The sequence below is a fragment of the Coloeus monedula genome (genome assembly GCF_965178545.1).
Source record: "Coloeus monedula genome assembly, chromosome: Z".
NCBI lineage: Eukaryota > Metazoa > Chordata > Aves > Passeriformes > Corvidae > Coloeus > Coloeus monedula.
The window spans coordinates 65,285,938-65,430,116 of record NC_138822.1 but is presented as its reverse complement, the minus strand read 5'-3'; the positions used below and the strand labels follow the sequence as shown (position 1 = coordinate 65,430,116).

Here is a 144,179-nt window from a genome sequence, read left to right as displayed (position 1 = left end):
ACTTTCTCATGTAGAGACTATTTTCAAGGATGCAATGATAGCAAGGAAATCTTCCACAATATATACTAGTGTTGCTTTTTTACATATACCAGGCATAAAGATTAAAATATTAATTTGGATATTTACGGCAATATAAGTAAAAAGCCCTTCAAGGTAACTAAGACTTCATTTTAATTGAAGATTTACTTTATTATCACAGGTTTATTAAAATAATTCTCAGCAAAATTAATTTCCTTCCAAGAAACAAAACACTGAATTAAAAGAAAAGCAATTCTGAGTCATGTGCTAAGATACCCAGGAGTGGTTAAATTTAATCAGTAAGCATTGCATCTAATGACCCCAGTTGCAGAGGTACTCAATTAATGTATCCTTGTTTTGGCAGAGTTAGTCTGAATTAAATGCAAACTACCAAGAAGGAACTAGCCATTTAATCAGCTCTGTTAAGACACGAGGGTTTTTAACCTAATACTACCTGAAGTTGCTACATAATGATGAAAATAGATCTGTTAGTAAAGACACAAACTTTATGTCAAAGTCTGAGAAACCTTTTTTACTACACATGGCCAAACAGCAGGTAAATTTTCTTCAGTATTGGCTTAGCCTAACTTATTTTATAAAAACAAAACAAACCAAAGGATGGAGCCATTGCTTGAATGAGTGACTCTGACACACTAACACTGAAGACATCTTATTAATTTAACATTGTTGACATGTGCTGAGTGGCAAAGGAGCTTGCAAAACAGAGTGAGTGAAATAGAAAATTTAAAAATGCTGTAAGCTTTAAATAAAACATAAAACCATTTTGTGTGTATGTGTGTGTGAGGAGGACCATTACACACAAGTTGGTGTTTGATATATGGCATATAATTACAGGAAGTAAGTAGAAGGTGCCATGATACCTGTCAATTATCAGCAGGCAGAAAATGAAGATAACATACATAATTCATCAGCATACTGCCCTTTGTTGTTAAGCAGACTGATTTGACTCCATATCACAACTGTTTATTTAAAACAAAACATTTAAATTCAAATGAAATACTGTTACCTTTTCAAAATGTGTTCAGTTCTTATACTGATTCAGATGCATGTATATGCATTTTTAAATGTTAGCAAGGAAGACTACAACTACGTTAAAATTGCTTCTAAAAAGGTATAGAGATCAATTCAGATTGATTTCTGTAGCATTTAATTCTGCCTGCTTGAAGTCAGATGGATCTTTAGAAAAAAGCCACCTAGATGAGGGCTAGCAGTACGCACTGATCAGATATTGTGTGGAGGGTTTTCATACCTTTTTTCTGTCAAGGAATGCCCTCATTTAAGATTAAAAAACAAAAAAGTTTAAAAAACCAATAGCTACCTGAAAAAAAAAAAAAAAAAAGGAATACAGAGGATCTGGAAATTATTAGTATCCATTGCCTGGGTATCAAGAAACAACAATTCAACATTTGGAGGGGGAGAGACCTGAGAGATAATATAAATTCATGTACAGTGCAGAAAACATAAAGAAGAAACTTACTGATTTTATTTAGTATTTAAGAACACAAGAAGGTGAAGAATCATTGTGAAATCAAGAGAATATCAAAGAGATATGAGAAAACTCATCAAGGGAAATGGCTTCTACATAAATGCAAGGTGTTCACAGTTGGAGTTCACTTCCACAAGATGAATGGGAGCAAAAAGCTCTTTTACATTAGCATGATTTCTACAAAGGTTAAACTTAGGAGGGATGAATGCATTCATACCCATAGGAAGCCATGGATGTTCTCATGGTGCATAAAGTTCCAAAGTTCCACTGTGTACCAAAGGTGCCACTATCTGATGAATGCATTCCACCTAGAGGAGGTTGTCAGCACTTGCCTGTGCTGGGTTTGATTCTAGAAAGGTAGATGGACCATGCAGCTAGAATGCAGTACACCCTGTGTTATTGCTAAACAAGCATAAAATTTTTCCAAGATGCAAATCGTTTTCATACAGAAAATTATTTTTATAGGTAGAATAACAAGATCTAGTAAATCAGATGACATGTAGAAACACATGACATGAAAGTAATCTGAAAAGGAGAAGAAACGTAGTAAAATGGGCACGGGATCTGTCCTTTCCACATAGGCTGCAGTTAACCAAAGACCCTCACTGGCAGTCTGGTCTTGGCCTGGAACCCTCTCCTAGCTTCTGCATTTCCATTACTGGCCTGAATGAGGCCTTGAACAAGAATAATCTCTCTCAGAGCTGAAAGGGAAATCCTATCAGTTCAGCTTAGGGAAATGTTTGGGTTAAGTTTTCAGAAGACCGTTGATGGCCCTAGCAAAACAAGAAGCAATTGATTACATAAAAACAGGACAACTGTCTGCAAAACCGCCTTTGTAAGAGAGGTTCACTCCCATCCCCATCTCTGAAAATTCCCCTGGAGCCCAGGTCCTTTCTCCTCAGCTGCTAAGGTGTTTATCCTTGCTGTTCTGGATCCAGCTGATTACTCAGTAGCTGGGGTATCCTTTGTCTAAACTTGAGGAGGAGTTTGAGGTACTGCACCTCGTTTTATATTTTATCATCCAAACTCACTTCTGACATAAGATGCAGTCTATTTTTTCTAGCAAATGCAAAACTGAAAAACCATACTTAAGGTTTTGGATATGGGGCTTTGGTTAGCTGCAAAGTTATTCAAATCAAATTTTCATCATGTAAAACAATACAACGTGTTGCCATATTTGTGTTCAACACACAACATATATTATTTATCTATCCATAGAAGCATTGTAAAAAGCAGCATATTTTGAAGCACATGTGAAATAGTCATTTCTCATAAGCAGGTAAAACTGTATTCAATCATATGTGCTGCATAAACAAAATATTTTTTATACTCACAAATTATCTGTATACTCTAAATGTAAAAAATTACTGTACTGCTGATTATTTCCCCTGAGGACATAAAATAGTGCCAAAGGGCAGAACATTACCCAGACTAGTTCAATCACACCTCAGGCTTCCTGCAGGGGCACTGAAACGATGATCTCAATACATTTATTTGTCTTTGTTGCACTTTTTCTCACCCTCGGTGATTACTTTACACACTTGGCCACCGCATGGGAACAAGGTAGCAGAGCTGGAAAGCAGCTGCAGTTTGGGAAGGTCCCTCTCTAGTAAGACATAGTCACCCAAACATGTGGACAGTGATCAAATAGCAGTGACAGTAAGGATATGAGGAGGGCAAGAAAAGAAAGGATAGGAGAAGTCTGGGGACATCCTTACTTAAGTTTTGCCACCAAAATACAGACACTTTGGATGCACTTCATGGTATTTTTTTCACCTTGGGTCAGCTAGGTAATTTTCATCATGCTTCTGTTTGTACCTCCAGAAGACTTCTGAAGGGAGAATGTGTTCCTTTCGCATGTATTTGGTTCTGCTGGGTGATGCAGCTACAGCTCACTTCCAAAACAATCAACCCAGGATCCCCTTAACAAGTCCCATGACTGTAGTAGAACTTGATGCATATTGCCATAATATCTCTCCCCACTTGCCATTACAACCACCTAGTTTCCTTTGATTGGTAGGTCATAACTACTCATTCTTGTTTACACATTTCTAGGAAAATTTGAGAATGGAGGAAAAAGCAGAAATGTTTATTCTAATCTCCCCCCCAGGGTTGCCACCATTATTAAAGGATTTGGGGTTTAGTACTGGCTAGAAATAAAGTATGTAGTAGTGTATTAAACAAAGGGCATGATGCAGAGCAAAGATGAAACAACCAGCCCTGTAGGCATAAAAGATGACCTTCAGGTAGCAGGAAAAAAGTTAATCTCCTAAAATCCAGTGTTCTGTCATTCATCAATGCTTCTACCTCATGCTTAAAAGGAAAAGATACTTTAAGGTCTAGCTGAATGTAAAGTCTTTGCAAGACGTAAAGAGAGTCAGACCAGTGATTTCTGAGGAACAAGCTGGAATAAAGTTTTTTTCTTTTCTTGCTGACCTATTAAGGATGAGTTTTGAGCAGGGACAGAAACTTCTGTTGTGCAGTAGAAGCACTCCATTGGGTATCAGTCATGGAGAATGCCTGAGCCAGTACCAAATGTGATTTACAGTAAAGATGGTGTTTATTGCTACTAAAAGAAAAAACTAACTAAGTAGTTTAAAGTAAGAGGAGAAATTTGATTCTTTATGGCACAAAGAGTTCTTTATAGGCAACACAGCATAACACACTCTAGGCATACAAAAATGGATGATTTGTTCTGTGTGGACAGTTAAATCAAGAATGGTAAATAAAAGGACACATTTTCTTCAAACTTTATTTACAGTGTCTTGTTATGGAATAGAATCACAGAATGATAAGAGTGAATTGGGTTGGAAGGGACAGTAAAGATCATCTAGTTCCAACCCCCCTGCCATGGGCAGGGATGCGGCCCACTAGATCAGGTTGCTCAAAGTCCCATCCAACCCAGACCTGAACACTTCCAGGAATGAGGCATTCACAACAGGCGGTGAGGCAACAATGCCTCACCCACCCTCACTGCAAAGAATTTCTTTGTAACATTTAATACAAACCCATGCAGTTTTGTCTGGGGTAGAGTTAATTTTCCTCGCAGTGGCTGGTATGGGGCTGTGTTTTGGAATTGTGCTGAACACAGAGTTCGTAATACAGAGATGTTTTTGTTATTGCTGAGCAGAGCTTACACAGAGTCAAGGCCTTTTCTGCTTCTCGTACTGCCATGCTGGTGAGGGGACTGGGAGTGCTTGGGAGGCTGAGAGGAGACACAGCCAGGACAGGTGATCCCAACTGACCAAAGGGATATTCCAGACCACGTGACATCATGCTCAGTGTATAAACTGGGGGGAAGAAGGAAGAATGGGGGACATTTGGAGTGACGGCATTTGTCTTCCCAAGTCGCTGTTGTGTATAACGAGGTCCTACTCTCCTGGAGATGGCTGAACACCTGCCTTGCCATGGGAAGCAGTGAATCCATCCCTCTTATTTTGTTTTGCTTTGCTTCCATGTGTGGCTTTTGCTTTCCCTGTTAAATGGTCTGAACCTCAACCCACAAGTTTCCACCTTTTACCCTCATGATTCTCTCCTCAATCTCACGGGTGGGGCAGTGAGAGAGCAGCATGGTTGGTGGCTGGGGTTAAACCACAACAAAACCTTTCTAACTGTAGCTTAAACCCATTCCCCTGTGCCCTATCACTGTCCACCTTTGTAAAAATCTCTCTGGCTCTCCTGTAGTCCCCTTTAGATTCTCAAAGGTGCTGTAAGGTCTCTCTGGAGCCTTTTCTCCTCCATGCTGAACAACCCCAACTTTCTCAGCCTTTCATCATGAGAGAGGTGCTCCATCCTTCAGATCATCTTTGTGGCCCTCCTCTGGACCCAATCCAACAGGTAACAGAATGACAGGATAAACTGAGTGGGAAGGGACCCACAAAGATCATCAAGTTCAACTGCCCTGCACAGCACCATCCCCAAGGGTCACACCATATGCCTGAGAGCATTTTCCAAACACTTCTTGAACTCTGCCAGGCGTGGTGCTGTGACCACTTCCCTGGGAAGCCCAACCACCATAGGGTGAAGAAACTTTTCCTGATATCCAACCTAAACCTCCCCTGACACAACTCCAGGCCATTTCCTCAAGTCCTGTCACTGGTAACCACAGAGCAGGTATCAGTGCCTGTCCCTCCTCTTCCCCTCTCAAGGCAGTTGTAACTGCAGTGAGGTCTCCTCTCAGTCTCCTCCAGGCTGAACAGACCAAGCGACCTCAGCTGCTCCTCATAAGGCTTCCCCTCAAGGCCCTTCACCATCTTCATGCCCCCCCACTGGACACTCTCTAGTACTGTCCTTCTTATACTGTGGCACCCAAAGCTACCCCAGCACTCGAGGAGAGGCTGCCCCAGTGCAGAGCAGAGCAGGACAATCCCCTCCCTTGCCCGGCTGGCGATGCTGTGCCTGATGCCCCCCAGGCCCTCCTGGCTGCCAGGGCACTGCTGACTTGCATTCAACTTGCCGTCCACCAGGACCCCCAGCTCCCTTTCCATGGCACTGCTCTCCAGCCTCTCATTCCCCAGTCTGTCTGTACATCCAGGGTTGCTCCATCCCAGGTGCAAAACCCAGCACTCTCCCTCGTTGAACTTCACATGGTTGGTGATTGCTGTTCTGGTTTGGCCAAATTTAGAAATATATCCTCTGAGAGAAGACACAACCACCCCTCCCCCACCAGGGGGCCCAGCCCTGTAATTTGTCAAGGTCTCTCTGCAGGTCCGCCCTGTTCTTGAGGGAGTCGACAGCTCCTCCCAGTTTTGTATCATCAGACTTGCTTAGCATCCCTTATGGTCCTGCATCCAAATCATTATGAAGATGTTGAAGAGCTCAGGTCTGAGGATGGAGCCCTGGGCAACCCTTCCAGTCCCCAGTCCAATGTCACCCCAGTCACTGTAACCCCTTGTGCCCAACCCATGAGCCAGCTGTTCAACCTGTCACATGATGTGTTTGTCCAGCTGTGGGCTGGATATTTTGTCCAGAAGAATTTGGTGCTAGGGACTCCAGAACTCGATGCAGCACTCCAGCTGGGATCTCAGCAGAGCAGAGCAGAGGGGCAGAATCCCCTCCCTCCCCTGCTGCCCCCACACTGCTCTGGATGCAGCCCAGGACACATTTGGCTTTCTGGACTGTGAGTGCCCATGGCTGGGTCATGTCCAGCCTCTCATCCATGAGTTCTTGCCAGCAGGTCTCCTCTCAAACCCACTAGCCTCCAGCCTGTGCTGATATTGGGGATTGCCCCAACCCAGGTGCAGCACCTTGCACTCAGCCTTGTTGGACCTCATGATGCTCACATGGGCTCACTCTCCAAGCTTGTCCAGGACCCTCTGGATGACATCCCTTCCTTCAGTTGAATAAATCAGAGATCTATATTCCTCTGAGTAGGTCCCAGACCATGTTTTCTATGAAACACTACAAACTCTTATCATAGTCTTGATGGAAATAGTTTATATCCATGTGATCTCGTATTCTTTACAAGTTCAAATTGATACTAATGAGTAATGTTCATATGGCTTGAAGATGAACACAAACCAAAACTAAAACACATTAAAGTGAAAAACTCAGCCATCTAAAACTTGCATATGTAATATGTGTAATGTTCATGGTCAGTACAAAGGTATGTGTAGCTTCTAGCAGAGCCAAACTCACATGCTTTGCTGATAGGGTATAGGCTTTTGGGTCTTTCTGAAAAAGCTGCTGTCAAAGACTATGGCAGTCTCTGTTCAACTTTCATTTTTGACAAAATAATGGACATAATCCCACTTACTCAGATGCAAGGCAAAATCTCCAGTATGTAGTGGTGTGCTGGCAGTTGAGTAACATGTATAAAGATAGCTAGATTTAGACAGTTATTTGCCATTTTTCAAACTAGTTAAAAGTAGCAGCTGCTTTTTGTTACAGAGTTTTCAGATGCAGAACCTCAGATGGCATCAATCATCAAATCCATTGAAGTCTACTGGAACTATGATAATTTACATCAGATGAGAATCTAAATTATCATTGGAGATACAGACTCACTACAGGAATATTAAATGAGAAATGCTGCCTAGTGGTTATAGCAACAAGCCTGGAAAAACATTTGATCCGATTGTGTCAGTCAGTCCATACGTTAAAAGAAAGGCATGATAATCAGGGGAATGCCTGACAACTTGTGGATATGATTTAACTGTAATCTAAAGTGCAGATTAGACTCACCATTTTGTAGCAGGAACAAGATTGTATCTATGGAGTAGAAACAGATTTCAAGAGTACCTCAGCCAGGAATACTTTCAGCCTGGAAGAGCAGTTAGACTTCTGCTACAAACAAGTGTTAGCATTTTGATGTAAGTCTGGTGTGCATCCCAGGAAAATCTTAAGTCAAAGAGACTTGGGCTCTTTCAGAAGAGAAACCTCTTTCAGTCTAAACATAGAAAGTGAAACTGGGGAACGGAGGATGGAGAAGGCTTTGCCTCCTTTCCCCAAAACCACAGATAAAATGTTTTTTCTTCTGATACCCATAAGAAAGGAGGATATGACAGTCAAGTGCAGTTGTGAATAGACCAGCAAATGCTGTGCTGCCTTGCGAGGTTTCTCCTTGTGGTCTTCTTGTTGCAACACAAAGAATAGCATCTGAGATGCAAGACTCCAGTAGGAGAAGGCAAAAATCAGCCTGGAGGTGTGTGATACGAAGCTATTGTCTCCTAACAGTTGTACTTTGGAAACTCCTGTGTCAGCGAGAGTTGCCTGGAAGAGTTTTTTCCAGGGAGGAGACACACAGAGATTCAAAGTTAAAGGTAATTCTTAGAAGCATCTCAATCTTAAAAGCATTTCAATACAGAAATGGAGTTCCCAAGGCATGGAAACATAGGACCACCCATCCCAGAGTTTCAGACATAAGACACAAAGGATATTTAACAGTCTGATGATTTACTTATTTGCTGGTTTTGTCTGGGGTAGAGTTAATTTTCCTCGCAGTGGCTGGTATGGGGCTGTGTTTTGGAATTGTGCTGAACACAGAGTTCGTAATACAGAGATGTTTTTGTTATTGCTGAGCAGAGCTTACACAGAGTCAAGGCCTTTTCTGCTTCTTGTACTGCCATGCTGGCAAGGGAGATGGGAGTGCTTGGGAGGCTGGGAGGAGACACAGCCAGGACAGGTGATCCCAACTGACCAAAGGGATATTCCAGACCATGTGACATCATGCTCAGTGTATAAACTGGGGGGAAGAAGGAAGAATGGGGGACATTTGGAGTGACGGCATTTTCTTCCCAAGTCACTGTTGTATGTGTGACAAGGTCCTACTCTCCTGGAGATGGCTGAACACCTGCCTGTCATGGGAAGCAGTGAATCCATTCCTTGCTTTGCTTTGCTTGTGTGCACAGCTTTTGCTTTCCCTATTAAACTGTGTGTATCTCAGTCCATGAGTTCTCTCTTTTGTCTTTCTGATTCTCTCCCTAATCCTGCTGGTGGGGCAGTGAGAGAGAAGCTGCCTGGGGCTTGTTTGCTGGCTGGGGTTAAACCACAACCCTTACTGTGGATTCCCAGAGTAGTTTAAGTACAGTCAAACAGCTACACTGATGTGAAGATGATTAGGAAGGAGTTAGACATCACAGTGTCAACCAGTGAAACAACAAAGGACATGCAAGGCAATCTTATTAGAAAAAACTACTGCTAAAAGTAAAAAAAGATCTCTTCAGAAGTAAAATAATGTTTAGGAGCTTAGTGAGAAACTGGCTTCATCTGAAGAGAGGCTAAGCTCTGGAGGTGCTGATACCAATGGCAGCAATGAGCCTAGCTCCTGCCTAGTCAATGCTGCAATGAGGAGGTGACCAGTGTTACCTATGTGGCAGTGTTACCAGTGACACTACTGTGGTTCTTCCTTCTCTTCACTTCTTGAGATCATGCAATTTATTAGCTTCTTCCATACAGGACAAGAAAACATCCTTTGTGATGCCTTTCTGTAAATTTTAAAAAGAATTGTTTTAAACACATACATTTCTTACCAGTATCAAAGTAGTTAAAGAAGTCAGGAGATTTGTATATGATACCAGGGCCAACTTTGTACCAAAAGTCTGTTGACAGGGATTGTTATCAGGTATATGGTTTCAGCCTGGTTGAAAATTTAACACAAAAATTAAAATGATCAGTCATAAAGAAAAATGAGTGACAACAGAGATACAGATATTCAATTCTTGTTAGGGACTATTTGCAATGTTGATCTCATTTAAACATGCTCCTCAACTTATTTCAAATTTCTTATGTAATTATACCCTGTTTTCAAGTTCTTGTCACTGCACAGAGGTCCCTTTTGTATAAGTTCATATTCAGGTCAAGTTCAGAGAAGCTTCATAGAAATCAGAGACAAGACATTGTCCTTCTGCCAGTGTGGTTTTGCCCCAAGCTGCAAGAAAGCTGAAGTAGCCACTGTAAGGGATATTTGCATCTTTTATTGCTTGCAGAAAGGAGGTCTTCAGCCAACAAAGGATACAATTTTAGTTTTCTGTGCAGAAAGAGGGAACTGATTTGCTGTAAATGATGATAAGGTAATGTTGCTAATTACTCCTGCACCTTTTATTCAAAGGACTAAATACCACTTTACAAAAAAAAAAGGACAAAACACAAGTTAGAAGTTTTGGATAAGCTAAAAAAAACAACTATCAATATGCACATACTCTGGTTATATTTAAAATCATACAGGCATATGAGACTTAATACATGAGCTTAAACTGTTAATCCAGAATGGTATTCCACCTTCTGTATATGACCACAGACATACAGTGATGCAGAATCACCAGATAAAATTAATTAACGAAGAAGACTATTGCTGAGAAACTGGAATAAACAGAACAAAGGGGTGCTAAAATTCCATGTGTGGCTGGCTCTCTTCCATAGACATCTTCAGAACAGATTCTTCTGCAATCTGGATCCCTTGCCACACTACACCATTTACAAGTGATTATGTCCTTTCTTAAACAGCTGCAGCTGCCCTGAAGTTCCAGTACAAATGGTAGCCTCCACAGGCAAAAAAATGGATCATGAAGTAAACACATAGATGAGCTGAAGGAAGAACCAAAACAACTTTGCTCCCTACAAAGGTAAGGCTAGAACATCCACTCTGAGCATCCACTGGGATGATCTGTTTTGTCACAGAAGTCTCTGTGCTGTCCTGAACTACTGCTGAGTTGAGCTACAATACATATTTTAAGACAGACATCTCTTGAGGTTAAAACTAGAGATGGAAAGCCCATTATAATTAACTTTAAACTGTTTCAATCGTTAACTGATCTGTATTTAGGAAAAATTGTACCACTCAGTTCTAGTCTGATTTTGTTCAGCTTCCAAAATTCAGCAACCAGATCCTTTTATGTCAACTAGATGGAGAAGCCAGGTATCGAGTTCCTATTTCACTGCAGATACTTTTAGACTCCAGTCAATACATGGTTTTGTTTGATAAAACAAAGAGGGAAAACTTCCTTCTATCATGCCACATGAATCAATAACTTTTTTGGCTTTTCTCTCAACCTTTCCTTTCTGCTAAGTATTCTTGAATCCTAAACTGCAAAAAGCAAATTAAAAAAAAAGTTTCAGTGCAAAATATGTAACTATGCAATCCCTAGAGATTTCTTTTAGTATAGCCAAGAATTACACAAAGTATTGTGACCAAAGCACCATATTTAAGAGTTCATCCATACCTTGACAAATCTCTCCGCATCTCTTCATTCCTCCTCCAAATCCCCAAATAATAACTCATTAACAGAAAAAAAAAAAAAAAGAAAATCAGCATTTTCAGTTCTTATGTCCAGCAGAACACAAATTTCTGAAGATGAGAAAGGCAGTGGCAGCACTAGCTTTGCCTTAACATGACTGATGATTAGACTAAGGGAATTGTCTGCAGACGTAGTTTTACTCCCATTTTTGTTACAGCTGTACCAATACAAGTGAAATGGTTATGCTAGGTAAAGAAAGGGTAACAGAAGTAGTGATGAATCTAAGGTATAAGACGTATTTAAAAATACTGTCTCAAGTTTCAAAACTAGGGTCAATTTATAGCATGGAGATGTTTCAGCATTGCTCTGAGGTGCCAAAATAAAATTGTGTAAGCATGTAACATAACAGAACACTTTAGTGATGATCAGAGCCAAAATATACAGTGAAACCCAGGACAACAAATTAATGGCTTAGACTCACCTAAAACAAAAGGCTGTTTACTAGAGAATTTTACTTTGAGAACACCTTGCTCAACTGGCCTTCAATGGCTCCATATTTGGGTGTCTTCTTTGTTCTGAGGATTTAGAATTTGACGGGAAGACTAAATGAAAAGGTCATAAATATAAGAGTAAAAAGGACATGCTGCTTTCTTTGTTCACAAATGTTTCACTTTACTAGTCATCCACAAAACACTTGTCTGTTTGCCCCCAACTTATTAAAGCCATCTGGTCTGTATCAATGACTGTGCTGTTTTTTAAATCTCCAATCTTTTGGGTCATCTGTGAGCATCATTAGTAATTTTGTACAATGTTGATGTAATTTAAAACAAGCATTAGATAACACATAGCAAAGAATAATTCCTAAAATAACTGCAATATGAATATACCCGCTCAGTTAGGATCCTCCGTTTACTGTTCAGTTTTTGGCTGCCAGTTACTCAATACTCTACTAATTCTCTACTAGCAGGTCATATTGATCCAATTAGCATGACATATAAAAAGTGTCATGCAGCTGTAAATCGGAAAATTTTCAAGAAATCTAAATATTACATATTACAGTATTTTTATGTAAACACTATACTTTTTGGTTAGTGTGTTAGTAAAATTGTAGTCAGAATTGTTTCTCCTATAATGCTGTTGACGAACATTAGTTCTACTGATTCCCTTTAAGAGCTTACATATCAATTGTAATTTTTTTGCCTACATGGATGCTACCCAATAATCATCCAGATTAGCCTCTTTACCCTTTTTAATGCTAATACTTTTACCAAATCTTCTGGATTGTCTTTCCCAGTTTCAAATTATTGAAAACAAACAGTAGCAATACAGATAGCTGTTTGTTCAGTTTTAGTATAAACTCTGAATTGAAGTTACCTGAATGTGTTACTTTAAAATTAGTTTTGATGGCTAACACACTCCTGAGTTATTGCTGGAATAGGATGTGTTTTCTCACTTTGTGAAGTGAGAAAATCTTGGGGTTTCCCCTGATGCTTCAAACACATCAGGGCATTCAAAAGCCCCTGTCTCTATGGGGGAGTCCAACCACCCCAATATTGGCTGGAGGAACAACAAAGCCGGGCACAGGCAATCCAGGAGGTTCCTGCGATAACTTCCTTCTCCAAATGATAGAGGAACCAATGAGAGAGGTGCTATGCTGGACCTTGTTCTCGCTGACAAGAACGGACTGGTGGGGAATGTGAAGCTCAAGCACAGCCTGGGCAGTAGTGACCATGAAAAGGTAGAGTTTGAGTGAGGACACACAAGAAGCTCACTACCCTGGACTCCAGGAGAGCAGACTTTGGCCTCTTCAGGAATCTGCTTGGTGGAGTAACTAGGGAATAGAATCCTGGTGGGAAGAGGGGCCCAAGAAAGCTGGTTAATCTTCAAGGGTCAAGGTCCTCCAACTCAGGAGCAATTCCCAACAAAAAGGAAATTGGACAAAAGTATTGGGAGACCTGCAAGGAAGAACAAGTTGCTCCTGGACAAACCCAAACACAAAAGGCAGCCTGCTGAGGGTGAAATGAAGGACAGGTGCCCTGGGAGAAATATGGACAGATTGTCTGAGCAGCCAGGGATCAGGACAGATTTTTCACTAGCAGCATTTCCATTATTTCCACAGATCCATCATTCTGAAGACTAACTTAACCCTTCTTAAATGTACCACATTTAGCTAGGAGGGTAGCAAGGGACATGAATGATACTGTGCTCTTTGCAGATATAGCTGCCATCAGCACTGTCTTACATGAAGTAGCAACTCTACATGAAATATTCCAAATTTCCAGACTAGCTGATGTGTTATCCCAAGATGGTGTGTTGTAGCAATAAAGAGCTGTCACTGTTGTGAGCATCTGTTGAGAGGGAACAGTCAGCTTAAAATCAAGCCAACTTTCAGAAGTTAGTTAAAAGCAGTTCTGCATTTTCCTACAAATCTCCTAAGTGATTTGTGAAACTTATTTATATAAACATGTCTTGCCTGCTAGGTGACAGATACACACAAAAGAAGAGACAGACTTAAACAAAAACAGTGAAGTTACCCACTGATAAAAGTACAGGCAGAGTAACCAGAGAATTATTTTTCTTCAGCATTACTTGCGAGAGCTGGCATGACTCAATGACAAAGGTGTAGTTATGTTGACTCTGCTTCTTCCAGAAAACAGTGACCTGTGGAGAGACATGAAAAGTAAGCTATAGTTCAATCAACCTTCATTCTGCCAGACCACAACTTCCTGTATAAAGGATTTCTGCAAGAACATCACAACACGCAACAACTAAAAGTATTAATTAGACAAAGTTTATGAACAGTTTAACTGGGATAGCAGGGGACTACTCAGATCTAGAACTTCCTTTTATATTCCTTTCCTTATTTCCCATTCACCACACAAATTTCTTCTTTATATGCAGACAGTAGAACCTTCATCTTGTCTAAGAAGCGTCATTCTTTGCTTTTTTCTCAAGTAAACTTGGAAAAAAAGATTTTAACAATCTTTGCACTATTGTTGATCATAAAAAGCTAGTAGTATTTGTATTTTTAGGTATACTTCACACAGAATTATAGTTATGTGGTTGGTCTGAATCACCACTGGATATTAGTATTTATACCATTATGCTTTCACTTATCAAAGTAAGATCTATACAAATGATACGACAAATACTTTTGCTGAGATGAACATAAGCTGAAGTGGTAAATTTTGCATAATTTTCACACTGCAGATACTGAAGTGTATTCTCATAAGGAATGTAGTCTGAAACATTATTTTTCTGTTCTCAAGCTACTTTTAAACAGTTGCCTTCTGAATGCTAATTTCAGAATTGCGTTGGCAGATCCTTACAGAGCATGTACTGAATGTTGCCACGGTTACTCTTCATTTAGTAAACAGTATGGAATAGACCCTCATTCACTGGCAATAATGCAACTTAGACCAATCCCCAGGTACTCTTAAAGTGGTTCCCCTTAATTTACACTTCTTAAACTCTGAGTAAGCACAGATTTCAGGTTTCATTTCCAAATTGTCAGTCTAGAGGACACGATGCCTTCCAAGAAGTGTTCAAACTTAGTAGCAATTTTTCACTCCCAGGACCACCACTGCAGACAAGACAAGACATTCTGAGCAAATGGAAAAAGTTGCCTTCTTCCCCTTAGCAGATGTGGTGACTGAGACTCATGAGTATCAGGTGGAAGCTGTCACCACAATGTCAATTATTGGGAGAGAAAACTGCAACTTTTGCAAGGCTCAGAGCTATTTATGGAGGATTTTCCTGATGCTAGAATCAGTCCAAAGTAGATCCAATTTCCCTGGTGGTAAATACCATTTAGAGGGTGGAGCTGGCAAGGAATTGTGTTTTTACATTTATCCCTCAAATCTTACTGTCATAGGTTAGCAAGCATAGTCCCAGAAAGGGATGTTCTTGCTAAGGGGTGCTTACAGTTTCCTCTGGGACCTGATAGAACCTATCAGATGGCCAGTTTGAATATGGACAATTCTTTGAGCCACTTAAAATTGTGACCACCTCTGTGATCCACATTTAAGAATAGGCAAACTCCCCCCCCAATCTCTCTCTCGTTTCCGGCGCTGGCACAGGTGGCTGCGGGCCCCGTGTGGGGGCCAGCGGGCCCGGCCAGGCCCTGCTTGGGCCAGGCTGGGCCAGGCCACGGCCATCCTGGAGCCATGGACCTGTTCCAGCCATGGAACCCCCCCCACTGCCTTGCCGTGGGCAGCCGGAGCGGCTCGGCTCTCCCCCCTCTCCACTGCGATAAGAAAAATTCAACATTCCAGCTGCAAATGTTAATCTCACCAGCCGAGGTGAGATTAACCCTTTTATTGCTGTGAAGAGCTGAAAACCTGAGGGAAGAGAAAGAGGAGATGCTTAAAGCTGAAATTCTGTTGTGAAGCTATGATATATCAGAGTATCCCGTTGTAATTTCATGAAGATGTGGGGGGTGGAGTGTTCAACTTGTCAGCAAAAGCACCTGCACTGAGATAGGCAGATGCTGAAGCAGCTGTAATTTGATGAGAAATTTGGACAGGGAGAGATGGACCAGATGAGGACTTTTGCTCCAAATGGGAAAGGAGAAAACCTCAGTTCCTAGAGATGCTCCCAGAGATAGTCCTAAAGATGAAGATGAGGAAGACCCTTTGCTCCCAGGGAAGGAGAAGGGCCTCTGTTCCTAGAGATGAAATGCTCCCAGAGATGGGTGAAGAGAACTTTTGTTTCTGAACGGCTCAACCTTAAAATTGTACCCCAAAAACTTCAAGAGTGGACCCTCAAAAGCAGTTGCAGGAAAAGCTGCAAGTCGGGGGAAGGGACTCACACGCAGGCAGAGAGACTCCTCTTCCTAAATGGACTGAACAATATTTGGAAGTGGGCGGCTGTCTCGTTGTGATAATGTTTTCATAGCACAAGCAAGAAGAGACTTCTCTTTCTAAATGGACTGAACAAGGTTATTATGGAAGTGGTAAACAGACTGAACATCTTAAGGGTTGTCTTTTTACATTGTCAGTGGGAGAAGGGAGGAAGGTGGGGGGAGGAGAAGAGTTCTGAAGGTATGGTATAAATTTTTTTCCCCTCTTTTAGGTGTGTTAGTATCTTCTTTATATTCTTTCAAGTTTGGTGGCTGCTTTGCATTTCTCCTAATTCTTATCTCACAGCAGATAAACAGTAATGAGTATTTTGGACCAAACCACTACACTAAATTGGTGTTTCTGCCCGGTTACAAACCGAACCTGTGACATTTACTCACTTTAGTTCTGCCCTTCTCTTCCTCAGTTATTCCACTCCTCATATCTTAGTGATTTCTTGTTTTCTTTTTAAAGACCTCTATCATTCCTAGTGAGCTTCAAAAGCAGCCACTCAACTGCAGCAAGCAAATTTTTGTTTTAAAAAAATCAAAGACTTTATGCTTGCAGAGAGAAATTGAAAATCAGAGCAGGGTGCAAGTCTGGTCATCCAAGTGTACACATGGCAAGCTTTGGTGCCTGGGCTACTGTCCTGAGCAAGGTGAAAACTGTGCTCAGGCTGTGCTGCTGTTGCTTCTCAGAACCACTGATGCCACAAGAACAAAATGATTTTTGTGCTGTCTGTAACAAAGCTCTCAGAATCACATATTAAAATTACTGACTGGGAAGCAATTCTGAGTTAGGAGAATATTCTTCCTAGACATATTTTTCTGTCTTCTTAGGCTGGGGGAACTGTAACATGACACTGGACCTTTACTACTACAGGAGGAATTTGGAGGCTTCTTATACCTGTCCTTTTCCAGAGGCTCCACTTTTGGAACCACTAGAAAATGTATTTTACATGAAACACCAGAAGAGACTTCTACCCCTCGTGCTACGGATCATAACATCTGAAGAATGATTGATGGTGACATCTGCCTGAGCTTGCAGTCACTGACTCAGTATCTCCTGCAGTGTTTGAACCACACCACACACAGTGGCCACACCTATTCCCCCATGAAGGACCCTAATACAGCCCAGCAGAGGACAGTGTCTAGCAATAGGACAGTTGTCCCATGAGTCCTGCATAATTTATTGCAGCAAAGAAGCACGGGAACATATTAATTATCAAGGGGTTCTTTCCTTTTCAGTAGTTAACCTGCTAAATTCTTGGAACTCAGCCCCCTAGAAGAGGCTCAAAGCACTAAGTTTCCGGAAATGTAATACCACATTGTGCCACTATTATTCCAAGTATTGAAGTGCAGCAGAGGTGTATCTCTCAGCTCGTCTTAATCCCTGGAGCAGAAAAGAAAAAAAAAAGAAGAATGTTCTCCCTTTCTATTCAAAGCAACTTCAAAAATTAGATGTTGTTATTCAGAGCAACTTCAAAAGATAGATGTTCTCTAGTCACGGACCAGTAGAAAAAAATTAAATCCCTGCTCTAAGAAAGGGGTTCCAGCAAAGCCTTTGAAGGTAGTGAAGTAGAAGGAAGTACTGGTTTCTCTGACAAAATTTTACTGCAGGCTCTAACCATAGCTTATCTCGGTCTTCTGAATTTGATTACAAGGCTTAGCTTGACATACTAGCTCTGGTACAATTTCCAAGACTGCAGGACAGGAAGAATAGGAAGAAGGAAGGTAAGTTGTTGGAAAATTTACCCATTTTAGCTCTTTAATAGGGACAGAGCATACAATGGACCGGCAACAGCAAAGTACAGTCAAAGGAAGATGGGAAAGAAAAAGAAGGGATAGAAACAGGCAACCAGACAATGAAAATACTTTCAGTTGGGATACAAAATAAAGGTGAAAGTGTATCAGCACCACCCAAGATACATGTTAGTAAGCTGTGATTAACCTTGAAAGTTGACTGCTCTGAACAGATGCAGTATTCCACAGCTCAGGGTTGCAGGGATAGCTTGGCAAAACAAGTACACAGTACTCTTAATTAGACTTGGGCAACAAAATTTCAAATACTTTCTAAAGTTTTGGGACAAATGCCCAGGTTTTAGAAATAGAAGATAAAATCTGGGTTGGGAAAAAAAGAATTGGGAAAACAACCCTTCAAAATGTAATACTCTTGCCTTTGGACTCTATTAACTATTCCTCACCGTATGAATGATGAGACAGCACAGCGTAATATTTTTGTAGGACAGAAAAGTCTTAATCTCTTAATTTCATAGGGTGTCTTAACTATACAGAAGTCCTTGTATTTAGACCACTACCTTGGAAGTTTGTCTCAGATACAACCCAAGAAAAGAGTTGTCTGTTTATCTTGAATGGGTGTTTCAGTCACGGCAAAGCTAGAGACAGGTTTGCAATATTGTTCAAATACTTGTAAACTAAGAATTTAAGAATCAGTTGGAACCAAATTTTACACAGAGATCACTAAGAAAAAAAATTACACTCCAGCTCAGTTTTCCCAGCTTGCTAAATGCAATCACTGGGGACCAAGTAAGAGGGAGCAGGTATTGTACCTGAGGTTTTTAAAAGACTGACAGTTGTTTCAACAGGAACCATTATAGTGTTGCTTAGCTATCTCAGCCTTGTCTTTGCCTCCATACTTTCTGCAGGCCCTCAGTTATAATTCATGAAGGCTAAGAAGTTCACAGAAAATTGGCACCCAAAGAAATTGCTGTCCAGTTAGCTATACTTTTCTCTTCCTAGGACTGCTGCCTTGGCTGTGCTGCTGGAGACGAGGGTGCACCAGCACACCAAGGATCCTACTGAAAGGCAACCCAATTCTACAGCACACAGGCAGGAGCTTCAGGTTTTGGCATATTTAAGCCGTTCCCTTGTAAATACAGCTCTCTTGCCATCACACATTAATCTGAACTCAGACTTCTTAGTCAGTCCTGTCTAACCAGGGAGGTCTGAGATGACTAGAGGTTGGCCAATGTGATGTCCATCCACAAGAAGTGCTGGGAGTAGGATCCAGGCAACTACAACTTGTCAGCCTGACCTCAGTGTCCGGTAAGATTATAGAACAGATTATTTTAGATATGATCACATGGGACACACAGAATAACCAAGGGATCAGCCCAGCCAGAATAGGTTTAGGAAAGGCAGGTGCCTGACCAAACTGATTTCCATTTATGACCAGGAGACCTGCCTGGTGGATGAGGAAAATGCTGTGGATGTAGCCTACCTGGACTTCAGCAAACCCTTTGATACTGTCTCCCACAGCACTCTCCTGGAAAAGCTGGCAGACCATTAAGTGGACAGGTGCACTCTTTGCTGGATTGGCCAGGCCCAGAGTGGGGAATGAAGCTGCATCCAGCTGGCATATGGTCACTAGTGGGATCCTCCAAGACTCAGTGTTGGGGCCAGTTCTGTCTCATATCTCTTTTGATGATCTGGATGAGGGGGTTGAGTGCATCCTCAGTAAATTCATGGATAACAAGTTGTGTGTAAGTATTGATCTGCTGGAGGGTAGGATGGCTTTGCACAGGGATCTGGACAGGCTGAATCATGGGCCAAGGCCAATGGTGTGAGGTTCAACAAGGCCAAATGCCAGGTCCTGCCCTTGGGTCACAACAACCCCAGGCAGTGCTACAGGCTGGGGTAGAGTGGCAGGAAAGTGCCCAATGGAAAAGGACCTGGGAGTGCTGGTGACAGCAGCTCAACATGAGCCAGGGTGTGCCCAGGTGGCCAAGAGGGCAAATGGCATCCTAGCCATATGGATCAATGGATCAGCAATAGTGTGGCCAGCAGGACCAGGGCAGGGACTGTGCCCCTGTACTCGGCCCTGGTGAGGCCACACCTGAAATCCTATTCTGGGCCCCTCAGTTCAGGAAAGACATTGAGGTGCTGGAGCAGGTCCAGAGAAACGGGGCAGAGCTGGGGAAGGGTCTGGAGCACAAGTCCTGTGAGGAGCAGCTGAGGGAGCTTGGGGGTGTTTAGCCTGGAGAAAAGGAGGCTCAGGGGAGACCTTATCACTCTCCACACCTGCCTGACAGGAGGCTGTAGCCAGGTGGGGTCAGGCTCTTCTCCCAGGCAACCATTGACAGGACAAGAGCACTCAGTCTCAAGCTACACCAGGGGATGTTTAGGTTGGACATCAGGAAGGATTTCATCACTGAAAGGGCTATTAAACATTGGAATGGACTGCTCAGGAAAGTGGTGGAGTCAACATCCATGGAAGTGTTCAAGAAATGACTGGATGTGGCTTAGTGCTTATGACTTAGTGCTATGGTCTAGTTGACAAAGTGGTGATCATTCAAAAGGGTGGATTTGATGACCTTGGAAGTCTTTTCCAAACTAAATGATTCTGTGATCCTTGAAATGGGAGAAGGAAGGGTTTTGGCTTGTTTGTTTTTTTGTTTTTGTTGTTGTTTTTGTTTTGTTTTCTATTTAAAGCCATTTAAAAAATCATTCTACCAGCACTTAGCACACTAGAAAAAGCTCTTCCGAAAATTTTAGTTTATGTCATTTCTCTTTCTTTGCCATAGGTTAAAACTTAGGAAAGCAATGCTCTTTTTTTTGTGACAATAGCAGATTGAGGTTTTCATGTCCTTCATGCAGAGTTTCTGCCCAAGAATTATTGGGCCTTACACTGCAAGGTAATTACTCGGTCCAATGCAAAGAAGTCCAAAGTAAGTGCAGTTCAAAGGGAGAAAGCCCAAGAAGATAAAAAGGGGAGTTGTTAGTGTAGAATGCTTAACCACAAAAAGGCAGTGCCCTAATATTTCTTTTTAAACCACCAGCCCATTTCACTTTCAGTGTATGTGTATTCCTACACATGCTGGTAGACTGAGCAGTGGCATTTTGCACCTGGTAACTTCTAGACCAGCCTATCCCATTCTTGGTGAAGAATGTCTGACCAGAAGAGGATAAAGCTCCAAGGAATCTTCTTTTTTTTTTTTTTTTTTTAAACCACTTACTCACAATTAAGTGTATATATTTGCAGTAAAGAGAGAGAATAAATGAAGAAAGATATTTTAAGACCTGAAATTTTCACCAAATTCTTTTATTTCAATATTAGGAAAATATAATCCTTTAAAAACAACATTTAGAAAGACTTGTGAGAGAAATATACTCTTTTTACTGCGAGTATTCACGAATTCTGCAACTCAAATCTAAACAAGGTCACAACAAACCCAGAGAGACATTAAATCTAGAGTTCTCTCAGAGACAAGACTTCTTCCTTTTGACTTTTTGCAAATGCTAAGCTAACACTTGGAAGAAAGGTGAGACACTCTTATCCCTCTATTCCAAGATTTCAAAATTCTGAACCATCTAAATCACTGCAACACATTTAATTTTAAGAGGTCACTTGCACATTATCATTTTACTTGCAACAGTGATGCTTTTTTCCTTAGTAACTTAGCAGTGAGCTAAACTGTCCCAACAGATATCCCAACACAAGGCTCCTTATAAGGAAGAAATAATCCATTCCCAGGGTCTATTCTCAATAAATGCAAACTGAATGTGCTCATTCCTTGAGGAAATACAGAGCAGCATTAGTTCACATAGCTCTGAGACTATGGCACAAACAATGCCTTCCCCTTCAGTCCATCTGAGAATGACTTCATACGTCAAGTATCAAGCCACAAAAAGGCAGAGGACACAGACATGAATGTCAAGAGGATTTAGCTCAGTTTTAGATGTTTTTTAAATTATTCTAGAATACTTGTAAAGTACACTTAGTGTTTCAAGTAGATTTTCCTAAATGCTTTTAGATTCTAGTCTCTGACTCCAGTTTTAGAATCATCATGGAATTTAATCAAAATAAAAAGTTGCACTTTGAAAGGGTGCTGCCAGTTTATTTTCACTTTAACTCTAAAGAGCTGGCAATATTTATCCTGGAGTATTTGATTTAAAAGGCTAGTAAAAGGCAAAAGTTCTTTTATTAGGCCTTAAATTAAAAATAGCTTCTGAACCTAATGAAAGAAACTGTTTTATGAAAACATTGCAAAACTGAAGACAGTGTCCAACTACACTATTTTCTTCACCAACCAATCTTAAGATAGTAATTTCATCAACACTCATCAGTTCTGTCAGCTTTTCCTGCATTTGATTTCCCAGTTTCACTACACTGCAAAGTGCAGTGATATTCACTATCTTTACATACAGCAGTGTTTTTTCAAGAATTTACATGATGTTAGAATACATTTGGTATCTGTAAAAACTATCAATTTCTTCCAAGAAATTAAGTGCCTAGTTATCTAAAAAGGCACACAGAAACAGGTTAAAAAAAGATTTTGTTCAGCATTGCAAATCCAGTTGTTTCAGTAGGCCTATCATTCCTTCTTTTTTGATTATTTTAGTGCTGTCTCTGCAATTTTTCCTGTTTTTTTTTTCTTACAGCTTTAGCTCCAAGAACCCTCCAGCCTCCATTCCCAAGTCTCCTTCTCTATCTTTGACCCGCTACCCTCTGAGACTTTAGAAATAATTTATGCAGTGCATGAATCCAGCTTCAACGCCAAGTCTCATCTTTCCTGATAAGATTTAACCACTGGGGTGAGTTATGTTGGCCAGCATTATGTCGTCTGCCATCATTCTTCTACATTTAGACCATTGTGTGTTTCATACAAAGACAACCATGCAGCTGTATGTGAGCTTCCTTTTAAATTAGCACAACTGGTACAACACTCAAGCCTTGTATACTTTACTGGAATGAGCAAAACCGACTTGAACTGGCCTAACGCTTTGAAAAGATTATTAGGAAGGAATTTCACTGCATGGTGGCCAAGGGTGTTTTTCCAAGCAGCTCACAGAATAGCCTTTGATTACATGCAGGAAGTTAGCCAAGTTAAGCTTGCTGTTTTGCAGCCATTCCTTCCTCTCTGTGTAGCTCTGGAATAGAAACTTCCCCAAATGGTAAGACAGAAACAGAGGAAAGAAACGCTCAGCTTGGTAAGGTCTTTCCTCAAGAACATCCACTGAAAGAAAAACTAACCAGCAATTAAAATACAGTTCAGGTATGGCTTTAACACATTCTAATTTCTTCTCTGCAGTTAACACGTCTTCCCACTTGGTTTCAGAAAGTGGAGGGAACTCAGAGGGCAAACCCTGCAGGACAAAAGAAGTTGAGTCTCAGATGACAATCTGCAAGCTGTTCAAGTGCTATGCCAGTGCAGCTGGAGCCCAAAGTGGAGCACATTTGCTGCCTGTGGCAGAATGACAAGAGCAAAGATGCCTCTTGCTTCTTCGTCTGCTCCCTCTCCCAGAAACCAAAAAGATTCACCAGTATCTTGTGTACCTGTTAATATTCATAGACTCAATAGGAAGTAGCTACTCCTGATCAGTGGTAGACAGATGAAAGAGGTGGATCTGTGAGCTCTTCCACCTGCTTTTCTCTGGGATTTCTTTAGTGAATTTAATAATTTCTGCCCAGATCTGGAAAGAAAGAAGAAAGGCTAAGTTGAGATAACTGACACATAGGGTAATCTGCTTATTATGGATGATTTGTTGTTCATTGTCATTCTTCTCACTCTTCTTGGTTTTTATTGTAAAGTTTCTCTACTATGACGAGAAGAATTCTTCCAGTGGCATTAGTGTTATTTTTATTGCAGCAGGTGGCTAAGACCTGGTAAAAAACAGCCATTACCCAATTTGGAAGAGTATTTTTACTGACTTGCTAGATGCTTATTTAAAGCAGAAATAGTGGTAGAACAGAGAAGAAAAATTGCTTTGACATGTGAACAATCATTACTCAAGAATAATTTTCCTCTCCTATCATACACATGCAATCATGAAGACATTTTTTTCTACCTTCTACCGATTTCATTTCTCTGCTCTCAGAACTGCTAAGATGAAAACCATACTAACAGTAAAAGAAAGTACTATAAGCTCATCTCTGGCCTGCAGCATTCAGGCTCCATAACACTTCCAAAATTATTTTGGAGTTAAGCTTATAAATCCAATAGAATATTTGTAAAACATGCCTAAGATGAGAAACAAGACAATTAATATTCCAGCAAACTATCTATGAATTTATGAAACTGGCATCTCAAGAGTAACTATTTTGCAAAGTCCATAGCCAGAAACACAAATATCAGTTTAAACTCATTTCTTACACAGAAGGTATCTTTCACGAAACCAAAGGGAAAACCCCCAAACTTATTTTTTGTACAAAAAAAAATAAACCAAGCAGAAAATAATTCTGGTCCTGTCTGCAGTTTAAGCTACTTGGTTAAGAAGTATGTTTCATTTTCTTAGTATGAGCAAGAGGTAGAAGGAAAAAAAAGAAAAAAAAACCAAAGAAAAAAGTGCAGCTCTAAACCTAGATGTAAAAAAATTCTCTACCAGTGAAATTTCCAAATAGTCCTGTTTAGAACCTCAAAAGCATACACACACACCCCCTTCTCCAATACGCGCAAACTCTAAACCATCTCAGGTTTCTGCCAATCTTTCTTTAAAAATCAGTCAGCGAGTATGATAAATTTCATTCAATTTGCCGTCCACTTTTACTGGAAAATGCAGTTTCTGCAAAGCTTTTCAATCGCTTGACTACAAAATAAGCTCCTGTTCCACTCGGGGCGGGGGGCGGGGGCGCGGTGGAAACAAAAACTAGACGACAAAGTTTCGAGCCAAGGAAATGTTGTTTGCACCTCTTAGATCTTATGCCTGGCGCGCTTGACATTCCTCCGCCGCATTCCCTGCCAGAACCGCCTCCCCGCTGAGGGCGGCTTGCGGTGCATCATGGAAAATGTAGTCTGTCTGGGAAAACCAGCCTGGGAAAACCTTTGGCGGGAAGCCGCTCCAATTACGGCTTCTGCAGGGCACGGCATGCGAGCAAAGAGCTGCTCGCCGGGCAAGTAAGTGCTGTTTTCAAACTGCAAGCCGCCAAAAAATGCCGCTTACAAGCTATAGTTCCAAAAGATGTAATTAATATATTTGGTTTTAAATTTGGTTAATAAAAATAAGAAATGGTGACTGCTCTACCATGACGCATCAAAGCGTAATCCCATTTCCGACATAAAATTCGTAAATACCAAAAATATTTACTTTTAAATTTAACCAGCGAAACAGAAGCGTCAGTTGCTCTGCAATGACACACAGCCCACAGCCTCTGTGCGCAGAAACGCGCTGTGGGCTGTGTTCGCTCCATCCCTGCCGTGCGGCCCTTCCATGCGGTCGGTGTTCCAGGAGCTGCGGCGGGAGCAGCGCTCCGTGCTGCGGGCAGCCACGGCGCCACGCAGCATCTCGGGGCCCTCAGCATATCTATATACACATATGTACACAAATATAGCTATATATATATATATTTTTTTTTTTTTTCACAGGAAGGACACTTAATGCGAGGCGCCGGCACGGACCCGAATGTCGCGGTTTTTAAAGATCGCCGAAAACACCCCGACCCTCTGCTGTGTCGCGACATTCTCACGACCCACCTGGGCAAACACGGTGCCTTCATCGCGTCCAACTGACTCACTGAGCGTCCGTGCCGCCCACCCCTGTACCTCGGCTCTCCCGGAGCGCTTCCAAGCCCGGACATCTGCAGCGCCAACCGGGTGCTGGCACCGGGATGACGACCTTTACCGTACTACCTCTAATGGAAGGGAAACCTAACCCCCCCACAAAACCCAACCACAACACATCTTGGGGCGGGCCTCACTCGTGCAGCTCAAGAGCTTGTTATATGCACGCACCTGGGCTCCTGCTCCAGAGGCGGACGGAAAAGGCTTCGCCCGTTGCGGCCCGCCTCTGAAGCAGGAGCGCAGGTCTTTCCCTCGCCGCGGCCGCAGCCGATACCGTATTTCCCGTCCGCGAAGCCCGGCTGGGCTGAGCTCGCTCCGCCCCTCCGGCTTTCCCGGCAGAGGTGACGGGGTTCAGCTGCGGCGGCGGCCCCGCCCCCGCGTTCCATTCCCTATATGGCGGCGGAGCGGGGGGCTCCGCCGGCCACGCCCCCCTTTTCCCACGACGTGCGCGAGGGCGCGCCCGGGCTTGCGCGCGTGACATCAACGGGAGAAGGGGCTGGGAAAGGGGAGGGTGCGCGCGCCACCCCCTGGCGCTTCCCCCTCCGCCCACCCCCCGCCGTTCTATTTATGTTTGTTACGCTGATTTGCATAAGGCCCGCCCACCCCGCAGCCGGCGAGGCCGCGCGGCCCCGCCCCCTTGCCACATAAGGGCAGAGGGGGGCGTGTCCCCGGGGGCTCGCGGGCGCTCGCTGTCTTCCTGGAGCCGTTTATAGGGTACAGCCACTTCCGCTGTCGGCTTAGAAGCGGCGCGATCATGGCGGAGCGCGGTCAGCTCCCCCACCCCGGCAAGCGCCTCTGCTGCAGACCCGGCTATGGCTTGGGCTGCAGGCCGGGGCAGCGGGCGGGCGGCTCCGGGCCCGGCGGCGGCGCGCTCTGCGCCGGACCCTCCTCCGCAGCTGCCGCCGCCGCCCTGGGGCTGCTGCCGCTCGGCAAGACCCAGAGCCCCGAGTCCCTGCTGGACATCGCGGCTCGCAAGGTGGCGGAGAAGTGGCCCTTCCAGCGGGTGGAGGAGCGGTTCGAACGGATCCCGGAGCCGGTGCAGCGCAGGATCGTCTACTGGTCCTTCCCCCGCAGCGAGAGGGAGATCTGTATGTACTCCTCGTTCAACACCGGCGCCGAGGATCCCGCCGCCTGCCCCGGGGGCGCCGCCGCGCCCGGCGGGGCCGTGGACGCCGCCGCCGCTGCTGCCGACGAGAACCGGCTGCCCTTCCGCAGGGGCATCGCTCTGCTCGACGGCGGCTGCGTCGATAACGTCCTGCAAGTCGGTGAGTCACCGGCCCGTTCCGCTCTGGGGCCAGGCCGCCGCCGCTCGGGGCCGCGGGTCTCCCGCTGCGTGTCACCCACTTGCCGTCCGTCTCTGTCTCCGCCGGCAGCTCCCCCGCCCGCGGCCCGGCCCGTGCGAGCCCTTCACTCCCCGGCTGTGCCGCGGACCGGGCAACTTCCTCCGCCGGTCTCCTCCCCCTCGTGCTCGGGACTCGCAGTGGCTCCGTGACACGGACACGGCTCCCGCTTGTCCCTTTAACTCGCAGCCCCGCACCGCGCCGTGCCCGCTCCCGGTAATCCAGCCTGTGTAATCCCGTTTGGCTCTGCCCCCCTACCAGCGTCCACCCCCGGTAATCCGGGTCATCGCTTTACCCTGAGCCACAATAGCGAGGAGATGCCGCCCCCCCCAATCCCGAGGGGGACCGCCAGTGGAAATGAATCAGCAGAAGGGCGGCCGGCGGGGGAAGGAGGGCGGGGGCGGGATGCGCCGCCGTCCAAAATAAAGACATAAAAGCGGTGCGAGACCCCGGCAGCGGGAGTGCGGGGGGGGGGATCCGCGAACAAAGGCATTTCTAGGGCAGCAGCGACGAGCCGGAGGGAGGGGGCGCGATCCGCCCCGACGGGGGTGGTATGGCTGGGGGGGGTTGCTTTGGAATGAACGGCTTCGTGACAAGGGGGGGAAAGCGCAGCTCTTCCTCCTCCTGGAACAATACCCCCCTCCTCTTCCTCATCCCCAGCCCAGCCGCCTGCCGCTGTTCTTCACCCGCTGCGGGTTCCCTTGGTTAACTCCTCCCTGCCTGTGTTTAAAGGGCTGCAGAGGTGGGTATTCCCCCACTTTTGGGGGGCTGTCTGCCGGGGGCGGCTCCTCGTTCATTCAGGGAATAGAAGGGGAGCCGCCCCCGGCAGACAGTCCCCTCCGCCGGTGGTGATGCTCTTTGTGTGACCCGGCCACTTTGTTCTCATTTTTGTGTTTATTTGCGTCTTTTTTTTCTTTTTTTTTTTTTTTTCCTCTCAGTTTTCTGTCGTTTCCCCTTCTCCTCCCCTGAAAAGGGGAAGACAGACAAAAGAGGCTGCTGCTCGCCTTTTGTTGACGGCGGCGGCTCGATGTGTTTGTGTGTGTGTGGGGCGCCGGCATTCCCCCCTTCATCTTCCCCCAAAACCTCGGTGCTGCCCGCTGCGGGTTTGACTTGGCGGGCACCTTGTAAACGTGCCATCAGTTTTTTCCCGAAGGGAAAACGTGTCCCTGCTCCTAGGCTCAGTGCCCTTCTCTTCTGCCTACGGGGACTTACTTTTTTTTTTTTTTTTTTTTTTTTTCTGTTTGCTTGTTCTTTTTTTAATCTAATTAACTTTCTTACAAGTTTCATCTTCTGACTTTCTCTTTCCAAGGGTCTGAGGTGCATCTGTGGTTCCTCAGGACTGGCAAAACCAGAAGTAAGGCTTTTTTAGTTTGGTTGGCAGTGCTGAGATTATTTTTTTTTCCCTTTTGCTTGCACTTGATTCTGTTTGCAAGCGATTAGGAATGACAGGAGTGCACATAGGGAGGGTTTCTTGGCTGATTGCATTTAAGCCAGGAATTCACTGTGAAAATAAAGCCAAGGGGCAATAAATAAAAGATGCAATCTTCTCTAGGAGGCAGGCACCCAGCGTGGACTTTGCTTTCCTTGCTTTCAGCAGTGGAGTAGGCCTCAGTGAGTAGTTGTGAAAGCAAAAAAGTAACTTTTTGTGTGTCTTCAAAGGGGGGGGGCATTGAGTAATGTTGGCAAGGGTCAATGTGAAGAAAGAAAATAAGTATAAGTCCAACTGAAGTGTTGACTGCTTCTTCTGGAACCCTTAAATGCATTTCAAACAGATACTGTACCCACTGCTGAAAATACATTTGCTTTGTTGTATTCCCTGTTCCCCCCTCCCCCCGCCCCCCAACCTTATGTGAGCCTCCTTTGAAATTCTGTGCAAAAATAGTAGTGGAAACTGGTGATATGAAAGATGTCAGTTGTTTTGACGGAGGCCTTTGGCGAGGGAGTTGTGGAGGACTTGGTTAGGTTGGGTCCTGCTGTAGGAAAGTTCTTGTGTAATCTGGGTAGGTAGCTGTGTCATTAAGACCAGGTCTTGCCGACAAGATATTCCTTGTGAAGCAGAAAGGTGCAGCTGTTAAAAGGCAATTCAGCTCTAGAGTGAGTTATGTTGGGCAGAGAATGGAATTGGTTCCATATAATACAGCTGAATATGTAGCATTGATGAAAACTTAGAATTAAGTTTATGTAAGTGCATGTTTAGTGACCACATAAATGTGAACTTATGTTCTTTGCAGTATGAGTAATGGAAACTCTGTAAATGTTTACTGTTGAACTATGGAAAAGTGCAGTTATTGGACAAAATACATTTTATTACATATCAGTTCTAACAGCCTTACTTGTTACCTGAAGTATTACTATAAACAGGGAATGCAAGACTTGATTGGAGAGACACATAAATTTTGGTTCAGTGGTAGTTAAATGGCACCATTTGCTTCTGAATTTTACATTTTAAATTTTGCATTCTAGCCCTGAATAAAGATTCTGCCAATTTTATCATTGTAAATCATTTCAGGCAGGAGGATTTCACAAACATTGTATCTAAGGTTTTATAAAAATCTTCATGGGATCCTGCTTTATACCTACTGAGTTAATCTCTTGTGTGGTGTCTTGTAAAGAAAATCTGAAATAAAATGAAGATGGCGTATTAGTGATACACACAAATAATGTTCTTGGTAATCGGGCAGTCACGTTGGCTGCTAGGCTATTTAGTAGTTCAATGGTGCTGTCCTAGCATAACAATTAGCATCACTTAATTTTGAAGGATTTTTCTCCAAAGAAGACAGCTTCAGAATTCAATTTGCATCTAATTTATTGATGTATTTATAGCTTTTTGATATGCTTCAACTAGACATGAAGGTTTTTCTTTTTTAGTTTATTTTAAAAAAGCCAGAGAATGCAGGCTCCTAAAGCAAACCTTCCCAACTGCGTGAAACAGCTCTTTTACCATGCATGTTTTTAACTTATTTCAAACCAAGTATTTTTAGTAAAAATTACAGTCTAAACAAGAAAGCACTTTGTGAGTAAATATGACAATCTGGAAGGAAAATTAGAAATTGACTGTGTTTCATTCGGCCAAATTTGTGAAGATGCCAGGAGCAAGCAGACAGTTTTAGATGGCGAAGTGTATATTTGGTTTCTGAGGTTAGTCCTGAATTAGTACACAGTACTGTATTGTCGTCACGGCTGTGGCTGTCAAGGTTAGGAAGAGGTGTGATCCCTCAATAGCACAGCTGACCTGGCGAGAGCCCTTAATGCAGCTATTCTAGGAGAAGAAATAAACCCCTGTGCCTCCACTGGTATGACTCTTGCTTAGGGAAAGACAGAGGTTGCCTTGGCTGTAGTGCTGTAAAATGCAGCTTCACAGCTACAGCTGTATCTGCATTAGAAGTGCTCGAAAATTTTGTGATACATCATACAAGTACTCCTACAGTATCCCTGTCTGTTGGTAATTTGAGGCAGGTTTGTCTTTGTTGCGTAGACCCTGCTTGCTCATACAGGCCTTCCTTAAAGGAGTTACAGCCCTTTCCATGGTAGCATACTGTGGTAGGTCATACCTTTTAGGTATGAATGGCAAGGGAGTGAGTTGGAGGGAAGGGACTCCTTGGGAAGGAAAATACAAAGAATTCATTGACTGGCACTTGCCACAGCTCTAGAATATGATGTTAGTATTATAAGCTAGAAAGCTGCTTTATCTGTGGAAGGAGGCTCAGCTGAAGAACATCATTAGCATGGAGCTGCAGGCTCATGTTTTGGAAGCCCCTTTGAGATACCTGGTTGTGGGATGTAACCAAAATGCTTCTTAGAGAAAAGCAAAGTAAAATTTCTCCTTTGTTAGATAGTAGTTGGAGATCACTGATGTTTCTTTCGTTTGTTCTTAAGTTAAAGACTGGAGATTTGTTTTGCTTTCAAAACCAAGAGAAGCCATTTTTTTCAGCAGGAGCAAGAGAAGGCTTTAGAAGACCATATTGGTAGCCGCATGTAGTTCTGGTGGAATGTGTATTGTAGTCAGCAGATTTCAGATCCTTTTAGTGGACAATGATTTGAGTTAAATTTTCGTTCTTCCTAGCCATCTTTTCTGAAAAAAACTGCCCAAAACTTTGTGAAATTGAAGAGCATGTAAAACAAAAGTAATTTCTCTTCTTTCATGACAGAGCTGGCACAAATGTTATACTGTGCTATGAGCTGAACTGCAACTTTTAGCAGATGTGGTGATCCTTACTGATGTGTGCAATGTATACGTAATGGTTGATGAAACCTGTGGGACAGATGTATTTAGTAAAAGGATTTACTTAATGAGAGTAATACTGAGTTGTGTGACAAAACTAAGGCTATCATTAGTGGGAATGTAGGTGCTGTGTTTAGTATTAACTTTTTTTGACTTATGATACCAAATTGTTCTGGTATGTGTAGTGACCTTTTTCCAAGAGGAAGAGGTTGTGTTAAACTCTGCCTATTTGAAGAGGGGAATTTTGTGTGCTGACATGCTGAAGGAACAATCATGTTCTTCCACAGTCAGCCTAAGTTGGGGTTTGGTTAGGAATGTATGAGTAAAACAAGTCATCCAGAATTTGTTAATACAATATTGTGGTATGGGCGTAAACAAATGATGTCTGACTTTTTGCTGGACTTTTTTGGACTTAGTTCCAAGACTAGTAGAGTCTTGCGAAAATACCTTAATTGATTCCAGTTTCAGTTTGCTCGAAGAAATAACTACCAATATTTCCAAGTTCCAGAACAGAAACTAATAAGCTAATTTTTAAACCTTTTGTCCTGAAAGGGAGACATCTAATGCATTCCAGTTTCCTTGTTAGATTTGGAGTGCAACTGGGGATATGCAAGCTGATTTCTGTGTGTGTACTCTAATACACTATCCTTGACCTTGAATAATTTCTTTAGAAACCCTGAAAAAAAAGAGCAAAAGAAGTAAAAAAAGCTGTTGTTCAAGACCAGATCACTGAAGGTGGAAAAGCTTTGTAGATCAGCTCTTGCCTTTAATTCAGGCTTTCTAAAAGTGTCTGATCTGGATTTCAAGAAGATGTAAGTATTTTTAGAGTGATTTCAAAATATGAAAATAAAACTTTATACTATCTTTGTATGTAGTTGTGAATAGTAGGATAAATGTAATAGGACAGTGTCAACACTGCTCTAGAATTCATTTATTTTTTAAGGAAAATAATTGCTAATCACTTGCCATCACAATTTTTAAAACGAGGAGTCTTCTTTTATACAGGAGTGTTGTATTTGGTTCATGTACCAAAATCTTTCATTGTTTGTTTTAGGTCAGTTTTCATGTTTCTTATATTCCATTTTCCCCTTAATTTCAAGGCTTTCCTCACATCCAAGAGAACAATTTTCATTTTTAAATCTGCTGTTCCTTTTAGAAAGTGATTCCATCTTTATATATGATCTGATGTTTTGGTATGTAGCAATGTTTGAATATGAACCACTTGTCATGGCAGCAACTGATGCCTGCATATGCTCTCTCTCCCTGTATGCTAACTTTCAGAGATGAACAGTTAATTAAAAGCAGAATCTGTGTATACTGGGGCTATTTAAAAGTCAGTATCAGACAAACTGGTTTCCTTTAAAATCAGTGGCTAATGGCTGCATTTTGCTGTATCATTTGCTTTTATAAATGAACGTGTTAAAATCGAACCATTACTTAAGACTCTGCTAACATTCTAATTAAAAAGTTCAGGTGAAAAAATGTGCTAAACAGTTCTTACTGTAGAAGGACGAGGTACATTAGATGGCACGCTCTAAGATATGTCTGCATGAGTTCAATTTAAGTGTCACCTGCTGCCTAGGTAATCTAGCGATGTCAAGATAAAGTGTGAAGTTTTGTAGTAGTGTAAATATGAGTGCAAAGTTACAGTAGTATAGGAAAACAGCTGACATCCTTTTACTTGCTTTATCTTTAGCTTATTTTCTTGGGGGTTAGGTAGGAGAATTTACTGCATCTTTAAAAAAACCCCAAAAGTCAAGTCCAAAAAGAACCATGGTATTTTAACTGACAAAAGGTATCCTAATTTATGAATATGCTGTCTGTGACATGAACTAATTTGAAATCTTAAGAAGCTTTCAAGTGCAGCAAGGATACAGATTTAATGTGAATTCTGATTGCCTGGAATGCAGTCAGCCTGACAGCACGTGAACACTTGAGTGCTGTCCAACAACTGCACTTCTTCTGAGAGATCTGTCTTGAATTTCCAGTTTTTCCTCTTGGTTTACTGTCCAGGACTATGAATGTAAAAAGTTCTCAGCTGGGTATGTGTGCAACCCTTGACGTGGCTTCATAACCTTCTGTGACCTGTATCACTGCCGATGTTGGCTGGTGCTGTACACTGGCTTGCATTCTCCTTCCAGCTACATGCCAATTACCATGATTTATGTGATGGCCTTGTGGCACATTACCCTGCTGTCCTCTGAAGCAGCAACATGCATCCAGTTTTTGTTGCCTTGGCCCTGCTGTGGAGGGCCAGAATGTCTGGAAAACCAGAGATATAAATCACCATCTTAAAATAGTTGTTTTCTGACTGAGTTCTGCAAGTGTGCAAACAGATTGGAGGAGTCTAGCCTTCTAATAGTAACTACAGTGTAGAGAATTCCTTTGTGGTTAAGTCAGAACTGATAGAAGGCCTACTGTAAGAGCTGAGTGGGCATACAAAAGACTTTTTCTGATGTGGCACAATTCAGTATAGACTGAAGAGTGTCCTAATGTGGAATTTTTACCAACACTTTATTAAACACTTCCAAAAGTGAAAAATGGATTTTCAAAGAGGAGAAATTTCAGCAGTGTTTGAAGTACATTTTAAAGTAATGCTTTACATCACATGCTTTAAAAAGGAGAGTATGTGTTTTTATTTGTGGTTTTAAAGATTATTTATTTATTTATTTATTTTATCCTAAGCCTCCATTTGTCTTTGCAAGTGAGTGTATTTGACAGTCTTGAAATACCTGGAAATTTTGCTTTGGAAATGCATGGGCAATGGCTGAGAGTCTGACGCTAATTGGAAGGATGTGGTAAAACCTGTCAGTAAGTTTAAATTTGCACTAGTAGAGCTAGCTGATCAGATAAATAGGAAGCTCATTTACTGTATTAATGTGCTAAAAATTCAGGTGACTTACCTTTTATCCTAGCTTATTTAACAATCCGCCTGTTTACGTAAGTCATCTGTCATTGTTAGTTGATGTAAGACCTTTAATACATTTTGCCATTGTTGGAAAAATAACGGGTGAAATGGCATAGTAAGATATTTCAGAGAAGTATGTGTTAATATATATCTTTATTGTGTCTTTTTTGACTTTACTTTTTCACAAAAGTTAATTGCATTCAAATGATTGTTTTGAAGGCCTGGAAAATCAACTGCTGCATAGCTGTATGACTTCTAAGAAATGAGACACTTGGTTGTATGTGTGCCAAGTTTAACTGCTAACTGGTTACTGACAGCCGGTAGTAATGCAGTGGCAGTGCAGGAACTATGCAGGAATTCTGCAGCTGACTACAATGTTTAATTTACACTGACTAATGAAATAAAAAACATTAGACCATTGAGGCGTTTAAAATTGGATAAACTCTTACAGAGTGTGAGACAAATGTACAGTCTGTAACAGAGTAGAGGATCAAGTTTGCATGTATTCTAATCATTTAAGTGTTTTTAACCTTGTGTTAAGAGCTTGGCTTTGGGTTAAAGGCTTCAGCAGTGGCTCTCAGATTTGTTTCTGTATGCTTAAAGTTTGACTCTTCTTTAATGCTAGTAGCCTGCCTTCTTTCTGCATAGCAGTGTTCCACTATGTGTGCAAGGCCTAGTGGCAGCACAAGCTTTTTAAACTCATTTTAGCCTCTAGATTACCCTTGTCAAAAGTGGCTTCTGATCTTAATTATTTCTTCTAAATTTCTACATTCAACATTGGTATTTTGATTGGGCTGAAGTGCATGGAGCACCTATCCATATTCAGTGATTAATGATGGGATTGGCAGTATATTTATCAATGCTATAAATAAATACAGGTAATGTGGTCTTCAGAGTTTCATATGATTGATTGTTGGTCCTTTCTTCCACTTACATGCAGCTGTGGCTATGAAAGGATAGCCGATAAAAGCAGTGTTAAGAACTCATTACCAAATATACCTACAGATAATCTTCCTGGGATCTTCTGGAAAACGTGAGGAAATCAGTTGAGTGAAGAACTGCACTGTAAGCTGTTGGTTGCTTCCACAGCAGTTAGTAGTTCCATCAGACTTTACTTTTGCTGTTGGTGTAATACAATGCAGTGTTTTGGGAGGGTGGAAAATAGTCTTAGTAAAACACTCATTTGCATATTTACAAAGCTGGATTTAGTGACTGTGCTTAGTGGATTAAATATGGCTTGTTCTTCTTTAGGACAATTCTTCAGGATCTGTTGATTTTAAGAGTTTAAGAACAGGGAAAAATCAATAGTCTAAATGAATTGTTTAATATATTAGCTAAAGAAAGAGAAAAACTGGAACACTTTTTATTCTGAAATACTGTTATTATCAATGATAGCTGTGACAACTGGCTGTGCTGCTGCTGTGGTACATGCAAAATGAGTCTCAGTTCTTCCATTGATTTAGATTGTAAACTGAAACCTTGCAAACTGTCCACAGGTAGTGTCTTGGGGATAAAATATCAAGTCCATTATATTCTGTTTCTGGATCTAGTGTAGCTATATTATACAGAAGCCCAAAACTTCAATTTTGCTTCCTCCAGAGCAGGGGGATGAGGATGACATAAAATGCACAGCTGTTTTTTGTCTTTTTGTTATTGCAAGCCATGATATGTGAGAGCACCATCATGCAGCTTTCCTGATCAGATATGAATGCATGAATTAATAGAGGTGACTTCAGCTCAGTGTGCTAATGCATGAATGACAGGCAGTGAGTAGGACTGGGACATGATGTAACAGATGCCGTGAAAGTCTGATGGGATAAGAAAGCTGAGAATAAATTTATTTAGTCCTGTGTATAAATTGTAGAAGCAGCATACCACTTAGTTTTACGGACAGTTTCCAGTGATCAGTTTTTACATTGTCATGTATTGTGGCAATAGTTTACAGGTTTGATTTCTAGGTAAATTTGTAGATGATAAATGTAAATGACTATTTGGTAGCAGGGAGCAAAGATGTGTTTAGGAATAAACAATAGTTTGTCTTATTGAATAATATATGCTTGAAGAGAAGGGAGGTGGTAAAATGCTGAATAAAATGCTTTATAGATGAGAGGCTGAGAAATGGGGAAGTGGTGCTGCCTGAGATAAGGTAGAGGTCAAAGATCTCACTAGACACCTGATGAGGTATATTTAAGGAGGACGTAGTCTGAATGACTGTTCCCTCTACATGCAGTACTTTTAATGAGTATTAGCGAAAGTATGGAAGCTGATAGACTTTTTCCTACAAAATGAAACACGGCTTTCAAGATGGAAAATAGGTTATCAAAGAGTAACTTATCTGTTCTGTAGCTTTTGAAATTGCAAAATAGTTTTAAGTTATGAAGTGGGTGTCCTCTCTTTTCAACCTTTTGTTCCAATTTCAGTTTTTTAATAAGATGTATCTGATGCACAAAGGTAATGCTCTAATTTTTCAGATAATGCTTTCTGTGTATTGGAAGGGTGTTTGTCAGATTTTACTTTAGCAGAAGCTACTTACTGCTAAGTAATGATGGAAGCTTGACCGATGGTATAACAAAACCATTGACTTCATCTTGTGCAACCGTTTGAAAGAGATTTTTTCACAGCATTAATCATTCATTGATAAAATCGTAGATGGTAACTGAATTTCATTCACTATAAGCCATAGCCAAATTGTAGTTTAATTCTCCTGAAGAGACATTAAATGGCTTAGTTTTATAGCAATGTATATTGCAAAAAGAGACTTGTTTTCTTCTTTTGGTGTCCTGTTTCCCCACCCATCCCCTCCACCTCCAGTGAATATTTATGGTGCCCAAACTTGTGAACAACAATTTTTTTTTTTTTTTCCCCAGAACCTATAAATTGTTCTGACCTGGGATGGGGAGTGCAGACAAGGATCTGATGAAGAGTGATACACAGCTTCCTTCATTGGACAGTTCTTCAGACAAAAGTAGGAAATAGGAAGGGGGAAGAGGAAGACAACTGTCAAGAGTTGCTACAGTGGTGATCAGAAGGACTAGAGAAATTTTTCCTGCTGATAAGGGGGCATCTGGAAGTCAAACTTGACATTGGTAGGGGTATAGGATAAGTGGTGAAGACTGAAAACATAGGTCAGATGTGAGCATTGTAATCTCAGTACCTAAGAGATCCAAGTCTTGTTGCGCTTAAAAGGAAGGACTTGTGTCTGTTCAGCAGGACAGGGAAGGGTGCTGATGTCAGAAAGCTGAATACTCCCAGTATGTAGAATAAGCTTAAGGGAGAAAGATGTCAGTAAGATCAAAGCTGCTTCTTCCTGATACTCAGTGTGAAATGATAGCTAGTGAAATGTTAGAATGGATGAGTGGAAAGAGATGTGAATCATGGGTATGTGCTTCAGTGCATCCTGCCTGTTAGGAGGTCCATCTTCCCCTCCCTCATTGAATAACAAAAGGAAGTTAAGTAGAGATCAAGCGTTGAGAAACAGCTACTGAAAGGAGGAAGCAGAGGAAGATGACTGAACAATGAGACACTAAGCTGCGATTTTAGGAAATAAAAGGAGAAGCACAAAAATCTGTTCAAGTTTAAAGTTGTGGGAGCGGAATCAACATTTTCTGGAAGTGCTGAAAGGTACAGGAGCCTGAATCCAGAAGACATCGCCACTAGGGACCATGGTGAGAGCCACCTCAGTGTGATGCACTGCACTGGAACCACCAAGGGCCCAATGGCAGAACCACATTCCAGGCAAGGGCCTTGGTGTACTCAATGACTTCGTTGTGGGAGTGAGCGGGTGATGTGGGCCAAGATGGTGATGTGATATAATGAAACCACCTCAGGCGAAAGTTAATGGGTGAATGAGGTGGGAGAGTCTGCAGCATTAGAGTGGAAGGAGCGCCTGGCATACATGTAGGTTGATTGGTAGGCATGGGGGGTTTTCTATAGCGGTGTTTTGCTCCAGGAGCTCAGGAGGTATAGCATGTCATGCAGCCTTGGTGAGGCAATAAGTGTCGTGAGCCTGGGGATTGGGGTGTGTGGTGTTTGAATATGACAAAGTCAGAGCAGCTCCACTTCTGTTGCAGTTGATGCTGGTTTGAAGTATGAGAAGCAGAGTGGGAATGCTGTATTTGTATGGTGGACTGGAGGTGGGACGGCTGGAGGGACCTTTGGTGGCTTATGCTCTGTAGAGCAGACTGCCCTCACACCATACTCTACATTGACCAGCTCCTCTTCCACGGGTAAAAGCACCTTTGGTCAGCTACCTTCTGTCAGGAATGGATGTATTTGCAAGCAGGGGGCTATTGTGATGTTTGTGAGCAATATGTGCTGTAGGTGTCTAACAGTGGTGTCCAGCATGGTGGTGATGGCTCGCAGAACCTGATGTGGTGCAGTGACAGAGGGCCTCCACTGACTTGAACGATGCGTGTCAGCTGTTTGGAGGCTCTTGTACCAGCCTGCAACACCTGAATAATGTGGTGTGCTGAACAAAGGCTAAGATCGGTAGTCTCTGGTCTTTGTAAATACGGATTTCAAGCTCAGCTACAGGCCTGATGTCTGTCTTCTTAAGGCTGGTAACCTTAGGTTGCCTGACAAAGATCATAAATGACAAAGGCCTTAAACTCTGACAGAAGTTGTAACTATATTTCCAGTTATAATTTAGCAGAGTTACCACTCTTGCCCCTCCCTTTTCGTAGGGAGGGGGCACATTCCTGGTTGACCAAGCCTGCTGCCCTAAGGAAAGCTGCCAATACAGAAGCACAGTGTGGCTGTGAGCATGGGAGTTCTCCAAGAGCCTGTTCCAGCAGACTTGCAATCTCTTGTCACTCAGTGAACTCCTCCAAGGACAGACTACAAAACAGGCCTATCAAAATAATTGTTTTCCATGGTGAAATACTTGTCATGAATATGGTAAATGAAAGAACTGACTCATTTGCTGTGCCATGACTCATTTATTTCTTTTTGCCTCATTGTGTAACTCTTAGAACAGAAAATGCACATTGCTGTGCTTATAACTTGTATTTTGGAAAGGTTTTCTGTGATTGTCATTTGCAAATTTCACCCACTGTGATGACCATTGTGTTATTCACCCTGAAGTTACGTGATTGCTTTAGGCTGGCTTAAATGCAGGCTGCTGTCAAATGAACACTGCAGTTCTCAAGCTTTCAGCTTGTGCCAGGGCTTGTGGAGCTGTGTGGTGAGCCAGAGGACTGGCCTGCTTATGAATTCAGATCTCGCTTGGTGAGTTTTACCTGGTTTATTGGCCAAGAAAATGCTACTCTTGATGCAAGGGACAGAAGATTGCAAGAGGGGGCACTGAGGAGGGCAGGACTCCTTTCTGTGTCAGTCACACTTACACGGGCCTAAAGTGGTCTTGAAGCCCTAACTGCTGCCAGGGGAAAGGAAATAGCTGGTGTGCTTGGGAGTTCACCTGTGGTAAAATGCAGCCTGTTTCTTTCAGAGCCACCAGCACAGGCCTTTCCTGAGCACAGGTTGCGTGTTAGGCATATATGAGTGAGCCATTTTCCATATTGCTTCATCCACAGTGGGGTTTTTTTTGTGGCACAAAAACTTGGCTAAGTGATGAGTACCCCTCCCACACTCCACCAGTGCTTAAAAGAAAGCCAGACAAATGTTTACTTTAAGAGTAGAGGAAAGGGGAAGGAAATACCTAACCATTTAGTCCAATTGTACAAATTCATATCTGTCTATATTTGCATAGCTGTTGCCAAAGGTACTTTTTGCCTTCAAAGTTCATACATTTCCTCTTCTTTTGTGGCAGTGCTGAACTTCAGCGCACTTATAACAGAGACTTTCAAATTTAATTTTTTTCCTTAGTATGCGGTTGTTTGGTGACCAAATTGTGTGTTTAATGTTTATTTTCATCATAGCTGTTGACCTGTTTATTTTTATCACAGCTGTTGCTAAAGTAAGTGTTCACAGCTCTTTGCATGACTAGACCTGCTGAGCCAACATAACTAAGAATGAGAAGACTCTTCTTTATTTCTTGAACTTTGATCTGTTGCTGCTCAAGAGTCCCTGGAGGTTGCAGGATTGTGGTAGTGTAGCAGCAACTTTAGGTGTCTGGCATGTTTTTTTTTTTACTGGTAGTAATGCTTGAGAAAGAACTGATGGAGCACAGTGTGGAGATTTCAAGCAAAGTTTTTAGGGCTGGCTTGAAGGTGAGAAAAAGTCTTACTGCTTATAAAATAAGTATTTTTGATATGGACTTTACAGAGAGTCTGAAATAGCTTTGTGGTGTTCCAGTATCATTACTGCTTCCCCAAGTAGAACAGTAACTGAGCAGAACGGTGCTTTTGTATAACATCCGTAGTCTGGAAGCTAAATGACAGACAGCTGCTTTGCTAAGTGAGGTGTGTTTACTGAAATGATCTGTTTTCAGGACTCAAAGCCAATGTGTGATCTATTCCAGATGGAACTAACTAGTTCAGAGCTTCGTTTGCCCGTAACTGGTGGAGGGAAGAAGTGCATGAAAGCCCTGTTGCACACTTCACAGTGCAGATGAGGCCATTTCTAGGGCAATAATGGCTTTCCTTTACCATAATGAGAATTTTTGTGGGACTTGCCTGTCTGGGAGAGGGTGCTCTGGCTTTCTCAACTGCTTGCACGGTGGGACATCAAAGCTTATTACTGGCTTACTTTTAACAGTAGCCTGCTTCAGTGAGAAAGGATTCATCTAGGTTGCTCACTTCATAGAGGCTTCCCACAGTTCTAACAAGACAGTTGTGGCTGTCAGACTGTTTGTTACAGGCATTCATGAGTGAGACAGGGGATCCTTAAGTTGTGCAAAGCTTAAGCAGGGTTCTTCACCTCTCTGAGTTGTCTCCTGGTGGAAGGGAGCCTGCATGACCTCCAACCCTAACAGAAGTGTCTAGATCCTTCCAAACCTCTGCAGGTGGTGTTTATTGTACATGTTTATCTAGGCTCCTAAGCGAAACATTTGTTATTTGAGGAAAGTGAACTTACGCAGTCTGGTATCTTTCCTGCTCTATAGCTACACTGCTAATGGTATTATAAAATTAGATGTCTACCTCCTGTCATGCCTTGTTTTAGGCTCATCAGAGATGTTTAATATGATACTTTGGAAGCTGACCATGACTTCTGCAAGCCAGGTTTGTTAAAGAAGTACCAGCTTGAACTCTTGCCTACTTAGGAGAATGGAAAGCACTCAGGTGTATCAGTCTTTCAGTTTTTGTGCCAATTACTGTGGTTTCATGGTTGTCTTGTTTTTGACCCCTCCACCTCTATTCCTACTTCTGCTTTGCTATTTTGAAGATAAATACAGTCAGGGGAAACTGGATGTTCAGAACAGGGTTTTGAGCTATAGGCAGTGTTGTTGCTCACATGGAACTAACAAATAGGAAGAAGAACAATCCCCCTGGGTAATGCAAGAGGTTCTTTAAACACACAGAAATACAACAAAAGTGTTCAATTTTGAAGCCTGGGTAAATTATATTCGGCATAAGAAGCACAATCCCAGGAAGGATGGGACCCAGGTGAGGGAAGAGGAGAGGAGCAGAGCTTGTAGATGTCCTTTACCTTAATGAAATTCTGAAGCTATTTCCTGTACTTTAATTTCTATATTTGCACAAATCCAGGATTGTAATTCATGTAATTCTAGAAAAAGTATTTTGTTCATTTTACTCATAATTGAGTATGTCTTATCTTTAATCTAGGGAAAATTTTTTGCATTTGTTTTACTGGAAACTCAAAATATGGTTAAAAACCTGCGATTTTTATGTGCTGCAGTTGAGTGAGTCTCTGTAATTCTGCTACGTGTAAAACTTACTTGGATTGATGTTTCTTGATGGAACAGACAGGTCCAAGTGAATGTTCTCATCACAGCTCTGGGGTTGAGTGAAAGCATCTACCACTAAATCCCATGCACTTAGGTCTTTGCATACAGATTTGCTCACAAGTTCAGAATTTTGTGAAACTGGTTCTAGAATCTTGACTCGCACTTGTCATCCTTGCCAAAGCCCTCCAGAAGCTTCATGTAAATACCCTCACATCAGCCAGAGGTGAGAATGCTGCCTGTGGGTGCATGGCCAGAAGCTGCTGTGTTTCAGCTGCTCACTGTAATTTTCTGTCTTCAGACCTTTATCTTTCACCTTCCTGGAAGACACCTGACCGCTTTCCACCGAGGGCTAATGTGCTGTTGGAAGACTATCCACAGGGCAATTTCCATGAAGCAATGAATGTGCCACCAGGTGTGCTTGTGCATAGTTTCTTTTGTTTCCGCAGTAGGTCTGAAGCTGTGCAAGGTTGTTTGACAGTGGTGGAGAAGTTTAAGACAACTCTTGGATTTTAAATTTGAAGATATGAGGAGGCACTCCTACTAGTTTCAGATTACTACAATTTCTAAAATTTGTGTAGTTTTGTCCCCTTTGGTGCTGTTTGAATTCAGGCTAGAGTCTCTGCCAGTAATGCTGTGCAGATGGTAGGTTTAGTTCATCTAGTAGTCTCTCCTTAAATGTATTCATCTTTAAAGATAAATTTGTGTGCAAACTAGTGAAATTGCTTTTAGCACACAATTTCTGCTAAATGCGTCCCAGAACAACTTCGTGTGCACAGTGATTTGATAAGCTTCCATCAAGATGAATCTGTCACAGTGTCAGGATGCAAGTACTGGATCTGTTCTAGCTTACAATACTTGGGCAGAAACAACAGGCACAACATTAATTAATCTGGGTCTCTGAGAGGTGTCCTTTAGTATTATATTCCCAAGAATAGTGCAGCACTGGGTAATAAAGAAAATAGAAGATGTTTTGTGTAATGATTGAAACCTTTGCTGTTCAGAGGCCTCAGAACATTAAGGTCATTCAAATCACATGTATGAAAACTTGTTTTTAGATAGGAGTGTCTGTTCTTGACTTAGACCATCGTTAACACTTGGTAAATTGAGACATTAAAAGCAGAGTGTCAGTTTTGGAAATACTGGCATCCCTCAATGAAGGAAAAATATATATTGAATGATGAATTATGGTGAATATACAGGTTCACACTGTGTTTCTTATTGAGCTTCAAGATAGTTTCAGTTAATTTCTGTGTCTTCTTTCCCCCTCCCACGTAGTAGTGAAGAGATGGAAAGACAAACCTGAATCCAAAGTAGTTTATTATGAAAAGACAGTTGTAATTTAAATCACCTATTTGTAAGCAAAATTGACATTGATTGCCAGAGATGCAATGGTTGGGAATCTTTTGAAATCCTTCAATTCTTAATTGCTAAAAACTTGAAATATATTCCTGATTACTGCAAGCTTTTTTATCTCTTTGCATTCTGATTATTATGAATACGGTTTGACACATCTTTATTAAGCCTGTTTTTAATTTGATTCATACAGAGAGAGTGAACTGAATGCAAAGGAGGAACCTCTGCTGAACACTGGAGTAGCTTCATTCAGCCTGGTCATTTAGCAAAAAATGTGTTGTCTCAGCAGAGTGGATAAAGTATGCGTGCTGTATGTTGGTCATCATTTGAAGTTTATACCTAAAATGATATACCACACTGGGAGCAGTACTATAATTGGGAGGTTATTCAAGAGAGAAAAAGCGTAACAGGTGAATGGAATCTGTGACTTTTAACAAGTTCACTGAAAGTTATTAAGTTCTTGAGCATGCCTGAAAAGTAGAAAAATGTATTTCTTCTGTTGACGGTGTTCAGAGTTGATAAACATTAGCCCTGTTAGATTTATATTGGTCCACCTAGTCCTCTTAAAGCAGGAGCAAGACCTCTAGGAAGACCTTCATTAAGCTTGTGTGCTGATGATGACTGCACTGTTCTTCTCGTTTTGCATTAGCAGTTAGCAGGGAGATTCGCTATTTTTTGGCATTCTGAAGTTAATTACATTTACTGTGCTGTCTGCACAGGCTAATTTTGAAGGCTTATAAAATTAGGTATGAGAGGAAGGGGAAAAAATCTTCCAGAATGTATTGGAATAATTATGTGTTTTGAAGTCTTTTGTCCATTGTAAATACAGAAACTACTTGCCAGCTTTTGTTTTTTGCCAGTGGTAATAGGTTTCTCATACATCCACAGCTGTTTATTGTATGAACAGCTGACAAAAGCTCACACTTTCAGAGGTAAGGTGATCTGGCTTCTGGGTAGAACAAAGACCTTTGTCGGGGTAGGAAAGACCTTCCCCTCCTCCCCCCACTCCCAGAACACAAATGTAAAGGCAGCTGGCAGCATGAGTGCAAATCGGAAACGTATCTGGAAACTTAATTCCCCCAATTGTGGTGTTACTGAAGTACAAGGATTTATTTTTGTCTTACTGTCTTTAAGAATTTTAATATTTAGCAAATAAAACTGTATGCTTTTGTACGCTGCCTTTTGGATTATATAAAAAGCTTTAATGCACAGAGAATAATTGTTAAAATGGAGGAATGGACATGCTTGCACAAGTGGTGTGATTTGTCTTGTGGTGAGGAGTGGGGGGAGTCATTTGGGTTAAACTAGATTAAATAAATAAACCCTGTAGGTCCTGGAGCCCTTGGGTGTTCCTGTATTCAGCATTATGTGGGAGCGTTATGGAAATACTCATTCAGAATAACCAACCCCTGATGTTTGTAAACCAGTATCTGATGTGCTTACTGTTGTAATCTCCTTCCATAGACATGCTACCACTTCTTTTGCATATGTGTTATTACTTAGATAACCTTAAAGGAATGCTACTTGCCTCCTCCTTAATTTTTCTGTGTGCCTAAACCATTACCACTAAGTCTTGATCTAGCTATGTGACCACTTTAGCTCCAGTGTTTTGTTTATTCTGCCATTTAACCCTCTAACTTGCAACAGTGTTTGGAGAGAACTTTGTTAGGAAGAAATGCTCCTTCTCCTTTGAAGGGTAGCCTTTACTAAATCAAATCAGGTTCTCCATCGACAAAGAAAAGGAATTTGAATGCAAAAGCATGATAACAAGAAGGCAGCCCAATGCACTGTACCGGATAAATAAATGACTTATAGGAAGTAAAGTCTTCCACAGATGCACCAAGTAGTGTTGCACACTCATCTTGTTTGTTTGCTGAGAGTAAATTGCTTTGCCTTGAAGAACAAAACAAAAAAGTTTTTATCACAACCTTCAAAAATTCCTGATGATCAAAACAAAAAAGTTACCGCAACCTTCAAAATTTCTTGAAGAACAAAACAAATCATCACAGCCTTCAAAATTTTCTTGACGGACAACCCAAAAAAATTACCACATCCTTCAGAAGTTCTTTAGAAACAGAACAAAAAAGTTTTTATCACAATTGTTGTAATTGGCAAACTGTTGTTTTTGTACTTCGGTTTATAAACTGTTACAAATCTACCAGTCTAAAAAGTAATAGAAACTAGTTTCTTCTTTAATTTGAAGAGCATTTCTAACATGACATGCTACCACTTTTGAAATATGTGCTATTGAATGCTTTGGGAGTCAGCCTCGAGAAAAGAGGTTTAAACTTAGCTGAGTTGTGATCTCAAACAAAATAACTGATACTTAATATTAAAACCAAAACTACTCAAATTCACTAATTAGAATGAGTTATTACACTTCATTAGTTAAACTACATTTTTTATCTTGTTACATTCTGTCCCTGTTAAGAGGTCTTAAAAATGTTACGGTTCTAAGTTCTGTCTTGCATATAGAAGACATTGAACTTATTTACAGCAGACTTGAGTGTTTAGGCTGCTTTTACAGAGGACAAGTGTGTTCATTGAAAATAGAAAACAATTTAGAACTGGTTACAGCCACCATTTTCTAGGTGTCTTACACTGTTTTAAATTCACTTTGCTTTGCAATTACTCAACTACGTTGTCTGTAAGGAGCAAAAGCTAGTCAGAATTTAGGGTTCTTGAAGGGCGGAGTAATGCATTTTTGAAAACTGCTTAGAACAGGTCACTGACGTACAGGGTTATCAAAGCACAGCAGGCTCAATACTAAATGATACAGTGATTGGTACTATTCCAAATGTTCTGTGTTGGTGAGAACACCAAGCCAACTCTTGACATAGGAAGATAATGGATGGCAATCACTGATCACCCCACTGATCAAAATGACCTGTCTCTAACTGTTGACTTAACACTCTTTTGTTTCCTTTCTTAAAATCTTGCTTGTGGCAAAATATGTCAGCTACTTAAGTCACTTTTTGGATTATATAGAGCAGCATATCTGGAACTTAAGGATCATTTTGGGTTCACTTTGGCTAGATATTGGTGTCATGATGTTCCCTTTCCTGCTTTTCTGGCCCTCTCTCCACATTATTGGTTTGTGCTGTGTTCTTCATCTGCTACAAATAAATAGTGGAATGAAGTTTCTTGTCCATGACCCTGATGACTGTTACAGTTTTTTGTAACTCATGAAATTTGAAAGCTTCATTGGGTTTTTTTTTTTCAGTTTGATGCTTAGATCATTCTTACTGCATTTACTATGGATTAGTTTTGAAACTTTGTATAAAAGGGGGAATCCATTAGTCTTGAAATGTGGTTCATTCAGTGAAGATCTGTATGCAGTAAGGCATACTAAAAGCTATAGTTTGCTTTGCTTTTGCAGTTTGATTGTCTCTGTAGAAAGACTGGGGCTTGGTTGAACTCTGCTGTGTCTGTATAGTATGTCACTGGACATTCCTGCTACTAACATAGCTTTGGCTGCATCTGCAGTTGAAAAACATTAAATCTTGCAGTGTTGATGGGTCTTAAATTGAGTTTGCAAGAATTACATGTGCTGTAAGGCATATGCTACTAATATGGAACATACTGAAAGCTGATTAAGTGCAGAAGCTAAATCTGATTTTCAGAAAGGGTGAAGTCAGATTTGTAGAGTATTTTGTATCTAAGTTTGTGCACAAGTGTATAGCACAACAGCAGTTATGCAGCTAATACCTTTGTGCATGTTTGTATTTGTTGGCACTAAAATGTCCTTTAAGAAACATCACAAAAACGGGTCCTCACTAGTTTCTTTAAAGAAATTACTGCTCCATGAAGAATAAGATTCTTAAACAAAAACAACACTACCCCTTTTCTTTTGAGCTTTTCAAATCTTTTGGCAGGCATTAACCACTTGTGATTGTGTTCGCTGGCAGTTGAATTTAAGCTTTAGAGTTTTTTGACAATTATCAATATAGCTTAGTCCTATTGTCTCCTTGGGTTGTGTTGCTCTGTGGGTGTTTTTGTGTTTTGGGTTTTCTTGTTTGGGTTGGTTTGTTTGTTTGTTTTGTCTTTTTTTCTCTCTTTTTAAAGTGACTAGGTGAGAATTGAAACTCTTTAGTCTGTTTTAAATTTTTTTTTTTGGCAGAATTAGTCCAGGAGGAAAGCTAGTTCTGTTTCTGGGATTTTGAACTCTCAGTCAAGACTGAAGAATATTGACTAGCATGCTTATGAAACTGATATGGTAATAAATGCAAGGTCTTTAGGAGTCAGTAATTTTATTTGACTCCTTCCCAAGATTTCTGCGTAGTTTAAAGACGTGGCCTGGCAGACTGATAAGGAAGTCACTATGACAGTAAAAAGTGTTTCCTTCTGCTCAGGAGGAACTTCCTGTGTTTTACTTTATCTTGTCACTGGGCACAATGGACAAGAGTTTGGCTCAGTTTTCTTTATGCTCTCCCTTTAGGTATTTGTACAAACTGAGGAGACTTCCCTGAGCCTTCTTTTCTCCAGGCTGACCAGACCAGTCACAGCCTTTTCTTTGTATGTGAAGTGCTTCAGCTCCCACATCACCTTTGTGGCCATGTGCTGGACTCACTTGAGTAGGTCCGTGTCTGTCTTGTAATGGGGAGCCCAGCTCTGGACACAGCACTTCAGGTGTGGCCTCAGTGGTGCTAAGCAGAGGGGGAGGATCACATTCCTTGACCAGCTGGCAGCGCTCCTCCTGCAGCCCAGGATATCACTAGCTGCTTTTGCTTCAAATAACAATCAAAAGACAGCATTTTAACTGGTTCTTGTTTCAGGCTACCCTTAAACCCAAACAAAAGCAAAATAAAAACACTTAAAAAGCAATCACAACTCCTCATTTACCCTGCTGGTGTAATTGGAACAATTTCCTTCCTAACAAGAGTTAGTTTTCAAGCTTGAATTTTTAATACCAGCATTAACACCATTCTGTTAGCGGACGGAGATTGGAGTCAGTGCTGCTTTTATTTGTGACGAGCTACAAAATTAATTAATGAATTGCATATTCTTTGTTAGTCTAATGTTTTCTCGCCAGTAGTTACAGCTGTTTGTATGATTTGCTTGGATTTCTGCTTACTAGAACTTGGTTGCTTTGGTTCACACAAGCAAGACTCTTGAGGCATGAGAGTACTCATGTAAGCTTTACCTGGATTGCCTCTTTTCCCCACTTCTCTGGTTCCCTCAGATTATCTTGAATAGAGCAAAGTGGGGGTAAAGAGGAATTGAGGCTATCTCTTGGAGAAATTTTGGCTATTTATATCTTCTCTATGCAATAAAAGAACTTGTTTCACTTTTTATTATCTGCTTTTAATAGAACAAGAAGAAAGCTCTGTAGTGGTTTAACCTTCTGGTTTCATTACTAGCCTCAGCTGAAATGGAAACAGTGGTGTAGGTGGAGAAAGCTGTCAGGATTTGTTCCTTGCCCTTTCTTTCCTCTCCTTGTCTCCCTTTCACCAGCAAATGTCAAGATAGCTCTGACTATTCCAGAATGTAAATAAAAGTTACAAGGAATCTCCTACAACTAGATAATACCTAAACTCAAAAATTATAGCTGCAAAATACATGAGTGGCTACTTTCTGGCCAAATGCTAAAAAATATTTCAGTGTAGAACAGAGAATGCTCTGTAAGTAAAGTAGTTTTCAAGTCAATGATTATTTGTCCTTAGTAAGTATTATTTTTACAGGTGCAGTTTATCACAGAGGAAGTGACAAGCAAGAAAAATAGCTGCAAAATTACATTTGAAAAGTGAAATTATTTGAAGTTTATTTTCTTAACAGTAAATCTTTTCTTGAAAGTGGCCCAAGAGGCTCTCAGTTCTCACAGTCTGTGTGACTTCCATGTACAGCAAGACTTGCAGAATAAGCAGTTTCATGCAGGTGAAGGGATAACTAAATACCAGCTGTGTACTGATGACTTCTTTTCCCTGTTATAAAGAAAAGTTAGGTTTTCTGTTTGCAGTTCAACCTAGAAGCTTGTTTTCAAATGGAGCAGCAGACAACTGATCTGTGCTGCCTTCTGTCTTTCCTTCCATGCTGTTTGAGAAGTCACTTACCTTTGCAGAAGATAAATAGTGCAATAGAGTTTAGAGGGGGAAAAAAAAAGTTTGCTTCCTAAAGTTCAGGTTTAGGTTGTGCTATTGTTTGTTGTTCTTATAATTAGCAGCTTTGTTCTTTCTGATTTTGATTATGTTTAAGAAATTCAGGTTGTGTTTCAGAAGTGCATGGTTGGAAGTCTAGAAAGTAGGGATAAAATAGATGCAGATACCACCTTGCAGTCAAAGTTTTAGTTCATACTCTTAGAAAAAAAATTGAAGTGCAGTAATGATAGAGCATCACAGATGTTTGCAGGTAATTCCTCCTAAATAAAACAAAAAGAAGGAAGCAAGAACATGTTCTGGAAATAAGTAAGCAGTGGACTTATAACTGCAGTTTATGTGGTTGACCCTGTCTCAGAATTCTAATATATGCAAAAATCTCATGTTCTAAAATGGTCTTCCTTTGGGGTAACTTAGGCTTTATTTTCTACTCCCTGCCCCAATGATGAAGATCTTACGTCTTTGAATGTTCAGTGGAAAGCCTCTAGCACATTATGCCATTGCCTCTGGATGTGTAAGGATGAAATCATAGCCGTGACCTAATTGTCAAGTACTTGTTACTTGTTGGGTGTATTCATTCAGGTGGACCTGAACTGACTTGGAACCTGTAAAGCTGTAGTCTTCCTACATACTCTAGAAGGCCTATTGAGCAGGTGGAGATAAACTTGAAGGAAAAGGTGATGCTAGAGATGGCATGGCTGATTCTTAAGTGTTTTGTTTGGAACACCCTGCAGAAATACTAATAGAAATGGACGCTGCATTATTCTTGAATGTAATACAAAGAGTTAATGGTATTTGAAGATAAGTTCCTATATTGTGTAATGAATCATTGAAGATGTGAGATTGGGTAAAAATGTAAAATGCTTAGTATCATGCCAGACACAGGAAAGTAACTCAAGTACAGCAGAGGACTCATAATTACTACATTAGTGACAAGTGAGCTTTGTTCATTCATGTTCCCTTCATGCTGTGAACATGTTTAACAAAGTATTTATTTCACCCATCCCATCCATACTAAAATTTTGCCTTGCATCTTCCTTAAAATTATTTTCATTCAGTAATCAAAATAGTTAAGAAAATATCTGAGTACAAGGCAGCTGCAGCAAATTAGATTCTTTCAAGTAAGAATTGATTAAGGAGAGTTCGGAGTTCTACAAGGCCACGCTGAAATTAAATAGTATGGAATTTAAGGGCTGAAGAGCATGTTAATGGGTTTGAATTTAAATACCAAACCAAATGAGGCCAAATGGATATTTTCAGTCCAAAACGCAAAGTTATTTAGGTCTAAGAAACATGGTTTGAAAGGGCTGTTTGTGCTAGTATGTCTATAGAGATTTTGTTTTGTTTTTTTCCTCCATTGATAAGGTAATTACCAACTAATAAAACTAAACTTGGCTACTTCTGTTCTAGTCCTGTGCCTCTACAGGATGCTATCGTTGTCACCAGAGAGCAGTATAATTGAGACAATACTGGGGTGTTCCAGATCATCTTTAGAAGTTCTGTACACTTTATACAGTTTTCTGTTTAAAGATCTGTTCTGTCAAGATGACAGTGACAGAAGGTTTCTCATCATCAGAAGATGTAAGCAGGCACATCAGTCTGTTGTTCTGGCTGTATGTGCTTCAGATCATTTTCTCTGAGTAAGAGTGGCAGGATGGGCTAACTTGCTTTTTCCTAAAATTTTTGAAAGACAGCACAGAGCTTGGTGAGATTCAGGCTTTGTTGAGCAGATTAGTTTCTGTTTAGCCAGAGCAGAGTCCCTGTCTTTACTTCCGTGTTTATAGGTTAAGAAGTTGTTATTTTGTCCATAGGTTAGACCATGTCTCCTGGGGCAGCTAGGATGAACACATATTTCCTTCCCAGTTTTCTCATTCTGTGCCAGGCAGTAAAGCAGCAGGAGAAACAGGTTTGTGTACATCAGTAGATTCTACCTAGAAAATTTCATTTGACAGGGAAGTGACACTCTTGTTCTAGCCAGCATCCTCCTGGAGAGAGAGGACTGAATAACTTAGAGAAGTATTTTCCACCTTAGAAGTAGATATTACTGCAGCCAAATCTGTCATTGTCACTGCAACCAAATATGTCACAGTTAAATATTTTAGTTTCACCTGTAAACTATTCATGTCTTCACCTTCTACAGTAATTACTAAACTTGTCCCTTCAATCAAAAGGCTTGGAACATGAGACATGGAGTGGATTCTCAGGAGTTTTGGCATTGCTTTGGCTTAGATGTTATAACTTATGTCCTTACATACTGACTTAACTATGATACTAGATAAAATTTGAGGTCACCACCGCCTAATAATAAGACTTGAAAGGCTGCTCTTTGAAAAATACTTTTAAAAAGTTGCATTCTCTGAAGTAATAGCAGCAAGGGGTTGAAGTAGAGAATTTTGACTATGACTTAATCCTTGAGAAATACGGTAGCTTAGGAGCAGCAAGAAGCAAATTCTGTGTAAATGTTGTTTGTATTTCATTGTTGCTAAATCCCTTGTATTAAAATGTAGGATACTTTCCTCCAGGGAAGTTGGCTGTTCTGAGAAACAGGCACTGCCTGGGGACCATTTTTTTCCCTAAAGATCTTTGGAGAAAGTGACTTACACAAGGGTGGGTTGATTTCTACTTCTCAATTTTGCATGCCCAGTTTCTGACATTTTGTCTGCTGAGAAGCTTCAAGAGGCTTCCCAAGGGATGCTATTTTGCGGTGACTTAGAGAGTGGGTGGCCACTAGTGTGCTTTGTACTTCACCCTTATTTTCTCAGAGGAACTGCCCATTCACAAAGGCAGTCTGGATCAAACTCCCTGAGATCTAGGTACTGTTGTCATTAGCTTCAATGGTCCTTTCTGTTTTTAACATCCTATCCTTAGCTTGGGACAAGATCCTTTAGTGTGCCAGGATACAAATGACCCTTCTTCCCCACACCCTAACCCAGCATTTTGTAAATGGAAATGGATCTTTGATGCTTTTTATTAACTGAACATTACCACTATAGGTGGTGGTGTTGCTGTGATGACATTCTGCAAGTTTTACGTTTTACTAGTGTCCCCTTTTTTTCCGTAATGGTAGCTTTTCTTGGATAGTAAATATGTTATCCATATTTTTGGTATTTGTTGGATGGGCTTTGGTAGGAGACTGTTGGTAGGAGACTTATGCCTCCTAATTTTGCTGTATGAAAGTTACCCTTCAGTGTTTCAATGCACTTGAATCACTGTTGATTAATTTTATTTTATGTTTTGTCTCACCAATACTATTGTTTCAAAAACTGGCTTTTCTATGTTGGTGCATGGCAGGAATGTTTCCAATTTTTTGTGAACCATTAAGATGTCATTAACAAGGGGTAATGACTCAGAAGAGTCTTGTTTTAAACAGCAGTTGTCTAGCAGCTTATGAGCTGTGTTTATTTTAAGTATCTGAAATTCCTTATTTGTATAACAGTTTCTGTTGTTCAATACACAATTTTAGGACTGTACTACTGGAGCATAATATACTGTCAATGTATTTTTACATTTTTTTTAACCCTGTGATGATGACGTTCTTTCAGTTGCAAGAGTTACAGTTCCGAGTAGCTGATGATGATTCCTTACAGGTTATTGCTCTTTATCATGAGCACTTTATTATAGGTAAAAAATACAACAAAGTTTGTAGTTTGAACTAGGACAGCTTTTTGTAAGGGACAGAAGATAGCACAGTAAGCTCCAGCAGGTTGCATCAGTGGGGTTTGTGTCTCTTGTGGATGCTTGACATTTCAAGAAGATGGGTTTAATCCTTTAGTTAGAGATTTGCAAAACTCTTCTGAAAGAGAGTAACTATAGCAGTATTTACCCTGAACCATGTCATAATGAAATGCAGAAGTTGAAACTTGGTGTTTTTCACTTGAAATTGCAAGGAGTAGAGTTGTGTATTCAGAAAATCTGTGGTCTGTGGAAGTGTTCCTGGTCGGTACACGGTGGTGTCTTGTTAGCTGAAGGTAGTCATGAGAATAAAAACTGTTTAGGGGCAGATGTTTTCTTGTCAGGTGAGTAATTTAACTAACATGTAGGTTCTGGGCTTTTTACTTTGAAATGCAATAGGGAGAGAATCAATGTTCCTGGCATGTGTGTTTTCACCTACTGTCTTTGTACGGAAGCTGTTGCATTTTTAGTTTAGCCAGTTTTATTTGAAATTTGCATTTTAAACTAGTGAAAACCTTTTAAAATGGCCAAGATGTGGTAAATGTTTGAAAGTACACTTTACCATGGGCCATGGGACTCTACATTATATGATTCAGACTGTGGTTGCGCTTACATTTTTCTCAATGTCACTATAAGCTGGAGTTGCTCTCAGCTGCTTTCTTCTGTCTTAGTGCTATTCCTTTACTTATGCAGAAGTGTTTTGGTTTGTTTTGGGTTTTTTCAGTGTGTGTCTTGGCACGGTGATGTGGATCAGGGAACTTTACCAGTGAAAGGTGATGAGGCTTTTATCTCTTTTTTTTTTAATTTGGGTGGGGTTTTTTTTTCCCCTCCTAGCTGGGTCCATTCATTGATCAGTTCAGTATGTAAGACCATAGAAAGGAGTTTTGGTAAAACTTGATGAGGCAGAATAGGGACAAAAACAAGTGTCAGTGGCTGGTACCATCTTCTGCCTCTTCCCCAATGCTGAAAGTAATGCAGATGAGGTCATGCCTGTACGTATGTTAGCCTGAGGTGCTATGGATTTCCCAATCCTAATCCTAAACTGTTAATAAAACATTTTATTACCTTATTTCTTCTAATCTATGTTTATGCTAAATTTTCATCCAAGGAGGAGTGGGGAGTCCCCTTTGTGTCTCGCTTATCAGTTTCTCGTAGCCGACTCTTAAATTACACTAGGCCTGGCTGATGAAGCTTTTCTGAAAGACAAGATGGAAGGAGGAAGAATGAATCATCTCCTGCCACCCAAAACTAAGAGAAAGTATAGAAATACTGACAGCCAAGCATCCCTTTCCTTCAGGTGACTCCTTCAGGGATTTGATTTAGCTGGTGTAGTTCTGCACATAAAAAAGACCATATAAAAGCCTTAGTGGACAAGCTTCTTCTTATTCTTGTCTTTTGCTGTTAGAAGAAAGAAAGGAATGTATGCTGCTCTGCTTCCTGAAATATATTCAAGTTGGCTGGAAAATGTTCCCTCTGTAGTATCCATCACTCCTTAGTAGCATTCATGAAATAGCCTAATGCTTAAAGCTTGGATACACCACAATGCAAGCTGGTAACACTTGACTGAAATCACTCAGTATCGTGTACTTAACTATCTTTTGCAGGATACCTGTAAAGGTAGGAAAGGGACAAGTTAAAGGTTTTTGAAGCTCACTTTTTTAGACCACTTATGAATGAAAATTGGTTTTGTAGATATGATTAAGAAGATCTTCTGAAAGTGCAGTGCTCACAGAAGAAAACCATGTCTTAGTCTGCAAAAATGAAATGCAAGAATTCAGTTTGTTCTTAAATAGAACTTGGAAAGAGTTGCCAGATTTATAAAGGGTGCAGTTTAGCACGGGAGTTTGTCTTTAAAAATATTTGCAAGGATAGTGATTTATATTTAATGGCAATAAAAATAGAAGCTATTTCTTGATTATAAGAGCTGCTTTAGTGTTTCTCTTTGATGAGATAAGAGAGATGAGAATGGAGCTCATAAATTGAGGCTTTTGGAGATTTTAACTGTATGATCTTTAAGCTAAATTGTCCTTTTGCTTCCCTTCACTTCCTTGTTCATGTATTAGAGAAGGTTTTTTCTCTCTGGATTTCCGTTTCCATTAGAAGCTTTTTGTAATCATTCTTATCTGTCTTAAAATAATGATTTGTTTAGACTTTATAAAGTCATCATCTCTGGCTGATGGTAGAGGAGATGTCAGTAGATGACTAAAGGATTTTTTCAGTGCCTGAGTACACTGTCACTCCAGTACTTGCCATTCATCTCTGCCCTTACCCACCTGTAGTGTATGTAGTCTGCAGTATTTATTATTTTGTCTGCTTTGTGCAAGATCCTGTATAAACTCAATCAGTCCTAGCTCTGAGAAGTTTATTCTTAAATTATGATGCAAAAAGGTGCAGCAAAAAAAAAAGTGAGAACAAAGATGCGAACATGTGGTTTCTTTCAGAGTCTAAATAGGTACATAATTATAGTAGTGTGTAATTGGCGACTAAACTGTTCAAAAATCATGATTAACATCTTCTAAAATCAAAAGGCTTAAAAACTAATTGGAAAAAGCTTCAGAAGATAATTTTGAAATTTCATACTTACTTGCTTCTTGTAATGCTTGCAATGTTTGCAGTTTTCAAACTGTCCTCTACAACTAAAAATAGAAGCTTAAAACAATCCAAGGGATAAAAAGTAGAAAGAAGTAAAGTTTGTTTTAAATGAGAGAAATGGCAAGTTGTAAACCATGAGAAATTTAGGAATGTGATTATTTTAAGAAGACTTCTGAAAACAGCAGCAGCTGCCCATGTTACCATCAAGATGTTCAGCTTTTTCAAATGGTAAGCTAGTAGTGAAACACAAACCTGGTGATACTAAATGCTGCTAGAATCAGTCATTTTCCTGTTTACAAATCCCAGAGAGCAGCCAGAAACAGCACATGATGTGGTTGGCTTCTCTGCTGATGGCCTTTTTTGAGAGCTACTGAGATAATTAAAATGGTGATACAGTAAAAACCACCCAAAGGACATAATTTTCAATGATAGCACTACCTGGAATCACCATGAGGAGGAAATATTATAAACTTGGTGAAAAGTTAAGCCTAAATGGATGATGTCTGTGTGCTACTACATTCAGAAGTAACTGTTTCTTCAATTTTGTAACACTGTGTAGTGTCTCAGACTGTGTTTTGTCAGCAAAGATGATTTAGGGTCATTGCTGGAAGAAAAGAAACGGGAGGTTCATCAGAAGGTATTTTTAAGAGTTCATGCAAGTACCACAAATGAAAACCTTAAACTAGGAAGATGGAAGATTGGTGATGGAAATCCTTTCAGTGCCGCTGTCAGTTACGCAGCGGAATATTTTTGTCAGTATTTGGAGTTGGCATTGTTAGGATGATTTCAGGAAGATTAATGTCTCAGTAAATTTGTGAATTGTATACTGCAGTGGTAGAATAGATCAGATACAGCAACAGATCCTGTCCAATTCAGTTATCTATTAAATGTAAAAGAGGTACAAAGCTCATATGTCTAAAGCAGAGACCAAATTTGTAATCATCAAAAAACCTAGAAGTCATGGCCCCAACAGCAAGTATTAAGTCATCCCCTAGTGTGCCCAAGTTTTTTGTGTTGTATATGCTGATAAAATCTTTCCTTAAAATATGTATGTTGTGGCAGTTATAGTAGCTATGGGGAACTTTCAATTCAGGTAACTGTCCTGGTGCTTTGAAGGCATTGAACTGATTTAGTCCATGCATTTGGACACTGGTGTCAGTTATGCATTCAGATAAAATACTTTTACTTGTTGTAGTTAACTCCCTCAATTTGTCCAGCTTGCCACTACATGCAATCTGAGCAAGATTTATAAGACTTAATGTAAGAGGAATTGCAGAAGAGATAGGTATTTGTTAATAACTGAAATCCTTCATGCCACCTGTTAAAATTGTGTATGCCACATGTGTTGCAGTCTAATAACATTGTAAAGTTTATGCTCTGTTTTGAGGGCTGGAGCTTCTACACTTCCTAAAAGTGGTGATTACAGAAACCCATGAAAGGGACTCTTCTTATTAAAATCATGCTTTAGACTGCACACATGGCATGGAGGGAGTGTGAGGAAAAGAGATCTTTTCTTTACACCCATCCTATCTGCTCATTCAATTTCAAAGCTCAGGTTGATACTATAGTCTTTCAAATTAAAATGTAGCATGAAGATACTATGGCACAGAAGTCAAAGCTTTTTTGTTTTGCTTTAAACTGTCCCTGAGCAATATTGATCTGAGGAATGCTAGATGAGATGGCTGTCTCCCTGTTCTGTTTTCTTAAAGTGGGGAACTTCAAAAATCAGAACTTTTTTTTCTGATTAAGGACATGAACATCCATTTTAGGAAATCTAGTTTGTAATTTAAAAACATTTAACTGTAAGCTTAGGAGTCCTTGCCAATACTGTAGTTGCCCTTCTTCAGGAAGTACATAGACTTTTTTCTTTTTCCTATGAACTAGGGACATCTGACATGGTTACAGGAATATGATTACTTACATTGTAAATGACTCTGGAGAGCTGGAAACAGCTGATGAAAACATCTGTGAAAAGCTTTCCTGTTTTTGTAAACAATTTTTTGTGATAGTTGTACATTGTCAGCAATCTGCTTGCTGACTGAATTAAAAACTATAGGTTTATTATCAAATTAGTTTATTCAGGTGTGCAGTATCTGTAATGCTATGGTACTGAGGTCATGCTGACAGCCAGAGGAAAGACTTCTATACGATATTTCTTAGGGTGAACACTACTTCAAAAGGAGTGCCTCTTGTTCGGTGAGGCATGTACTGGATAGGTGTTCACCTAAAAGGTCAAAATCTCTATATGTTCTAGAAAAGTATTTTTGCATGGCATGCTCTCTGAAAATCAGAGCTTAACTTGTCAGGTAGAGTAGGAATCTGAATAGGAGAACATGACAGGATGGTAGATTCTTTATTTGGGAATTGTTGCATGCTGTTGGTGATACTTGTGCTTGTCAGTGTTAAACTAGCTTGAGCCCTTGTGTTTAACTTCACTCTTTAAAATGCCTTTTGAAAAAGAGGTTCAGGGATAGTGAAACTTTCTTTTATGCTTGTCATCATTCTTGGTCTTACTTGCAAAACAGCTGGTGTGTATTTGTAGGGGGTGAGTTTAGGCAGCAATAGTTCATGGATGTAATGGAGCTAGTCTGGGAGCAGAAGTCTAAAAATGGGTTGTTATCATCAGGGAGTCCCAAAACAGTGTGGGTGGAGTGGTGGGAAGGAATTTACTATACTGCCTTCACAGCTCTAGAATAGGAACCCTCTCAAAAGACGCAGGGGTATATTAATAGAAGGTGAAAACTAAAGTGTCATGACCTTCAGAAAGCTTCCTTCATTTTCATCAGAATTGTAGAGGTAATTGGAAAACATTTGCACAGCAGATGTAGCAGGCTGTGATAACCACAGCTATTCTTAGCCTCCTTTCCACCTCAGGTTTTAGACATGCTTATTCTGAGCCTTCTCTCAGGCCACCTCGGTGTGACCTGGGTGCAACTTTCCACGTTCGCCCTGTGCCGAGCCCCAGAGCAGACGGAGCCAGTGCTCTGCCCGTTCTGTGCTCGTGTGAATCAACCTGCGCGACCGGTGGCACCTTCAGGCTTAGCATATATCATGTATGAGAACGTGATTAAAATCAGAGCTGCTGTAAATACAGTCTCGTGCCTGGCTGTCAGAATGCCGGCTTGGGTTGAACCGGAGAAAATTAGGGCTGTGAGTGTTCCGGCCCAGTTTGCATCTGCTGGGCGGTGCTGGGGCTAGCTCCTCACTTTCCAACCCGCTGTCATGGGCGACCCGGACGGTGACCGCCTAGTCGGGACAGCCTCCCCGTTCTTGTCCCGGTGTGCCCGCGGAGCGGGGCCGCGACCCCGGTGCCGCAGGGGTTAAGGGCGGCGGGGCCGCGGCATTATGCAAAGCCGCGAAGTAAAAAGGAAGTGCATTGCAAAATGCTGAGCTCAGTAGCCTGGCTCCCGGCCAAGCCCTCGCCTGCCTCGGCACAGCTGAGGGCTCGGTGCGCGCTGGCTGGAGGCGCGGGCCCGCGGCGCTGTTGAGGAATGCCGCCGCCAGCTGACGTCAGGGCGGCCCGGCGGTTCAGCCGGGGGACAGGCGGGCGGGCCCGGCCGCGCCCCGCCCGCTCCGTCACACCGGCCTCAGGCGGGAAGGACGAGGTGCTGTTTAACGGGAGAAAACAAGTGCCACACACGCGTACCCCCCCAGGCCTTTTTGTATTTCGTGTTCGGTTCTGCAGGTGAGCCCGTGAAGAGCTCTGAGCTCTCGGGTTTTCAGGGTTATGAGTTTTTGGAGGCACTACTGGCGCTGCGGCCCTGCCCCTACTGTCCGCAGGGTGAGAGAAGTACCACAGCAGTAAAGCACAATAGTGCCATCACAGCCCCTTGTTTCTTAAATTAGGGGAGAGCTTATGTAGGAAGGTATTTTGAGGGCGGTAAGGTGTTAAGCTTTTCAGTTAAAAATGAATAAAATTACCCAGGTTTTGGGTTTGATTGGGTGATGCATCTTCTGGGTGATGCTCTCTTCAGCTCTATAGTCAGATTTCAGGGTGGATCTATGCTTTTGAAATGCTATTATGAAACAAATGCAAAAAAATCATACCTGGAAAATATCCAGGCTTGCACAAGAGTGACAGAAAGCATGTTTCACTATCAGCCTTCCTGGCAGTATAGGTATATCGAACATTACTTTAATGTTTCTCTTATTAAAAGGATTTTGGGAGACTTGCTGATTGAAGAAACTTCTCGGCTGCCTGGATACTTGCTAAGCAGGCCCAGACAGCTTTTTTGAAGCTGCTCTCATGTTTGTTTGGGTTTTTTTTAAATTCAGTCTTTTGGGGTCTACCTTTCTCTCCTATAACCAGTCTTGCTGCTTGTAGTCTTTGCTCTTAAATCTCCAAATCTTCTGGATCAGTGTTTCTTGTCACAGGTCTGTGGTCAGTGTGCACTTGTCACAGCGGTATAACGCTCTTATTTAAATTAGAGATACAGGTTGAAGGACTCCCTTCAGAGTTTAAGTAGAAATACATGGTGGAATTTTTTAACAAGTAGTTCCATAAAGAAGAGGCGAGGTGAAAAAAAACTTCAAGAGAAGCCTATTTCTTTTTCCTTTCCCATTCTTTCTGTCCTGTTAATGATACTGCAGATGCTGGTGGCATTGGTATAGACCTGTTCCTGGTAGAGCAACTTGTTTTTGCAAGGCAGGCCTAATTCATGAAATTCACTGTCAAAGTATTTGGGCCAAGTCTTAACCAGAGCCAAAAAAGACCAGAAGTACTTGTATGGAAAACATCTAAAATTTGAGACATTATCTAGTCAGTATTTTAGGAGTCAGAAGTAGTAAATTTCTTCTGTGTTGTGCTGCATGACTCTGGATGAGTCACTCTGCTTGTGTGTGTTGCTTTCTCCACTGTCCTTTTCCTTCCCTGTCTGTTGCAGATTATTATTATAAAATTTTATAACTGGTGCTGGACCATACATACCACGGTGGTGCCTCAAGTTCTGTCTGGAGCATCAGGGCAGTAGTGACACAGTGTGACTATGAGGAAGCCTCTGGGTTGCTACTGTGAGTCAGACTAGTTTATACCTCTCTTTCCAGCGAGCACAATCTGGGATTTCCTCTTGAGCTATAAAATGACTAAGTCTAGTTAAATGCAGCATAAACCATATAAAACAGGAGTTTGGATCTTTCAAGTCTTGTAAGTATTGTGGGCTCTTTAATAGAAATTGCCTACACTGGATTCTGCGTTTCTGGAAAGAATAGGCACCACATAAAGCTTAACATATTCATTCTAAAATTCAGTCAGAGGTTTAATTTGATGTGTGGAGATGGTTTTTGCTAGAATGCCTATGTAAGTATGGGGTTTTTTAAAATTAAATCTATGAATTAACATGGCAGAAGCAACATTGTTGTGTAGTTGGTTTTCATTGATGTTACGGTATATATGTTCCTCATATTTGATGTTTCACTTCTCTTCAGAGTCTGTTTTTATGTTCAGTACTCATGTTCCCTGAAGTGTCTTGTCATCATGACTCATAATGAAAGAAACTTAGAAGCAGTTCTGAGAGGCCCTTTACTTGTAAAGAAGGGAAGTGAACCCAGTGCTGTATCCACTAAGAAATCCTGTGCATTTGCTATAATTAAAAAAAACAAAACAAAACAAATACCCCCCGAACAGAAAACAAACAAAACCCCCCCAAACAAACACCGAACCAAAAAAACTCAAACCCACAAATAAACCAATAAAACCAACTAACTAAAGCCCAGAACTATAGAGCAGTGCTGCAGCACTGGTGCTCAAGTGGCACACTTTTCCCTTTCTGCTCTACTGGCTGATAGTCCTGTCCTGTATAGATTTTTTTACATCCATACTGGAGCAGTATTACCAGTTCAGGATAATATCAGTATTAAGTGTGCAGGACGAAAATGGCAAAAGGCTTCTAAAAAAGCTAAAATCATATAGTAGCAACCCCTTTGTGGTTATAGGTATTGTGTCCTTCTGATAATGGGCAGAGAGTAATAGTCAAAAGAGATCAAATGTCCAGTAAATGCCATGAGTGTACTAACTGATTTCCCAGGATCCTTATTTCTCTGACAGAGTATTAAGTGCCATGCTGGATTTTTTTTCCTGTATCAGTTATTTTGGCAAAGGTGTGCTTGGGGTGAATTTGTGTCCTTAAGTTTTAATACCTAAAGAAATTTGAAACTCAACATGTTCTTGCCTCACTTCTTTTCTAGAGGCATTAACCAAACACAGCTTCACATATAGCTTCTACAGAAACTACTTTTGCAAGGGCTGTGATTAAGAGGCCACTTCTTGTTCAACTGCTTTTCCCCCACTGTATCACTTTTTGGGGACATCCCATCTAGTGAACTCCTGAACCCAGAGAGATGACAGTAGAATATTCTCACAACTGGCAGATAAATTAGGAATAATAAATTACGCAGCTGTTTGATTAGGTAAGAAAATAACACCCAACAGAAACAGTTGCCTGAGTATTAAGAGTAGCCGAAAGTGATTGTTCTTAAATGCAGCAAAGGCATTTCTAATGATTCTGAGGAGAATCTTTTTCAGAAGATGAGTGTAAAAGTTTTCCAAGTGTCTTCTCCCCATTGTGCCTTCCCCCTTTTTTTCATGTGCCGAAGTACACAACTGGCTTTTGTTTTGCATCTGTTTTTTGATTTGCATGGAGTGGGGATGAAAATGCCCCTCTAGCTTTAAAATATCAAAATATTTTGGTTGGTTAGTTGGTGGTGTTTGTTTTTTCCCGCCTCTCCTTTCTGGTTTGGTGAATCAGGAGAATGAAAATGTTGCTTGATGATTGCCTTGATGGGATTTGGATATGGTAGTGGTAAGAAATAAGCAACTTTTCTGTCTCATCGCACTTGCTGTGTATCATTTCCCTTTCCACTCCTCCTTCCCCAGATGCTTGACAGCTTTCTCTTCAGGTCTGTCTGCCCGGCATCCCATATTGTCCCTACATCAGGATGTGAGCCATTGGGTGTGACCGAGTTACTGGTGCCCTCTACCAGGACATTCTGGGGGATTGAGGGAGTCTCAACTGAGCAGCAACGAGGAGAAATGGAATGTTAATGTCTCTGAAAACCCTGTACAAAATGCAACTTGTAGCTCAGAGATCTCTGTTGCACAGTTTAGACTTGATGCAAGTAATTGGCTTGACTACCATAAATTATGTACATTTTTCTCTATTTGAGTAACAGTAAAGTAACTGTCCCCAGGGAACTGTGGCTAAATGTGTAAAAGGAGCATTTTCTCAAACTTGTGTTGAAATGTCTTTTCAGTGCCCATAAAAAATTTGTTAACTTTGAACTCCTGTATCTTTTTGATTCAAAACTTGTTGTGGATCTTGTACCTTTTTAGCTTGAATTTTGATTTGACCATATTCCACTCTTTTACATTACTCCATATAATATAAACTGCATTTTATTTTCTTTCGTATGTAAATGGCACAGGTTATTGTGCTGGGTGTATCTTTTGTGTGCCTACCAAAGCAAGACACCAGTTGGTGTGGTTTGGATGTGGCTGGCCTGTGTTAGTAGGAGGCCCAGAGGCAGAAAAAACTGGATCCTGTTCAGTTAGAAAGAATTTCGTTATACCATGAAATACAACCTCGTTCTAGCCTTGAAGCATATCACAGAGCTGTTCTGTGGTAGCTGGCAAATTCTTGTAACACAGTGTGGTACTTGTGTCACAGAGATGCTGTAATAGTACATCAAGATACAGCATCGTCTGCATTTCTCTAGTGCTTTGAGATTTGTTGTATCTCTAGGAGCAGACTGGAAGAGTACAGACTTGGTTTCAGCTGGCTTAATGACATTTTGGAAATTTTTTCTTGAGGCTAGTTAAAATTACGCTCTTTGAAGTGATAGTTGCTGCACAGATCCTTGTAATTGACATGTTGTTGTAAAGCTAACTGAAATTAAAAACAGTAAGAAAAAATATTCACAAGTTTTGATAGAGTTTCCCCTGCCTGTCTGGAATTACATGGTGGTTTTAATAAGAGTCTATTAAAAACCTATTAGCTGCAAATTGAGTAATGTAAAAGTACAGTATCTGGTTTTTTTGTGCTGATAATGGCACAAAAAGAATAATTGCTCTCTGTTCAGAAACAACTTCTGTGGATAATTATGTGATAATACACTCTTTTCTGCACATTGATGTTTCAACAAATAACACAAAAAACAATCACAGAAGAAAGTGATAAAGCGGCATTTTATAAGCAGCTTTATGCAGGCTGAGTTTTTTCTTTGATTGCTGCTCTTTTCCCTGTTTTGGCAAAAAGCAGTGAGAGATACTCTTCACACTGACAGGTGGGAACATGAAGAAAATTTTACCTTCACCTGACTGCATAAGGATCTGTTGTCTGAAATTTTTTGTTGCCTTCAAAACAACAGCTGTGTTTTGTATTACCAATTTACATTTTTTAATGTGAACTAGTGCTTAGCAGCTTTCAGCCAGTGCTTTTGCTCCTACAGATTACTCTGTCACGGAGTGTTTATTACAGTCTGACTGTTAGGCAAAGCAGCACTGTTTAAGATACTGGGGAGTATTTGGGTTTCTGTGACTCTTTCCCTGGCTAGAAGTAAATTGTTACATTTGGTAATGGGTATTTGAACTGTTCCTGAGTCTGAAAAAACTCTCACTGTCAAACAACAGGTGGTTCTTTTTTGGCTGTAAGGTTTGGACAGTTCTGAATGGTGAATGTTGTTTGTTCTCCTTAAATAAAAATTATCCATTGAAGTAAGCATTAAAACCCATGTCCCAGGGAATTCTGGGTGATACTTTTTGGCAAGCAGGGAAGTATCCCAGAGAGATTGCCAATATAAACACTTTGTGTGTGCACTACCATGAGCTTCTTCTGTTTCTTTGGTACAACTACGTTGGCACTGAGTTTGTCAGCCGCTATTCCTTAAGCTGCTGGAGTTGGACTGGGGCTGCTACTGTTTGGGAATTACTGTCTAAAATTAGAGTCTCTTTAGCCAGCAAGACCTCCATGTGGCAGGGAACATTATCTGCAGGTTGTTGTCCTGCTTGCATCTGCTGGGAAGGGGACATGAATGCAGGACAGCCAAATAGGTTTTGGAGAACTAGAGAAAGCAAATGACAAGGTATGAGCTTTTGCTCAAACTGTATCTGATGGGCATAATTTGAGTACAGTATGGTTTTTTTGTGAAGAATGTTTGTGGCTTTGTGAATGGCTTTTTAGCTTGTAAGGTTTTTACAGAAATGCAGTTCATAGTTAGGTCGATGCTAGTTGTGAAGAGTTGATAAAAACCACAGGTGCTTTTGGAGGTCGAAAGCTTAGTATTAGAGAACCTGGTCCCAAATGCTTGCAGTTACCTAGTTTAAAAGCACATAGGATTTGTTTATTTCTTTAAAAAACCCAACACTTATTTATTGTATAAATAATTGTATTTGTGTTATGAGTTATGATGTAATTTATTAGAATCAAGGCTAGGAAGATGAGCAGTATTGTGTCAGTGCAAAGTGTGCTCAGAAGCTGTTTCCGCTGGTGTGGATTTCACATTGTGATTATTGGAGTTTGTCTCTGTGAACAGGAGGGAGAAAGTTGTATATGATATGCCAAAAAATAATTCAATAATGAAAAATTAGTTTTATTTTACACCGTTTGAACTATCTGCTTAATTTCTGAGGTGTAATTAAGATAGAGTCACCTTGTACTGATATGACCAACTTGCTTGAGGAGAAGGCTCCTTTTCCTTTGGAGGTCTGGCTGTGTCTTTCCCCTTCCCTCTTTATTTTTTCCCCTTTCCTCTTTCCTTCCCTTCTCCCTCATGTTAAAGAAAAAATGATCAGCTATTTAGAGAGGAGAAGCAAATAGCCATTTTTAAAATTCATGTCCTCAAATGTTAATTTGATGCTTTGAGGCATAAATGACCTTTTTAACCAGACCAAACTTGTCAAACAAAGAAATGATAGAAATAAGCTGCTTTGTTCTAATACAACAGGCTGCTTTTCAGGGAGAACTTCTAAACAATTCTGCCTCCCTCTTCTCAACTACATTAAATTAAACTTTGTCCTTTACTAAATTTGAATTTAGATGTGTATGCTTTGTGGGAGAGATGGTGAGGGAATCTAGATAGCCTGTGCAAATTTGTCTATGGAGTTCACCTCCTGAAACCCAGGGTGAATGAGTAATGCTTTCATCCACAGCTACCTCAGCTGGTATTACTTAGCACTGGAAAAGCAGTTAGGTGTGTGTCAGAACCTGAGGGAAGGATTAAAAGGGGATTTCTTCTTGTTTCAGAACTAAGGAGAGAGGAAGAAAGGGGGGGGAAAAGAGAAATAAAACCACCACCATTTCTTGAAATGTTTCATTTAAGTGTTTACATTGCTGTATACACCTTGGAGGTCAGATTTAAAAACGAAATATAAAGGTTTCCTAACTTCTAGGGATTTCATTGAGACTGGACTTGTGATTAAGTGTATACTGTACAAACAGGAAGAACACTTGGTGCATCAATGACAATTCTCTGTCATTATCAGTTTCATCAAATAAAAGAAATACAGAAAATGTCAAGGTGGAAGATGTAAGGCAATATAAAAAATAAATGTCTTTATACAAGATAATGTTTCCTCTTTTCTACCTCTGTCCAAAAAGAAGATAAAGGGAATTTTGTACTTGAATAACATTCTTCTCTGCCAGCTGTGTTTGTAACAACTGAAAGTAGTCTCTTGAAAGAGTGACATTTCTGAAGCAAGCACCACAGTATAAGCTTTTTCTCTAGGACGTTAAGCAGAGTTGGAATAGTAGTCTGGTGTTACCGTTCTTACAGTTTGTCTGTTTTTGCTTATCCGTATTTTTTGCCTTTTCTAACAGTGATCTTCATAAAAAAAAAGGAGGGGGTATCTAATTATTGAATTTGTTCTGACTTCTGAAATTGATATATGTCATTTCATTGTTCACCATTTTTTCCCATTAGTTGTCTGTTCATAGATTTACTTGGCATGCTCTGCTGTATAAGCTGTATTGGCTTTGTTTATCTACAGCAGGATCCTGCTGTAAAAGTCACAGACAGGTGTGAGAATGCAGCACTTGTCATTTTCAAATACTCAGCAGGTGAGCAGTATCATGACATCTCAGGATCACATCGACACTGTTCATTAATATTTGGTTGCTTGTCTCTTCTATGTTAGGTTTTATTTTATCTTAGGGATGAAAAGCACAGTGTGTTATGAAAGAATGTGAGGAAAGTTAATGTGGTTCCTTCATTTTTTTCATTTTTTAAGACCTTCTGAAAGCTATTTTGTATAAGATGAGAAGAAAATACCTTCTTGCTTCCTCTCTTTGGCCTAGTAGATGGTTCATATGTAATCCCTAATGATAGCTTTCCTGACACCTTGGATTCCATTCACGAAGGTACTTAACTCAGATAGACTCAGAGCATGTTGTGTGATTTTATCATAAAATTGCGTGATGTTGGAGTTTTTGGTTGCTTATGGTTCATTGTTCTTTTTGGTTTGATCCCTTGCAAGAAATGTCTGTACTTAACGGCCTGAAATCTTTTATAAAGCACTCAAGTCAGATCAGGCTAAAACTTGGCCAGATGCTGTATTTGTTTGTCAGGGTGGATTGGACCATGCCACTTCTCAGATAATCTCGGTGCCTGTGACTTGAGAGAGAGGAGAAAAAAAGTGTAAGTCCACCTATTGCTTCCAAAAATACTGAATACTTTCTAAAACATCAACATGTAAACAGTTTGTAGGACACAAAGTACGGCTTTCTGGAAGAGAGCAAAGAGACTCTTCTACTACAGTCCCTGCAAGATCAGCCTGCAGAGTTGTTCCAGGCTGTAAAGTGCTTGATCAATCTGCTCTGTTCATTCGGATGTAGGGACAAGCTGTTACTGCCACAAGGAATGCGTATGCGAGTACCGAACAGTACAGAGTTCCTGGTGGAAAACTTGGGCCAAAACCACCTAACTTTTTGACATAAGTATGAACAACTCTTCTTAATTATCCTATAGCTTATTAAGTTTGCAGTTGATTCTGGTAGTTGATTCAGATTGCTGTCAGACAATATTTTCTTGCACACATACCCATGTGTTTTTGCTTTAAATTGGTGCAACTATTTCAGTTCTAGTTATGCATACTTTTAACAACCTTAAGAATGACCAGAGGTACTACTATGACATCATTTCCATGTTGTATTTCTCTAGCGCCGGTACTTACACAAAATGGAATTACAGATCAGACAAAACATACCACTAGCTTGCTCTTGACACATTCTTCAGTCACTGTTACTTCTGGACTGTGGGAGTGCCAGTGGGAAATGAGTTGGCGAAGAACATTAAAGCACTGAAGTGGAAAATATAGCAAAGCACAAAGCTACCTATATTTAATTTTTCTAGATACAATGGTAACTGGCTTGATAAAATAGTTCAAGAGTTTTCCATTTTTTAATGTGAATTACCAAATGCCATTACTTTTTTTTTTTTTTTTTACTACAGCTGCTGTAGAAATGTGTGCGCAGCTACTGTTTTGGTAAACAAAGCCTAGTAGCCAGATGGCAGTAATATTTAAAAAGTTGAGCGATATGGTTTGGGAAGCATCCAACTGGAATATACTGTGTTTTGCTAGGTACCTTAGATTTAATACACAGTGAAAGACTTTAAATGTGTTATCACTGCAGTGGCTTGAAAGAACACATAGACTTTATTATGTAGCATACAAATAATGCTTAGTAAACTTGCAGTTGATTCATTCTGATAGGTGATCCAAACTGCTGTCATACTGTATTTACTTTTACATAAACAGATGTGCTTGTGCTCTAAATGAGTATAACTATTCCAAACCTAGTTATGCATGTTCTAAACAACTGTTAAATACTATGTTTCAAATAATTTCTGGGTTTGTGAAGATTTAAATTTTTTAGTATGTCCTTTCCCCACCCTTACTCTGTTCCATTTTCCTGCTTGAAATGTTGAGGCTTGTTTGTCTCAACTGCTGTATGACTGGAGAACTGCTCTTGAGAGAAGAAGATATGCAGGGTATGGATGCTTAGGGTAGTTTGCTGTTCTTTTTTGTATTTTTAATCTGTTGGGTAATTGTTTACCATGATGCATTAAAGCAGTCAGCTTAGTGGTTTTGTCTAGTCTCTAAAAGTAAGCTATAGACTGGAAGGTTCTTGGCATCAACTTAGACACAGTCAGACTTACTGGGAGATAATGAATCAGATTCAGTTCTTGGTGACCCCTGTATGGAAAAATGCAATCCTTTGAGTTAAGCAGCAAATCACCTTTTCTAAGACATGAAGTAAGTACAACGAATAAGTGGTGGCAGCCTTCTTTCTGTCTTTTTTAAAAGTGGGATAGGTCTTCCTGCAAGGCTGCCTGTCTCTTTCCCCTCCCTTCCCCTCCTTATGATGTGGGAAAAGTCTGCATTGTGGAACAGTCGAAGCAAACAAGCCGCACACCCCCCACCCCCCATCCTGTCTAGACTGCCTATTCCTCATGCACTGCTCTTCTTTGGGGCAGACATTGCTCACAGGTTCTGCTCTCTCCTTCATGAGTGACAGCTTGGGCTCTTTTCCTTTCTTTGTTAGCTAGTTCACCTTCTGCTGTGTTAGACATCCTCCATCTGAGGTGGGTGAGTCTGCCCTGCAAACTATTTCCATACATACTACTTCTGCTTGTCACAGTGCAGCAAATAGGAAGTAGGTTTTTTGGCAGCTGCGGCCTGATGCCTGTCCGGGCCTAGGAGCACAGGCATTCCATCAATATAACTGTTTGCCTGGCTGTGTCTTAGGCCACTCTGCTGTCAAGCCTTCTCACCATCATTTCTCAACAGGATGCTGTGCAATCCATGATAGAGGAAGAAATATATCCCTCTCCCCACCCTGTGCAGATGATTTTTGTGGATAGAATAGTAGAAATAATACTCTGTTGCTGCAAACATTAGCAAACTGCCCCATGTGTGTTGGAAGCTTTTTCTCTGCCCTTTGAAGTGGTAATGACTAACGGTGTGCAGCATCCAAATGTTGGAATGAGAGGCTTCCTTACAGCAAAGCCTTTCGACTTCTGAGGAAAAGAGAGCAAAACAAACTTGATAATGTCAATGAAGTCACAGGTACTTAGTGATATTGCAGTAATTTTCTGTTTCTTCTTTACCCTTAAAATACAGTTAGAAGGAAAGATATTTCAAGAAAAGATGTTTTCTTACTGGAGAACTCCAGTCAGGAGCTCTAAATTCAAACTAATGTTCTCTCTTTATTAATGGCTTTTTATTTGCTTAAAGTAATTACACTAGGGAAAGAAACTGCTTAAGTAGTTTGTTTTCAGGTCAATGTGCTGCTGATTTCAATATTATCTCTGAAATAATAGCTACAAGTGGTATAGTATTGTAGTATTTGTTTCATCCTGGTCAGATTGTAGAACTTTTTAAAAGTAATAATTTCTTTACTTAATTAACCACCATTTTATTGCAGCAATAGATCTTACAAATGCCTTCAGAAATACTTTGCTTGGCTGTGAGAATGAGGTCATATAAAAATTCCGTGTCCACATGTAGTAAATAATCAGGTTGCAGGGACAGCTAGATGAGAAACAAAATCCCTGAAACTCACCTGAAATAGGAATAATGCTTGTGGCTTTTCTAATGTTCATTTATTTGGAAGACAGACTGAAGGGAAAACACAAAGATTACTTCCCTTAATATCCTGGACAACTGGACAAGTTATTTTTTTTATTCAGCATTTTTCCAGAAATTTAAAAGGTTGTTTCTTTAGCTGTCTTGTTTTTCCTGGACTAGAAGATTTGTAATTTGCATTGACCTCTCTTGTAAAAAGTAAACATCACCTTTCAAAACAAAGTGTTCAGACAGTGACATGCTTACTCTTGAAATGAATTCTCTTTCTAACCAGTTTTATCACTGACAGGGATATTTTGAAATCATAGTAAATTTCCCATGCCAAAATAGAACAGGTCCTTTTTCTGCTTTATGAATTTCCTGTAGATGAATTAAAAAAAACAAACAAACAAAAACTAGTCTTTTTTAGAAGTGTCTTGGTTCTGCTTCATGATTTTGGCATTCAAATTGTTTCTCTTCATGTGGACTACGTGGGGATTGTCTTTGTTAAATGTGCCTGTGGTGGAAGAAGTAGATTTTGTTGGTTTTGTTTGTTCTGAATCTGGCATAATTAATTTGAGGAATTACTCTGCTCACCCTCATATGCTTTGTAAATGTCAAGCTGTGATGGTCCCTCCTCACGGATCGGAAAACCATTGCATCATCTTGAGAGGTACTGTTGTTCAAATAGCTTACTGCTTTAAAAAGAGAAACTTCGTATACTCCAGTAGCAGCATACACACATGCAAAATGAAAATATTCTTGTTGCTTTATGTAATGTCTGAAGTAGATCCAAAATGTAGCCAATTAACTGAGAATTTTCCCATTGTTCTGGTTGCATACAAACCCTGCATGTGTGCATATGTGTGTAAGGAGCAGATGTTGGTCTTTCCTTCTGCAGTTCTTTCCAGGTACAGTCTTCTCTGCTGTCCTTACTCTCATCAGCAATGCACTGCAGGCAGCAACCTATGTCAGCCTCCTGGTACCTTTATGCTCTCAAGAATTAGGGTGATGGTTAGCTCTACAAAATTCTCAGGGCATAGAGTTTGAGTTGCGCATCGGAGCAGCCTTCGTGTGCACTGGGTGAGTAGAAGGGCCCAGTCCACTGGAAGTCCTTTTTGTCTTTAGGAATGAAGCTTGTCTGCTTTGTAACTGAAGGAGCCTTGGGCATCCTTTCATATCGAAACAGCAGGCTATTTGACTCTTGAATGCTCATAGCAGAAAAGAGATGACTAGACTGAGGCTCTGCCTGGCCAGTAAGGGCTGTCTCTGTCACTCCTTACTCATCTATAGGTTTATTTGTAGCTTGGAACAAGGAGAATGGACCAGTTAGAATTTTGTTCCTAACATCCTAAAAGTATCCTGTGGGGTCAATTAAGTGTTACAGCTCCCAAATCTTTCTGCCATAAGAATGGTCTGAAAACTAATTCTAGAGCAAATGTCTACCTGCATAAACCCTGAGTGTCTAGTTGAGCTTGTTTTAGCTCAGAATAATGGAATCTCCTTTGCTTTGAATTTATGTTCGCCCTCCAACAGGGAGCAGATTACCGCTTACTCAAAATCAGATTTAAAGTAGTATTTCCCAGAGGGCATCACTTCAGTTATGCAGAGTAGATTCATTTCCTGTACTTTGGTTGCTTTGGAAGTATGTAATTCAAGTAGAAATCTGAGCTGGCAACCATACATGCTAGTGCTTACTGCCTTCTAGACTGGATGGACAATCATTTTGCCACCTGGAATAACCTTGTTCATAATAATTTTCCCGTGAATTAGGTATAGGGGAGGATTGGTTGGACTCTCTTAAGATGACATTTGGTGTAGGAGCATACTGAAGTTTTTCCTGAAGGCCATGAAACACCTGACATGCATATGTTGGTCCCATACTTGACTCCTAAACCCTGTAGTTTAAAACTTTGATTTTTGTTTTTTTGTTTTTTTCTTTTTCTTTTTTTTTTTTTTTCCTCTGAGGTAGTGTCATTGGTTAGCAAGCATAGTCCTGGAAGGGATGTCCTTGCTAAGGGGTGCTTACAGCTTCCTCTGGGACCTCACAGAACCTATCAGATGGCCAGTTTGAATATGGACAATTCTTTGAGCCACTTAAAGTTGTGACCACCTCTGTGATCCACATTTAAGAACAGACAAACTCCCCCCCAAGCTCTCTCTCGTTTCCGGCGCTGGCACAGGTGGCTGCGGGCCCCGTGTGGGGGCCAGCGGGCCCAGCCAGGCCCTGCTTGGGCCAGGCCGGGCCGGGCCACGGCCATCCTGGAGCCATGGACCTGTTCCAGCCGTGGAACCCCCCTCGGCTCTCCCCCCTCTCCACTCTGATAAGAAAAATTCAACATTCCAGCTGCAAAGCTGCAAGGCCGAGGTGAGATTAACCCTTTTACTACTGTGAAGAGCTGAAAACCTGAGGGAAGAGAGAGAGGAGATGCTGAAAGCTGAAATTCTGTTGTGAAGCTATGATATATCAGAGTATCCTGTTGTAATTTCATGAAGATATGGGGGGTGGAGTGTTCAACTCATAAGCAAAAGCACCTGTGCTGAGATAGGCAGATGCTGACACAGCTGTAATTTGATGAGAAGTTTGGACAGGGAGAGATGGACCAGATGAGGACTTTTGCCCCAAACGGGAAAGGAGAAAACCTCAGTCCCTAGAGATGCTCCCAGAGATAGTCCTAAAGATGAGGATGATGAAGACCCTTTGCTCCCAGGGAAGGAGAAGGGCCTCTGTTTTTGTTTCTGAATGGCTCAACCTTAAAATTGTACCCCAAAAAACTTCAAGAGTGGACCCTCAAAAGCAGTTGCAGGAAAAGCTGCAAGTCGGGGGAAGGGACTCACACGCAGGCAGAGAGACTCCTCTTCCTAAATGGACTGAACAATATTTGGAAGTGGGCGGCTGTCTCGTTGTGATAATGTTTTCATAGCACAAGCAAGAAGAGACTTCTCTTTCTAAATGGACTGAACAAGGTTATTATGGAAGTGGTAAACAGACTGAACATCTTAAGGGTTGTCTTTTTACATTGTCAGTGGGAGGAGGAGAGTTCTGAAGGTGGTATAATTTTTTTTTTCCTTCTTTTAGGTCTGTTAATAAACTTCTTTATATTCTTTCAAGTTTGGTTCCTGCTTTGCATTTCTCCTGATTCTTATCTCACAGAAGATAAACAGTAATGAGTATTTTAGACCAAACCACTACAGGTAGTTTGCTCTGTGAACAAAATTATTAATAACTGCATGGGATAGAACCTAATGTTACTTCTTTGAGTGGCTTCTAGTAGAAAGAACAAAATCTGTTGCAGAGGCCACTGCTCTGAGTATTCGTATTTCCAGTGGCAAGAGTAGCCTGGAGTATATATCTGACCAGTTGTCAAGATATGATTCCCTTTCCAGTTCCCTTCATATTAGAACAATGTAAAACTATAGCCTGGGGAGTGAGACCCAGGAAATAAACTAAATTATATTAATGCAGGCCAGAAGCTTGTCTCACCCCGTGTCAAGGGGGTTTTCAGTCTAGAGTAGTCCATGAGCTGCTTGTTTGGGACTCTGTCACAAGGAACACCTGGGAGAAGACCTAATAAAAAAAGTACAGTGCTTTTCAAATGAAATAGTGCTACTTACGAGCATGTAATATCTGAACAAACAGGCAATGAACAGCATAAAATTCTGCACATTATGCAGTGGCATTAAATATACATATTAGTAAGGTAGCAGATGCTATAGTTGCAAAATTGCCATGTAAAATAGCAGTGTTTAGCAGCAGGGTGCTGCTCTATGTGAGACTCCTTCACATGTAATGAATAGCTAATTTCAGCTCGATAGTCAATCAGAGACCGGAGGGGATCGGGGAGGGGTAGAGTGTTCCAGCAGCCCTAACCAGCAGGATGTGCTGAGATGTGCTTTTAATGGAGCAACATTTCTGAGCTCTTGGGGGTAAATTCATATAGAGAGATGCTGTATGGTGTAGCCTTAGCTGGCAACTAAGCCCTGCACAGCCACAGCTGCCAGCTCACTTGCTCTCTGTGGGATAGGGAAGAGAATCAGAAGAGTAAAAGTGAGAAAACTCATGAACTGAGGCACAGACAGTTTAGGTAAAGCAAAAGCCAAGCAGTCAAGCAAAGCAAAACAAGGAATTCATTCACCACTTCCCATGGGCAGGCACATGTTCTGCCATCTCCAGGAAAGCAGGACTAAATCACATGTAACTGTGTCTTGGGAAGACAAACACTATGACTGCAAATGGCTCCTCCTTCCTTTTTCCCATCTCTTTGTATGCTGAGCATCATGCCATATGGGATGGGATATCCCTATACTCAGTGGGGGTCAGCTGTCCTGGCTGTGTCCTTTCACATCTCCTAGTGCCCCTCAGCATCCTTGCTGGTGGGTGGGGTGAGGAACAGGAAAGGCCTTGACCCTGTGTAAGTGCTGCTCAGTAACAGGTAAAACATCTCTGTGTTATCAATGCTGTTTCCAGTTCAAATCCAAAATAATAGCCCATGCAAGCCCAATTCTCTTAGAAAAATGCAGCAGAGATGATTAGCTGTTTGTATTCAGATTGAGGAATTGTTGTGGCAAAGGGACAATTGGGCATGTGAAATACCTGTTGCAGGGATGACATGGTGATTGGTCTGGGTGACTCATCAGGGATGGTAGATGTCTTCTTGTCTTCTTGAGCAGATCGACTAAAACCAAGCAAAAACATACATGAGAATTGACAGTGAAAAAGTGAGCAATGAATTCCCTCATTCCTATTTCAGAGCATGTGAGAATGCTTTTTGATCTGATTAATGTAGGTCACAGATTGGAAGATTCACATAGCACTTGCACATCTCATGAGCATTGTCTTGTGAGTAGTAAGAGCTAGGAGTTTTCTTGCTGAGAAACAGGATTTTCTTGCTGAGTAAGCAGAGGCCAACAGGGTGGGTATTCCAGGTTCGTTGCTGACATTGTTACATGTTTTTAAAGTATTTTTAAAACAGTCAGTCTAATGGTAGGAAACTGACCCCATTTAACCTCAAAATATCAACATTGCTGATATCCTAACATTATTAGGACCAAGCTAGGTCTCTGAATCTTAAATTTAGCTTTTAAGAGTTGCTTGGAGAATTTAAGAAGGGAGGAGATACCATATAGGTACCTCAATGTGGCCCACTCTCTGTCACCCAGAGATTCTGACTGCTGAAAGAAAAGACAGATTTCTAAGCAAGTTGCTGATAGTGCTTGTAGGTCCTGATTTCAGTCTCACTCCTTATCAGAGGGGGAAGCCTCCTGTTTGACTAACTAAACAAGAAAAGCCAGATGTAGGGAATAATAGTCCTTGATATGTAGTCTGTCATGGTATAGTAAATGATCTCTCTTAACCATTTCTCAACAGATAAAATAATCTGAATCATGGTTGACTTTCTGGAAGCACAGTTAAACAGTTCTTTTCTTTCCCATTTGTCTGAAGAGGGTATGGATGGACTTGTTTTGGGCATTATTATAATTTTAAAATCTGGACCATTCTAACACAGTACCCAACTGCCTTCCTTCAAGTTACTCTGCTCAGAGAAAGTAGGGGACATTCACAGAAAGGAATTGGGGGTGTTTTTGCAGGGGACAAGATGAGAATATTCTTTCTAGATACTTGAAATTTCTTTTGAACCATTTCAAGTATGAAGAAAATAAATCTATCTGCTTTTATGTAAGGAGCCTTACTTTTGAAGTATTTGAATTTTATTTTGCTAAGACCAGAATACTGACACTGTTAAGCCAAGTTTTCAGGTGATGGTTCTTTGTCACTGTCAGAGAGGCTAGATACTGAATTTAATTATTTTTTACTATTATTGTCTCTTCTGTTGCGACAGAGAACTACTTCAAATAGTAGTAAGCCTCTCGATCCAAGTATATTGAGCAACACTGAAAACTAATTCATAAGTAATCTTGTCAGTGTCTTGCTGTTTAAATGCAGTGTGACAATACAGCCTTAGGTAGATGCCAGTGATATTGTGTAGTAATCCAATACCTCACTGAATTCAGTCTTACCGTAAGCTAGAAAACAATCTTTAATGTATTAATAATATCAACAACTGATGTTAGAGGCCTGATTCCTGTTCTGCTTTTTTGACACTCTGTCTTTACTTGCATCTGTTTCACAGTCCAAGTAGACATGATTTTCTTCAAGAACTTAGAAAGTTTTCCTCCCCCCCCCCCCATTATATTTAGATGTAGGTTATGATAAAAGTTAAGAGCATAGTCAGAGAGCCTTTCATTATTGCAAAAGGTGGCCCTGTAGGCGTGAAACTTGCATCTAAAAGGATATTTAGTACCCCTACAAGAGCAGTGTCTGGTTTGAGATAAGTAAAATCAACACACAACATTGAGTCACAAAATTATTCATCAGTGTTCTTAGTCTTATGGTTTGGGTTTCATGTTCATTGACAAGTCCAGCTCTTCACTACTTCAGTAGGCAATGAAAGCTAACAAAATGAGGCATTAACCACACCTCCAGAAGTACACCACCTGCCAGCTTATCACAAATTCAAATACTTGTAGTATAAATAGGTTATCAGAAACCGAAGCCCAGGAAGAAATTAACACCAGGGAAAAGTAGAGGTCTCATGAAAGCGTCTTCTTGCTTGGCTTACTGGTAGAGACACTTGCCATCCTTTCTGTTGCTTTGTTTTTACATCTCCTGTCTCCCTGCATTGCACTATGAAAGTGAAATAAATGGTAGTGGTGTTGTAATTATTTTGTTTTTCTCTGTCTAAAGGTAGTTGAAAGTTGTTAATTGGCTTGTCAGTGAAAGTTAGAAATGTTATATGTTACCAGACATGCTTTTTTGTTTGTGTGTTTTGTTTGGCATTTTTTTGTTTGTTTCTGATAGTTTATGTACTATAAAAGCTGATCTTTAGGCTGAAATACAAAATGCAAAATTCCAGTAACTTGCTTAATAAATGAAAAATTACGTGGTATTTTGCTGTATAAATTTGTCCTCCTTTCTTAGATTGTTTTCTTTAATTTATCATGGAAGTTTTGCTTCCTTGTTTGTTCAGTTGTTTTTCTTTGTTATCCTCCTTCTTTTCGGAACTTTTTGCTATCACCTTGTTGGTGTCTGGAAAGTTTTATGGATGTGAGGCATGAATTAGGAAAAAAGGTCTTAGGTTGTATTTTATTGTTAGAGCCTGTGCATGTTAATGGAGGCTTGAATGGCATGTTACATGCTGATATACTATCTAGAACCTTTGATTAACAGTCAGAATAAGTGTAACATTTTAAACTTCTGAGGGCCTCAGGTTAGAGTTAAATATTACTAAAAACTTCTTGGCTTTTGAAAAGAAGAATGGTATGCCTTGCTAGTTCAAGGAGAAGTAGTGTGTGGCTTTAGAGGAAGGGGGGTGGGCTTCTCAGTTTTCTCTTAAAGAAAATTGCATACACTCAAAATTTTTGGTGCCTTTGGAAATTAGTTTTTCTTACATGAAACCTTTTAATTCTTTATCTGATGTCTAGAGAAAGGTGGTGCATGTCTGTATGGAAGAATACTGCTGTGGCAAGACTTGCCAGCTTTGGCAATGGGGTGCACTTGCTGTGGCTACTGTATACTGATTTGATGTTGTTGAATAATAATTGAAATGGTGAGAAATGGATTAGGATCTAACTTAGCAACAGTATGGAAAAACTGTGAACCACAAGAACCTGATTTCACATGGGATGTCCACTTGTGTGGGTTTAGGCTGTGTGCCAGTGTTATCAAGGATATTCTGGTTTGTAATACAAGTGACCTTTTCTGACCTTTTCTTTAAAACACTTTTATTGTCATTACAGTAGTATTTTTGGGATTCCAGTCCTCATTTGTGACTCTACTGCAGTTGGCCCTGGACAGCTAGGAAAAAAAATGCTTCAATGCTGGCTTCAGCCATGGAAGGGTGACTCACTTGTGATATTGGTGGATTTTTAGACTTCAGTTCTGGAACTCTTTCAACACTATGGGTTTTGTGGCTCTGTCTCTCTTACTTTGTTAGTAAATACTATGTTGTACTCCATTATTTTTTCTGGAATCCTTTGTAATGCTCTGGTGACCAGAGGAAGTTGCTGAAAACATTTCTCTTGTAAAATTTATAGTCCAGAATGAACTGAGCCCTTCCAAAAGTCCTACATAGTGACTGTTGTTTTCACACTTAAAAGCCTATTTTTCTCTTTTCACCTCTGCTTTGATTATGGATAAAATAGCAGTTTAGTGAACAACGTGATTCCTGCAGTAATTCATAAGCACCTGTTGAAAAAAATAAAGCAATAAACACTGTGAATGTTTTTCGTTATGAATATTTAGTATACAATTGCAAGAATAGAATCATGGCCATAAAGAAAGGGTTTCCTTTACATTCTGTGACTTTTAGTGCCATTTTTCATTTGGCAGAAGTGCAGCATTGAGCTCTTTTTTTCCCTCCCCTTTTTAAACAAAAGAAAATTATTTATTCCACAGTTAGTAATGGAAACGGGAGTGGCAGTTTCCTCTTTTAGGCAAAGTATAACACTTCCTGATGGAAGGTCAGTTTAGATTCAAAATTATATTGGCTTGTGTTTTTGCGTAGCCTAGACTTGAACTGTTTGAATGCAGTCTTAAATTACTCTATCAGTTAAGTGTTTTCTCTTGTTGGAATGACCTAAGTACCTAAGTACTGCAGGGTGCCTATGTTTCAGACATCCTGTGCTGGGTTCTCCAAATTGTAAGTATGGCTGTGGAAATCCAGACACATTCTTTCCAGGAAGGAGTAATTTTCTAATATTTAAAAAATTTCTTCCCAAGTTTACATCAGTGATTTCTGTCATCTTCCTTTTTAGGATTTGATTACTTCTGATTTAAAAATACAGGTTTGATTAAGTCCTTAGCAAGTGGGTAAGAAAAAAAGCAGTTTTTACTGATAATAAAGCAATGAGTCAAGCAGGATGTAATTTTGAAGGTTTTTCCAATCTCGCTTTCACACATCTTCTGTTGAAGTTTGTGCTGTTCTGTGGCCTCTGTTAGTCAAATTCAGTTTGTCCTTGAAAAGCCGTATAGACAACTGCTGCTAATGCTTTACTAGTTAGGATGAACCCTAACTTTGGACAATGAAGTAAAGCTGATATATCCTGTGTAACATAAGCAAAGACCGTGTGATAGCAGCAATAAAGAATGTGGATAGGGCAGAGATGTGGCTGAACTGGCAGAGGGGAATTTAAAAAAAAAAAAAAAAAAAAAGTTGTCAGACTGGGTTTGTCCTCTTTCTCCACCTTTAAAATGAACAGGTATTGTTGAAAGTTTTCTTCAGGCTCAGGTAATTTAACTTCTGTTACTTTCTTTTGGTGGAGACAGGCAATTCATAGTTGAGGATAAACCTTAACTGTTGACGTACAATACCGAAAACTTTTGCTCTTAGCAATAAGGCTGTAAATAGTAACTTTAAAAAACAATCATAATTTATCTGTTTGTCAGGCAAGGCATCTTCTGAGTTGTTTAAAATAACTTACAGTTTCTGGATATTTACTGTTTTGAATGCAGGAGTATTTCTTGTATGGCTTTAAGGATATTTTAATGGGAGGTTTAGTCTGCTTAGTTTTGTTGCTCTTACTCACAGTCACTTTCTCATTTGTGATATTTTACTTGTTCTGTAGTAAGCAATAATAGTTTCTCCCTGCAAATTTGATTAAAATCCAAAGTTTTAGTTAAAGCTGAAATGGTATCATCTAGGGAGATGGGTACCTTGGGCTGTGGGAAGAATCTCTGCTGCCTGGTTCTCGCAGGAAAGATGTCAGCATGTCCCCACCACAGCAGGAGTGAATTCCTCCTCGAAAGCTAGTAACAAGTATCTTTGCTCTGATCCTATGAAGACTGGTCAATAAGCAGTCCTTGTTCTTGGGCACCCTCAGTGTATTCTGAGGGTGCAGCTCCTTGCAGACTGTTTGCACATTCTCCCATCTCAAGCGTTTCCCTTTGCAATAAACACAGGCTTGTGAAATTTGCCAGGAGAGTGAAGGTTTGTTTATCAGAATTTAAATGTAGATTAGTAATCTCTCTTAACCTCTTGTTTCTAGCCTTCGTTTTGGATAAATGTAAACTTGAGTGTGAGGCTGGCCTACATTTATATTCCATTAAAATTTACCTGTAAACATTTCAGTGTACATTGGCTAGATGATCTGGACAGCATGGTGCCTTAAAAGCTTACACTTCTAGCAACTTTCTTGAGTATTAGTTATCCTTATTACTCTTTTTTTAACCCCTGCCCTAATTTTAAGTCTATTTCCAGTTTTTATTCAGCATCAGAGTAGCTTTGATGACGTGATTTCAGTTTTGCTGCAGCAAGCTGCTGTATGGCAATTCCAGGCAGTTCCTCTCACCTCAGCTAGCCCATTAGATCTCCCTGAGAAGTTTGAGGATTGTGATATTCCATGCATTGTAAGTCACAAAATGTTAATTTGCCCACATTCTACAAAGGTTATGATTTCTTTGCATTCTTTTTTTTGTAAATTGCTATCACATGATCTGTGTGGGTTATATTATTAGAAAAATGTCATGTATATAGCTGGATCTCCTATCTGCTGGTTTCTCACAATTAACTATACTTAGCTATCCATCAGCTTTGGGGTTTCCAGGCTCACACTGAAATTTTTTGTTTGCAGGTGCTCTCAGGGTATGTGGTACTGAGAAAGGAGCTGTTAAACCTGTAGCATTCAGGAGCATAGTTTGTTTCAAACTGATGCCCTCTGAAAACAAAACAACGTGGCAAAACTGGAAAACAAAACCAAAACAAAGAACAAACAACAAACCAACAAAAAGGCTTGATTTATATACCTGAGAGGGGCTGACCTGCAGCCATGGATTCCTAGCCTTGTGACTTCACAGGACTATCAGCATTCACAGTTTTAGTGATTCTTGGCACTGTGTTTAGCCTTTATCTGACGAGACTTGCCTGCTTCAGCTCTACTTCTGCTTTGTGAGCCATAAGCATCATTTGCCACATCCTAGATCACAGTTTGAGCATCACTGTGCTAGAGGAAAGCTCTGTTACTGCTGTCTGGAAAGCACCATTCTAAGTGTATCTCTTTCTTGTACCAAGATTTTGCTGCTTTCCTTCCGTCTACAAAGCCTAATGCTACAAACACCTAAAATGGGCTTGATTATATCAGTATTAAATAAGTTGAAGTGAAGACAACTTTCAGGTTTTGCAGAGACGTGATCTGAGGCTGTGAGCAGTGCTGATGAGAATGCAATTCTGTCGTTTGTATGGTGTTCCTATGGGGTGGGTTGCAAGTTTAACCACAGGGGTAGCAGTGAAACCTTGAGGGACCCTTGGGGCCGTGCTCATTTGGTGCGTGTTTTGTTCCAGACAGCATGAGCTGCTGCAGTCTGCATCTGTCTTAACCCAGTCCAGATCTGATATAGCTGTTGGGCAGCAGAAGGCATTTTCCTGTGTTATTTGCTGTTTGGACAGCCTTTTCCTTCTTTTTAGGGAAGAGTAGTCTGGATGGATGTATCTGCAGTCATCCTTGCTTGGGCTGCAGTGGTAAGTGGCTGCTTTTGAGCAGTAGAGATACGATCAAACTTGGCCTGGGGGGTTAGTGGAGACCTTTGTCTAACAGAAATAATTAGTTGACCAGTTGTCAGGCTTGAAGGTTTGGGCTAGTAGACCTGGAAGATCGGTGGTTTTAAGTGCAACTGTTGAACTCAGTGTTGGGACAAATAAATCTTGTTGTTCAAGTCACTATGGCTTCCTCTGTTGCTGTGTGCATGTTCTTCGAAGTGTGCCAGCGCTAGTGAACTTTCAAGTTGTCAGTGTCCTGTGTGTAGACTTAATGCTACTCTCACTGTCTTCCAAATGTACTGAAATACCAAATTATGACTACTGTCTTTATGGAAGGGAGTTGTGGAATCCAGGTGGTTAGTTGTGACACATCCTCTCTTAGTGTTTGGGTGCAGGGGCAATGCTAATTTTATTTTAGGAGGCAGTGATCTCAAAACGTAAGTTTGTCTATACCCTATGCATTGACCAGAAATAGTAAACATCTTACGTACTGCTCTTAATTTCTTTTCCAACTTAATATCTTTGTATTGGCATGTTTAAGATATGATGGGTGAATATATTTTATTTTAAATCAGTGTTTTCTCTGCTTATGAAGAAGCTGTGAAAATTAGCTTCAGGCTAAGTGTGGCATGCAGGGTTTTGACTTCATAATAATTTCAGAGTGTGTTGTTTATCTGTTTTTAGAGTGTTCCAAAGTTCAGACAGAATTGAATGTAGGATGCTACTTTACCATTGCAAAGGAAAACCACTTCTAAAAAGACAAAATTTGAATGAGGTAAACATGGTTTACATTTTGCTTGTCTTAAAAAAAAAAAATGCAACCACTGATGTAAATATGGAAAAAATAGCTAATGGGCATGGTTGGAAACTACTTTCCAGAAGCATTTGTTATTAGGTAGGCAAGATGAAACAGGTGTTTACACTTTACACAGTGATTATGTGTTCGCCAAGTAATATAGTAGTCTGAATAAATGCTAGCTGGTAGGCCTGCAAGTTATTTTAAAGATTGCTGGAGACAGGGAGTACAATTCTGATAACTAATGGAAAGTTACATGTGGGGGAGGTACGTGCATAGGTCTTGCATGCTGAATTATCCAGCTCCCAGAACAAGCTCTTCCATTTTTTTCTCAGTAAGTAACTTAATCTGCTAGCCTCTTCTGGGAAAGTAAAACAGCTCCTGTGTGTTCTTGACTAGCAAGCAGTATGTATACATGGGAAAAGAGTCAGTGGATCAATGTTAAGGAGAACATTCATTTCAAAATACAGCTGGTAGTATACTTCCTGATTTTAGGAGAATGTGTGCGTAGTGGATGAGGCATGGACAATGTTCTCAAAAGGCACATGACAGAAAGCTAATCAAGAACACCATTTTTTAAGCTTTGGGGTATTACTGTAATCCAGTTCTGACATTTTAATATTTTCTGTAAAGGATAAATATACCCAGTGGTGATCTATGGATGTATTTCAATCAAATCCTTCAATTGCAAATGTAGACTTAGAGTAATTTTTTGTGGGTTTTTGGTGGTCTGCTTTTTTTTTTAGCCACTGGAATTATTGACTACACACACAGAGAGATATAGACCACACCACCCCCCAAAATTTTACGTGGCTGCTTCTGATAGTTCTGGTTCATTTTGGTCTGTTTGTTTTCAAAACACGTCTTTGGACTTGGGCACATTGAGGATGATGATTTTCAACACTGACATTAGAGATGAATTACACTCACGAGATGTCATTAATGATGCTTATTTGGTGCAGTAACTTTGCTACTTATCCTGTTAGATAGTGAAACTCACTATTTCAAAATTTGTTTCTGACTTGACTAACTAAAAGCCTATCTGCTGCTGCTTCTCCACATGCCGCTGTTTTTTCTACTCCTTAGTGTGTTACCGTTTGAGCTTGCTTTTGTTTTACTCTAAAGAGTTAATATTTTTTTTGTTATGACGAGCATATATACTTGTGCTGGCAAATACTACATTGTAATAGTGTGAATTTTCAATTATTCGGTGGTTTTAAAGTCCCAGAATGTTTTTAGTCTACGGATTGGACGCTGTCTAGCAGATTTTGGCAAAAGTTGCTTTGTAAAATTCACAGACTTTAAATGCTTTCTTCCTGATGGCACTTCGGCACAGTCCTCTTCCAAAAGTATGACAGCTGAGAACACTATTTTATTGGCTGTTAAATGGCATTTGAGGTGTGTTCAACAGAAGCAAAGTAATGTTGTAAGAGAGCCTTATTTTATACGTTGTCTTAATGCTTCAGCTGCTTTTCTAACCGCATTTTTGCAGAGTGCAAAGCCTCTGTGCATTGAACATGTCAGCTGAGCTTGAGTTACTGATCACATGCTGGTTTGAAAACAAACATTTCAAACTGCCAGTTGCTGAAAGAAAAGGTGAAACATGCCTGTTCTATAAATAGCTTCTGTCGTGAATACACAGTTTTCTGCCTGCAACTCTTTTATTGTCTTTAACTAGTAATGAATGAGCTCTTAAACTAAAAAGTGAAACTTCAGTGTTCTTGGAGTTGTTTGGAATGGATAACTATTTCTAGCAAAGGTTCTGTAACTTTGGGTAAAATAGGAATTTTCCCTGTGAAGGGAAGTACTTGTTTAGGGTAAGGCCTTGCAGGTTTTAGCTGAAGAGACTTTTTCTGTTCCTTTGGACCTGTTAGTGAAATGTCATTTTCTTCGACTCCCCACACAGATGTTTCCTTTTGTCTTTTTCCAGGAGTGTGTAGCATCTTGCTTCTTGACAGGCTATAAATTACTGCTGGTGAGCACTTTATAGCAAATCACAGTGCATCAGCTTCTTACCTGCTACAAATTTTTCATATTTTAGTTGGAGAATATTAGATGGTTAGGTTAATAAAATATTTAAGTTATGTCTTCAGGAGGGGAATAGCTCTCCCTGTTCAGTACTCTGCAGTGTTGAGGGTCAGCAGTGAAGGTGTCATTTGATTTCTGGTGGGTTAAATTATAACAGCCCTGCCAGTGCTTCTGAGCTAAAATTTCCTGGATTGTTTTTTCTGATATGATTTAAACATTTTAAAGGTCATATTTGCTAACAAAAATTTCTTTCTTTAAAAACTCAGATAGAAAAAGAGGAGGAAAACAGTGTTTCATAATTAGGAGGCGTATCCTGGTGGGATAGTTAGTACAGAGCTTCTATGTCTTTAGCATGCAAGAGCAGCAGGTGTTTTTGTTTAAACATTGCATAAGTTAAGAAGGATAGGTTAGGTAAGGTGACTGTATTAGTGCTGTCATCGTTTAGACCAGTATGTGTGTTTCTAAATGTTTCTAAATTTTGGTGCTTGTGAATTTTTAATAGAAACCCCTCAGTGGAGAGGGAGCCATGACCTGTGTTTGTATCTGAGCGGTGCAGGGATTTAAGGGCAGGCCTGCTCTTAACTCTTGAGTATTTTTGGAGACCTTCATGTTTCCAGGAGGATTTTAACTTTTTTGAATGCTTGAACAATGTACTGGCAAATTAAAAGTGGTAATATTGTTAGACTAGCTGGTTGGTCTGTTTTATTATTATTTTGCATCAGTTTAATAGAAGATCTTTCATTTGGTGTTCTTCTGCTGTAATTAATAGGAGTTCAGATACTTAGAAGGAGTAGGAGAGAGTAGGATCAGGCTCCTTCTGTGTTCAAGTGTTAGATTTTTCCTTAGCTCATGGATTGTAGACAGGTTTTTTTATGTATGCTTCACAGGGAAGTGGAATTTAAAAAATAGTCTCCCATGCAGTTTCTTTGGGACCACCAATTCAACTTCCACTCACTGGGAATGAACCAGAAGTAAATAGAGCTGGTTAAATTTTAACAAAGCCTTTCTTTTTGAGAGAAGACACTTAAAGGAACATGCTGTGACTACTTAAAAACTAAAGGGAAAGACAGAGGAAGGAGCTCATGATGTGAGGGGTACTTCCATTCCCTTTCTTTCAACGAGGGGTGAGTGGGAGCAGGAATACTGCTTGTGCCTGGGTTTGTTCATCCACTCCCTTTCCTCTCTGTGCGCTTCACACTATCTCTTCAGCCGTGGCTTGTAACTACCTGGGAAACATCCCCTTGCAAAGTCAAGGTTAGTATGTGCATATGACCTTGTTTAGGGTATAGTATCAGAATACTGCAGTGATGCTGACTGCATAACCTGCTCTGAAGTACAGTGTGAACAAATCGAAAAAATAAGGGATTTTCCTTTTTGTTTCCTGTAAGATGAAGAACTTTTAAAAAATTCCTTGTGATACAGCATTTTGGATTAGAGCTACGCATATATTGCCCCCCACCCCCATCTGATCTTCATGTGATAATGCTTCCTGCAGTACACTTTTTTGGTATTTCAAGAATATTAGCTCAGTTTTTGACATTGGGGGAGTGTGGGTTTATATTGTTTCCATTGTAAGTACTTGTTGTATAACACCTTACTCGTATCCATCTCAGCTTTAATATGTACTCTCCAAATTTAATGCTGGTATGGCATATCAAATTCAGTTTCATTGCCCTGTATCTGTGTCTCTGACTTTAATGCTTGAGCTGAAATCAATATCATGCTTATGTAAAATCAAAAAAAAACCCCGTTATTCTGCTATTCAGTGATAAAGCTTTGAGAGCCAAACCTGGGCATTCATGTTGGGCAGACAGGTGGGCTTCTTTTGAATCTTCAGCATTTGAGATCTTGTGCTGTGTTGTCACATGGCATATTTGCTGAAGGAAACATCTTGCTTAAGGTTTCCGTGCTTCCTTACAGTGCATGCAAACCTAGCTCTTCTGCCTTGTGCTTATTATGCTGATTGAAAAATAGGACCATAATGCAGACATCTGGAGCAGTGCATAGGTGTCTCATTCAGTGCTATAAATCTGACATCCTGTGTATTGGTAACTACAGCAGTTTGCATGTCCAAAATGCTGCACAAACATAGCTGTTCTACTGGATCACTTGGGTGAAGGTGAGTTTTAGCATGAGGTCAGTGGTGGGAGAGGTGAAAGCAAAGAGGATATGTGACTTGTCAGTGAATCAGTTGAGACTAGGACCCGACTTCATGCCGCTAGAGTGCACTGCTTCCCTCTCACTTATTGAGAGAATGCCTAAATTTGCCGGTATGTGCTGCAGGCTCCCTGGTGGGGGGTTTGGAAAATTGCTGCAAAACTGAGTAGTTCCACGTTGGTCTTTATGGGATGCTGCTCTGCTTCTGCAGCTGTCACTTACCGAATAAATATTTCTCTTGCTGTCCAACTTCCATGAATGTTGTGATGGAATGGCATAGGGCTTGTGATTGGATTTTTTACTCCCCTTTTGGTTTTATTGGAGATGAAAGAGGTATGTATAGAAGAAACAATTAATCGTATTTTTAATTAAAGCAAATTCTTTGAGATGTATCATTTTTCAGAAGTAGCCACAGACTGTATTAACAAAACTTTCTTGATAATGAGAGTTAATATTTTACATATATCATTAAGTTCTCTTTTTCCCTGCACAGGTTTCCACTTGAGTGGCACAGTAACAGAGCCTGCAATGCAATCGGAGCCAGAAACTGTTTGCAATGTAGCTATCAGCTTTGATCGTTGCAAGATTACCTCAGTGACCTGTAGCTGTGGAAACAAGGACATATTTTACTGTGCCCACGTTGTGGCACTCTCTTTATACCGGATCCGCAAGCCAGATCAGGTCAAACTGCATCTTCCCATTTCAGAGACACTCTTTCAAATGAACAGAGACCAACTACAAAAGTTTGTGCAGTATCTGATCACAGTACACCACACAGAAGTTTTGCCAACTGCTCAAAAATTAGCAGATGAAATTCTTTCTCAGAATTCAGAAATCAATCAAGTCCATGGTGAGTTTGATACTTGTTCTTCCTTTTGCTTAATTTCATAGGTTTTGAGCTTTTTTGTACATTCAGAAGTGTGACCTGCTTAGTTGTCTTCCGAGCTGAATTATTCTGTGATACAATGGTGTTTACCAAAGGGCATTCTACTACTGAACCTTTGTTTTAAGATGTTTAGAAAATGGTACTCTTTGGAATATGGAAAAGAATTTATAAGCAATGAGCTTGATGTTTCCAGCGCTGTTAATATGTGACCTGCTCTGCTTCATGCTTGTATTTTCCAGCTAGTGAAAACGGAGTAGTGGTGTTCTTTGTATAGCTGTATTGCTTCAAGGAACTCATTTGCCAACTTACTAATGGTGTCTTCTTGTTATTTTGTTCTTTGTACTAGTTTTCTGATATTTTGATTGTGGAATTTTGTTTTAATGGCAAAGTATAGAAGCAAGTAGGTGTTACCGTTTTTTTCATTCATTAAATGCACTTCTGCTAACCTTTGGGATTTGGTTTCTATATGAAGTCAGGAGAAACATAAAAACTGTATTTCGTGTTAGTGCTGCAGCAGTTACAGCATAGCAGAGGTCTTGATCTTTCCTGCTTTCTCATCTGCACATTATTTTAATGGCTGTTTTTTGCTGTGAACAACTTGAGTTTGTTAAAGGGTGCTGAGTCTGAGGTGAGGCTTCTGACATGGGTTTTTATGGACCCTGCAGAACTGAGAGCAGGTAGTTGTGGGTTTGAGGTGACCCAGCTAGTTTATTAGAGTCCTGTGTTCCTGTAAAGTCACCTGGTAGAAATGTCTTCTCAGGTCACCAGCGCTGTAAGTATAAGGGCAACTTAGGGGCGAAGAATAAGTTACCTAATATCTAAGAATATCTTCTTTTCTTTTCTTTTTTTTTTTAATTGACAAAACAGGTCTTGTGTTAAATATTTGAGGCATGACTGTTATTCAAAGAACTTGCAATACAAACAGAACCAAGATGCTTAATATTAAGATAAAGAAAACCATGTGTGCTAGTTACAGTGTAGGCAGAAAAAACCAAGTATTTTCAATAACAGGACTCCTCTGCAGCTTAAACTCCCTCCTCGTGCTGCTGTGACCCTGACAGGCCCAGAGAGGTGATGGTGAAAGAAAGTAAATTTCAGGAGCAGTGGTCTTTTTTGGCTTTGGGGGCTATAGGGATGTGGCCAGAGGCAAGGCAGTTGCTGTAGTTGTTGAATGTAATTGTGACAGTGGAAAGGAAGTGAAACAAAAGGAGAGGCCGGACATTAAGCAATAGAGGAAGATGCTCAGGTGTTATGAGCTGAAGGCATGTATCATATGAGAATTGTTAACAACCTGAACATTAATGAGCTAATTGGTAAGGAAGAATTAGAGTAAGAGAGAGGCACAGAAAATTCAAACAGTCAAGGGTGATTAGAAGAGGGGAAGGCAGTGGTAGGGACACAAAGGGCAGGTGATATAAATATCTGTATTAGCCATATGATGGCTAATGCAAGAGAAATGACAAGCTGTTACAGACTTGATAAATGTGAAGTCTATAATTAAACTAATCATAGGAATGTTAGTCTTTGTCAGCTATTTTCTCATTGTCAGAATGTCACATTGCTCATTATTGTATAGTGTATTTTTGGAGAAAGATTTGAGATTTGTATCACTGAAAATAGCAAGAAGTTTTTTATTTCCTATTCTAAGTTGATGATCAGTTACAACATTTTGCAATGAATTTGAATAGGTTAGTTGAAATTTATCCATAAAACTGAAATGTTTCTTACGTAAGTTGCTGTCTTCCTAGTAAGTGAGATTGCAGGATGTCTTTATTGACTGTCACTATTTTCCACTAAAATGCCAAAAGCCAAAGTAGAAAATGCAGGCAGCATAAGAAAATGAACTACTGTTACCAAAGGAAGCTGGGTTCTAGAAGACTTTACATAGTTTCCTGCTTTTCCTCTCAGACTCACATAAAACCACGGAATTTCTTTCCAAGTTCACAATACTAAAAGATTACATAGTTATTTTAAGGAAAAAGTGAGGTCTTCTGCTTACTTAGCAAGGCAGTGTTCTTCTGGGATTCATACTGTCATTCTGTTCTTTTGATCTTTAATAAAATTCCTTAGATTAAAAATAATAAAGTTAACAAAAAACATCCTATGACAAATAACCAAAAAAATTTCTCATTCTAATATTGTAGGGTGATGAATGTAAGATCACCATTTACTCTATCTTATCTGCTGTGCTGCAGATGTTGAGTTTGTAGTGCAAAACTGCCTTCTAGACCTGTCTTGCTTTGAACAGTTTGACCTCATTGAACTGGTGTTTGAAGAGAAATTTTATTAAGTTCTACTTGAAGGCACAGGTAAGTGAGAAGAAAAACATGGAAAAACTTGCTTATTGAAAGTGGAGGAAGCCTGGCACAGATACCTGAAACAGCTTTGATTAAGAGAAATTCTGAATCTGGAGTTGGATGAGGAAATTCTTTTCACTGTTGCCTAGAGGTGGTTTGATTTCAGTGTTATTCTATATAAGACTTAATTTTTTTTTTTTCCCCCCCTCCTCTGTGGTCACTGTACTAGTTCTGATTTTCATATATTTTCAATGATATGCAAAAAAAGTCAGGTCTTGAATAGTATTTATTGGTATGTTTGAATGGTCTGAGACTTGGAAGAGCTTTGACCAGTTAGCTTCTTGTCTTCCTTATGAACTGGCTCATAAGAGATGATTAGATGACTTCAGTGCTTTCACGTAACAAAAGGCTTATTGGATAATTGTTCATTTGCTCAAAACTCTGTGTTATGTTCAGTGACTGTCTTTGGCCACCTTTCAGGAGGTTACTGGGGGAATTAGTGAAGTGACTTGTATTGACACAGGTTTATAATAACCAATTCCTTTGAGTTTCTTGGTGGACACAAATGATGCAGTATCTTTTCTTGCTTCATGACTGAGCCTCACTGCAGGAAGAAGTAAGAGGATGTTGTTAGAAGCACAGGAATGTGTTGGTTAGGCACTAACTTCTTCAGGAGAGACAAGTGATTTATTTGGAATCTTTTTCTGTATTTGCCATGCTATTTTCACTTCCAAGAAACAATCACTCACTGATTACAAGAGTGCTCTGCATATTTTTAGAGCACAAAAGCACCTCTTACTTTTGAGAAGATTTCTTGTGTTCTGATTGTCTCATGTGACACTGCTACAGCTGTTCATGTTCCTGATGATTTTAAAACTGGAGTTCTGTGGTGTGTAATCTGTACTGAAGACAACTGCAGGTCTTAATACTGATACCCTCCCTGGTGTTTGTACTACAGAACTGTTGGCTTCAAATTGGATTTTGATTTGGGTATGCTCTCACAGGAAACTGGACATAGCTTTGGATTGTGCTTAGCTGAAGCTTTTTTCCTCTCTGTTAATTTTTGTGGTGTTGTACAGAGAAACCTGTTAGGTGTGTAGGCTAGGAAGAGACCAGTCAGGATGACAACAGGTTGTCAGCTGAATTTGCCATCTTAGATCTGCCTTTTCATAGGCATGAAACTTTCACTTCAATAAATTGTTTGGAAGGCCAAACTCTCTTAATGAGAATTTGTGTAGAAATAGCAAAGTAACTGCAGGATGGGTGGAGGGAGACAGGGAAGGTCTGTTTTCATATTAGTCTCATATTAGAATTGTTTTTTTATTATATGCATAGTGGAAAAGGGTCTGCTGGTTTTGGTATAAGGATAGTCTGGCAAACCTTTTTAACTTTCAAGCTGTACTGTTTCTTCTCCTGAGTGTTTACTGCTGCTGTTGCAATTTCTGGTCTTGGAGGAGCTGTATGGATTTCTCCAGACTTTCTGCTATTCTCTGATTCTCCAACTTGCAGTAAAAGTCACTTGCCGCTACAGACCCACATACAGATGAACTCAAATTTAAGAGGGAGGATCTGGGAGAAAGCAGCTGAAGCACATTCATCTTCTGAGAAGGAGAGGCACCTTGTTTCTCTACTTTTTTCTGCATTTGTCCAGGCAAATGTGGGTACATTCTCAATAAACGTTAATTTGTAATGTATATTAGTAGTGCTGGAGGAGGCATTCAAGAAGGAAACTTCTATTAAAAAAAGCTTTCAAAGAAAATTTCAGAATATCTAATGTTGTTCCTATAACTATTAAGTTCAAAAGGGCAACCTGGAGGTACATGTTAATATGTGTTTAGATGTACTTAATGTATTTAACCAAAATGACAGGGGTTTTAGTGGGAAATTGCAGGGTAGGGCGGTAGACCTGAATACAGTGTTTTGGTGATCTGCCAGTAGGGGGAATGTGTAATGTTAAAAAAGATAAATTCTTTTTCAAATTAGGGAATCTTTCACATGGCCCTGCCTAAACTGCAAAATTGGTGGAGAGTCTAGTTGCAAAAGAAGAATGTCAGAGATAGCAGGTGAATTTCCCTTCAAGAAGAGTGAAAATGAAGTGCTTCAGTGCTTAGTATGAGAATTGTTTGGTGAACCAGGTCTGGGAAGGAAGTAAGAGTAGCCAAAACTAGAGAAATTTAAGAAACCCATCTAAAAGTAAATAAGTAGTAAAATGTAAAAAAAAAAAGAAAAAAGAAAAGACTGGTAGCTGCAAAGTAATGTGAAAAAAGCATATATGAAACTCATATTCTTAGGAAAGGTTTTTTCAGATACACAAAACATAAATATAGTGAGATTTTGTTAAAAGACATGGAAAATAAAAACTAATTAAAATAAAGTATGCTTATCTATACTGATAAAGTTCTTTTATCTGCCATGCACAAATAAATTTTGAAACTTACTTTTTGAAATGTACGATGTTTGTGAGATGTGGGTTTTAGCAGGAGAGGTCAGATATTGTCAGTAAATAATTTAGCACATTCTGCTGTAGGTACAGAGGGACCACAGAATTCTTTGAAGTTAAAAACCTTGTTGGGATTTTATTAACTTTCCTCAACAACTTAGCATAGCCTGTCCTGTCTTCACATTTTGTGTTGTTATCACTGACAGCTTCATAGCAGTTGCTGTTTTCCTTTGACGCTGTGAGCTACTGAACAGGTGTTACAGTTCACCCAAGAGTCCTGAAGTTAAGTGACTTGTATCTAAACTTGGAATCATTTGGGGAATCAAAGGCATAATATTGTTTTTGAATCATTATTTTAATGATCTTTGGTTTTAATTATATTTAATTTTAGAATAATTCTGAGCATACTAAGTTTATAAAATCAATCACTATTCTGTTGCGAATCAGCATACAGCAGTATTGGTTTCTAGCTGGTTTTCTTTAATTTGCTCTTCACATAGTACTCAGTCTTGCTTTTTATTTGTAATAATTTGTCCATATCTTCTCCTTAATGCTGCCGTGGGATGACATTTAATAAAATGTAACCGATCCAGAGTTCATTTGTATACTTAAATTAATGACATTTTTATTAAAAAGTTAAAAAAAAAAAATCAGTGTGGATGGCTACAAGTGAATAATTTGTCATGGTTTTATTTGAAGTCAACTCTTGTGATACTTCAGAAATAAGGATCAGGGAAGCAGTTTGCCTTGTTTTATCCAAATCTCCCTGTTAATCTGCACCTGAGTAGTTGGCAATATAAGAACTTCTTAGTCCATTTTTAGTCAGTGCTCCTTGCTTGTTTCTATTTTGTGAGGTTAAGTTCTCCGTGTACAGCACCAAGAGTTGCTCATTGTGAAAGTAGTTGCTTTTGAATTGCTGTGTAAATGAACAAAGTGTTAATTTTTTAAAATGCTTCTGCTTCTTAGAACTTGGGAGTTGATTATATTCAACATGCAACCTGCTATGACCCTAAATGTAAAAGGCTGCTACCCTGCTTTCAAATATTATTTGGGTGTTCAGTGTCACAAACAGTTGTGCACAATGTTCCTGCTTTGATTGCTAAGATTGAAATTTAGTAATCATAGTAAAGGAGCATGAGTAAGTATATATGGCTGTATCTATATACTGGTTATAAATACTTTATTTATGGTATTTAACTGTATGTACATGATGAAAAGCATATTTCAAAGACCAGTCATGACAGAAATTTAAAAAGCCATAGGTTGGAGAGAAGGAGATTAATATGTTAGTTTAGTGTCTATAAACTGACACAGTTTAATTACAGGTTTAAATATTAGTATAATTATACAGTACTTTTCACTTTCATAGTTCAAATGTGAACTCATTTATCCTCATGACATCTCTCTAGAGACATAATTAACACTTATTTAGCCTTGGTACCAAACTGCCCTGAAAAGTTTAAATTCAGGGCTGCCCATGTTCCTCTCTGCATCCAAACTGTCCCACTGCGAAAGCCTTGCAGTGCTGTGCCGCACCCTGAGCAAAGCTACTACCTTTGGATTGAACCTTTGGTTCTGCCTGTTCAGTGTTGAGCCTGAGCCATCCTGACAGCTTCTCAGCCCCCATGGCATCTTCCTCCTCTTGCTTGTTCAGATAGTTCCTTACTTGTTCACCCAGTCATGTGCTTTCAGAAGAGAAGTGGCAGTGTAGAAATTCCATCCATGATCTGTTTGAGTGGGAGAGGAAACAGGCTAGATAATCACCTGACTGTACGTGCACGTAGCCAACTTTAAAAGTGCCTAGTTGAGAGACGTGGAAGGTGGTCATGTCTTGAGCCCAAAACAAGAATGATGGGCAGCAGAATCTGAGGCTTCTCCAGCAGCATCACAAGAATGCCTGGCTGCTGCCTAGGTGGGAAAGTGGCTGGACTTGGGCCTGATCAGACACAGTGTCCCCCATGCCTTGTTAGTCCACTGCTATTGCTGAAGACTGCCAGCAGTGTTGAAAGATGAGTGAATTGCAGCTGTAGCTGGTGCTGGTTATATGTACTCTGGAATTTCTTTAGAATTAAAAATTTTAATCATACTGAATGTAGCCTATATAAGATCTTGTAAGAAAAAAATCATTCAGTGTATCTGTATACTATGCTGAAGAGCATTGTAGAGTTCAGACCCTTGGCTTGGCATCTTCTGCTTTTACAGTCTTCTGGCCTAACAGCTTGCAATAACACTAGTGTGAGTATAGTGATACTGAGCTCCTGGATAAGATATATTTGGGATTGTAGTGGCAGAAGTAGCCTTGGTGGGGGCAATGTTGGTGGCCCTGGGTAGCAGGCACACTTACTTTTGTAAAGGAACCCTCTTGTTAAAGAATCTGTGGTAGCTGTATGGCTTTTCTAACCTTGTAAAACAAAATGACAGGTGAGCTTTTGATAAAATATAAACAGTTACAGAAGGAATTTTCCTTTCACCCCCTAAAGTAGGGAAGCTTAGCTGAGGAATACTGGGCTATTTTTAATTCAGTTTGAAAGGAACCGTACCAAGATTATTTAAAGATAAATCTCCATTGAAGTAAGGAACAAATATAAGTGTATTTTGTGTACTGTTGCTTTTATATAGTTCCTCTTCACCCCTTTTTGTGTTTTAGAGCAATGAAATATTTAAACTATTTGCAAGGTAATACTGCAAACCTGGGTCTGTGCAACAGCTGCACTGCTTATTCTTGTGGCTTGATTTTCCGTTTTATCTTGTTCTTTGCAACCAAAGACTTACCCAGTATGTGTTTCATGTAGCTGGCAGAATTGAAAGCCCTTCTAAACTAATACATTAAAGATGGAAGCATTTGCAGAAGAGCAGGTTTTTCATTCCTTGGTTTTTATGCTGTCTTGGGCGTGATTCCTGTCTTCTGAGACACTGTTGTGGTTCCTGTGTAAGGTGGTGGGAGAGTTCATTCACACCTGCAAAGACACAATTTCTTATTAATTAAATATGTATGTGTGTATGTATACAGCAGTGCAGTGTTCCCAGCTTTAGGCTCTGAAATTGGAGGCAGTTTAGGAATTTGCTGAGCTGGAACATCTTTTTGTTTACTGTCTCAGCAATTTGTGTTTAAGACATCCCTCTGACCCTCTAAATCTTCTGTTTGTATTTTCATTGAATAATGAGTTCAGCATTTCCAGTGACCACTTAAAAGCTTCACCTCCATCGCAGAGCTGCAATTGTGAAACAGGCTTGAATCAATAAAATCAGTGGAGTTTTTTCTTACACATTGTAGAAGTGTAGCTATTTTGGTTTTTCAGGTTTTCAGGATTTCTGTAAAAAACCCCAGCTTTTTAGAAATTTATGTAATTTTCCTTCTCTGGCAGTATTTTTTTTTCTGCAGAGGTAACATGGACACAGGTTTCAAGGAGAGAGATTGGATAATGTGGTTCAATTTATAACATCTTCAGTTTTGCAAAACATAAGAGATAGAGATTATGCAGAGTTAAGTCGACTTGAGTCTCAGCCATGCATAAAATACCATCATCTGGTATGGTGATGCCCTACCTTGAGCAGAGTCTCTAGATAAGTACTTTTTAGCCTTTTCAGTTTGAAGACCTTTTAGAAAATGCCCAGTGGAGGTGCAGTGGTCTTCAGAAAAATACAGTTTACTAGATGGTGCAAGAACTTATTTTAGTTAATTTTGTCATCCTTTAAGAGAGGGAGAGAAAGTCACTGGTCTGATCTGCAAAAGCTGAGGTATGGCAGTCTGTGGCCAGAGCACTGCCAGATGTGAATCTAGTCATTTCAGTTGGCACTAGGCTAGTTCAAGTAGAGTTGCTCTAAACTGACTCTGTGCAGGTGACATTGCCTATGTAAAAATGCTTCCTTTGAAAGCAGCATGGTCTTAAATATCTGTAGCTCTTATGTATGATGGAAATGCCTTTAGTGCTTTAAGACTTTGGATTTGTTCGGGGATTTTTTTTACTCTTTGTTTAGCTTTGCAGAGCCATCACAGCTCAGAGGCACCAAGGTGATGATTCTCCTCATGTTCATCAATAGCAGCGCTCACTAGCAGTCACTTAAACCTGAGCAAGATTGCTGAAGGTACAGGAATTACACAGGTGTTTTGGGGAGAGTGGTTTTAACATCACAGTTGTAGAATATTATTTAAAGTCTTAATTTTCCTTGTAAAATTATTCTAGTGTAGCTTCTGAGATGGGAAGAAAAAAACCCCTCACCTTTAAAGTTTTGTTAGAGAAGAGAATATTATGTATTTGAATACCTTTTCATAGGCTATAATTTCTAAGTGCTTAAGACTACTGAGGAGAAATTTAAGTATATTTTAGAGACTGTTTAGATTAAAAACAAGGCATCCAAAACAGGAGAAGACACAAATCCAAAAACCTCTGCAGTAGTCCTCTCCCCTGGACTCAAGAACCTCTCTTCTTCATATAGAACATAATGATTTCTTTTCTTGCTGTTTGCAGGTGCTCCTGACCCAACAGCAGGTGCTAGCATAGATGATGAAAATTGCTGGCATTTGGATGAGGAACAAGTCCAAGAACAGGTTAAACTCTTCCTTTCCCAGGGTGGATACCATGGATCAGGGAAGCAGCTCAATTTGCTTTTTGCAAAGGTGTGTTGAGTACTCTGAACCTTTTTTCTCTCCCCTGTTCTCCACGCCAGTCTACTTGTATGCATCTTACTCAAAGTTCTAGGTTCTACTGTTATAAAATAACACAAAGCCTTGGGAACACAATGGCAACTTGATAATGAGTTGTACAGAAGTGGACTACAATCTGATGTGCCTTGATCAGTGTAAGGATATGAAGTAACATTTCAAACATCTACAGCTTTGCTGTTCTCTTCTTCCTTCACACCCCCAAAATGTTGGAAAACATTACAGCAGTTTGTATAATACACCTGTGGATTGCTTGTGGTAAAATTCTCTGAAGAATTGTAATTGAATACTGAAACCAAAATTTTGTTAAAAAAATTGGGAAGGCAGACTGTTTTTACTACTTAAAAATTTCCCATCACACATATAAATTGCATTTCTAGCTTCACAGAAGTGGAATATTTAACACTGCAGCATATTGTCTGTACTGCGATTTCTTTGCTTTCTTCAAGTTTGTATTAAAAGACTCGTTTCCTAGGTGCGAGAGATGCTAAAAATGAGAGATTCAAATGGAGCTCGCATGTTGACGTTGATAACAGAACAGTTCATGGCTGACCCTCGTCTGTCGCTTTGGAGACAACAAGGAACTACAATGACTGACAAGTATAGGCAGCTCTGGGATGAACTGGGTAAATTCACAGACTCATTTAGGTGTTCATATGTGTAATAAAGAAACAATTACATATTTGGAGTTGAGAAAAACTTCTATTGTGGTTGTAGGCAAAGCAGAGTAGAGTTTTCTGCAGTTTTCTTTGTTCAGTTAAGTTTGGGTGAAATTGAATTTCTGATCTGCAGAATGAGACAGTTGCAGTTAAAGAAGAGGGAACATGGTGTTAAAGAAGTACAATTCCAATAGTTTGTAAGTATCAGAGGATCTAAAAAGAATAAAGCAGAAAGTGGAAATGTAGCTGCACAGCTGAGGCGAAATATATGTCTCTAGTGCTAAGCTGGAAAGGTTAAAGAAAAAACTGATTCACAATTACAGAAGTCAATTACCGAGCAAGAAAGGAGATGAAATAACAGAGGACTAACAATTAATGTTGCTTTACAGGAAAGGTTGCCTGATACATGACTTAGTTGTGCAATTAAGAGAATAACAGAGGCTGAAATGGGAAAGGAATGTTTGAACTGGTGAGGTCTGAGGGCACTTGCTGTAAAGTGTTTAGGAGCACACTAATACAGTTTTGAACTACACTCAGAAATTGTCAAAATCTGTAAGAATTTCACCATAGAATCATAAAATGTTTTGGGTTGGAAAGGACCTTAGAGATCATATATTGCCAACTCCCCTGACATGGGCAGGGACAATTTTCACTAGACCAGGTTGCTCAGAGCTTCATTGAGCCTGGCCTTGAAACACTTCCAGGGATGGGGCATCCACAGCTTCTCTGGGCAGGTGGTTCCAGTGCCTCAGCACCCTCACAGTCAAGAATTTTTTTCCTAATATCTAATCTAAACCTTCCTCCTTTCAGTGTAAAGCCATTCCCCTTTGTTTGATCACTACACGCCTTGTAAGCAGTCCCTCTTCAGCCTTTTTGTAGGTCCACTTTAGGTACTGGAAGGTGCTCTAAGGTCTCCCCAGAGTCTTCTCTTCTTCAGGCTGAGTAACCTGAACTCTCTCAGCCTTTCTTGTATGGCTGGTGCTCCATCCCTCTGATCATCTCTGTGGCCCTTCTCTGGACCTCCTCCAGTGGGTCCATGTCCTTCCTGTGCTGGGACCCCAGAGCTGGATGCAGCACTGCAGGTGGGGTCTCAGCAGAGCAGAGCAGAGGGGCAGAATCCCCTCCCTGGCCCTGCTGGCCGCGCTGCTTTGGATGCAGCCCAGGACATGTTTGGCTCTCTGGGCTGTGAGTGCCCATGGCTGGGTCATGTCCAGCCTCTCACCCACCAGCACCCCCAAGTCCTTCTCGGCAGAGCTGCTCTAAATCCCTCCCAGCCTCAGCCTGCATTGATAACAGGATGTTATCTGAAGGGAAAATCAATACAACCTGAATGTGAATGTCAACAGTATTTACAGATGGAGAGGTGAGAGAAAAGATAAAAAGTAACCACAAGCATTATTTTCCTAGGTATAAGGTACTGTAGCAAGCTACTAACTAATAGATATGCAGGTGTGTGGAAGATAAAAAACAACCTGAATTATTTAAAATACAGTGGTAAATCTAATTCGTTTCTCTAAAAGGTAATTCACTGAGTTTATGAGGGAAGGGATTAACATGTCTGTCTTAGCATTCCAAACCTTACTTACAGCGGTCTTGGAGGCTTTCCTAAAGCAAGCTGAAGACACACATGGCCTAAATGAAATTGCCTTGTGATTCATGGAACTTGGAGTAGAAACCTGTGTTCTCATTCTGGAAAGTCATTTCAAGTCTATACTTAAAGAAGTCTATTTTGATGTGCTCTGGTCCTTATGGCTGTGCCTGATTTATGTGGCAGAAAACATATAAATAACTATTTAATAACAAGGAAAAGTTAGGATGATGTCCTATAAGATATTATGCAAGTAATGCAAAGAATGGAGCAAATATCATAATGCTCTTAATGTAATTTATAGGTCCAAAATCAAGCTAAATGAAATCAAATCCAAGTAAGGGTAACATGCTTCATTAGAAAAGAAGAGTGAAATGCAAAACTTAACTTTTGCACTCTTAGAGGTCAGAGATGATCATAGTTGAATCTATTAACTGATGGGATAAGATTGGATATAACCTGTATAGCAAAAGCTATGTTCACTCTAAATTAAGCACTAGGCTAGTAAACTGTTAGCTATGTAGTTGAGATTACAGACTTCTGTGGTGAAAATCCTTAATACCATAGAAGACAAAGCTCTATCAGAGTCTGGAAACAACTACAACTATAACAACCATTTCAGTATGCCATTTTTATGATCCTTTGTCTTGTTGGGGAGTAACAGTGTTTGCCAGCAAGGCACATGCCTAGCTGGACATACATATGACAGAATTGTATCCCACCATACTGAAAATTGGAGGGTCTCATGCTTCATTGCTTATGTGGGTTGAGCTGGTAGGTGGTGGGAGAAGCAGAAATGCGTTCTCCATCTGTTACCTGTAGCAGTCTTGCCACATGCTGTCAATAAACAAAAAAAGGTTTTGTTACATTTTTGTAGCGGCTCCTTTTGTTTCATCAGTTTTGTATTAACATCATTTTCTTGATAGCACCTGTCTGAACGTAGAGGAGGTGGAATCTGTCTGCCTATAGCATCAAATAACAAATACTTCTGGATTAACTGAATTTAGTTTACCTCTATTATCAGAATTCTAGATGTCACTCCCAAAAAGCAGCCTCACCACTACCTGAGCTGCTGTATTTGCAGTCTGAGGCAGACCGCATTGTTTCAGTCCTCAACTGCTCTGACTCAGTATCAAAATGTGTTCATCATGTAGCATTCTTTCAGTTGCAAATACATTTCAATCACATCAGGTGGGCAGTAGTCGAAGGGTAGGACTTAACTTGGTTCTTCCATCTCCAGATAGTGTTTATGTTTCTAAACTCTCTATTTCTTCTCCCCACTGATAGCATTCCTTGGTTCCTTCCACAGCTGCTTAGCAAGTTCTCTCCAAAATGCTGTTAATTGGGTGAATCTCTCCAGTGTCACTTCTACATGCATGATGTGAAGGCTGCAAGTTTCTGCAGTGTTTTTGTTAGGATTTTACTTTGCTTGAGTTTCACTGTTTTCACATTAAACATCGTTTTTTCCATGTGAAACTTGTGTCTCAAAAGAAGTGAGTGTACAAAAGGTTCAAGTAGATTTTAAGGGAGACCAGAGTTAAAATAGCAGACTGCAGAGGGAAAAGCAGGATGGCCCTGGTAGCATATGATCTGTGTTAGTCGAAGTAATTCAGACACTGAGTTTAAAGGAGTCATGCTGTCATTATGTTACAAAGTAATACTGGCTTGTTATCTTCTAGCATGTCAGAGAACCAAAATATCAAGGGAGGGAAGTGAGACACAGGCCTCTGTGTATTTAACATTCTGTATTACCTGTTCAGAGTAATCTGGGAGAGGCATATATGTATGTCTTTTAAAAAAAATCTTTTAGCTAGACTCTCATTTATGTCACAGGTAGGTAGCAATTTCATGTAGTTAGGAAGAATTTTAGGGCATAGAAAGTAAGTAAATATAGACTCTGCTTAATAAAGGCTCTCTTGCTTGCCTTGGTATGCTGTCTGCCAAGTGCTAGGCATATGGCCACTTTGTCAGTTCCATCTTGGCACAGACTTTTAAGCATACTTAAATAACCACCTTTGCTCCTTGACTGGGTCATTTGAGCCTTTCATTAGAATTTAGGTGATGCTTCCTGCCTAGCATTGGGTATTGGCAGGGGTACTGGAAGGACACACTGAGCTTTGATCAGAGTTCCTGTTGAAGTTTGTGGTAAATTGCTGATTTCAGTTGAAATCAGATTGGGTTTGAGTGTTTGAAGGTGCTGATTTAAAAACAACAGTAAACTCCCCCCCGCCCCCAAAGTAACAATAAAAAACTCTCTAGAAATAAAACTACCAAAACCTTCACTCAAGACCCACAAATAAGATGCTTTAGGTCTAAGTATGAATCTGGCAGGTTTTTAGTACTAAGCCCTAATTTCCTAAGCAATTTACAATTCAGAAGCATCATATTAACAAAAAAAGCCTTGCACATAACTATGCAGTTGTTTTTTAAAGCCTCTAGATTGGCACTAAGAATGTAATAACTGCCCAGCAGATTCCCCTGTTGTACATCAAGGAATGGGATGAGCTATATGCTACTTATGGAATGTCAGAGGTATACTATTGGAAAGGTTACAGGTCAGAGGTCTAAGCCTTGCTCAGATACTTCTCAAACTAGAAGAATTTAGATGCAATTTCAGTGATGCACTGGTGATCACTTCCAATTTGCCACAGTAATAAATGAATTCCAGTTTGCAGAGTGTAAAGCAGAGTTGGAATTCTTCATGTTGCTGTTTAAATGGTATCTCGGTACATAAATTTCACATGCGGATCTTAAGGTGTTTGACTCATGGTGACCATGGTTGAGGAGGTCAGGATGTCATAAGGATTAATTATCTGAAGCCCCTTGGTTTGCCTTTTATTTAAATTGCATTGGTAAAATGGGTATGGAAATGGAAATGCACGGTAAATACCTGCTGATGCCTGTTGAGCTGAGATCTCTGATGTGAAGGAAAGGTCAGTTAGCCTTCTTTGTGGTATAGAGGAAAAAAAATGGACTGTATAATCTTAGTAGATGAGTAAGTTGTTAATATTCGTCCATGAGAAATTCAGTAAAAGTTGCTTGTTCTCATGAAAAATGAAAAGATTTCCTTAAAAAAGGGGGGGAAATTGACTTTGTACCGCAGCCCAGGGATCATGATGGCTGTGAGACTCTGCTTTGGAAATAAGGGTTGAGCACTGCCAGATGCCAGACACTGGGAAGAGACTGTTTTGTTGGCAAGTGGGATCTGCAAGTTAATTGGTGTTTTCTGCAGGCTTCTGGCTGTGAAATGAAATTGGAAGCCCTTTAGCCACATGGATAATACAGGACCTGAATACAAATGTCACATGTCACCATCAGGGCCCACTGTGAAACAATAGTGTTCCCACTCAAACACTGTGCCATTACAGATCATTTAAATATGGGGATTACATTTAAACTAAAAGCCCCATTTGCTTCTTACTGCAATTTAAAAGTCCTCTTAGCAAAAACTAAGTGACAAATTAAATGAAAAAAGTGCCCACATTTTTAAAGCTACAATGCAAAACAATTTTTTATTGTTTCTCATATGCCATGAATGAATCATTATACTTGTCAACCCTAAACCAGGCCATAATTGGAGCAGCTACTGTTATCAAAGTAGGGCTGCTCTTGTGATAGCTTAATAAAGCTGAAACTGTTAAATTAAATCCCAGATGCTTAATCTGATGAAAGCAGTCAAGTAGAAGAATCTAAGACAAGTATCTACTGCTTGATGGAGTGATGGAGCCCAACACCTTGTCAACACGTGGATTAAGGAATCAGATTTTTTTTTTTTTCCTGTGCGCTACCATTTTCAGTGTCTTCATATCCTATCGCTTGTATTCATGGTGAAGAAACTTCATGTAATTTGCATGTTTCAAAACAAACATTTCTAGTAGATTTCCTCCATTTTGGTATTTAAGAACTCTTAAAGGGGGAAGAAAGATTTTTTTTTTTTTTTTTTAAGTCAAGATTAGTTTCTTGTGAAGTAGAAATATGGTGGCAGTGTCATGGGAAAGAGGTCTTTGGCAAGGCAGGACAGTGAATAGAATTGGTGAATGTGTTCTAGTTTTGCATCATGCTGATCCGGGTCTCTCTTAGTCATCTTATTTTATGATGTTGAGGAGAATGGTATAATCTCTATGTTCAGCCATTCCTTCCACATTTTAAGGCCTAATCCTCTCCTGTCTGCCTCAACCACCTATTGGAATCTAAAGTTTTTAAGTGTGGGAACCTCTTATGGTATTGAAATGAATCTCATTCATGTGATAAAGCTCTTCCCAGTGACATTCTTAGAATCCTTTCTATTATATACTGAATATGTACTAGCATATTAAATGGGCTATTGCTCTAAAGGTATTTCTTGAGTGAAATAACATGACTTTGCTGAAGTAGTTCTAAAAGTCTTAGTAGGTTTTCACTAGTACTTTGCTCTGTTTATACCACTTTTTAAATGTTGGATCAGCCTGGTAGTCTGTTTTGGTTTCATGCTTACTGGTATTTTGGGCATTTTCTAGATTAGAATGATATATTTTTGTGTTAGAATTTAAACTAAAATACCATTTTACAAGGTCATGTGATACAGAGAAATAGTACAATATATTTCCTGATGGATTGTGCATGGACCTTTTTTAGTAACACTTCACTCCTCATCTAAACATTAATTCTAAATGTTGAGGTTAGGAGAGGAATCATTACAGACTAATTAAGAGAGATTTAATTACCATTTTGCCATGAGCAAACTAATGATCAAGGTTTAAATATAATGTCGTCTGGGTTTTTTTATTTTTATTTGGAAACCACTCTGAATTTTTCTGGTAAAAATTTATAGTCATCTCTAAAAAACATCAAGTTGTATTCTTTTAACCTTATCTGAATGAAGCTATTTTCCATCTATATTTCTGTCTCAGGCATTCCTTCCTTTTGCAGTTAGAGACAAACTTGTATGAATGGGACATGCCAGCTGTTCTAAACAGATTGTCTATGCTTAGTGCTTAAGTGGAGCGGGGAAGAGGACAAAAGCAGCTATGGCTGTTGCCAGTATGCCCCTAGATAAATTCCTTCTTGGTGCCCAATTTGATCGTTACTCCAGGGCTGCCATGAAAAAGAATTGATAAAGTTAATCATTCATTACAGTTTTGGTGCTCTAGTACCATTTTTTGGAGCTGCATACTTCATGCAGTCCCTTTTTAGGGTCACCCATGTAGTAGAGACATTCGCTTTCCCCCATATTTTATGGTATTTATAAAACAATACAGCAAGACTCTAAATTTTGAATTTGACTTCCAAGTTTATATTCATGTTGTCTTTACATTGTTGAATATCCCCACTTATAATTGCATTATGTATTGCCTTAAAGCTAAAGAAAGTACCTATGCCCTGCACCTGTAGAAAATAAAGTTAACTTCAAATTTCTAAGTATAGATTAGTCAGTTACACATAGGGCATTTCTGGCCTTGAAATGAAAGCTGTAGGAAGCCCTGCGTTTGAAAGGAGGTTGGATGCACCATTTCCCTTGGTCTTTCATTGTGGGACTTTATAGGTAGAGTAGTATCTTAACAAATATTTGTGTCTTAAACTGTATCATATCCAGGCTGTCTTTGCTTAAGTAGTGGTTACATTGATATTGTTTACTCTCAGCTGTCATGGTCTTATGGAACACATGTACCCTCAGATCGTGCACTGAAGGTTACACCTGCTTTTTCACAGAACAAACTGTTAATTTATGTCTGAATGATTTGTGTTGTTGGAGGTGCTAAATTAATAGTAGGTCAGAGTTAGCATCACAAGACAGTTTTGCTGTTCTAAGACCTGAGTTACGGATGACAACTTAAATTGCTGTCATGGCCCTACAGTGTCTTGGTTGATGCTGTCACCTTCATTTCCTCAGTGAATGAAGCCAGGCTGCCGTTCTGAAAAGATGGGTTTTGTCCACCTTCTCTGAGGATCATTTCCTTCTTCCTCCATTACTGACATTGCCATAATAGTATGTGAAATGAGGGGGTATGTGAGGCCAGAGTATGACAGTAAATTTTTCTTTTTAGGTAATTTCACAGAATATTCTGAGTTGGAAAGGACCCAGAAGGATGATTGAATCCATCTCATAAGTGAATGGCCCATATAGGGATCAAACCCACAACCTTGTTATTAGCATCGTGCTCTAACCAACTGAGATAATCCTGTGGTATTTATCAGATTTCAGAAATAATGGTCACAGTAATTACCTTCAGTATGTAAGCATAGCTTGAGGGGTTTATTTAATATTTTTAATCCCATACAGAAAGTTGCATTTCCATTCTGTTCAGTTGGATGGAAAGTACTTCAGATATTTTTAAATACCCACATTAAAGCAGTTGTTTTTATTCCTGTGATGTTGAACTGATTTACTTATAAATGTCCTAAAAAATGTTGCGTGGTGAAGCTGGTGCACAACTCATTGGAGCCCTAACTGTGGAATCATGTCTGATTAAGGACAGAGTTTTACTATAAGCCAAGCTGATACTTGGTGTTATTTTTTCCTACCTCTCTCACTCTTTATTTTTCATACTTCAGTAGCATTAGGCTGCTATTTAATTTTCCAATGCCACTTCTAGTAAATACCCGAGCTAGAGAGAAGTGATAGATTCATGGGGCGGACTTCCTGAATCTTCACTAATTTCTTCGAGCTCTACCTGCCGGTCAGCCATCTAGCCTTGTGCTATTTTCCATTTTTCTCTTTTGAATGAATACTGGAGAAAAAATCCCAAAAATTGGAAGTGAGAAGTACAAGAGTTTCAATCTGCTTGGGTATGTCAAATCAAGACAGGAAACCCTTTATAATTTTAGATACCTATTACATAGACTAAAAATTTGATAGGGAAGACAGTTCTTCTAAACCCACAAAAGGTAGCTGAAAATTGTAACTGGAGCTGCAGAAGTTTAACAAGAAAACTAGAAATAACATTAGAATTTTGAATAGTGGTAGGCAGCCAGTAAACTGTAACCAGGTGCTGTGCTAGATTCTTGTATTAGAAGTTGTAATTAAAGTATGCTGTTTTTGTAAAAACTGAGCAGTCATGTTTGGACTGGAACATAAAAGTGACTTGGGAAACAGTAGTGTAGGAAGGAATTCAGACTAGACAATCAGTCTATTCCTCTGGTCAGTTACAGTGCATTATTTACATTCTGTGAGCATAGTTGTGGCAATTGTAATTCCCAGTATGCAAGGGAGTGTTAGCACTTGCTTCATTCTTTTTTTTTTTTTTTTTTTTTTTGGTAAAGGAGAGGTATTTTCTTCCCTCTCTCTTATTAATAGCTTGTTTTAATGGACAAACATCTCCTGTTTTGCCTCTTCCTAAAAAAATTAACTGTGAGAGGAATTAATTCATCTCAAGGATAAATTTGTACAGAAGTAGCTTAATGCATTTATAGTTAGTAGTCACATTAACTTTTCTTCTGAAAATTCTTGAAGTCTCTGAAGGTAGACTGTGACTACTGAGAGTATATTGCTAGTTAAAGTAATTGGTAAAATATCTGATACATATTTTGGGCAGGAGCATACTTTGTCTTCACCACCTAGCTGTAAATATTGGCAACTAGTTGATAAAGGACTATTTTTTACTCTTTGTGTTAGAGTTAGAAGTGCTTTTGCCTTCAGTTGATTGATTGTAAACAAATGATTAAATAGTTTTCTAAATATGAGGGAAGTTAATCAATGAGGTTCATTTGTGGGTTCTTTATACTTTTCTTTAGCTTTGTGGACTAATAGCCCATGCCTTGCTGCAGTGGTTAGATTATGGAGTACTACAGATGCATAGAGGGGTATCTAATGAACATGTGGCTGATCCTAAGTGTTCTCTTGGGGAGATCATAGTCAACTGACACACTGTAAACTGCACCTTTCAGGCAAATTTCATTCTTATATGAAACCTTTTGGTTGAATGGCAGAGTGTCTGCAAAGATGCCGGAGTTTTTAAAACATTTAAAAGGTCATAACCCAGAACAACAGGCTCATGCAAAACGTCAGAAGTGTGTGGTTAGTTCCTTACTCCATTGTGCTAAAAGTTGAAAACGTAGAAAGAGAAAGCAGAGTTTTGTGACACAGAGATTAGAGCATGTGGTTGCTGACAGCTTAGAATAGAATCTCAATATGTAAATACCTGTTTCAGCCAAATACGTGTGTGTCTTTAACCCTTGGAGCAGCAGCAGGCAGTAAGAAAGGAAAACTTAAGGAGTTAGGCATTTTATTTTGTCTCTGTTCTACACTTCCATTTTCTGAAGTGTGTGCTTGGAGGTTAGCCTGCAGAAGGGCAGTGATTCCCTCATGCCATTGGGGCTGCAGGAAATCTGTTGAATTGATCAGCCCAGCTAGTGTGAAATGCATGGGGAGTGATTATACTATCATACAGAATACAACCAGCATGAAGCACTTGTCAAGACCAATACATCAAAGTTTAATTCAGGAATAGAATGAATTAGAGCAAAATGAAACATTCTGTTCTCCAAGAAACACAGCACCTATAGAAAGCCTTTTTTTTTGAAGGCTGAACAGAGAAACCAGAATACATTAAGGAATTTTTATGAATAAAATTGCAACTTGGGTACAACTCAGTGCTGAGACTAGTTTTCCTTGATGTTCTCATTGAAGGGGGAATAGTCCTGAAGTGCTTTGCCTATCTTTACTATTCTATAAAAGCCACTGTTTAGTCTCTAGTGGGACTTTTGATTATGCTTTGTTTTAGTGGAGATCTCTCCATGCCTGGAGAAGGGCAGCGGCTTTGCCAGTTGTTCTGAAGGCACTTGTCCTTCTCATTCAGAAGCTATAAACACCACACAGTACTTCTTTGAGGTTTACAAGTGGCTCTCCCAGTGGAAGTGGGTATGTGTTTAAAATACAGATGTAAACCACTTTAAACTCCTTTGCTAACACTTCGACTTCAAAGTGTTCATACCTTCTGTTGGGTAGTATTGTTTTTCTTCTGGCACTTTCAGTGCTGGAAAATTATGCTTTTGTAATAGAATTGGTTAGTCTCAAGTGGGACACAGTGGCAAGTGTGCAGCAAGTATTGAAGCTGTTTTATCTGTTGCACAAAGGGAATGATCTTGATTACCTGGCTCCATTTTCTTTGAAACAGTCAAATGCTACTCTTGTAGCTTATTTTTTAAGATAAAGTTGTGCATTAATGGAAAGGGCGAAGAAATGTTACAGCACCTGTTTCTTGAATATTTTAATTTTGCAAGTGCCCTGTTTGGTCTAAACTATATGAAATGTAAAATTCCAAAGCAAAGTCCAAGTCTCAGCTGTTGATTACATAGGTGTTATAGATGAGGAAATGCTGCCCCAAGCTCAGCTGTACAGCAGCCCTGACAGATACCATGATGCTTATAGGAAAAGCAGAGTGTAATCAAACAGATGAACAGAACTATATTCTGGGTCCTCAGTACTGATCAGTGCCCTAGGACCCCCCCTAAAATTGTTTCCATTGCCACCTTCCCATACAGTGTGGCAAGAGTAAAATATAATGCGATTTATGAAAAGTGAGTGATGCTTAATCTCTTGGGAGAGTCTATACACATCCCTTGCGCGTCCTTTAGCTTTATGGATACGTGCATACACAGGATGGGTAGTTACTCTACTGTTCTGCACTACATCTACTTTTACAGTGACTTAATGCTCTTAATTGTTTTCAGTTTGCATATTTAAATCCTGATCAATGTAAAGGCCTGCTGTCCCTATCTACCCCATAAATTCAAAGGTATGGATGTCTCCAGAGAAACACAAAAGTACTGATGTTCCTTTGTGTGTACAAGGAAAGCCTGCATGTAAAATTTTCCTTTTTTTTTTTTTTTTTTTTTTTTTTTTTTTTTGGTGGTGTGACAAACAAGAAAGATGAATGATAACAGCACATTTTCAAAAGGAGGTCTGTCTGAACCAAAGGTCTGTTTTGGCAAAGCTGCCCTTTTTTCAGGTCAGGAGATTAATGTTGAATCAAAATAGGCAATTCCTCACTGCAGCGTGACAGTTCTAATATCCTTTCCCTTGTGAAATTAGTATCAAATTGCAGTTGCAACATGTCATATTTTCCAATTATTTTCTGGGGAAAACTTGTATATTGATTTGTGATTGTTTTGCCACTGTACTGTGAGGAGTTTCGTATTGAAAAGACATAGGTTAGAGTCCCGAGATTTAAATGAGAGTTTTAGTTGTGTTTTAGTAGCATGCTGTTTGGGGTGGAAGCAAGATTTGTCAACCTGCTGAGAACCAGTATGGAAAAATAGCTGGGGAAAAAGAGATAGGAAGGAGGGAGAGTTGTGTTAGAGAGAAAAGCAGTCCGTAAACACAAAATACTTTCTCTGAGATTTTGGTGTCTCTTTTTTTAAAATTACTGTTATTATTTAATGAGACTTTTGCTCATATTGTGGTTGGCATTGGTGACATTGTTAAATATAATCAAAAATGTAAACCTGTGAATGCTAGGAATGTATTTTGGGTAACTTCTTTGGAGTGTAAGCTGTTGCCAACAGCAGTTTCTAGGCTGAAGTCACTGGAAATTGATCCCAGTGCGTTTCTTGGAAATTACACGTAGCTGTCCTTCCATAGGTCTTATCTGTAGTAAAGGGGGTAAGCATGATCAGCAGTTTCCCCGTATGGGAGCCATCAGGCGGAAAAGAGAGAATCTCTTGTTGGAGAGCAGGGTAGGCCTTCAGGTTGGTGGTGACATTTAAGGGCTAGCTCAAAGGGCTTCCACTGAGCAGCATCAGAGTGAATTAAGAAGAATATCCTCCAGGCTTCTGCCACTTGGCATGTGATAAAGTCTAGGCAAAAGTGAACATTTTCCTCGGGCTTTTCAGCGTGAGGAGCAGGGCAGGAATCAGTGAATTGAAAGAGCCAGAATGGAGCAGATGTCAGGGGAGGGGGAAGGTGTTTAGAGAACAGAAGTAGGAAGAAATACGGAGAGAGTCAAGTGCACACACTTGGGATAGGGAGGGAGAGAGGGGAGAAGGAAAAAAATCACACCAAAAAAAACCCCAAACCTCCACCAAAACCTACACTGACCAAAACCACCTAAGAATCCAAATAGGTTGAGCAGTGTGGGGTCATTTGGCATTATGCATCCTGCTTCCAGATGGTAGGCTTTGTGGCACTACAGGAGCTCTTCCTGTTCCCTTTTCTTCATCTGGTGGAGGAGGTTTGTCTCACGCTCCTCTTCCTGCAGGGAATCAACAGCTGTCGAAGCTGTTTGAGATCTTAGATATGCATGCAAAAGTTTTCTCTGAAGTCATAGGGAGCAGTGTGCAGTTGGGTTCTAGTGAAATTTTAAGTGGTTTGTGAGGGGTTTATTGGAAATACACTTACTCTTTACATAAAAACAGCCTGGATTTCCGAGACAATGACTGCTAACAATGTAGTTAGTTTTGACATAGTTTCCCACTTGAAACCACAGATATTTTTAAAGAATTTTTGGTACTTTGAGTTATCTTTGCCCTCTCCTGCCTCATAGATTACCACGTGTAGTGGAGCTTTCTTAGGAGGTTGGTGAATTCTCTTGCCTCTAGTGGTGTTTCTCAGATGTGGAAAAAAAAAGGCCACTTACTCTGTATGGGCATGGTGTGACACAGTAGTTAGTGTGTTCTGCCTTCATAGATGATTGAAATACTTACCAAATGTGGTTAAGATAGTCCACTTTGCTTTTGCTTCAGTCTGAAAACACTGGGAATCTGATTACAGAGTATTACATTGGAGTTTTTTTGTTTGGTTGGATTTTTGGTTTTGGTTTTAGTTTTCGGGGTTTTTTTACTTTTTTGTTACATGCTGACATGTACAGTGTAATGCCCTCAAGTGATACTTGATTTTGAAAATAAATAAGCAAGCCCAGAATTACTGTTCTCCAAGGCTTTCCAATGTGCTGCATCTTGCGTTTTGTTTTGCAGATTGCAAGAAATGTAGTGATTCTGTTTTGGGCAGTTCTGAATCACTGATGATTAATAATAAGAACCAGTTGTAATTTGACTCCTTTTGGAGCGTGAAGTGTGCTGGGAAGTGTGTCTAAAGAAAATTACATGGCTTGATTTTAAGAGTTTTTAAAAAGAGTATTGGCCTTACTCACCCCCATAGCAAGTTTCAGATGTGTCCCCAAACTCAAAAGACTTATACTTTATCTGCGGTGCAGTAGTAAACTGCAGTAGTTCAGTGTCTCTCTGGTGTTCTGAATAGTGACATACAATATTTTGGTTTGGTTTTCAGATTTTTTTGATATTACTTCCCCTAACATGTCAGTCTTGAGTAGCAGGAGGCTTAACCTTAAGAATCATGCTGTGTTTCCACTGGCTCTTGTGCTGTGGCATGCCTGAGTTACTTTAGGAATTAATGTGATGTGATGCCCTGTGGATACAAAAATGCTGCTAGCAAGAATTTTCTTGCTGTTTTCTAAGTCCATGAGAGACTTTTCTCTTGCACAGGAGATAGTAGCGGAGTTCTGTAAACAACCAAACACCTGCAGCCTTGAAAAGTCTTGTTTATGGTACAGTAGAAAAATATTTTGACAATGGATGTTTTAGGATTCTAGCCGATCACCCCCAAGAGGTGGCTGATCCTTTGTCCAATTAGACTATGAAGAAAAAAGTCTATAAAAGAGTTTGTAAAATAATTAAATAAATCAATCTTGCTGCACAATTCCTGCCTGCTGGATCTTCTCTCCTCCTCCCTACAGCTGCGGGATGTGGTGATATACCCCAGGGCATTTTAATAATGCCCTGTGCCCTGGGTATCCATTTTGCATTTTTAGTTGGCAAAGGAATCCTAGAATGTGAGACTTCTATCATTCTAGAAGAACCAGCTGCATTTTTCTTCTTTTTTTTTTTTCCAGCCTGTCATGAACATTGCATAGCCTAAGCATAATCTTGCCATCTCTTTTAGTGTTTAAGGCACATTCTTAATGAGCAAATGAACTGTTGCTAAACAGTACTTGCAGATGTCTTCGTGTTTCTGTCAAAGTTCAAGCTGGTGCAGGGACAGCTGATTTGGAGAAAAACCTTTGCATTTGAAAATTGCCACTAGACTCTTAGATGCATTTGTGCCTGCTGTGCTATATATATAGTCTCAGGGAGCAATTTCCAAAGTGATGGTATGTGTAATGTGTCAACACAAATTAGCTTTCCCCTTAGGACTCCCTAAGCAGAGAATATAAAACAAATTTTCTAGAGTAACCAAATTACTGAAGTAATTGCCGTAAAAATGTCTTATTCTTGTCAGACTGCACAAAACTAGTGTTTACTGGTTATCTGAGACCCAAATGTGTTTGGGAATGAGTTACATTGGTATTTCTAATGGGTTCTGAGTGTGAAAGTATTATGTTTACAAAATGCATGTGTTACTAATGTACTTCTTTGGTTCCTGTAATGCAAAGCTGAAAGATGCATAGTTCTCATTAATACGAAACAACATTCACTTCTGATACAAGAATTAGAAGGAAAACTTGGTTAATGTAACTTCTGTAACTTGATGTGAATTTTTCTTTGCCTTTGACTGATGTTCCTGTCTGATGAGGCATTCATTGGGAACTCTGGATTTCTTATACAAAAGACCTACTGATGCCTTTTAATTGAAAAGGCTGGCTTGGTACCATCTTTCAGCTGCTTCAGATTGGCCACGCCAGCCCCAGCCGCCTGTGTCAGGAATTCAATCTGTGTGGTGTTAAGTGTAGCTGGGAAGCAAGCAGTGTAGCATTTGAGTGGAGAAAAAGTATACGCTGTAGAAGTTTGCAATTAGTCACTGGCTGCTGCATTTTTAATAGAAAATATAATGTAGGAATTTTTTTAAAATCAGGTGCTCTGTGGATGTGTATAGTCTTAAATCCCCACTGCAAGTTGGAGCAGAAGTCCAGTTGGCTAAAACAGCTGAAAAAATGGAACAGTGTGGATGTTTGTCCCTGGGAAGATGGAAACCATGGAAACGAGCTGCCTAATTTAACCAATGCTTTGCCTCAGGGTGCAAATGCTAACCAAGGTGAGCCTAAACCATGTACATTGACTGTACATGCAACGTGCAACATAACCTCTCTCTTACATACTCTAGCCTTGCAGAACTCAGCACTCTTTCCTGGGAAAAGTAACCTTCTTGTTGAGGACCGACCAGCCAAAATCAGTTTTACTAATACTGTCTTTGCAGAAGAACAAATAGGTGGTTTTTAATTTGTACTGGGGCTGTAACATTTTCAGAGCAAGTGTTTTGTGTTTCGTTAGGTCTTCTAACTCTTCACTGAGTGTTTCTAAATATTGTTGCATAAGAATTGGATGTCCTTGAAGTATGTAAAAGCCTGTTGTTTCTTTGCTTGACTGTAACCTAGTATTCCTTCTGGTATTGGGGTTTTCATTTTGCTTGCAGTTACAAAGCCTTGATAGCTATTTAAAGAGAGATCTGTTTAAACTGCATTAAACTTGTATTTGAGAAACTAAAGCATCTCTGTCTGTGGGATGTGCTGTCTGCATTACGAGGTCTGTGGAGGGTGCAGCTGTAATGCTGCCATCTTGGAGGAGGTGTCTTTTTGTATTTGATGTCATGCTTTCTAATATAAAATGTGATTATCAAATCTGACAGAAGCTTTGTACAGTCCTCTTCAAACAAAGATGACTACTTTGCTAATAACTAGGCAAAATGTGGGGTATTTATGCAGGTAAAACTGCTCATAATCCTCAAACCATCAGTAATGATACGTATTGCATATAATTGCAGTAAAGTTAAAATTAAATTTCTTGGTAGGTGTTAGATCTGCACTTAGTTGGGGTTTTTGTTGTTTCTTTTTCTTGGAAGATTACCTCTGAAGGAAAAATCTTGATTCATTATTAAATTTCACAGGTAGCCAGGGAGATAAGTTCTTTCAGCAAATGACTTCTTACAGAGGTATTTTGCTTGCTCATGATGTTCAGACCAACCTGGGCAGGGTATTGATAACTCTGACATGGCTTCTGAACATTGATAGATGTAGTGCCATGTCAATAGAGAAATTTTGCCATAGGAAGATGTCCAGTGAGGATTATGTAACTCCCATGGCTTCAGTACCTCAGTTTATCAATAGTATTTGTATATGTTCATGACCAACAAAGTTATACAAGTGCTCAAAGTTAATGTCACTTTTCAAAAAGAAAAACTACAAATCACATATTTTATGCAGTTTATCCCTCCTTCATTCTGACAAATCTGGATCTGACGAGGGACACTGGGGATGCTTGAGCGCCATAGAGTTTCTAGCTTATTTTAAGGGAGTTTGTACTTGGTGTTGAATGTCCTTCACCTCTAGCAGTTCTCTGTGTAAAGTCCTGTCTACCATCAGCCGTGCTGGTTTCTAGATGACTCTCTGAGTGCAAGATGAATGGCACACACTTCGTCTGAGCTCTTGGGTAGTAATACGATGTGAAATGTCATCTGTGGGCTGCTTGGTGGAGAGGGGGCAAGGCAGACTGCCATCAGCTGGGGGTTGGTGAATAGGTAAAAGACAGGAATACTGTAAATGATTCAAGTATGAATGAGTAAAAAGCTGATGCAGCTTTCTGAACCTGTGAAAATGACAGATTCATCGAACAGGCCACATCGGACAGTGTTCACTCGAGCCATTGAGGCATGCGATCTGCACTGGCAGGACAGCCACTTACAGCACATTATCAGCAGTGACCTATACACCAACTACTGTTACCATGACGACACTGAAAACTTGCTCTTTGACTCTCAGGGGTGGCCCCTCTGGCATGGTAAGTGGCTAAACCGGAAAGATGTTTCCATGACTTGGTGCTTTGTTCATTTTCTGTGGCATTATTTTGAGGGGGGAGGTGGTGGAGAGATGGATGAAAAACCTGGCAAAAAGAACAGAGGCTCCCTTGAAATGTTGGCTCAGAAGTAGTCCTTTAAGTCTCTCTTGCATAGTTTTAAAAACAAAACAGAAAAAAATTTAAACAAAAAAGCCCTTTTGAATAACCTAGCAAAACAGGCCATGGCAGTTATGGAAGCACTGCTATTCTTCAATTATTTTTTCTGTTATAGAACACGTTCCTACAGCCTGTGCGAGGGTGGATGCATTACGATCTCATGGATACCCGCGAGAAGCACTGAGGCTAGCAATAGCTATTGTTAATACACTAAGGAGGCAGCAGCAGAAACAGCTGGAGATGTTCCGGGCTCAGAAGAAAGGTAAATGTGGGGAAGAGGAGGGCAAAGGGCATGCAAGTTGACAGTAACACCAGGAACTTTGCATGAGGAAACTGGTTTTGAAACTCAAGTGAAAGACATAACTTCTAACTCTTCAGTCTGGGTAGTGCTAATGTCACATTCTGGATGTTAGGGGTTTTCTGTAAACTGTGTTGTGAGCTGTGCAGGGCTCTTACCAGCCTTCTGCAATATAACTGGCACGATAGGGCATTTGTTCCAGAGGTTTTGGTTACACAATGAAAATAGTCACCCTATGTAATTTAAAGGTTTTTGAACAGGACTTTGCATTTGGTATGTGAGGTGTTTAATTTTTTTTCTCTGATCTGTAATTTTGCTGAGCTTTATATTCTGAGGGGTAAGCCTGAAGTTGATGTTGAGGATATCAGTGAGGCAAAGTCTGAACTACAAAAATTCATCAAATTTGGCAGTGTGTTCCAAGAGAATCTCTTATAATGCTTAAAATTTTAGTTTTTCTGAATAGAGGGGCATTGAGTTTTTGGTGGGGTATTTTTGTTGTTGTTGTTGTTTGATTGGCTGGGGTTTTTTTTGGTTTTGAGGTTTTTTTAATGCTGTTTTTTATGAAGTATTTTGTGGTATTCCACTGAGCAATACCATTGATTTTTTTGAAGGAGTGATCTCCTTCAGGTATAGTTTCTATGTCATGTGATCCTTGCAACCCAAAATAATTCTGCTCTGAATCTTTTGAGTTTGAAGAGGCAGTGGAAGGAGGGGATGGCTTTGTAAAGAATAGAAGAATGCACGTGGACAAACTGGAATTACTTTCTGAGTTGCTATGCTAATCCTTTAATTCAAATTTTATTTTAGGTCTTCTCTATTACTCTCAACTGTGTGTATCCTCATGCATTTTAGTCAAAAATACCAGTGTGAAATCATATGTGTGCATTTTTCAAGTGTGTGTTCAGGTGTTTTCCCAGAAATGAGCACTTAGAAGACAAGATATGCACCTAGCTGACAAAAATTTATCTGCAGTTTTATGTGCCTCTGTATTTTTTCCCCACAGAGCCAAGGAATAAGGGGTTTTTTGAACACTGTTACTAAGAAGGGAGGTACCTGTGTCAGTATGTGTGTTTGTACCACTGGCAGGTGTGAGGAGTCTGTTGCAAGTGTGCTGGTTGTAATAGTGCTCCTTTTCCTTCCCAGTTGCTAGTGCAGCATGTAGGCATTCAATAGCTCTTCTAAGTTCCTTTCCTTGTGAGCAGTTTCCATCCTGCCCTTAAACAAAGTAGTTTGTTGTTTCTGTGTTGTCACTCACTACTTTTTTTTTATTTTTTACTCTCATGGGGAATTTTTAAAAGACTCTCTTTTCATACCATAAAGTGTGCTGCTCTCTATAACCAGAGGAAAACTGCAGCTATAGCCCAGCTTAAGACTTTAGTTCAGAAAACACCACATGTTTCTACTTAGCTTTTATTCGTGTGACTGATCTGATGTCCATGGAGCCACTTGTGTGATTTTAAGTTAAATGTCTCTGACAAGACGACTGAAGCCTTTGGTTGGCATGACACAAGAGAAGCTCATAAGTAGGCACAACAGAATAAGTAGAACTAAGTGAATCAGTTAAGAAGTCACTCTGATGAATCCTTCTTGGTAATATTCTTTCCTTCTGCCTGTCTTTAGTACATGCTATTTGTTAGAAATACAATTATTTACTTGGGGTTTTTTCATATTACATATCAATGGATGCTTTAAAAAAACCTCTACCGTCCTGGCAGTGTGTCTCTGTTTCAGTATGTAGTCCCACACATTTAAATAGGGGGAAACAGGACTTAAAAGTTTAATGCATATGGTTACTCAGATATATGATACTTTGTGAACAAGGGAGAGTGAAGGGAGGTACAAGTTAATGTGTGACAGGCAGAAAAGCAGGGCAGCCATAATGGCTTGTATACAGTTTTTAAAGGGTCACCAATAATGCATCTGATCTCTCATACTTCAGTTGTGTCTGTATGTCTAGGAGGAAGAAAGCTGGGAGAGTCAAAGGGGAGTTGTTGCCGTCTGACTCAGATTTGGGGAATCTCTAATACCTGTTACCACAGTTACAATTCCTCCAATTCATTGCACTTAACATTTTTTTCTGTGTTCTAACCAAGTAATGGGTAGGGGCTACAGAAAAAAATTCGTGAAGGTATTTGAGGACTGAAATCTTAAAATGAGCAAAAATACACTTGATCCTATTAAAAGACAATTTTTTCTTGTATACCTCATTTAAACATTTGATTCTTTTTCTTTTTACGTAACCATCATCCTGAGTTCAGTGCAGAGAGAGGTGCTGGATAAGCTCACAATTTATGAAATTGGAACATATTTTAGAATATTTTAATTTATTTCAGTTCTATCAGATTAACTTAAAAATGTAAAAAGGGTACTGTGTCTTTTTGAGTGAGGAAATCATTGTAAATATTCTACCAAAAAAGTCTTTCTTGTAATTCTTCAAGCAGACGTTTTTAGAAGAGTTCTAGTAGAATCAAGGAAGAGATTTGAAAAGACACTGCCATTGAAATTTTTGACCCATAATACACTTTGCTAGTGCTCAAAAAGGTTGGCTTCTGTTCTTTCTCTCTTCTTATTCCTCATTTACATATTCACCAAGGGCAGTGAATTCACCCTGAAAGATTTTCTATGCAGAAGCTACTGGAAATACTTTGAATTCTGTACTGAGAGCTTTTTCAGCAGTTTTACTTGTGTGATTGTTTTGATGGGCTAATGTGAGCTCTCTTTCCCTCCCTCCCTCCTCTGTGTGCGTTTTTTGCCACAGAACTTCTCCACAGGGGAGCAACCTCAATAACGAATCTTGAAGGCTGGGTGGGACACCCTCTGGACCCCATTGGCACCCTTTTTGGTAGCCTGATGGAAGCCTGCAGGGTGGATGATGACAGCTTCCATGGATTCTCCGATTTCACGGGTAAGACCAAGCAAAGGCAGCAGTCTGGTACATTTCTTCATTTACTAGAGGTATTTTTCTGTGTTGCCTTTTTGAATCAGTTTCAAAGCCACTGTTTTTATAGTATAAGAGCTCACATTTGCATTCCTTAGGGAAACAGAATCAGAAGGGGGAGAAAATGTTTAAAGTAAGAAAGCACTTAAAAATTACCAGTTACTCATTCTTGAAGAAAATTCCATATTTCACTTTTGAAATAAAACCCAATACAACTTCGTAGCAGCAGTCTTCTCCACATACATTGCACTGTCCTCTTTCCGAGAAATTGTAGGAAATCACTGGAGCAGAGTGTTGCTAAGGTTGGAAGGCACCTCTGGAGATGATCTAGTCCACCTGGTCTGCTTGTAGCTGGGTCATGTAGAGCAGCACAGTGCTCAGGTCTGTGTCCAGTTGGGTTTTGAATAACTTCAAGAGTGAAGACTATACAGCCTTCCAGGGCAACTTCCTGCAATGTTCAACCACCCTCATAGTTAAAAAGTGTTTTCTTGTGCTCAGATGGAATTTCCTGTATTTCAGTTTGTGCCCATTGCCTCTTGTCCTGTCACAGGATACCACTGAGAAGAGTCTGGCACTGTCTTCTTTACATTCTCCCATCAGATATTTATACATTTTGGTAAGATCCTCCTGAGCCCTCTCTTTTCCAGGCTAAATAATCCCACCTCTGTCACACTCATATGTGAGAGATGCTGCAGTCCCTTAATCGTCTCTGTGTTCCCACAGTGGATGTACTACAGCATGCCCATGTGCCAGGGAGCCCACAACTGGACACAGCACTCCAGATGTGGGCTCACTAGTGCTGAGCAGATGGGCAAGATCACTTCCCTCAACCTGCTGGCAACACTCCTAATACAGCCCTGGATGTTACTGGATTACTTAGCTGCAGTGTACATAATACTCCAAAATCATGACAAAACACTTAAAATTGGTAACATACATAGTCTGGTAGGAGTTGGAAAGTACTGTTGCTATATCAATACGTAATTTAGGATAGGGATAGGATAGGATAGGTACAGCCATTTCAATTTCAGTATTTGCTCCCTGGGAGTTTAGCTGATTAATTCCTTAGTCTCTTCCCACCTTTGGGGGAGCTTCTTAACACCACTAGTATGGACAGAAACTGGATTCATTTTTTTACCTGGAGCTCTTTTATATACACATCCACAGTCTTCTTGGGGCTTTGTCTTAAAACTCCTTTTATTCAATTAGATTTTCTTCAGTAAACTTCTACTCTCCTACCCACCAGTTCTGGAAAAACGTTTAATTAAAAAATTTGGAAATCAGATTCTCTGCTGTTACTAAAAAACCAAAACAACCCCATGAAATAAAAACATTGTGTGTTGAAAAGTAACTTCCTTCTGCACACGCATATGTGATCTTCCAAGTGCATTCATCCTTTCCATTTGTTGCAGTTGCCCATCTCCTTACATCTGACAATTACAACTTTTTGTTCCCAAATTAGACTGTAGAGTGCTACAAGCTGGAATAGCATTTTGTCGTATGTTGTGTCTGTTAAATGCCAAATGAATTGGTAGCACTCTTTAAAGCAGTTGATGGCTTGACCTGTGTGGAATTTGCTTGTAACTGTTACTAAAAGTAGGACTTCTAATGTTAACAATATGCATTTTTATCATAAACACAAGTGTAGCAAATTAGAAGCCTGGAAAGAGTGCTAGCAAACAGAGCATATATTAAAGGTGTGGAGTTCCCAGGCCTATTGTATTTGCACAGTTCTAATAGCTTCAACTGAAATCTATGTAGGTGTATAAGCACTTTTCCCTTCCTCTTGCACATCAGAGCTTTAAGGAAATATAGAAATGGGTGGGGAAAGAAATTGGAATGGATCTTGCAATTTTGGCCTCATTAACACAAAGCTAGAGGAACTGCCTTTTTTAAAATTGTGCAGTTTAAAAACAAAAACTTTTATTTTTACTTGAGTGGGTTAATTAAAACCAAATTCTTTTTGAGTATTTCTGCTATGTGGAATTAGATGACATATTTTAGATTTGAGTGTTGTATTTTGAGACTGGCTAATAATTTAAATAATTTCAAAACACTCATACTAACAGTGGAAGCTTTTGTGTATGTGGCATTGTAGGCAGATTGTGGGTTAAAATGGTTTGCTGATGTGTTTTTCTTTCTGTCACCCCTTACAGAGAGCCTGGGGCAATGCAAATCTCTGGAGTACCAGCACCTGCCTGCACACAAATTCTTAGAAGAAGGGGAATCTTACTTAACACTGGCTGTGGAAGTAGCATTGATAGGGCTGGGACAGCAGCGAGTAATGCCAGATGGGTTGTATGCACAAGAGAAGGTTTGTCGAAATGAGGAGCAGCTCATTTCTAAGCTACAGGAAATTGAATTGGATGATACTCTGGTGAAGATTTTTCGAAAACAAGCAGTCTTCCTATTAGAAGGTAGCTGAATATAGATGCTAACTGCTTCTCTAAACTGTCTCCACTTAAACAAGCACACAGAACTAGTGTTGCTGTAGAAACTGTCTTACATGCTTCAGAGGGCATTTTTACTTAGAACTCCATTAAAGTTTTTATCAAATCTCTTACAAAAATTGACATACTTTAGGTGTCTTATGACTGTGGAGATAAGGCATATATATTGACCTATAAACCTTTTGTTTTAATTTTGAATACACTTCATTCTTTACATTTGTTGCATGTCATAATCTCAATAACCTGATTATACACTCCAGGCTAACTATTATATTATGTAGACATCAGTTATCAACAGTTCCTATGTATCAAAATTCTAAGTATTTCTTGTATTCTGCAAAAGGCACTATACTGGCAGCTTTATAAATGTATGAAGATTTTGACCACTGTTCCCAAGTGAAGAGCTCAGAAAATTCACATGTAATTGCTGAGGCAGAAATGTAACATTTTACTTGTGAAAATCAAGAAAGCTACTTGCCTTTTAAGTTTATATCATAGGTGGAAATTAAAATATTTGGTCAAATATTGTGGCTTAAGGTCTGGTCTTGTGCATATGTTCTGACCATGACACACAATTTGTGTTTTGGAATTAGGCAGTGTTGAAATAGGATCTGTACACAGGAGGGCATACTTTTGCCTTAACTTTTAAGTAGGGTTAACATGTAGCACTTAAACATCATGTTCAGAGAGTGGTGTCATGGGTTCCAAGGTTGCCTTTCTGGCTTTTGTTCTTTTTGAATGGAAGAAAAAAACTTCAGGGGAGCAAATTAGCCAAAGGCATAGTCCTGGTTTTGAGTGCATGCACATGGCTTGAAGGGAGTGTGGTACTGCCCTAGGTAAGTTGTGAAATTGTTACACAACAGTCAGGTTTTGCTCCTTTTTTGTAACACGTTAGTCTTTTAAAACTTCATCTATTATGGAAGAGGTACACAATATGTTGCTTAGGGTTCCCAGCTCTAAGTCACTGTTTTTACCCAGATTTGAAACTGCAGAGAAGCTGCAACATAGGGAGAGTTTCCATCATGGTGTGACTGTACTGCTGCTTTATGGCCTTTGGACAAGAAAAGCTACTGTCTAGATCTAGATATTAACATGAAGGATTCCTCTGGATTATAAAATCAGTTTGCTGCATCTGTTTACTGGTAAGGATGCTTTAAGAGGAAAAGGCAGGATTTCTCTGACATATTTGCTGATAATTTAGTTTACTACTTTGATCACTGAAATTTTTAATGTTTTCTCAGTTGATCATAGCAGGAAGTCTGCTAATAAAACTGCCTAAAGAATTCCCATTGTGAGCAATGTGCAACGATTGTCTTGCATTAGTGTGAGATGAGGAATCTGGCTTTTCTGCAATAGTTTCAGTTAGACAGAAAACTCCATATTAGGCAGAAAGTGCCTGCGTACATGGAGGAAAAGCTGTGCAATGATTTAATGTGCTAATCATACCAATTGTGAGTTTTTAGTTAAAATTCTGTGGATACAAGAAAGAAAACTTAATCCAATATTAAGCCAGTTTTTATGCTGTTAATGCAGATAAATGCATGCTCTATGTAGCTACCATTTGAGTGCGTGGGAAAGCAGAGCATAAGACTGTTTTGCAAAAGCTGTTCTGATTTTTTGCTTGACTGCTAAGTTAATAACAGAATATATTTTCATATAAATGCTTTGTCATGTATTCTCTGTGTCCTCACTGGGTTTCTGACTGGACCACCAACCAGCAAACATACATGAAATGGCTTCTTTCATTCAAGCAATGCCAGCTAGTTTTGAATGGCTTTCAACTTCATTTTAAATGATTATGAGACACACTGTCACCTACTAAATCTTCATTGACATTTCCTTTGCAATCAGCCCCACTCTTTAGAAATGCCCACCTATGGAGCTCAGAATTTTTTCGTGCCTAGTGATTTCTATCCTCGCATGTTGTGCTAAAGCACCAGTCAAAAATGTTGCTGAATTAGTAATTTCTGGGAGTGCTGGGTGCTATCTGTGCATTAATAGTCCAGTAATATTTAATATAAGATTCTTATTCTGTATTTTGCCTGAACATTTAATGCCTGAACCTCTTGTCTCTGAAGTCAGAAAAATGTTTGACACAGTTTTCCTATTAACAGGAATAACAGTCTTAAGTATTCAGGAAAAACGTAGAAATAGGATTCATATGCACTGTGAACATTTGAAACTCAGCAAGTAAATAGTTGCATTTAACTTTGTTGTTGTTGTTGATCATGATGCTGCTGTTATCAAGTTGAAATCTACACTTTACTGAATGAATAAAATCCATTGCCCCAATAATGAGGATAATTTGCACATGAAAAAATTGCAGTTTTTAAATCACGTGGGTATAATGGACTAACAGAGCCGGTTTTGGTGCAGGATCTGACCTAGTGTTCATCACCATGGAATTGTTCAGGTTGGAAAAGACTAATAAGATTGTTGAGTCCAGCCATTAACCCAGCCACCACTTTGTTCACTACTAAACCATGTCCCTAAGTGACACATTGGCACTTTATTTGAACACTTTCAAAGATAGTGATTCCACCACTGCCCTGGGCAGCCTGCTCCAATTCCTGACCACCCTTTCAGTTAAGAAGTTTTTCCTGATATCCAATCTAAACCTCCCATGGCACAACCTGAGGCCATTTCTTCTCATCCTGTCTCTGGTTACCTGGGAGAAGAGACAGACCCCAAGATGACCCCAGCCTCCTTTCAGACAGTTGTAAAGAGTGATAAAGTCACCCCTGGGCTTCCTTTTTTGCAGGCTAAACACCCCCAGCTCCCTCAGCTGCTCCTCACAGGACTTGTGCTCCAGACCCTTCCCCAGCTCCATTGCCCTTCTCTGGACTCCCTCCAGCACCTCAATGTCTTTCTTGGAGTGAGGGGCCCAGAACTGGACACAGCACTCGAGGTGTGGCCTCGGTACAGGGGGACAATCCCTGCCCTGGTTCTGCTGATCCAGGCCAGGATGCCATTGGCCTTCTTGGCCGTCTGGGCACACCCTGGCTCATGTTGAGCTGCTGTTGACCAGCACCCCAGGTCCTTTTCGACTGAGTAGCTTTCCAGTTACTCTGTCCCCAGCCTGTGGAGCTCTCTGGGGTTGTTGTGACCCAAGGGCAGGACCTGGAACTTGAGTCATGACCAAGTCCAGACCAGTGGGTTATTTAAATTCTAATGTCAGATGAGACATTTGAGGGATCAGGTGGTGCGGTGGTGATTGTTCATGTAATTTCAATTAAAGATACGCATTTTTCTACTGTCATTGTTCTTTTTTTCCTGGTGAATTTGTGATAAAGCACTGGCACACTGACGGGGTGCATGGGTATTGATGTGCATAACTGTGTGGAGGCAAAGCTAGGATTACGACTTTCTACTTTTGCATTCCAGGCATGTTGAATTAGCCCCATGGAGTACTGTAACCATTCTGTCATTTGTATAAGCACTGGTAGTGTGTTTAATATATTACAATTTGCAGTCAGTTTTGTTTTCCTAAATAATAACATGGTATTTAATATACAAGTAATACATTGTATGTGTGTGATGTGTTATATATTTCACTGAAAATAGCAATGCAACTTCACCTTTTGTACAGCAGGCTCTATCTTTGAATACCACTTCTAGCTGAAGGTGTAGTGAATGCTTTTAAAGATTCAGAAGCTGGGGTTTAGCAGTTTGTAAAGCCTGACATTCTGTTTCTTTTTCCTGAGGTGGACCATATAGTGGCTTAGGTGAAGTCATCCATCGAGAGAGTGTTCCAATGCACACATTTGCCAAGTATCTCTTCACCTCTCTCCTACCTCATGATGCTGAATTGGCATACAAAACTGCACTGAGAGCCATGCGGTACGTGCTCGTGAGCTGTCCAGAAAGAGCATGAGTAGTGGATGTGGAAAGGGGGAAAAGGTTTGGTAATCAAGACTTAGTCTCTTTTTCTAAAATATGTGTTCTTCCATTCAAGGAGGTACTATTTTGGTTCTCTCATCTATAAAAGTAAATGGTATCTGTAGTAACTGTATTATAATCATTTATAAATGTACAATTAGTGTTTATTTAGACTTGTAAAACAGGATTTTCTGTTTCAAATACTTCTAGAATCCCATACCTGGGGCACAAGAGTTTGTGTTATACAGCCACTTTAGCACATGCATTCTCCCACCTATGTGGTTGTGTGTGTATATTGGTATTGGTAATGAAATAAGGAAAGAGGTATTTCACCATAAATCTTGGCATTGTCTGCTGCTTAGTCTGCTCAGCAGGACAGTTTGTTTCCCTGGCCTTCTTTATAAATTGATTCTTAATGATAGATTTGAAACCATGTAGTGTGGTCAGAGCCTGTACATTTTTTAGTGTGTCATAGCATCTTGGCCTCCTGGGTGAATGTTGGGATTTAAATGGAGTGCATCCAATGTTCGACAAACAAAATTTATTGTTTGCCTCCCATTTGTCTTCAGTAATCAGGAAAAAGGTGTTTGTCAGGTAGTGTTCACTGTGTGCTGTCTCTGTCTCAGGGTGGGCCAGATTGGTAATGATATCTAAGAAAAGACTTCTGAACAAGTTTTCGAAGACCTAAATGATGAGTGATAAATCTGTTGTCCACATAGAATGCAGGGATGAAAGTGGTCTCATTTGAATTGTCTGCTCACTATCAAGAACCTAGTAGTTGATGATTGACAAGGAATAGCTGCAGCTGAATACTAAGAGCAGTCAAGTCCTAGATTATAAAAAAGAAAAAATGTTGAGTTTTCCTGGTCATTATCACCCAGCATGATTGCGCACTGATTGAAGGACATCCTATCCCCATGAAGAGTATTTAGCTTCATCGAATGGGTTGTGTCTGTATGGTTTGGAGGTGTTTGTTCTGGAGCTACTCCCTCCAAAAAGCTAAACAAGGAGAAAACAATTCCTGTGTTCAAAGGACTGAATGGGAAGCCATGCATAAGAACATAATATAGCTACTGTCAGTTCAGGCCAAAGGTCTGCTTAGCCTGTTGAGTATTTTCCTGCCTCCAAGAGTGTCTAGGAATGGATGTTATGGGAACAGTCTAAAAAATATGAAGAGTGACCTTGCATGGTTGCTGGTTATAATTAGCATTTTAGGAAATTGATTGATGTTCCGGTTTGGCCAAATTTAGAGATATATCCTCTGAGGGAAGGCACAACCACCCCTTCCCCACCAGCTTCGGGAAAAAATAAATCTTCCTCGAAGGAAAGTGAAGGAGATAAAACTATTTATTTAACAAATGCACAGGAAAGGAAAATAATGCTAAATAATAAAATCTCTCGCTGTGGAGGAAAAAACCTGGGAAAGTGTTAGTGTCCTCCCTTTGGTCTCCTCGGAGCTGGGGCTTGGCCCAGGGCCAGGCCCTCTGTGCTCGGTGGAAAGTCCTCCCGATGTGCTCTGATGTTAAAGCAATCAAGCAGTCCAGTAGAAAAGGGGAAATCCGAAATTCCAGGGAAGGAAAAAGTCAACTCTCAGTCTCTCTCCACAGAACAAAGCAGCTGAACCACTGGCCAAAAAACTGTCCCAGGAGCAGCAAGCTGGGTGCTTCCTCTCTCCCCTGCCACAACTGGGAAAAACCAATTGTTATCTGTGTGTGACCTTGAACAAGCTGCAAACTGCTTTGCAAAAGTTTTGCTCAGTTTTTCCTTCCCCCTCTCAGGCTCAGTTTAGAGGCATAGAAAGACACAAAAATTAATTTCTGGGCATAGGCAGCGATATGGGATACACATCATAAAGTCAACCCAAGACAATTGAGAAGACAAAAAGTCCGTTACGGGTGAACTATTGAGAACATTGAAATGTATTATCAGAAAGCTACCTGGGCCACTTAAGTTTGCTAGTCTTCTTTTATCTCAAGGTAAGTACATCAATAACATTATATTAGAACAAGAAGATAGTAAAAAATTTGATAGATAGGGGTTTTTTCGTTGGTTTGTTTTTGTTTTGGTTTCTGTTGTTTCTTTGGTTGGTTTGGTTGTGTTTGGGTTGGGCTTTTGTTAAGAAACAAAGGTTAATTATTTTATAAAACATACTTGTGTCTTGCATTTGCTTTCAGTTACTACCTTAAAGTGTTTCTCAAGAGGTAGTTTGTGTGGATTTTTCCTCCTTAAACTAAGGTACTGAAATGATCCTCCAAGGCTGCAGTAGTCACCCATCAGCAGCTTTCCTGAATGCCCCAGTGAACATGGTGTCATTATGCAGTTTCACTTCAACAAGGATTTGCCCAGAAACCAGTCATAACTGATAACTTCTTTTTTAGAAGTTTCCTTTCTCAACTAGAAAAACAAGCAAGACACTTAAAGATCCAAATGATGAAATCTCCAGTTAGTCTTGTGTAGTTCCAGCCCTCATTTGATATGAAGCTGTCATCCCAATCAAAGAAGTTACTTTTCAAATAGACCAGTAAAAGAAAGAGTTGTCTTTTTGTTTCCATCTAGTAAAATCACAGGAGACGTCAGTGCAATCAGGGCTGTTTTCCGTCCATAGTCATTTTTTCATCACTTTATAAGACAGATGAAAGTTCAGCCCTAGACAGTAATCATTATTTTTGTAGTTTGATATTTGGCACTCTTCAGAAATGTGTACTGCTATCTTGAACTGTGATGATGGCAGATTTAGACACTTTCTGTTCCATCTCTGACTGCATTCTTCTGCACTTCATAAATTCTCCTGAAGAGGGATGATTATTCTTTCCATTCACACCGAAGTGTTAGTTCATTGAATAAAGGACTCCCAATACAAACCAAATGAAAAACTAATGTAATGCTGCCTTGAGAGCATAAGAATAAAGCAAACATGAAGATTGAATGTCTGTCTCATGGCTGAGAGGTTGAGTGGGTCAGAAGATGAAAACTTGAGCATCTTGTCTGCCATGGGAGGGAAGAAATGGCTGTGGCAAGGACAGAAATCTCATGTGGAAGTTAGTAAAGGTGCTGCATGGAAACTCTACAGCTCTCATGCTTTTAGAAGTGAAGCATATTTCTTTTCTCACTTCAACATTTATTAAAGAAGTTAATTTCCCAAGATCACAGCTATTTGCTCTTCAGATAGGAATGTTTAGTGTCAGTCTGCATACGAGTCTACATGGGTCAGTTACCCATGGTGGCAGCTCAAGAGTATTTAACCTCTCTGTATTCAAAAACACTGTGTAATTTTTTAAGACCTATTTTAGTGTGTGGAACACTTAATATGAAATAAATGGAAACTGAGACCACAAAGCCTTTCATGCATGCACCTCAGTTCTGCAAGGACAGGACTGTGCAGTCCTTGATGGTCACTTCTATCTACAGTTTTCTGCTTGCAGCACTGAAGCATATGGACCACAGCCTTGGAGAATGTGGATCTGCAGTGACCTAGTTGACTGCTCACTTGGAATCTGAGCTTGAATACTTGGCTTAGTTTGGCTGATCCCTTGTTAAGCCTGAATTTCACCCAGGCTTTGGGAGCCAGACTTTAATGGTGATGTTTAATCACAAAGTAGCTTTGCTAAGACCTGGCTAAATAATTGATGTTTCAAAGAGGGGAAAAAAGTCAAGAATGCTAAATCTGCTTGTGCTTTTCTGGTGTTCCCTGACCTTGCCAAAATTGCATGAAAGCCACCGATTCATAGCAGCATTTCTTTTCACAGCAAAAGAGCACAGAAACCAGTAGTGAAATTCGAAGTGACAAAAGGTTTCTCCAAAACAACCTTTCTTTCATGCTTTTTGTGTATTTACTGTTACTCATAACCTACTAATCCCTTCCTTCATTTAATAGTTAGGATTTTTTCTGTTCACTGAAACTATCTTATAATGCACTTCTGCAACCTCACTCTATACTTGGAAAAAATCAGCTTTAGAGTTTATGTATATAAAGAGGTGTCTCAGTGGTGCTAGAGAATAGATTTGACTTGATACAAGTGAAAAGGGAAGGCTTCAAGGTTTTTTTTTGTATTTTTATGCTCTTACATATGTCTGATAGTTATTTGGGTGGTGTGTTATATTTTTATATGCCTACCAGATGCTTTCCCATATATTCAAAATTACCTTTCTCAGTGAATTCTTAAATATACTACTATACTATATTATTATTATCCTAATATATCATATGCTTCAGGAATCTAAAAAAAAAACCAGATGAAACTTAAATCCATCTTACCGCAAAAAAAAAGTCATACTCCACAGCTGCTTACAGAACTTAGGTATTTCTTTAAGAAATTATAACTTACGTTTAAATGAGCTTACTCTATCACTGAAAACACAGTGCATTGGATTTTTCAGTGTTGGGTAGTTGCAATTCTGTTGAAAACAGAGATGCAACTTTCTTGATCCTCACCAATGACTTTCTTCTACAAAATCACTTGCATATAAAAGCTGTTAGAAACAGACCTCAGATACTAAGAGGCACCAAGAAGCTAAGCACTGCAAAAGCTTTTCTTCTGGACATTGCCTGATTACTATTTCTTTAACCTTTTATATGCTGAAATTCTGCTTAATTGTATTGAATAAAAATGCCTGGTTTTGTTCACTCCTGCTTTTTATACTGGCATTTATAGAGTATCTGGTATACTGTCTTTATCTAGTGTATTGCAAAGGCTATCAGTTGAGTCTTTGCTGTGGGCTGTCACTTGGATTTTGGTAGTCAACAACACATGAATTTAAATTTTTTAAGTATGAGTATTCCTTTGGTGACAAGACTGTTGCTGATTGATGAATACTCGATGAGAAAACGGAGTCTGAAAATAATTTTAAAGGAAACTTCTCTGTCACTGCTGTTTGGGACCCTAACATCAATTTATGGCACCTTATGAAATATTGGTAGGTTAAAGGTTAACTTGCCTATTGATGTAGGCAAGTTTGGCAAGTGGACATTTGAGATTCCCCAAGAAGAGAAGTGGTTTTCTGATTTTTTTCTTTTTTTCCTGAAACTGGAAAAGCATATTGCAGAGACAATACCAAGTATTCTTGCAGCTTTAGTTTAGCTCGTAAGCAACCAGATGTAATAGTGGTTTAATGAAAGATTGCTTGGTGGTTTATTTCAGATTGCTGGTACTGGAATCCACAGCTCCTTCAGGAGACCTGTCCCGCCCTCACCACATTGCATCTGTTGTTCCAAACCGGTATCCCCGCTGGTTCACCCTAAGTCACATTGAATCCCAACAGTGTGAGCTGGCGTCAACCATGCTAACAGCAGCCAAAGGTACATTGCTGTCAGTTATGTACTCAACTAAATGTAAGCTTTTAATATTGTATGTGTAAACCGATCATAAAACTTGAATTTAGGAATCCAGATCAGTCTGACACAAGTTTGAAACGAGTACGACAAACTGAACTGGCTTAAATTTGTAATTTTCTAGCAAAGTAGGTAATTTAGTTAGCTAGTACTAGATGAGCTTGGTATGAGGCTGATGAGACAGCTTTTTGTTCTCCTGACACATGACATTGACTATGAGACACAGGAGTAGACAAGTCACTTCGAAAATTCACAAATCAGAGTGACTTTTGGCCCTGCACTGCACTAACACCTTCAGACAGAAGAGTTTGTGCTCTCTTGTATCTTTCATTCATGTGTGATTTTATTATGGAAGGTTTCTGAAAACAAAGTGTGTATAACTGAAACATCATATTCTTGCATAGCAATGTCAGGCTCAGTTATAATGGATCTCTGGGTGTTTTGGAAGCTTGTTCTGTTTTGGTGATTCTGTTTACACCTTGCAGGTGATGTTCGGAGACTGGAAACAGTGTTAGAATCCATCCAGAAAAATATACACTCCTCATCACACATCTTCAAACTTGCCCAGGATGCATTTAAAATAGCAACACTCATGGATAGCTTGCCAGACATAACTCTTCTGAAAGTTTCTCTGGAGTTGGGCCTTCAGGTATTTCTGTCATTTGTTGTTATTATAATAGAAGAAATAAATTTGATGCAGTGTTGGTGGGTGTAGCTTTTAAGCACGGGAAAGGATACCATCGTTGGGCTCGGTCTGGACTTGGTTTTAAGTTCTGTTTTCTAATGCAAGGCTCAATATACTGGTAAACACAGACAAAGAATCTGCACAGCCCCTTTGTGCCGTTCAGGGGGAACACAGAGCTGGCATTCACTGGCTGCACTTTTTGATTCAGGGGTGAGAGAGGACCAGTGCAGTGGGTTCAGGATTATATGTAGGACTGGCTAGAAAATAAAATTGCTCTGCTTGCCAGAAGTGCACTGTATTTTCTGCATGGTCTTCAGGGGTTTCTTCCTTTTCCTTCTCTTCCTTTCCCCTAAATGAGAACTGGTACATGCTTGTTGAAAGCCAAGGTCAACCATAATGACCAGTTGCTAAGGCAGACCATGTTGACAGCAGCACTCTCACTTCCTTCAAAATCCTGTACTCCACAAGCTGTGGCATAGTCAGATGCATCTGACTGTTCTTGAGGTGTACAACCACCACCAATCAGTTTTCAGGCTCTGAGGAGAAGCTTTGCAAGCTAAAAGGAGACAACCAAGTAGTAATATTACCTGACACTTTTGAATCTGATTGTTTACACAGTTCATTTCAACAAAAAGAAATATCTCCATCCCTCTTCAGGGAATTCTTAAATCAAACATGCAAAGATCAGAAAACCATTTATTACTTTGCTTCAGTAAATAAAGCTCCAAACACTTCTGGGGAAAGGATATTTTCCCAGTTGCTTCTCATGCTGAAGAAAGGTACTAAAATCTTTAATCAAAAAGCTGAGGTTTCTGTATGCTTTGTTAGGCTTTCATATTTCCATGGTCACTGTGGAAATCTGCTTGTTTCATTTGCCTTAAATGTTTATGTGAGAGAGAGAAAAATCCTTACAATTGACCTGTGTGTCACCTCAAGCTTTCACCAAGTATCATTCAATGAAAATAGCACATTTTGAATATTACTGTATCCGTGGATACTCTTTTGTGGTTGGCAGTGTCATCAGAATGTCTTCAGTGAGGTCTAGTGAAAGTAATATCACAAACTCTTACTTTGTTCTCAGTCCCAGGGTTTCTAATGAATTGGAACTGTGGTAGAATTTACCCACTGTTCTGTTCCAAGCTTACCAAAGATCTTTTAAGAATCTTAAAAGATTTGTTTTCCAGAGGGAAGATGCATAGCAGTTTCCTGGTAGTAATTCTCAGCTGTGTAGTTTCCTACGAGTAATGCTTTTCCTGCACAAAACAGTGTCAGCACTGTCTCTAGTGGTCTACAGATGATTCCCCCTTCTTTTCCCCTCAACTTAATTGTAATTAGGTTGTCTGTATTCAGTATCTTGTACCTGACTAGATATGCCCTGGAATGTCGCACAATGATTATCTATATACTTGTGCATAGAGGGAGGAGACATTATGTAGTTTAATTTCAGTAACTGGTAATTGATTGTTAGTTTTTGTTATTTGGGAGAAGGCCTTTATATGGGGTAGAGTTTTTTCTTCCCCACAGATAAACAGTCTCTGTTCTCTATCCTTGAAGGATCTTCAGCTGGAATTACTCTCTGTAATGCTATTCAAAAATATCTGAATAGTGTTTTTCAAATTGTTTGACATACCAGCTGTAGAAGAGGTAATGGAGTGGAGAGGGCAAGAGGCTGCCGTTTTTAACTGCAGTGTATTTGAGTACCTTGAAATTCCTATCTGTTGGTCTATGGCCATGGTTTGCAATATAATTAATTTTTATTTTGTTTGTGTTCTTTTAACAGGTGATGCGGATGACACTGTCAACGCTGAACTGGCGACGACGGGAAATGGTGAGGTGGTTGGTAACATGTGCAACAGAAGTAGGTATGTTTCTCTTGTCAGCTACTCTTACAGGGCTTGATCTTCCTTGTCAACACCCAAGTTCTGCAAATGCCTCCCACTTTATGTGCATCTCTAAAATTCCTTTGGTGAGAACACATTATGGCAGTCATTTAGTGGGTGTTTTTAGGCACAAAGCAAATGAGACAATAGTTGAGTAATACAGTGTGATTTCTTTCCCCCATAAGGTGGGGGTGTGCATAACCTTTGGGAAGTACCCATATGCAAATATTCAGTACCCAAAATACTCAGTACAGAAGTGAGAAAACAGTGCTCTCTCAAGTAGCATGTTCTGATCATTTTTGGGCTTTGCCATAGATTTCCTGTGTGTCTTCATGAGGCATCCCATAAACCTTCCGTATTAAGGTTTACCTTAATACAGGTAAGGTGAGGATACAGAGCCTGAAAATGAATCCTTCAAGGTGAGGATACAGAGTCTGAAAAGGAAGATGAGTGTATTAAAAGCTGTACAGCTGTTAAAAAAAAAAATCAGCAGCAATGCTAATGGGAACAATCTAAGTACTTATGATAATGGAACCATTTTAATTGTCAGTAAAGGTATTTCTGGAGAGCAGGTTTTTCTGTTTTATTTCTTCTTCGTATATCTGAGTTGAATTGTATTGCACAGATGCTTCTTGAGTTTCAGAACTTCAGAGGATTGCTGCTGCTTATTCTCTGGATTAGTTAATTCTTTGCTTTATGCTTAGCTGGGAATATATTGTTGTCAATAGCAGGAAATAGAGCTTGCCTTTGTATGCCCTCAGCCAGAAAGTAGTTTGTGTCTGCAAATATTCATGCAATGCTCTTGTTTTAGTGCTTTTATATCTTTGCTAAGATAATTTTTGCTGAGGCTATCTTATAGATATTAGTGCCTGAGTATTATTTTGTGCAGTTGCATCTCAGCAAATAAACTACTGGGATTAATATTGCTTTAAATTGGTTTACATATTCTAATAGAAGTGTCCCATAAAGAACCTACAATGTCATGCAAAGTACTCTTGAGACTTACCAACACAGTAAAGAATCAATATAACACCAGGAATCTGTTTATTTAAATGAAGATACGGTATTCTCTGCTATGCTGTATTGTTGCAAATGAGTGAAGGGGTGCATGGGAAGCATCAGAGTCCTGCAGAGAAAATGAAGACTTCTGTGTGTGGTTTAGGTGGGCTCACAAATGTGTGTAAACTGTCCCTAGCAATAAGGCACTCCAGTTAACTATAGGTTCAATTTATGAAAATAGTCAGTCAGTTTTTCCTCCTTCTGCCAAACACACTGGGAATACAGTGGCACTGAGAATATAGTATCCAGTAGTTCGTATTGCTCATTGTATTTCCCTAATAAGGATCATGATGGTCATGTACTTACGAATTTGATTGCTTTACGGTGTGCTTAGTAACTTCTGCTTAAGTATGCCATGGTGTTCTCTTAAGAAATTCATTTTGCCTACTTTTCATATGTGCTGTGCCTTGCGATTGACAGTGAGAAAAAAGGTTGCTATTGCCCTGGTGTGGAAGGTGAGGGCTGCTTTTGAGTGAGATGATGAGACCAAATGAGCCAGAACATTTTACCCAAATTGTCTTAAATAATAAATAAAACAGCTCAGCTGTCACAACAGGAGATTAAAGTTTGTCTTGCAGGCTGTTTCTGTTATTTTCTGGATTTATGTGATTGCTGCAGAGTTTGCACAGTAGTCTCAGTTTTAATGTCCTTTTCTAGCCATGCTGTGTATGAGCCCTTCTTGCTGGGATGTACTACTGGTAACCTCTTAGACTTTGTGGGAATTATAATCTCCTGCTGAACATCTCTATCTTCTGGATTTTATCAGTTGTGGCTAATCCATTCTTTCTCTCTCCAGGTGTTTATGCACTGGATAGTATCATGCAAAACTGGTTTACACTTTTCACTCCAACAGAAGCCACTAGTATTGTTGCTACAACAGTGATGTCCAACAGCACCATCGTCCGTCTGCATCTGGACTGCCATCAGCAGGAGAAGCTGGCCGGCAGTGCTAGGACGCTTGCTCTACAGTGTGCCATGAAGGATCCTCAAAACTGTGCCCTCTCTGCACTGACCCTATGTGAAAAGGATCACATAGCTTTTGAGACTGCTTACCAAATCGTTCTAGATGCTGCTACAACTGGCATGAGCTACTCGCAGCTTTTTACCATAGCACGATACATGGAGCACCGTGGTTACCCCATGCGGGCCTACAAGCTGGCCACTTTGGCCATGACACATCTCAACCTGAGTTACAATCAGGACACACACCCTGCCATTAATGACGTTCTGTGGGCATGTGCGCTCAGCCACTCCCTTGGGAAAAATGAGCTAGCAGCTATAATACCTCTGGTGGTCAAAAGTGTCAAGTGTGCAACAGTACTGTCAGACATTTTGCGTAGGTGTACTTTGACCACTCCTGGCATGGTGGGACTTCATGGAAGGAGGAACTCTGGTAAGCTCATGTCACTGGACAAAGCCCCTTTACGGCAACTCTTGGATGCCACAATCGGAGCCTACATTAATACTACTCATTCACGTCTCACTCACATCAGCCCACGACACTATAGTGAGTTTATAGAGTTCCTCAGCAAGGCACGAGAGACCTTCCTAATGGCTCATGATGGTCACATCCAGTTTACACAGTTTATTGACAACCTAAAACAAATCTACAAAGGCAAAAAGAAACTGATGATGCTGGTTCGTGAACGGTTTGGTTGATGAAAATGAGTGAATGGGGATAGGGGGGGAGGGGTGGTTTGTTTTTACTTGAGCCTGCCTTTGTATCCTTTTTAACTTAAAGAAACAGAGCCACACCGGTATTATATGTGTATAGTTATATTGAGTTTGCAAACTAAACTGTCATGTTGTGAAAGTTTGTGTGTTTAATTTTTTTTTCTTTTTTTCTGTTTTGTATGAGAGAGAGAGGTTAAAAAGGTTTGGTTTACACTGAGTATATGTTGTCAAGTGGCAAAAGCCCACATCGCTCTCCTGTTCTTTCTGTATACGTTCACAGCCTCAAAAACAAACATATATTGCAATGGCTTTAAAAACCAAACAAAACACCTCCATCCTGTGATAAGTACCTCGAATGGATTCAGCTTTACTCCTTTGTAACTCATCCTTACATTTCAGCATATTTAAACAAACCAACAAATGAAATACTAATAGTTAAAGGCTGACCACGTGGCTTTGCAGTGCTGTTCATCCAGAAGCATGGCACACAATGCTTGTGCATGTGGAAACTTAGCGACTGTCAACATACATTCTCAGGGATTTATCAAAAAAATTAAAAAAAGAATGAGAGCATTTATTGTACTGTATATATATTATAGTATATGTCTGAATATTGAAAAATATAACATTAACTAATTTATAAAAAAATCTATGTAATGCAAAATACTTGAAGCTGCAGTAGCTTGGTTTTAAACAAAAAAAAAAACTATCAGAAGGACTAAAGTGCGCCTTGCTTCAGGGTTGGCTCAGGTGGTGAACTATATGCTGGGCATCTATGCAGAGCCACCTTTTGGATTGCATGGTTGGACTGATACCTATTGGGGAAAATTTTATATATATATATTTATACAACCTGTGTATACATATATATGTATACACACATACACACATGCTTGTAACAGGCACTATAGTAAAGAGGGACAACAAAAAATACGCAGCCAGAGCAGCAAGCCTTAGCATTAAGAATACAGTATGCCAGAATTGGGGTTCATGCCTCCTAGCCTAGAAGACTTAAAGAATATCCGTTTTGACACAAAACGCAAAATGTTTTTCCAAAATGATTGACATGATACGTTACGCCTTTGCAGTGAGCTAATAATAAGCTAACCTTTGTGCACAAATAACATATATATATATATTATATATATATTCTGCATAGGTATTTTGACTTTGTGCAGGACAGAAAGTTGTGTAGGTATGACTGTTCTACTTTTCGGTTTGTTTTTTTAATATATTTTATTTTCTCTAGAATTACTCAAACAAAAGCAGCCTTCTATCTTGCCTTGTCTTAATGCTTTAAAATAACCAAACTGGAGATCTAACTACCAAACTGTTCATTATATTATTAAGTACCAACTTTGGTTACAGTATAGTGTCTTTACTTTAGCTGATGGTTCTGTATCCTTGTGCTTTTTAAAGCAAGTTTTATGTTTTGGTGCAAAAGTTGTCCAGTGTCTCTTGTTCCCTTCATTAGAGAACATGCTAGAGGTATGTTTGTAGGTATTTTTGTTTAGAAAAACTATTTCATGCTCTCCATTTTATTTATTATAATAGGTAAAAAGGTTGTACTTCATCACCCATGTAAACATGCTCATGAAGTTGAAAGTAATTAAGATTTGATACACTGATATCAATTTATTTATGTAACTAAATCACTGTTTTATAAACTTGTTAATGATCAACAATTTTTTTGTTTTGATTAAAATTAGTTTTTTGAAAGTTTATTCTGCCTCCTTTAATGGTGTCTGTTACTGGAATTGAATTTTGTTACAGCAAGTTCATAGATCTGAATGCCCATCTTACAACTTCAGTGCAGTGTGGTGGTATGCAATATGACCACCAAGTCCAGGAAGTAAATGTTGTGTTCCTCAAAAATCTGCTGAGGAATGGTAGTGTTCACAACTGCTGGTGGAATAGGACCTGGTGCTTCAGAGGAGGAGCCAAATGCTGCCTGTGTCTGAAGATTTGTGTTCTGTACATCAAACAGTAAGCCTTGATGTATCGTCGTGGTAGGGTTCTGGGTGTGTGTGGGTGTGTTTCCACTCTGGATTATTAGGGTGACCATGAGAGTTGAGATGTGCTGCAGAAGCATTCAAGGATAGTTCTTCTGTTCATTGATTGGCTTTTCTAAAGTATTTTGTGTATTTTGAGTCATGCAGCTCATTCCACACAGCATGAAATTCCTGCTCATCAGCTGATAGCTGATACTTTTACTTTTTGGAGCATTTACTCCATAGGAATTGTGTGAATTTTCTAGCTGTCGGAGAGTAATGGAATATGACATGGTTGCAAATTGAAGAGGAGCTTTCTGCTTTACCAACATTTTAATTGTCTTAGGAATGTTACTTGATGTCATATTTGACTACATGATCTGAACACCTTCAATTCCTTTTTTTTTAGTCTCTTCAGATGAAAAGAGAATTAGTATGCAGTAAACAACTATCAGAGACACCAGTGTAACCATGAATTCTGACGGTGAGGCTTGCATCACTGAAGATTAAGAAGGAAAAGGTCTGAATCTTTATACAATTGTCATGTAAAATATGAGCCTTTTACCAAGTCTTGCTAACAGCTGAGATGTCTTGACCTAATAGTGCTAACGTTCTGTTACATTCTGTGACTTCAATTCCTTCCAGGTATTGAATTCTCATTACATTTTTGGGTTGTTACTTTGTGCTAGATGAATTATCTGTCATAGGCAGTGGCACAGTAAGGAAAAGAGGAAGTATCACTCCATTCTGTAATAGGGTTTGCATGGTTGCTTTTTTTTGTGGTTGTTTTAGTTGTCTTTTTTTTTTAATTTTACATATAATGCCACAGTAGGGGTGATTGTGGATTTTGTAGATTGCAAAACTGAAGCCTCTCTGAAGACCAGGCGTTAAATTTAAATGCAGTTGTGATGGTTGCCACCTGGTTTGGACAAGCACATGGCTGCTTCTTGCAGAACTGGTGGAAGTTTGTTTCGCTTATTTTCATGACTGAGTAAAATCTCTTCTGTGCCTGCACTGGTGCTGTGCAGTGCAGTTTACACCATGTTACAAGCCCTCAAGGACCAGTAGAGGCTTGGCCAATCTCTCATGTCTCAATATGTCCTTGCTCTTGTGAAGGCAGGAGGAATCCACCAAAAAAAGAATAGCCTGAGGGCTCTTGCTAGAGGCTTTCAAAAGTCTGAAAGTCACTCTTTAATATTTCTTTAGTGTTGGGTCAAATTAGTTTGAACTTTTCCTTTCAGGAGTTGGTTTTTTTTTTTTAGCAATTCAGATTTTCGTGTAAGTGGGTGTAAGTAACAAGTGCAGCAAAACTAGGGTGCTGGTTACATGGAAATTTTGTCTTCTGAGGTGTAGTTAGAGTGAATTTGCAGTAAATTTTTTTTCACTAAGCTGCCTTCAATTTGATAAAAATGCAGATTTTTTACTGAAAAATCCTACAACCTTCCATTTCTGCTTTAAAAAAAAAGTTCTAGGAGTTCATCTAATTTTAATGGAGGATATGATTTGGAAAAACAGCAGTATAGCTGATACCTTTACAGAATTCAGAAGTATGATACCCTCAGGTATCCTCTTGCTCTGCAGTTTTGGCTAGAGATAAAATATTCACAGACAAATATTTTTCCATCCTTTTACATGCTTGCCCCATTTAAAGTTTGTACTCGGTGCAATGGTAAGTGGGGCAAATAGGAGCATAAACCACATGCACCAATAGGAGCACAAACACCACCAGTGTTTTGCCGGACCCTTGCCTTGCAACACGCAAGATTATACTGAATGTGAAACAAAAAACTTCGTAGCAATCTTAACTAGAGAGACAGCAAAATGTCAGATACAGCTTTACTCACGAGAAGAGGTTGCTGGGATCTGCCTCCTGTAAAGCAGTGTGTGCTGCATACCGCACATGGGGAGATGCATCTTGCCTCCGCTAACACCCTGGGCAGTCAGCATCAAGCAGCACCTGCCTGTCAGCTGAGATGTGTGCAGTCCATCTTGATTGTACTATCTGTATCCCTTCTTTTACTAAAAGTAGAGAATTGTATGCTCTGAGGAAAAGAATGTGTCTTAAAAAGAAAATGACATCAGCTGCCATATGTGCAGACAACTCCAAGGTCATAGGATCTAAGTTTCTATTAACATATATTGACTACAAAGCACAAGTTATTTCTAAAGACAACCTTGACTAATTTCTATAGCTCTTTAGATAGAGAGCAGTTATGACTAGGAAGTACCACAATCATGAAGCCACCCAATGAGTCTTTTACTGAATTTTGTGACAAATGCTTTTCATTGTTGTGATTTTTTCTTCCTCTTTAGCCTTCATTCTCTTGGGTATGTAATTTAAAGGGCTTTGTATTTGCAAAAATGGTTACATGAAAGGTAAGGTACTTGTGGTCTGATGATGTAAAATGAGCAACAGAGCTATTGCTTGGTAACCATGATCTGTGAAGTTGGAAGTATCTGTGGAGCAGTGAGTGAGAAGGGTGAGCTGATGCAGGGGCTGGTGAGTTCATGAGGCCTAAGGGAGCAGCCACAGCTGACGTGCAAAACCAGCGCTGTCTGCCTTTCCACCACTCTGACCTTGGAATTGTTTGTCCGACCACAGAGGAGTCTTGGTTTGGTGTCTCAGGCATCAAAGGCACATCACTGTTCACAGAAGGATTCTGGAAAATGAAAAAATGGATGAGGGTAATTAAGGACAAAGCTAAATATTCCTCTGGTGAAGCTGCTGGAATTACATCAAGGCTAATGTTGGCAGACACTTTTGGGAAGCCTGTTAGTTATAAGAAAAGCAGTAGCAAGAGAAGTAGTGCCAAATTCTGCCTGGTCAGTGGGCAGGAAAGATCATTTAGGGTTTGTGGCCTTCATTTCCAGACAATCTATATTGCATTAAGCCGCATAAGGTCTTGTTTGTAACACTATATTGCCTGGCTTTTGCAATGCCCAGGCAAGAGTCAGGCAGATGGCAACTCATCTCTTATGAAATGGTATCTCTGAAGCCTTCTGTCCCCTCTGAGAAGGCAGGGTTTGGGACAAAGACTGGCCTTGCTTGGGCCATCTTGCCTACATCTTGAGGAACCTTGAGCAGCACAACCAAACCAATTCAGGAGACCAAGTTTGCAACAGGGACATTTACATGAAATGCTTTCCCAGCAAGATGCCATTTGTAAAACTCTTAACAGGAGCTGGCCACTTAAATGAATGGAAATTGTGGATTCTGAAGAAAATACGTCTTTGGTGCCCCTAATAGACACTTTGAACATGTTTAGTAGATCAGTAGATTAATTAAAAATATTCCAAATAAATGTCAAAGTGGAAGACATGTTAACTTGTTCCTGAAATGAACAAATGTACTTGGAGAGGAATTTCTTCACACTCATACTCTGCCTGTTGCATTATGAAGGTGTGAAAGGCAGCTCTTACTCAACACCGTTGCAACAATCATCACCAGTCTCCAGCTGGTTTTGGTGGGAGAGAAGAGGGTAAGGAGGTATTTTTAGATGGTGCTTTCTTTTCTTACTTTAAAACCTTTTTTCCCCTAGTCACCTGATGACTGATTCCAGGTATGGTGTAGATGCAGCATGGGAAGACTCTGCCTGGTTACTCTGGATATGTTTGCTCCACCAATCCCCTGTGTCAATACAAATGTCTGACCCAGTGCATACTTTGTTCTCCAGCAGCCTGCAATTTTTACGTCCTTCAGGAGGTTGTCTTCATATCTGTCATGCTGCAAGGTCTGGGGACTTTTAATTTTGAAGAATGAGCCTCTCCAACCATTCTTGAAAATCTGGAGTCTAATTTAAAAACACTTAAGTCCTGAAAGGCTTTTGATACTCTTCTGAGCAGTTTAGCTTGGCTGCTATTTAGCAATTCAGCAGGTCTTTTATACTCTTTGTCTAAATCATATAATGAGAAACTGAGAAGCCTAAACAGGCATGTTTGGAAATATTAGTGTGAGATGATACCAAAATACTGAAAAAGAAACTTAAACATTGCCTTATGGAGTGGTGATTGTGGAAGGAGACTGTACTGAAGAGTTTTCATCTGCTCTGAACCTATCAGTATTTTATGTGAAGTCAAGTCCATGTGAGAAAGACTTAACTATTGTGTGGTCGCTTTAGTTTCACAGTCTGCCTTTTCCCACCTATCACTGTATTCTCCATCTGGAATGATCCAGAACTTTTTCCATATCTCAGCAATTTCCTTTTTTTTATCTCACCCGTCACATGGTCTGTACAATGTTATACCATGTTCCTCTCTGAACTGCTGGACTGCATTACCTTAGTGTAACAAGTAGAGTTTGTCCATATTGGGTTCAGTTTGACTTTGTATGGAAGCTTTGAGCCTAACACTGGTAAGTTACTGCACTTCAGGTAATTAGGGGCTGCATGTGCTATCCTCAGTTGCACAGAAGAAGAAGTGGCCACTACTCATGAGGAACTAATATGGCTCTAATCAGAGTTTGATCAGAGTCATTCATTTTGTGAACATTTGGACTTCCTTACACAGCAAATGCAGGCAGTAAAAGCCAGATGCCAAAAAGCTTTTTTTTTTTTTTTTTTTAAGGCAATAACTTAAAATATTTTGTCTTTCATCAGAGAATAAAATCAAGAAAACAGTAATTACTGGCGGAATTGGAAGTGCATCACTAAGCATATGCACTGCCAAGGCACAAATTCTCCACTCCTAGCAAAGTTCAGGCAAACCAGACAGGATGATTTTGTCTTTTTAGTTGCCAGTTGTTTAGTACACGAATGGTCCATGTGCAGTTTGTGAGTGTGTGTGGGAGACCTGACTGGATGCACTAAAATGGCACTGACTCTGTTGAGCCCAGTATGAAAACGCTAGTTTATGCACCTGTTTGTGCTGCCAAACTGGAGAACAATGTGTTTCTGGCATGCTTGCCACATCAGCAGTCACCCTGGGCTATCTCATTGCTCTCCCTGCGTTACTTAAAATACATCTAGGTTATCTATTACCAGCAGCAATTTCAAATCTCTGTTTTCTACTGATAGGAAATAAAATGAAAGACATTGCTAGCATTTGGACAGGTGCTTGAGAAGTGCAGCTGCATTGGGAGTGCTGAGCAGAAGCCTGAGATTTAGTATCTGCTGAGTTCAGGACCTGAATTTACCAGTAATTTCACAGTGGTTTTGTTTTTGCTGCCGCTCAAGTGTGCACTTACAGGTGAGCATGTTCAGCAGACTCACCTCATGGTGGGGGGACAATGTGTGTGTGTATGTGGGTGTCCAAGTCCAAACATGGCTATTATCCACAGGCCAAAACTTTTCTTCAGATGTGGCAGTTGGGTGAAGCATTTGTGGACTGATTCATGGACCATCTGAGTTGTCTAGCTGATACCCATATCCATGGTCATCCTGCAAGGACATGCTATTGCCAGGCCAGAGGGCAGCAAGGGGAAAAAAACAATGAGTCAGCATGTTTGTTTCTGTCCTTAAGTATATGTCATGATAAGCCATGGACATAGGTAGCCTGGGAGAAACTGCTTGTTCCCTCTTTTCACTAGTAGTAATTGCTTCTCTAACGTACAAATAATGGTGAGGATTTAGGCAGCAGGTTGAGCCCTGTGCAGGGCATGTGACTGAGGGAGATCACAGATCTTCCTTACAGCCTCCCTGTGTTGGGTTCTCCTGTCCCATCCCTGAGCCTGACTGACTGTTGCCTTTGTTTGACGTGAATGCTCTTCTGTGCAGCTCTTAGCTTTCTGCAGATGTTCCAACTTGCCAGCAGTTCTGGCGATTTTCTGTATGTAAGAATTGGGACACTTACTGAATTGCAACACTGTGGATTTGTGATTAAATTCAGAAACTAGAGAGTTTTGGAATTCTGTTATAAAGAATATTCCTTGCCTAGTGCAGTGCATCCTTGATGTCTGGCTTTTCCAAACAGTGGTGGTTTCCAGCTTGCTATATTTATTTAATGTTCAGCAGCATAACTGCAGAGCCCTCTTCATGTTACAGAAAGCACATACAAGACACAGATCTCTGGAAGCTGTAATTCAAAAAGACGAAATACATCTGGCTTTTAAGTTTTTTTCCACAAATTCTTACCTTATCTACTGGACGAATAGAAGTCCTGTGGCAGAGATCCCTAACATGAAGACTGGATGTAAATCTGGAATTGTCTTTGGATTTAGCTCTGTTTTAGTAAGATACAGGATCTTACAACTGAGCTTGTGTATGTGAATAGTCACTGTGAGGTCAATGGTTAACTTCCATAAAGTACTTCACTAACAAGAGGGTTTAGAAGCCCAGTGGAGTGCACAGCCTGTTCCTTCAGCTGCTGGTGGGAGCTGGATCACCTGTGAAAAGTACATCAGCCTAGGGGACATCTGCCCAGAGCCGCTGGGGTGATCCCCACTTCCACTCCTTGCTGCAAAGCTCCACTGATGGATCCTGCTCTGCCTGGAGAGACCCGTGCCCGTGCCAGACACAGGACATCTCAGAAATGGCCAAGAGAGAGTATGCCAGGGAAGCTAGAAGGGGGAACCTCCAGGCTTTCTTAAATGGAGAAACTTTTCATTTCCTTTATTTTCATTGTAACAGCTTAAAAGCAGAACAGGAGTGAAAAATAAAACTTCAACAAATTGCTTCTCGGCAGCTCTGTTTAACTCACTGACGTTCTGCAAGTGTATCAATTTTTTTTTTCAGCCTACTGATTAAAAAAATTCTCCTGTTTAAAGGTAGCTGTTGTAAGTGCCTGCTAAAGTAGGTTTTCAGACTACTGCTTGCTTGTCAAATAGCTCGCTACAGGCCTGCTGCAGAAATGTGCATGGGGAGGAAGACTCCCTCCTTAAGTGAAGCTCCTGCAGCAGTAACATTAGAACCCTCAGAAGAAGTGGTTACTGTCTAGCAGCAGTTGCTTTTAAAGTTTGTAAAATGAACTATAACTGGCTACAATACAAGAGCAATAAAAGTAAAGAGCTATGATGTCAGAGGATGAAGTCAATTCCTTCATTTCATTTAG

At 39.9% G+C, this 144,179-nt stretch overlaps 1 protein-coding gene across 1 annotated transcript; it reads left to right on the top strand.

The window, feature by feature from the left end:
• Window positions 1-26,293: 26,293 nt before the first annotated feature.
• ZSWIM6 (zinc finger SWIM-type containing 6) lies at window positions 26,294-135,189 on the top strand (the record flags this gene model as incomplete). The annotated part of the gene is made up of 14 exons (XM_082301519.1): window positions 26,294-26,819; window positions 87,097-87,453; window positions 96,696-96,844; window positions 97,365-97,515; window positions 112,920-113,099; window positions 114,662-114,838; window positions 115,128-115,274; window positions 118,069-118,215; window positions 120,405-120,665; window positions 124,403-124,538; window positions 129,716-129,873; window positions 130,392-130,555; window positions 132,372-132,453; window positions 134,327-135,189. Exons 1-14 carry the CDS (start codon window positions 26,309-26,311, stop codon window positions 135,187-135,189), a joined length of 3,483 nt encoding a protein of 1,160 aa, XP_082157645.1. The 5' UTR covers window positions 26,294-26,308.
• Window positions 135,190-144,179: the final 8,990 nt, after the last annotated feature.